At 45.8% G+C, this 130,770-nt stretch overlaps 3 protein-coding genes and 2 long non-coding RNA genes across 9 annotated transcripts; 2 read left to right on the forward strand and 3 right to left on the reverse strand.

The window, feature by feature from the left end:
- The first annotated feature begins 1,961 nt into the window (after positions 1–1,961).
- CIDEA (cell death inducing DFFA like effector a) lies at positions 1,962–22,108 on the forward strand. The gene is made up of 5 exons (XM_047697833.1): positions 1,962–2,346; positions 12,228–12,372; positions 13,430–13,576; positions 19,674–19,855; positions 21,656–22,108. Exons 1-5 carry the CDS (start codon positions 2,309–2,311, stop codon positions 21,801–21,803), a joined length of 660 nt encoding a protein of 219 aa, XP_047553789.1. The 5' UTR covers positions 1,962–2,308; the 3' UTR covers positions 21,804–22,108.
- Positions 22,109–31,243: 9,135 nt separating this feature from the next.
- Positions 31,244–50,489, reverse strand: LOC125082343 (uncharacterized). 3 transcript variants are annotated; one of them, XR_007121953.1, is made up of 5 exons: positions 48,748–49,424; positions 48,170–48,377; positions 38,466–38,495; positions 36,318–36,605; positions 31,244–31,719 (listed from the first exon to the last, which is right to left on the reverse strand). It is a non-coding gene; the product is annotated as an uncharacterized LOC125082343 (long non-coding RNA). The 3 variants fall into 3 exon arrangements; XR_007121952.1 differs by lacking the exons at positions 31,244–31,719; positions 48,748–49,424 and adding an exon at positions 50,041–50,489 and having other exon boundaries at positions 35,749–36,605; XR_007121951.1 differs by lacking the exon at positions 31,244–31,719 and having other exon boundaries at positions 35,749–36,605.
- On the forward strand, positions 49,545–66,761 carry TUBB6 (tubulin beta 6 class V). Of its 2 annotated transcripts, XM_047697831.1 has the most exons (4): positions 49,545–49,680; positions 50,071–50,179; positions 51,792–51,902; positions 65,270–66,761. In XM_047697831.1, the coding sequence occupies exons 1-4, from the start codon at positions 49,624–49,626 to the stop codon at positions 66,331–66,333; spliced, it is 1,341 nt and encodes a 446-aa protein (XP_047553787.1). In that variant the 5' UTR covers positions 49,545–49,623; the 3' UTR covers positions 66,334–66,761. The 2 variants fall into 2 exon arrangements, with proteins under 2 accessions (XP_047553787.1, XP_047553788.1); XM_047697832.1 differs by lacking the exon at positions 51,792–51,902 and having other exon boundaries at positions 49,665–49,680.
- On the reverse strand, positions 60,715–64,649 carry LOC125082344 (uncharacterized). The gene is made up of 3 exons (XR_007121954.1): positions 62,677–64,649; positions 62,386–62,482; positions 60,715–60,925 (listed from the first exon to the last, which is right to left on the reverse strand). It is a non-coding gene; the product is annotated as an uncharacterized LOC125082344 (long non-coding RNA).
- Positions 66,762–69,073: 2,312 nt separating the features above from the next.
- Positions 69,074–112,378, reverse strand: AFG3L2 (AFG3 like matrix AAA peptidase subunit 2). 2 transcript variants are annotated; one of them, XM_047697829.1, is made up of 17 exons: positions 112,061–112,378; positions 107,576–107,675; positions 106,895–106,972; positions 101,705–101,811; positions 101,414–101,566; positions 98,783–98,857; positions 95,193–95,317; positions 92,986–93,259; positions 91,427–91,564; positions 88,639–88,792; positions 84,929–85,036; positions 84,705–84,830; positions 82,242–82,352; positions 79,411–79,526; positions 75,464–75,664; positions 73,605–73,799; positions 69,074–69,911 (listed from the first exon to the last, which is right to left on the reverse strand). In XM_047697829.1, the coding sequence occupies exons 1-17, from the start codon at positions 112,175–112,177 to the stop codon at positions 69,669–69,671; spliced, it is 2,421 nt and encodes an 806-aa protein (XP_047553785.1). In that variant the 5' UTR covers positions 112,178–112,378; the 3' UTR covers positions 69,074–69,668. The 2 variants fall into 2 exon arrangements, with proteins under 2 accessions (XP_047553785.1, XP_047553786.1); XM_047697830.1 differs by lacking the exons at positions 107,576–107,675; positions 112,061–112,378 and having other exon boundaries at positions 101,705–101,813; positions 106,896–106,972.
- Between the last annotated feature and the right edge of the window lie 18,392 nt (positions 112,379–130,770).

The following is a 130,770-nucleotide window of genomic DNA, read 5'->3' on the forward strand; positions in this document are numbered from 1 at the left end:
TCACAAAACGTTCTGCCTCTACGTCTGCACATTTGAAAATTTTCACAATACAAAGTTTTCTAGGGGTGCCTGGGTGGCTCAGTTGGTTGGGCAACTGCCTTCGGCTCAGGTCATGATCCTGGAGTCCTGGGATCAAGTCCTGCTTGGGGCTCCCAGCTCTGCAGGGAGTCTGCTTCTCCTTCTGACCTCCTTCCCTCTCATGCTCTCTCTCACCCTCTCTCTCTCTCTCTGTCAAATAAATAAATAAAATATTTTTTTTTTAAAGTTTTCTACAAAGTCAATTGAGGTGATTTGCCTGGACCCCATTCTCATCTATCAGTCCGGGGGTGTGCTTCTTCCTCCCTGTGGACTGCTATACCAACATACCCCAGAATAGATAGCTTATCGACAACAGAAATGTACTGCTCATAGTTCTGGAGCCTGGAAGCCTGAGAAGTCAGGGTGAGAGCTAGTGAGAGCTGTCTTCCTGGTTCACAGCTGGGACGTGCTTGCTGCTCCTCCCACAAAAGAGGGAGCTAGGGATCTTTTCGGAACCTCTTTCAGAAGGCATTAATCGCACCCTCCTGGCTGAAGCACCTTCCCAAAGTCCCACCTCCTAATACCATCACACTGGGCATTAGGACTTTGATATATGAATTTGGGGATGGGACACAAACATTCAGGTCATAGCAGGGTATCAGCGGGAGAAGCCCCAACCCCAGTGGCATCCAGCAGAAGACACAGTTCTGTGCTCTGTGTCTGGGGAGTTCCCAGCAGGCCCTTTCGAATCCAGGACTCTGGAAGGAAGTTGCTCTTGGCTTCAACACACCTTCCAGCAAGTCAAATGAGGTTCGTTTTTATTGTTTGTTTGTTTTTTAAAGATTTTATTTATTTATTTATTTGACACAGAGAGAGAGAGAGAGAGAGAATGTATGTATGTGTGAGGGAACACAAGCAGGGGAGTGAGAGAGGGAGAAGCAGGCTCCCCACTGAGCACGAAGCCTGACGAGGGGCTCCATCCCAGGACCCTGGTATTATAACCTGAGCTGAAGACAGATGCTTAATGACTGAGCCACTCTGGCGCCCCCAAATGAGGTTTGTTGACCCCACAGACCTTGAAGAGGAAGTAGGGTGTGCTTGTTTCTGTGAGCTGACTTGAGGAATGCAGACAGAGGAGCGTGTTTTGGGTGACCAAGTCAATGTGCTAAGACAGAGTTGAGTCAAGAGAAGGGAGGCACAGGGCAGGCTACAGCTCTTGGGAAACACGCTCACAACAGGGCAGCCAGCAGTTACCAATAATTTACAGAGCCAGTCACTCGACCATGTGCAGGACAGTAAGCACTAGCAACTCTATATCCTAGAAAGTTTCCACTTTTTAAAGCGCTGGAATGAAGGGACTGCTGCTTCACACCGTAATCTACTAGAGGCTTCTGCTTCCATTTTGTAGGTAAGAGCCCGGGAGAATCCCTGACAAGCCCCCTGCCGGCTTCCGAGGTCTACAACAAGCCAGAGTGCCTCTCCTGGGATGGTTATTTGTGCCAGAAAGCCCTCAACAAAATCCCCCTCCGCCCTGGCTAGGCTTCTGTCTTGCCTTCCTTACTCTGAGAAAGTCCCTTAATTAGAGCTAAAATATTGTTAACAAAGTCCAGCGGTTCCTCTACGTCTCCGATCTGAACACGCTTCTTACTGCTCCCAAATGCCCATGATACAGCCGTGAAGGAACCTGAAAGGAAGGGAGCCAAGGTTCCCCCCAAGCACCTGAAGGGCTACGTGCCCAGGTGTCTGACTAACCCTAACCCTCACCTTGCCAACTGGCTGGCGGAGTTTGGAGCGGGACGTCGTGGGCTGCAGTCCCGGCGCCAAACCAGCTGACCCTCGGGGTAACTCCTCCCGCACCTCATCTCCTGCCCCACCCCAGCCTCTCCCCGCATGGCCTGGGTTTGAAAACAACACATCTGGCTTTTCACAGTCAAAGCCACGCTATCCTGGCTGGCGATGTCGCCAATTTCTCCAACTCCCAGAACGGGCAAGGCAAGCCTAGGCTAACAACGACCATCCGGGGACCCGCGGAGCAGCTGGAGGTCGAGAGTCCTGGGTGCCGTCCTCTGCAGCGGTCTGCGAGAGCTGTTTCTCCCGGGGGCCCCCGAGGTGGCACTGACCGGGGCGCACTCCCAGAAGGCCAAGCCACGACCTTCGGCTGCGGAGAGCCCATTGCCAAGCTCCTCGCCCTGCGCTGGGCGGGCCGGCGGGGGCCGGGGCGGGGCTGGCGGCAGAGCTTTAAGAGGGCGGGGGCGGGCAGAAGCGGAGCCTGTGAGGGGGGACCCTAGCGATGGAGACCGCCCGGGACTACGCCGGAGCCCTCATCAGGCGAGTGCGGCGCGAGCCCGGCTCAGGGCCACGCCTGAGCGTCCCCCCGCGCCCCTACGTCCCCCCGCGCCCCGTATCCCTCTGAACGCCGCAACGCCCTGGGCCCCTTGTCCCCTCTGCGCCCCGCGTCGCCTTGCATTTCAAGCACCCCGCACCCCGGAGCGTCCCGCGCCCGTGCGCTCTGAGTCCCACCGGCGCCTGGTGTCCCCCCACGCCCTGGGCGTTCTGCTGCCCCCTGTGCCTGGCATCTCCGTGAGCCCCTCGGCACGCCTGCACCCGGGGTCTCCCGGCACCCCTGTGCCCCCCGATTCGGAAGTCCCCGAGGCCGCGTCCCAGCCCACGCACCCAGCCTCACCTCTGGTGCCCACACCTTCGGGCAGCGCGGGCGTGCAGAGCCCGAGCCGGCCGCAGGGCTCCTTCCCCTCCTCCAGCTGGCTGCAAGTGCCAGGTGTGGCGCTCCAGAGCTGCGCGGGCATCCACGGAACAGGTGACAGTGGTGAATGCGGGAATGGCTGAATTTCTTGCTGGTGCTGCCGCCGCGCGTGCAGATCCTCGAGGGCCCAGTCGCGGGAAAGCGGGGCAACGCCCTCACGGTGCGCAGGGACAGGACTTCTAGGGTATCTCGGGATCGCAGCGGGAGCTGGGGCCCTGGTGGGACACTCGGCGGCTTTGGGATGGTCCAGACTTACCCCAAAAGATGAGGGAGGGCTCTGAGCTCCAAGAGAAGGGTGGGCTGAGCCGAGAGCACCCCTTGGGCTTAGAATGAGCGGTGACCCCTGCTTGATGAATCCACCCAGACTTGAAAGGATGTGTTTGGAGGGAAGCGCTCCCCTTCTCACCGCATCTGAGAGCGCTCTCGCTGCCCTCGGAGGGACCAGGGACCCCGAGAAGCCTTCGGAGTCCTCGCCCGCTCTCCCGGGGCTTTGCCACCCGCTGGTGGGGGTGAGGACCCAGCTTCTGTTCATCTTCATACTGATGTAGGAAAGAACGTTAGGGTTCCAAGCCTACTGCGTAGAAAGAATTCCTGAGAGGTTTTTGATGCAAAAAGGTAATTTTATTAAAGCAGGGGGACAGGACCCGTGGGCAGAAAGAGCTGCACTAGGGTCACAAGGAGTGGCCCATTATATACTTTCAAGTGGGGAGGGGTTTAGGGATGGTGTGGGCCTTCCAGGTGTTTTGGAAACAAGGTTTCCTGGATTCCTAGGGGACTAGGATCTATTATTATTATCTACTATTATTAGGAAAGGTCCTTTATTACTGTTTAGTAGAAACTCTGTCCTGAGACCCTTCAGATGTTTATGGGTGGGTCATATACTTGGGGGATGATTGCCAACATGTATCTTGTGGGGTAGATCTAAAGAAAGTTCCCAAAGAAATTTTTGTATGTTAAAGTAGACTTGTAGGATCCTAGGGGAGGAAGCGGGGTTGGGCTAGGATTGTCTTTTGCCCTTAGCAAAGCATTAACATTCAGACAGTTGAGTCCCTAGAGGAATGTCACTCTGCCTGTTTTAGAGGCTTGTCAATGAGCTCTGGGTAGTAAGGAAACTTAATAATGTCTCTTCTGCTTTTGTTTCCCATGTCAATATCTGACATACCCTATCCTGTCCTTGTTAATACAATCCAAATATTGTATGGAAGTAATTTTTAAGTATAGATTAATGGAAGGGATAGTGCTTCTTTGAAGATGTTCGAAGTGCTTCAAAAAGGATAGAGAAGCCCTTGAGTTCTTCAAAATGCAGGTTTTCAAAGGTGCCTGATCCCATTTGTAGGAAAGGGCAGAGGGACAGCACAGGTTGAAAGGAAAGGGTGGCAGGGGAGAGCCACTTTGCAAAATCAGTGTGATCTATAGGGGGCTGAATTTGCAGTGTGCAACACTCAAGGTTAGAAAAAATAGCTTCCAAAATGTACATGTGGTCTGTCTGAACTGCATTGGCTCTCTCTTTAAAAATAAACAACAACAACAACAACAACAACAAAAATCCAAAAAAACAGAAGTCAAGTAGTAGGAACCAGGAAGGGTGAGAAACAGACTTGTTTCACGCGTCTTCACTAACGCATGACGCACGCAAGTATAAAGGTAAAGCCTTGGGTTTCTTTCCTTTTTTGTTCCTCTCTTTCCCCTCTTACAATTCCACCCCAGGGGGGTAACACCTGTTGACAGTTTGGAGTGCAATTCTCAAATATGCAAACACACACATTCTGCAACTTCTTGTGAGCCCTGGGGAGGTGGCAGGCTGAGTTTTAAGGACAGGTAAGTAGGCACTAATTCCTTGCTGGAGTTGCCTGGAGCAGGAGATGCCTGCGGAATGAGGGCTGACCCTGCCCTTCCCCCTGATTCCTACAACGGGATATTCAGATCCAAAATGTAGCAGTGCGAGGCTTCCACTGGGTCAAGTGGGTATGGAAGCCACTTGCTTGTGAAATGTTGGCAAATCAAAACATAAGGAGGGGGACACCTGGGTGGCTCAGTGGGTTGAAGCCTCTGCCTTTGGCTCAGGTCATGATTCTAGGGTCCTGGGATCAAGCCCCGAATAGGGCTCTCTGCTCAGCAGGAGCCTGCTTCCTCCTCTCTCTGCCTGCCTCTCTGCCTACTTGTGATCTCTGTCTGTCAAATAAATAAATAAAATCTTTAAAAAAAAAAAAAAAGGAAATGTCTACTCGAAGACACATTCCTTCTGAGCTTGGCAAAATCTAAAAGTAAGTAACTATTTGTTAGAGACACACTGTGCAGTTCTTTGGGGAAAAAAAAAATCCACCTGCTTCCAAACTAAACTGGAAGAAAAACAATCCATACTACTTGTTGAAAGGAAAACACTTCTCTTTCCTGTCCTTTAGAACCATGTCCAGGCTGAAGACCTGTGTGAGTCACAGACAAGGTGATGGCCACATTTGTTAGTTACAGTCTTGCTTTCTGTCTCCTACTTGGATTTCTGTCTCCTACTTGTTCCTTCATTTTAACCTAGATGGCCCTAACTCTTTCATTAGTAGATGACTGCATTCTGCCAAAGAAATAACTTAATCTACATACTCATCTTTTTTTAAGGTCAGCAAATCTAAAATCTTAATCCAGTCTTTCGTTTGTTAATTGTCTGTGATCCCTCAAGGTCATAGTCATGGTGAAAGCAGCTTGAGGTCTCTTAACAGAGCTCTGGACATCAAGGATGCCCACACCTGCTTGTGTTGTCATAGAGGAAGCTCCTCAGCCTTTGTGTCTGTCCGGGAGCAAGAGCATTCCCACCGACCTTGAAGTTGTTACAGAGCTGAGAGATACTATGCTGTGTGCAAAATTGCTGTGTTTGTTGCTATTTGGTACATCTTTCCTTTGCTTGAACAAGGATCTCTAGGTTGTGGATAGTTGGCATTTCAGGACACATTTCACACCGTCTTATTAGTAACCTAAGCAAGGAATTGCATTTTCTACAAGTAAATCCCCTTGGTTACTGACGCTTACTCCTCCTTGGGTCTAAACTGTTATTTTAATAATATTTCAAAGTGTCGAAAGACTTCATGGTCATACATATACTGAATCCTCTTACTGCATCAAGCATTTCAATAGGTTGGTCAAGGCCCAGATGGAAGCCGGGCACAGTACCATATGTGTAAGCCTGGAACTAGGCTCCTGTACTGTTGGGATACTCCTCCAGCTGTGGCCACTGAGTTAGACCCTGACACTGTCCCTACTGCTCACCCAGATCCAGCCAGACCTGATGACTGCTTTTCAATCCTGTCTATCTCTGCACTGCTGTATTGGACATCACCACTTCCCTCCCTAATGTCTTTGTTGTCACCAGGCTTTGGTGGTAGTGCTTGGTTGACTTGCCTACCCATGTCTGCACTTACTTACTCTCGGGTGGGTTCCTCCTTGCCACCTAACAAGAGAACGTGGGGCCACTCAGACACCAAAACATTCATTTCACTCTGGATGTTCCCCGGGGAGTCACTTACACGGCCTGACAGGGCCACCCCGTCATGGCTGACCCCAAAATGTTTCTCTCTGGGGGAGACTTTGTTCCCATGCCTGCCGTTTTCCTCCTCCTTCCACTTTTGGAAGAAACGTAAGTCCATTGGGTGACATAAAAACATGCTTTTTTTAATGCCCTGTGGGGGCTGGCTTCCATTTCCCGGTGTAAAGCTTACATCTGTCCATCTCTGGCTCATTGCTCTATTTGCCACCCTATTCTAAGTTGAGCCTCCTCTGTTCCCTCAGGGAAAAACACAAAGATTTCTCTGTTTTCCTCACTTCTGGGAGTTATGCCCCTTCCCAGTTTTTAAGAATGTTCTATGAAGTCTGACTTCTCTTTTTGTCTTGATTTCCCCGAAACAATCTGTTTCCTCGAACAACCTGTTTCCTGGTTTTTCTTTTCCTTTTAGTGAGCTATTTCATAGCTTGTCTGCACTTTCCCAGGAATTAGAGGGTGACTGGGATGCTGGGTGGCTCAGTTGCTTAAGTGTCTGCCTTCAGTTCGGGGTGTGATCCTGGGATCCTGGGATCAAGTCCTGCATTGGGCTCATTGCTCTGCAGGGAGCCTGCTTCTCCCTCTGCCTATTGCTTGCTCTCTCTGGCTCTTGCCCACTCTCTCTGACAAATAAATAAATACAAATTTTTTTTTAAAAGGGCATCTGGGTATCTCAGTCGTTAAGTGCCTGCCTTCGGCTCAGATCATGATCCCAGGATCGTGGAATCGAGCCCCCGCATCGGGCTCCCTGTTCGGTGGGAAGCCTGCTTCTCCCTCTCCCACTCCCCGTGCTTGTGTTCCCTCTCTCACTGTCTCTCTCTCTCTCTGTCAAAAAAATATATAAAATCTTAAAAAAAAAAAAAGAGGGTGACTAACGTGTGATGTATTTAATCCAAGGTTTCTCAGAGCTCCTATCTCGACTTTGATATATTAAGATTTTGAGGGGAGAATGGCAACACATTTTAGACATTATGCTGATAGCCAGTGACCTAGATTTTCCTATTAGGAGGATCAGGAGTGAATTGGATCAGTATGTAGCTTTGTTCAATTAGCTATCTTGTTAGCCCTGCTGCTCCTTTAGCTGGAACAAAGTAAATAATCCTACAATAATTGTTAAATCAGTTTAGTGTACATAAAATTCCATCTAACCCCTTTTTTTATTATCCATAAGAGAGTCTCAATTTTATATAATTTGATACATCACATACTCCTCTTGTTCCTTAAAGGGAATGGCAGGATTTAATTTTCATGTCTCTGAGGATTTTTTTAGGTGTGCTCCAACAATGAGCCACTTCCCGGTTAGGAAAGGTAATGGGTAGGAAGAACATGGACTCTGTACCCCCTTTTTATTTTTTTTATTGAGGGTGGCTCTCTTGAGGGTAGCGTGGAGAGGGAGGACCAGAAATCACTGCCAGCACTTACCTTGTCTGAAGTTAAAGGACAATAAGGACTCTGCATGATCAGCTACACTGATCATTGGAGCACAGGTGCTCACTAAGGCATGATCGCTTGCATCCAATGAGGAGGTATAAGACCACAACTAACTAGGTCAAAGCTGTTTGTGCCCACAAGGTGTGCCATTGGCCTCTAGCGCCTGGACCTAAGATTCCAGGACATGAACTTTGTTCTCCCATTTCTCTGATCTTGTCTTAGCCTGTCTTTTACTCCATGAATAGATTACATGCCAGCAGTAGCCTAGGGGCTGTGGGGAAGCCAGAAAATGGACACAAAGACCCTGGCCTCAGTGAGTACAGATTCTAGAAGGACTCCTGGTTCATAGCAATGAGTTCCTGCTTTGTGGGGAAAAGAGAGGCTCTTGAGGGAGAGAGTCCAGGGTGGCCCTGTCCCATAGGAGGGTTTTCACCATGTGGGGCAGACACCATGGTGCAAAGAATGGGAGCTGGACTCAAACCCCTGTCCTAGCACTTGCTAGCTCTGACCTTATTCATTCCTTAACCTCTTGAGCCTCCCTTTTGCTCAGCTGACACATCTGTCTTGCCAAGTTGTTAAGTAATGCACTAATGTGCCCAGTGTCGGGCACTGAGTGGAACTAGTATCTTTCTCTTCTCATAGGGACTTGGACCCCAGAGTTGTAAGTTTCAGCTGCCGTATGTAGGTTGCCACCAAAGCCCAATCCTAAATGTAAACCGTAATATGGAAAATCCTCACTGCCCAGTCCACGAGATCACTGGAGATGGAACTGTGAGTGCGTTCTCTGCAACGTCAGCTCAGCATAATGTAGGCATCTTGTTCATGGAGTTGTGTAACCAAAGAACCTGGTGTAACTTCTTGTAATCAGGGCAAAAGTTCAGAGGCCATCTGCTGGTCTCAGGGCTGTGTCAGTTCAAGGCTTGATTCACTCGTCAGGTCTCTGCTCAGTCTAATGGGGCACCACAGTCCCTTTGCAGTTGCCTCACTAGGAAAAGAAAATGCATGGACTCTGCCAGCCTGGAAGGGAAAGGAACTGTCTTTTCCTTCTTAACTGAGTGACCTTGAGAAAACACTCTGAGCCTCAGTTTTCCCATCTGAGAAATGGGGTGATGCTTTCCCTGTAAAGTTATGCTGGTAATTAGTAATATGTTAAGAGTTAGCACAAGCTGGCCATAGTGAGTGCTCAGATGTGACCAGTGAGGACACACTAATGGACCCATCAAAACTGAGCTGACAATCCAGGCCTGATTCCTAGAACACCAGTTTATGGTCAGGGCACAGGGATAAGGTGCTCGCTATTACGGAAACCTTGCTGAAACTAGCCGATCATGCTACAAGCATGAACTTAACCTGACAAATTTTGGACAAATTTTGAGAGCTGGCTCATTGCTATACTGCCGGGTTTTCATATAGAGAATAACTCAGTAAATCACTAGAACTTTTCACTACATCCGTTTGTAGAGTTTCAAGTTAGACCACATACTATTTAAAACATATATTGTCTAGTGCTAGTCATGGGAGATACAACAAAGAAGACTTTGTCCATAAGGAAATTCGAATCTGTTTGGGAAAATAAAGCATAGATAAATAAATAACAATATATATGTAGCTATGAATATATGTGTGTGTATATGTATAAAATAAAGTATTAATCCTAGGCGTTAGGCATTCACAAAAAGTACAGAAGTCTCTAGAATTTTAGACTTATGGGGTTAATCTAGACAAGATACTATGTGTCAGAAAACAGTGATGTCCTCACTTTGTATCTTCTACAAGGTTGTCCAAAAAAATAAAACCCTTTGTTTCATTCTCCTGAATATCACTGGATAGACTATTTGTCCAAATTGTCAAGAGCTCTTTGAGCACCTGAAATCGGTAGGCACCATTCAGGTTTGGGGAGAGCGAAACCATACATGCTGTTACCCCAGGGGCTGTGGGGATTAAATGAGGTCGTGTGTCACTTATCCCAGCACCTGACATGAGGCAAGACCCACCTGACACATTCCTAACTTACATTTCTATTCTTTTTTTTAAAATTTTATTTATTTGAGAAAGAGAACATGAGCAGGGGGAGTGGGAGAGGGAGAAGCAGACTCCCCATTGAGCAGGGAGTCCAACGCAGTGCCCAATCCCAGGACCTGAGCCAAAGGCAGACGCTTAATCGACTGAGCCACCCAGGCACCCTGTTTATATTCTTTTAAATAATTTCTTTATGGATATATTCCTAAATATAAAACAGCCCCTAGTGCTGGGTGGAAACTACACATTGCTAGACTGATCTCCAAAGAGACTGAAGCCACGCCTAGTGCCACAGCAAGATGCATCTGTTTCCCCTCATGGAGTTATTTTTAAATAAATTCTTGCATGTTTGTTAAAAAGCATGCGGTAGTATGTCAAAGGTGGCTTTGCATTTCTTTAATTGCTATCGAAAGCCACCTATGTCCCCAAACATGCAAACTTGTCCTATTCTTTGGTGTGCGGCATCTAGACAAACTTCATGAGGTCAAGGACAGGTGCCTGGGTCCTAATCCCTCCTCTGGCCCCTCCCAGCTCTGGGGCAGCTCTCTGGCCTGATTTCCCTCATCTGCAAGTTGAGAAAGGACTATATCACAGAGTTTTCTGAGGAGTGAGTAAGTAATATTTACAAAGCAAATGTCAGGGTGCCTGGCCAGCTCAGTCAGTGGAGCCTGCAACTTTTGATCTCGGGGTTGTGGGTTTGAGTCCCACGTTGGGTAAGATGACTTAAAAATCAAATCTTTAACAATAAAAGTGTTCGTTAAATAACTACCAAAGCTGTGAGCTTCTCATTTATCCCCAATTATTTATACACTATATATGTATATATATATATATATATATATATATATATATATATAGAGAGAGAGAGAGAGAGAGAGAGAGAGAGAGAGACAGGGAGAGTATTTGCTAGGTAACTAAAATTTGATAATCAAGGGTTCAAGATTATTTTCCTCAGAAAATTGTCTCGAGGGGCGCCCGGGTGGCTCAGTGGTTTAAAGCCTCTGCCTTCAGCTCAGGTCATGATCCCAGGGGGAGCCTGCTTCCCCTCCTCTCTCTGCCTGCCTCTCTGCCTACTTGTGATCTCTGTCTGTCAAATAAATAAATAAAGTCGTAAAAAAAAAAATTGTCTTGTTGGTTTTGTTAGTTACTTTCCTTCTCCATGTTAGTTTTTTTAATAGTGAAACTTTGAATTAATTCTTTGTTTACTGTGGAACTTACTCCAAAGTGTCATGTGATATATGGCGCAAAGTTCTTTTCCTTCTTGTTATTCCAACCACAATTGTTATAGTGTTCTGTTGTTCCTTACTTATTTTTTTTTTAAGTTTTTGTTTATTTATTTCTTTGTCAGAGAGAGTACAAGCAGGGGGAATGGTAGGTGGAGGGAGAAGCAGGCTCCCCACTGAGCAGGGAGCCTGAGGCGGGGCTTGATCCCAGGACCCTGAGATCATGACCCGAGCCGAAGACAGACACTTAACCAACTGAGCCACCCACACGCCCCTATTCCTCATTTATTCTAAGTTAATTTCTACAAATGAGTTTATTGCTCTAGTGACCAATATCTGGCTTTTCCATTCCTGGCTTAGTCTTACCGTACAATAAGTAACTTTTCTGTGTGTGTGTGTACCTAATTCTTTTTTTTTTTTTTTTCGAAAGATTTTTTATTTATTTATTTGACAGACAGAGATCACAAGCAGGCAGAGAGGCAGGCGGTGGGGGCGGGGGCGGGGGAAGTAGGCTCCCCACTGAGCAGAGAGGCTGATGAGGGGCTTGACCCCAGGACCCCAGGATTATGACCCAAGCCCAAGGCAGAAGCTTTAACCCACCGAACCTCCCAGGCGCCCCTGTACCTAATTCTTTGACTCTGCTTGGTCACTGCATAGCCTCTGGAAATCTTTTTCTTTCCTTTTCTTTTTTTTAAGATTTTTTCAGCTGTAAAATCCACGTTTGCAGAATAGAATTCTTATTTCTTGTTTGAGTTTTCTTTCTCACATAGTTACTACAAGGACTTTGAATGTTCTAGTAAAATGAGTGTAATAATATAATGGTTGTGTTTTTTTAATGATATATCTATTACTCATTTGTTTTTTGGATGTCAGGATATATATGTATATATATATAAAATTTTCAATAATTTCTAACTATTGATTTTCTTTCTTTCAGATGCAAATATGAAAACTGTTTTAATTTTGTGTACTTCAAACCTCTCTATATGTTTCTTAAAGATTTTATTTATTTACTTCACATAGAGAGAGATCGCAAGTAGGCAGAGAGGCAGGCAGAGAGACAGGGGAAAGCAGGCTCCCTTCTGAGCAGAGAGCCCAACATGGGGCTCCATCCCAGGACCCTGGGATCATGACCTGAGCTAAAGGCAGAGGCTTAACCCACTGAGGCACCCAGACGCCCCACAAGCCTCTCTTAAAAGACTCTTTTGAAGGTTACATCTAAGATATTTTTATTTTTCTCCTCCATTTCCAGGCCCCTGAGGTTTATGGGATCACAGACCAAGAGAGTCCTACTAACCCCCCTGATGCAATCGGCTCGCCCTTTCCGGGTCTCCAACCACGACAGAAGCAGCCGGCGAGGCGTGATGGCCACCAGTCTGAAGGACCTTCTCAGCAAGGTGCAAGGAGGCACAGTGCCTCCCCACTGCTCACAGGAGGGCCCCTGACTGCACACGGGGCTCTGATCTTGGGTACTAAGCCAGTGCCAAGACACAAATGTCATGGCCTCAGAGACCCTACGGGGAGAAGAAAAGAATGAAGGGGAACATTAGTACTTCTCTGGACCATAAAAGATTTAGCTGCAGAAACAAAGGCCTTAAAACTGATAACGTAGCCTGACTTCGTTGACAAGGGAGAATCCAGGGACGCAGCAGGCTTTGGAAATCTGTTTTTGGTTATAAGTCCCGGGAAAGAATAGTCTTTAATCTAAAACAGTGTCTAGATCACCAAAAAAGGAAGAATCCGGAGTCTGTGGAGTTGGGTTATGGAGGCATAACCCAGACAAAGACATCCATGGAAATAAATGAGCATCCCACATGCAGACCTTATAGCAAGAGAGATGGCTCTCTATTCTATTGTTGTCTTATTCATTTTATTTGCCAAAATCAGTAATTATAGAAGCTGAATGTCTTAATTTGTCTCATGTCATTGAAATCTCTGAAAAAGAGAGATCCATTAGAAATCTGAAATTCTGAGGGCACCTGGGTGGCTCAGTGGGTTAAGCCTCTGCCTTCAGCTCAGGTCATGAACTCAGGGTCCTGGGATCGAGCCCCACATCGGGCTCTCTTCTCGGCAGGGGGCCTGCTTCTCCCTTCTCTCTGCCTGCCTCTCTGTCTGCTTGTGATCTCTCTCTCTGTCAAATAAATAAATAAAAATAAAAAAGAAATCTGAAATTCTGGCGATTCATAGACCTGTACGCCTAGGGCTAATAATACATTATATGTTAATAAAAAATAATTTAATTTAATTTAAAAAAATTTAAAAAAAAAAGAAATCTGAAATTCTCATTTTCCAAGCAAAGACTAAGTCCTACACCCCAGTTAAGGTAGATCTTTACCATTGAAATTTTAGCAAGATCAGACAAGACTTTTGAAACTATAACTTAAAGAGTGGCTCTGAGGGCTCAAAACAGAATCTCCTGCTTTCTTCCATGTCTCTGATACGTTGCCAATGCAGACCCTGGAAGCCTTGGTGATCACCAGCGGACTGGTCAGTTTGGTACTGGAGGAAGACGGGACCGTGGTGGATACGGAAGAGTTCTTTCAGACCTTAGAAGACAACACGCATTTCATGATCCTGGAGAAAGGGCAGAAGTGGACACCGGTAAGTAAAACACTTATCCGAACAGATACTGGGTAGACTTTTTACCCACAAAATGCATTTCCTGGTTTGGTGTTGACTTGCCCTCTTTCTAAATATATGCTTTGTTTCCCCTAATAACCAGATCTGCAACCCTCAACCAGTTGCTTCAAAGTATTTCTAGGAATTTTAGCATCTTAGTGAGCCTAAGCTACATGATTTGAAGCAAATCATTTTTTAAAATTTAAGTTCAGTTAATTAACATATAGTGTATTATTAGTTTCAGAGGCAGAGTTCAGTGATCCATCAGTCGTATAAACACCCCGTGCTCATTACATCAGGTGCCCTCCTCAATGCCCATCACCCGGTTACCCCACCCCCCACCCACCACCACTCCAGCAGCTCTCAGTTTGTTTCCTATGATTGTCTCTTAGGATTTGTCTCCCTCACTGATTTTGTCTTATTTTTCCCTCCCTTCTCCTATGATCCTCTGTTTTGTTTCTTAAATTTCACATATGAGCAAGATCATATGATAATTGTCTTTCTCTGACTGACTTACTTCGCTCAGCATAATACCCTCTAGTTCTGTCCACATCGTTGCAAATGGCAAGATTTCATTTTTGATAGCTGCATAGTATTACTGTATATCTCTAGCACATCTTCTTTATTCATTCATCTGTTGAGGGATACCTAGGCTCTTTCCATAGTTTGGCTCTTGTGGACATTGCTGTTAGAAACATTGGGGTGAGGTGCCCCTTCCGATTACTACGTTTGTATCTTTGGTGTAAATACCCAGTAGTGCAATTGCTGGGTTGCAGGGTAGCTCTATTTTCAACTTTTTGAGGAACCTCCATACTGTTCTCCAGAGTGGCTGCACCAGCTTTAAAGCAAATAATTCTGAGGAACAGGTTTAGGCCAATAAGTAGCTACAGATCGTGTTAAAGTACACAGATGTGACCCGGTGACCATTCCTTTAGCCAATACAGTTGAGTAGGGATGTGTGTGTGTGTGTGTGTGTGTGTGTGTGTGTGTGTGTGTGTGTGAATGTACGGTGAGTTAGAAAGGTAAAAAAGTTGAATAAAGGTTTCCATATCCAGGAAAACTACAGATTATAGATCTCTTGGATCCTACTATAAAACACCCAAAAGTATAAAGCAAAATATTAAAACATATTTTATATGCTTACTGACCTTCAACAAAGGAAAATCCTCAGAGGCCAAAACTTTTATGGGAGCCAGAATCTAGAGAAGCAGCTTACCTGTGAGCGTCTCACCTGTACCCATCCACTCGCTGCAGTGACTGAGGGCTGCAATCTTGACAGGTCCCGGCAGGACAGGAGACAAAGCTTTGGGCTGACACAGGGTAAGGGGCCAGATTAGAGATGCCCACATAAAGCACAGAATCTTAGTCTCTCCTAAGCATCCGTGGACACAAGCTGCCCTCATGAGGTTTTAAGGACTCTTGATTCCAAAAACATCCAAGCCAAGAGTTTAGTTTCCAGAGCCCCGGGGAAGGAAGCATCAATAAAAGGAGCATATTCATTGAGTTTTCTTTGCTCATCTGGTCCCTCCATCCAGCCCCAGAGTCCCGGGGTTGATTGGGTCCCCATGTAACCAGTAGGAGCAAATGGGCTCAGAATGAGCATTGATCTGGGTATCAGAGAGTTTCCATTTCTAAAATCCCAACAAATGTGAGTTCACAGTCAAATCATAGAATGTAAGGACTTAAGGCACTTATGTGAGAGTAAGCAGAAATAATGAAGTCAGACCTCCAAAGACCTCAGATGCTGGAATCACCAGGCAGAGTGTAAAATAAGTGTATTTTGGGCTCCTGGGTAGCTCAGTCAGTTAACCATCTGCCTTTGGCTCTGGTTGTGTTCCCAGAGCCCTGGGATTGAATCCTGTGTCAGACTCCCTGCTCATCAGGGAGCCTGCTTTTCCCTCTCCCACTGCCCGCTGCTCCCCCTGCTTGTACACGCTCCCCTCTCTCTCTCGGTCAAATAAATAAATAAAAAATGAATAAGTAAATCAATAAATAAAATAAGTGTATTTAAAACATCCAAAGCTAATCAAAAGTAAGAAGGAACAAGAGGTAATCGGGACTAGGTAGACTTGAAAGACTCAAATAGAATTTCTGGAAATGCGATTAAAGTCAATTGAGACAGGCAGCACTGAAGAGACCACTTAAGAAGGTTCTGTGATGCAGCACAAGAAGGTAGAGGTGAAAACCATTAAGGAAGTTGGAGACAGGACTGAGAGGGTTTCAGAGATATTTGATATTGTAGGGATATATTTTTTTTTAACAAGACAATGCATCAATCACTTTTCAAATGATACATTTCATTAAGAATTTTGTTCATCAAAAGATACTATAAAGTATGTAAAACAATAAGCCCCAAGTGGGCAGAATGTGTTTTCGACATAATCCAACAAAGGATTAGTATTGATAAATTTGGGAATGTCCCAGAAATCAGTTATGGAAACAATGAACGATCTGGTAGAAAAATGGGCAAAAAACAGGGACCGGTATCTGCAGAATGGACAATAAAATCTAGGAAAAAAATCTTCAACCTCACTGGTGATTAGGAAAACATAAGTTAAGACCATAATAGCATACTGTTTTATACCATTAGATTAGGTATTCTGAGGCTTTTCCAATTTTTTAAGCTATGGAGCAATGAACCCTTCCCACTCCCACCAGCAACTGTCTAAAATGATGCGCTTCTATCCCATAGAACTGAAGCACCACCTACGACCCCGGCAGTCCTCTCCTAGACATACACCCTGCCCGCAGACCCCCCGCCATGGGCTTCTATGTCAGTACACACAAATTAATACTCTAGGGTCTCTTCACTGAATGGAATTGTCTTCAGCTGTGACAATGCAGGACGTACAGCTCCAGGCATCTTAACGGATAAATCTCATCACCTCTGTTCAGTGAAAATATCAGAATAATCCATTAAGCAAGGGATCTTAAAGGTTTTTGACCTCAGGACCCCTTTACACTCTTCAGAATGAATGATGACCCCCAATAGCTTTTGTTTATGTGGATTTCAGTAGACCTGAAGATCTCCATCAAGCAGAGGTTCTCAACCGGGGGGCAGTCTTACCCCTTGAGAGGCATTTGGTAGTATCCGAAGACATTTTTGTGGCCACAACTGGGGTGGGAGGGTTACTGCAGGATTGGAAGAACATAGGGTGAATTAGACAAATCTTTTAAAAGGCCATCTTGGGCCTTTTTGTTGGAGAAAGATGTTGTGGGCAGAATAACAGCCTCCCGAGATGCCCACAGCCTAACCCCTGGAGTCCGTGAAGGTGTTACTTTACTTGGCAAATGGACCTAGCAGGTATGGATAAGTTAAGGATCTTGAGCTGGGGAGATGGGCCTGGGTAACCTGGGCACCAGTGTCATCACGGGGTCCTCACAGAGGGACAGAAGGGTCAGAGTGAGGGCCGGACACAGGGAAAGAGGAGGGGAGACGTTAGCAGCCGAGGAACACATCCAGAACCTGGAGAAGGAGAGGGGGCCCCTGTCTCCCCTGGAAGCCTACAGAAGGAACAGCTCTGCCAGCTCACTGGACTGCTGACCTCCAGATTGTTCTGGTCTAAATCTCCGTTGTTTCAAGCCACTGAGTTTGTGGTCATTTGTTACAAGAGCAACAGGAAACTAGCTCAGAAGGGAAGGGCGGTTTTTCTGTTTGTTTTTATAACAGACACTGGGGAGTGGGCCTTCAGCTTGGGTGGGTGCCAGGAGACTGAGCCGGAGAGCAGGGCGCTGACAGGCTGTGGGGGCAAATAATCCTGTGGGGCGGTGTGTCCAAGGGGGCAGGAGGCCTCGCAGCTCCCAACAGCCTGCTTGACAAGTGACTTGGGAGCCGTGTCGTCTCTTGACTTAGGCCTTTCAACCTTCTTCCCTCTAGTGGAAATGGGCACCTCCAAGGTGATTATAAGAGCCTTTTAGGTGCGTATTTTTTAATAACCGCCTTGTAGGTGCGTATTTTTTTTTCTCAAATTAGTGAAGCCAATTGTATTTAACTCAAACGAGAACGACCACCCCAAGAAATAGCCACCAGGGGTCGCCCGTCTTCAGTCTGAGCGCGGGGAGACCAGGCGCGGGGAGCAGAAGGACCAGGCTGCCTGGTGATCCTTTCTTCTTCCTTAGCCAGCAGGTCAGAGAAATCCTTGCCACCGTGGAGCTTGTGAGGGCTGATTTTGATTTAAGACCAAAACTCAAGGAAGACGTTTAGGGGGAATAAGATACAAACTTCTATATATCGGAAAGGAACATGAAGCAGTGAGAAAGAACAGTGGGCAGATTTTAGGTAAAACCCTCCTTCTCATTCCGTAATCTTTTTTTTTTTTAAGATTTTATTTATTTATTTGACAGAGAGCAAGCACAAGCGGGGGGAGCAGCAGGCAGAGGCAGAGGGAGAAGCAGTTTCCAAAATGAGCAAGAAGCCCATGTGGGACTTGATCCCAGGACCCCAGGATCATGACCTGAGCTGAAGGGAGATGCTTAACCCACTGAGCGACCTGTGTACCCCTCATTCTATAATCTTAATTTTTTAAAAATATGTTTCCTAGGAGTGCCTGGGTAGCTTAGTTAGTTAAGAGTCCCACTCTTGATCTCAGCTCAGGTCTTGATCTCGGGGTCGTGAGTTCAAGTCCCCATTGGGCTCCACATTACTTAAGAAATAATAACGTTTCCTAAATGCTGGACAGTTAGTACTCCCTAAAGAGGCAGCTGGACCCCTTGTGCATTAAACAACTTGTTGTGTATGTCCTGTGTGGAGGAGAGAAGAGTGGTTCCACCAAGAAGTGGGTACTTCTGGGAAATTTATGTTTTACCTAGAGTCATTGTTGTCATTGGTGAATTTAACATTTCCAGCCTCAACTCCTCCCAACCCCCAAGGTCCCTGAGACGTACGAACTGGATTGATTGTGTACTTTTGAATCCTGGATCCTGCAGGAGCCAGCCCAGGGGAGAGTCGCCCCTGGCACAGCGTCCATCCGTTCTTGCTGTTTGCAAAGCTTTCTGTGTGGAAGACATTCCAGGGCTCTTTGTAAACCTGGGGACTGACAGTGGTCTCTGGCTTTCTCCCCTGACCTGAAGGGTCTACTGATGTTTCACAATGACTTCCATGGCAATTGGAACCAGACAGCTTTCTGTGTCCCCAGGAGGTCCGTGTTCATCCCGGGCGGTGACTAGAAAGCAGAGGAAGCCCTGGAAAGTTCTCGCCCTGCCCCTTGCTTAATTTATTTTTTTTAAAGATTTTATTTATTAGTTAGGGTTTTTTTTTTAAGATTTTATTTATTTATTTGACAGACAGAAATCACAAGTAGGCAGAGAGGCAGGCAGATAGAGAGGGGAGGGGTAAGCAGGCTCCCCGCCGAGCAGAGAGCCCGATGCGGAACTCGATCCCAGGACCCTGGGATCATGACCTGAGCTGAAGGCAGAGGCTTTAACCCACTGAACCACCCTGGCGCCCCTTATTTATTAGTTTGACACAGAGAGACACAGCGAGAGAGGGAACACAAGTGGGGAGTGGGAGAGGGAGAAGCAGGTTTCCTGCCGAGCAAGGGGCCCGATGCGGGGTTTGATCCCAGGACCCCAGGATCATGAGCTGAGCTGAAGGCAGAGGCTTCATGGACTGAGCTCCCCAGACGCCATGCCCCGTGCTTTAGTCACTTCCTGCCTGGCAGCCTCTTGTGAAATGGAAATAGCTGTCCACTCCTCTTTGAGCAGACCGTGCTATACTCATGAGATTGTCCCCATCGATCAAGTCACCACGGGTGAGCCTAAGGGACTAGGCTGCGTGTGCTCTATACCTCATGTCAATAGTGCAGTCATCCTACAGTCCGGGCCCCGGAGCCAAACCACACTGACCCCGAGTCACTAAACTGTGAAAGTAGCTTAGGGAAGGATCGTTTCTTACAGGTTAGGACATGGGAGCAGTGGGAGCATACTGATCTGCCAGAAACATGCCTCAAGTAATTAGCAGTTCAGTCACGAACAGATTTGAAGCCAGCAGAGTCAAGACGGGCAAAACCCTAGAATTATGGGATGCACACGTCACAGCTGGCGATGTTCCTGAAGTCCCTCCCTCCCTCCTGGGTTCTAGGGTGGCAACTACGTCTCAGCTCGCCAGCAGCCAAAGAAAGCAGGGATAGCAAGGGTCACCTTCGACTTGTACAAGCTGAACCCCAAGGATGTCATTGGCTGCCTCAATGTGAAGGCCACTATGTATGAGATGTACTCGGTGTCCTACGACATCCGGTGTACGGGAGTCAAGGCCCTGCTGAGGTAACACTTCGGGGGGCGACTAGGGGTCTGGGAGCTGCATGGGCGCTGCCTGGGGGGGGTGTGGAGAGACCCGTCCCCAGCTCACTGCTCTGCCCTGCCGTGCCCAGCCCCGTGGAGGCCCTGACCTGACCTTCACTAATTCATGTTGCCCTCTGGTAGTTTATGCCACAGACTTAAGTCAGGGGACAGAAAGCCTTGAGCCAAAATATACATATTTTTTTGTCCTTCAGAGACCACTAAATACAACGTGGAAACAGAAACTAAATAATAAGTATAGAGAAGAACCAAATGTCTTTAAAAAACGAGGGGTTGGTCTGAACACGTTCTGTGTGTTCCCCAGGAATGCTCTGTGGTTGTGACCGGACAGCCCGGGCCCCCAAGCCCTGAACGGAGGACCCCCTGCCCTCCCTCCCAGCCTTGCCTCTGAGCCGCCGGCTGTGGGACCTTTAACACGCAGCTTAACCTCTCTGAGCCTTAGTTCTAACGTCTTTAAAATGACAAGGCTGCTTCCAAGTTCTTTATGATTGCATTGGCTCTAAACACACCTCCTTCTGTCTTCTAGTAAAGTCAGATTGATCCTGTAAATACCTAATTCCTGTGGAGGGATGGATGGAGGGGATAGACTGACAGTGGCAGAAGGTCTCTGAAGCTAGTCTAAAAAGTCCTGGCACAGCTGCTCAGGGCAGGGGCCCCTGCTTCTCCAAGGGCATGGGCTCCTTCTCTCCACAGGCCCCGTCATCCCTGAGCCGTAGTGCAGGGCAGGAAATGCTCTGGAAATGAAGCTGGTCTCCCCTGATGAGCACAGAGTTGGCTCTGCAATGGCTTCTGGGTGGCCTCTGTTTCCCACTCAGATCCATCAGGGGCCAAACCCCAGACAACTTTGGCTGTCCCCGTGTTGAAATCTTGACTCCCAGGAGAACTTCCTCCTCCCTCCTGAGATGGGAGAAAAGAGCTTGATTGTTTGATTTTTCTAAAGTGAGACAGGAGAGTTAATACCAACTTAGAAAAGTATAATGAGGAAAGTAAACCTCACCCCAAATCCTGCCTCAGCAAAATCTTTCTTGAGAGGCCTTCTTATCCCTAATTCTTACCATCTGAGATCTGATGGCCCCACAAGGAGCCACAGAAGTCATCAAGGTCCCCACACTGAAAGCATCACACCAGGGTCCTGTCATGGGACCCCAGGGGCTGGGGTTCTCCCAACCAGCACGGCTGATGCCCAGGCCTTGCGAAAGGACAGACCTTTAATACTGGAAGGAAATCCTTTTGCTTTAGACTCGGTAGAGAATAAGAATTTGAGTTAAAGCCGCTTTTTTAGCCTGGAAAAATAGGAAGGCCAGGCTCAGCCTTAGGGCTTAGATGCCAGAACAGGGTCCAGGTGGGGTGTCCCAGCTCCCCTAAGCAATCTGGGTCACAGGGTCACTCTCCTCCAGCCTGGTTTTCCTTTCACACCTGACTTGCCTGATTTTAATAGCAAGCCCCCCATACCCACCCAAGGTGGGCAGAGTAAGCACGCAGCCAAAGGACAGGACATACCGTGTGCCTTCCCCCTGCTTTCTAATTACTGCACAACAGGCCACGTTTGGAAGTGGCTGGAGGAAAGGTGGTCCCAGGCCTCCTGCGTCAGCATCTGCCCGTTAGCCAGCCCTGGGGGGCCGGGGGTGGTGCCCTAAAGCACCCACATGTGAGTAGGGTGTGCTCTGAGCCCATGTTTGGGGAGTGGTGAGGAGTCCAGAGTGTCTGCCCCTGGCTGGCTCAGAACGCCCGGCCTGATGTGCGCCCTTATCCCCTTTGTTGCAGGAGCCTGCTGCGACTCGTGTCCCATGCCGCCCAGGTAACTGGACAGCTGCTCATCTACACTGGCTCATACATGCTCCAGCTGCTGGGTGACACAGAAGGGCCGGCTCCTCGCAGGTCACACTCCAGACAGGGGTTCACGTATGGTTAGAGAGGCCATCTGCAGGGACCCAGCTGGCTCTTCACCCAACATTCCCTCTCGAATGATGATTTTGAAGATGCTTCTGTTCTAAACCACACACACTTGGACACCGCCGGGCACCTGTGCTCGGGTGTGGCACCCAGGGGGGAAGAAGGAGCTGACGGCCCATGAGATGGGGGCTGCCCAGTGGGATGTCCCGAAGGCAGGAGAGGTGGAGGGGCCTCGGAGGCAAGCAACACACACACACACACACTGGGTCTTTTAGCTCCTCTCCTCCTGCAATAAACCAATCCCAAGAGCTACTTTTCATACGGGTAATGTATCCTTGTGCCTCTTTCGTGTTCCATACAAGCAAAACTTCTATATATAAGCAAAACTCAGCCAGAAGTGCTCTGCTAACAGATATAATCACTTTTAAGTCTTGTTTAACTAATGGGCTCGATCCCAGGACCCTGAGATCATGGCCTGAGACGATGAGAGACACTTAACCGACTAAGCCACCCAGACGTCCCCATGTTTTGTTTTGATTTGTTTAAGTTATAGGTCCTGAATGAGCCCAAAGGAACCCAAAACTTTAAGAACCTGAAGTTCTGGAGGTCTTCAACCCATGCTTATAACTTAAAAAAAAAAAAAAAAAATCACGCAAAACCCCACAGAACTACTTGAAACCCAGACCTGATGATACATGGCACTAGTGGACTACATCTTTGGTTCCTAATGTCACCAGGGTTATCAGGAGGGACCCCTGACCCAGGTGGCTGGGAGCCAAGGGGGTGGCTCTCACTGCAGGCACTGCTGGGGTCAGGCCCTCAAGTGAGGTAGACAGGAATCTGTACTCCTCGCTCTCAGTCCTGCTTCCCTCTGAGTTAGCATCCTCTTAGGGGGCCCTCCCTACATGAAAGTGAGATGCCAGCCCCCCTGAGCAGGAAATCCTGGGGCTACATGGTCTCCAGGACCCAGGGGCGAGGGTGTGACATGTGGTGCCACACACCGGCTCTGGCAGGCTCAGAAGGATAAACCCAACCACACAGATGGGGTCAGGGCAACGCCACTCCCCAGAGGAAATGAGGGTGCCACTACTAGAATAAGGGGGAACACGATTTGTCTCCTAAGATGCTAGGAGACAACTGTTCTCCTACTCAGATTTGTGATTTTCCTCTTAGGAAACATCACCCTGGAGGTCCTTCTCCTTTCCTGGCTGACAGTTCAGTGAGAAGAAACCCCAGCAAAGAATGTCCCGTATGGTTTCTATGGCTCTTGCCCCAGGCCCAGCCTTTTCCCAGGGGTCTCCGCCTTGCTGCCCTTGACACACAGTCCAGAGATCCTCCCACATTCCCGGTGGGCAGGTCTGCTCCGTCCCGGGGTCTCTCCAGTCCTGAGCTGCCCACTTGGAAAGGCTTTCCCTGGCATGGAGATGAGGAATGGCAGCACTCCTCAAAACACAGCCTCTGCTTTTAGCATCGTGACAAAAGAGGCACTTGGAGCACCCCCTGCCCCTTCTGTTTCATTCTCCTTCTAGAATAGGACGCTGCAGGGGTATAGAGGCTGTTTCGCAGGAAAGGCTCAGAAACAGTGCCTTTGAGGGACCATAAAAGCCTCTTGGTGAAGGTTTCCTATATAAGGAGCTCTGCTGAGAAGCCTGCCCTCTGCGGGCTGGGGCTGGGGCTCGGCCGGGTGCTCCAGGAGGAAGGAGAAGGCCCCAGAAACTGCTCACATCTCACTCGCTAAGCCGTCTTTCCAGCACCTTCAGAGGAGCCGAGCACTGGCCCTGCCTCTCCCTGACTGAGGGCTTGCGTCACTTCCCCAGGATTCTGCAGTCCTGGAAAGAGACAGCCCGGCTTCCAAAAAAGGAATTTTCCCTGATGTGTCTGATCCTGTTGACTCAGCTGGCGCCCTCCTTGGTGTGTCCTTTTCCTCACCGTGTCCACAGAGCACCCTGGCCTGTTTTGGGGGTAGGGGAGTTAAGCAAAAGGGGAAAATGGGGAAATGCCGCTTCATCATCAAAAAAAGGGGATCCCTTCAGAAGGACTACTTAGAGTCTGGGGGCTTTTCTTTTCCCCTGATGCTGTGTGGTGCTTTACTGGGACGGCCTGGGTTGGAGCAGCCCTGACAGAGCTCTCAGGGAAGGCTAAATCGGGGCCTCGGGGTTCCAGCCTCGAGGCTGTAATAATGCTCAAGGCCTGCGGAGAGGGGAGGAACAGGCTGATTTAGCAAACATCAAAGGCTCCTGGGGACCCTTCATGAGGCTTTTGATGGGAGAGAACTAGCAGAATTAAAACCTGCTTCATGTCTGGGAGGAGTCCCAACAGGTGCGCCCCACTCTTGTCCCCGGTTTGAGTTAGGCGACACGCATTCCAAACGTGACACTTTCTTGTTCTAATCTTAGTATCTCCACACCCCACATTTAGTCCGCTGACTGGGAAAAAGGTGGGGTCGCAGTGGCTGCTCCCTGGAGCTCCCCCCAGTGTAGACCTTGCAGAGAAAGAGCAAAATATAAGGTTTGAGATGTCACCAATAACGAAGTCACTGGCCGAAGCTGCTTCAGTGTCATGTGTCCCTTTCAAGGGCTCGGGGTCTCTCCTTGTGCCCTTGATTTACTGACTTCTAGAAGCACAATTCAGAAATGGGAAATCATGCCTAGGCCCTCCGAGTCCGTGACCTCCCATTTCGGTGTGCACCCCGATGTTTATTAGTGTGCCCCCTTTCTCAGTCACACATACACAGCTCCACGTCCCCACACGTCCTGCCATCTCCACTGGGTGACGGAGCCAGCCATGGACTGAGAGCATTGCCCTGGTCAAAGACAGACTCTGGTTAGGATCACCCGGCTGTGAGCAGACTTCCTGTCACAGGACTTTGCATCTGTACAATGAAGATTAAAAAGAGGTAGTCCGGGAATTCCATTCCCAGACAAGTGTTCTCAGCATGGGTTTAAAAAATGTTAACAGAGCGTCTTCTGTCAGCCTGGCACTTTCCAATTCCCCACATTTCTACTCTTCTGCCCAGCACCCCCCCACCCCAGGAAAGTGTCTGTTGCCTGCTGGCTCCGGGACCCCAAGTCAGGGACCCTGCTGTAGGCTTTGTCAGACAAGGATCTTAAAACCAGAATCAGTTCCTCCAAGACAAGTTCTCTTTCTCCTCACACAGCATGGCAGCTGTATGCTTTCCTTCTTACACAGTGAAGGTGTGCATGGCCGCCCGTCAGAGCTGCCCCCCTCACCGAGAGGGCTGCAGTCTGGCCCAGCGCCTGGCCTGCCTGGGGACACAGGGTTGCTTTCCCTCAGTGCCCAGGCCTAGGAGAGTGTGCCCTTTCTCCAGGCAGCCACGCCCGGCGTGTTCATGGCCCAGGGACGAGCCACAGACAGTGATCTGCCCCCACATCTGAGGAGTACTGTTCCCACTCAGGGGGTCCTGCCTCATTCCCTCTCCTTTCTCTTGTTCCCTCTTCCTTTCCTTGCTACCGTTATCTTAGCTTCTACAACGGAGTTGAAAACACCCTCACGTGAACAACTGCGAACACGAGGCTTGTTCTGGGGTTCCTTGTGTTTGTCACACCCTGAGAAAAGCCCAGCTCCGAGGGGGCTCCTTCCCCGGCCTCAGAGAGAGGCCAAGGTCAAAATGTGCCACAGACAGCCTCCCAGCTGCACAACTGATGCCCCAAACTCTTGGAGCAGGTTTAGGTCCCTGGACACAGATGATTGGACAAGGAGAGGAGATTTCCCCCTCAGCTTTATAGGGATGGCAAACGGGGAAGAGAAAACACACACGATATTTAAAGAAGTACAGCTTTTTAAACCAAATTGTCAGTTCACTGCTTTTTGCTTCAAACCTCTGTTCCGCTGAGTGGTGCCCTCACCTCACACCCCAGGAGTTCGTGCCAGGTGCTTTGGGGCTAATACGTCAAGGCACCCTCAGGACCCATGTCTCACCCAGGCCTCCCCCAAGATGCCCACTGGCTTTGGAGCTCAGCCTCTGAAGGTCATCCCGCATCTTCCCCGCCCCACCTGCACGGAGTCCTCGCCTCCCCTGCTCGAAACCAGATCCTCCCAGGCTTGGTCAGGACCTGAGCAGTCCCCGCCACCACCGTACTACAGCTGTGATGTTGGGGCTCCCCATCTGTGCCAGGCGTGGACAATACCAAGGTGTGCTGGCTTCCAGGCTCCACCAGGAGAGGGAGTATACAGGTCTACGCCCATGTCAGCTCCCCAGGTTCCTGACTCCAGGATCTGGGATCCAGGATCCAGGATCTGACCCTTCCTAAAAGGATTCCATCTTTTCTAAGTGTAGCTTCTACTTCAATTACCCCCTTAGCAAGTGCAAAGGCCAGGGTACAAACTCAGCCCCCTCCCTGGAAGGCTCGGGGAGGGTGCATGCAGAAAAAGCAGCCAGGGGGCACCTGGGTGGCTCAGTGAGTTAAAGCCTCTGCCTTTGGCTCAGGACATGATCCCAGGATCCTGGGATCCTGGGATCCTCCCTGCTCAGCAGGGAGCCTGCCTCCCCCTCTCTCTGCCTGCCTCTCTGACTACTTGTGATCTCTCTGATCACAAGTACTCAAATAAATAAATAAAATCTTTAAAAAGATTTGTCAAATAAATAAATAAAATCTTTTTAAAAAGAAAAAAGAAAAAGCAGCCAGGCACTGAAATCGCTAGTCTGGTCACTGAGGCTGAACCACACATTCTCCTTGTCCACCTGGACATGATTCACGGGAACTCAGTGAGGGGACACTTCAGATGGGATGACACTCAAGCCTGCCAACACCTGTCTCATTGGTATTTAGTTAGACCTCAAACATAGAAACAATTTGAAATCTAAAAGGATGCGGCTACCACTGGTTCCTGCTCCCAACGCACGAGGGTGAATTACCACTCCAAATGGCATTTTGCTTTAGAAATGATCACCTCTCTGGGCAAGGGCTGAATCATGCGCAGATGAGGGCGCTTGGGTCAGGAGGATGGCCCCTGAGGGCCAAGCTGTTGTCTCAACATGAGTCACAGATGTCCCCTGTGGGGGGCAGGGCAGCAGCGACCCAGGATGTTGGTGCTCTGCCCTCATCCTTGGTATGAACACTTTCATGGGTCGCATCCCCTACCAAGACAGCTCATTCTATTTGTGGACAGTTTTGTTCGTTTTTTCTTTTCTTTCTTTCTTTTTTTTTTTTTTTAATGTCTTTTTTGTGTGTGCGTCTTTTTTTTTTATGTCTTTTATGTCTTTTTTTTTTTTTTTTTTTTTTTTTTTTGGTCAAATATCTGGGTCCCTAAGACTTGCGCTCACAGGTTTTGCTTCTGTCCTCTTGAGTTATAAAAACAAATCCTACCTACTTTGACACCCAGTGCCTTTCATCTCCCCGGGATGCCGGGCTGTAGTTCCTCCTAGCCCTCCCCCGCCCCTCCCCGGGCCGCTTGGCCCTCTCAACAGGGCACCGACTCCTCCGCCTCACGCCCCAGGCCGGAAGGCAGCGCTCCGGAGAGCTCAGCCTCCTTTCATCAACTTGGACGTGGCCTGCCAGGATGGCTGGTAAAAGTACAAGCTTTCGGAAGGAGCAGAACGAAAGCAGATGGTGTTGCTGACTTGGGGGTCCCGCTCAGAGTGCACAGCCCGGGAGGGGTCTGGGGCCAGTGCTCCGCTTGGCAGGGCGAGGAGGGGGCGTCCTGCAGGAGACGGGACCTTGGGCAGGGGGCGGGGCCTCTTGGCGGCGTTCTGAGCAGCAGGTGCAGGAAGGATAGCTCTAGGATCCCTCCCAGCGCGACTTGTAAACCTCTGGGAGGGAGAGAAGATCCCCTGCCAGGTTCCTGAGGTTTCCAGCAGGGCCTCTGGAGCGCGTATGCTAATGCAGGTGTGTGAGTGCATGCCGTGTGCATGGTGTGTGCGTGTGCACACTGTTTGCACGGCTGTGTGCCCGTGCTGTGTGCCTGCGTGCACCTGTGTGGTTAAGGGGGAGACCTGAAACTGCTGAAGAGTTCGTGTGAAAGGCAGGAGGGGAGGGAGAGCCCAAAGAAGGTCTATAATTTTCATTGTAACATTATTTAAATATGTACAAACAAAATCAGATATGAATCCTCTATTCTGATTGCTTCCATTCAACTGTTTTTTTTTTCAAATTTACATAACAAATATAAACAAAACTGGGAAAAAACACTAAATCCCGGTTCACAGCTTTAATATAATGTAGATGATGCTTGCTTAAGTTAAACTGGGGCTTGCAGTGGAATGCACTTGCTGGATGAGAACTCTGAGCTTGCTCGGATCCCTGCAAAGCTTCCCTTCACCGGACACCGTCCCACCACCTGCTGGCACCTCCTGCAGCATCTTCCCATAGAAAGTGCTCAATAAATGTTTGTTAATTAATGGAATATATAAGTAAAGGAAGAAAGTCCTCCTCTACTCTTTTCTTTAGGAGAATTATTTGGCACACTACAATAAGCACAAAAATACACAGAACACAGAAATGCACATACGATGCATAACATGGTCACCTAAATTGAAATATGATATAAAACTTCCCAGAGTGAGAATCCAATGCCCACTCAGAAGCTTGGCTTTGGGGGAAACTGTTGTTCTCCCCTCTACCTGGCTGCCCGACTCCATTCTTTTTTTTTTTTTTTAAATTTTATTTATTTGTCAGAGAGAGAGAACACAAGCAGGGGTAGCAGCAGGCAGAGGGAGAGGGAGAAGCATGTTCCCTGCCCAGCAAGGAGCCCGATGCAGGGTTGATCCCAGGACCCTAGGACCGTGAACCAAGCTGAAGGCAGATGTCCAACCAACTGAGCCACCCAGGTGCCCCTGCCCACCTGCCATTCTGCCTGACTCAGGGCACAGCTTCCCTGAGCAACATTATGAATCTGTATAATTAGAATAAAATACCACTCACTCTGAATCAGATCTCAGACCTCAGGCAAGGGTGAAACTTCACAAAGAATGTGAGAATTTTTTTTTTTTTTTTTTTTTTTTAAGTAATGGGAGCTATTCAGTCGTGAATGACTCAGCTTCCTGAAGATGAATGAAACTTCTTCCCATCTTGCTGAAGAGTGAATTTAAGAAGAAAGAAAGACAGGGGTCCCTGGGTGGCTCAGTTGGTTAAGGTTAAGCTTTGCCTTGGGTCAGGTCTTGATCCCAGGACCCTGGGATCCAGCCCCGTGTTGGGCTCACTGCTTAACAGAAAGCCTGCTTCTCCCTCTCCCTCTGCCTGCCGCTCTCCTTACTTGTGTGCTTCCTCTGTCAAATAAGTAAATAAACAGATAATCTTAAAAAGAAAGAAAGAAAGGGAGAAAGAGAGAAAGAAGAAAGAAAGAAGAAAGAAAGAAAGAAAGAAAGAAAGAAAGAAAGAAAGAAAGAAAGAAAGAAAGAAAAAGAAAGGCAGAAGTCAGTGCCAAGTGCATTTTTTCCTATTCCCTTCAATTTAACTTTTGGGATGAAAAATAGTCATTTCAACAACAACAAAATGTGGCTTATTACTGATAGTGACATAAGTTTTGATTCATTCAAGTTGAAAATACTAAAAACATATGTATCTATCAGAAAAGCAATCATGGTATGGCAAAGCTCTGAATTAAAAGGAAATAGGTAATTGTTGCTAGGAAAACCATTCACACTTCAAGCCATTTATAATAATGAAAACTTTCAAAAACGTAATCAGGGGAAATTGATAAAGCAAATGAAAAACATTTAGAGGACACCAAACTTCTTAGGGTTGTCCATTATATGGTTAAAATAACAAACAGATTTAAAAATTAATTTTTAGGCATGATAATGGTTATGTCCCCAAAAGAACTCCCTACCTTTTAGAACTACAAACAGAACTATTCACAGATGGAGTAAATGATATTTGCGATATGCTTCAAGATACTTTGGAGTGGGGCAGGAAGTAAATGAGAATATAAGTACTCATGAATTGACCATTCTTCATGGGTCCAGAGGGGTTCATTATGCTATTTTCTCTTTATGTTTAATATTTTCCATAATGAAAAGTGTTTAAAAATCAGGCATTTTCCAGGTGCTTGGGTGGCTCAGTTGGTTAAAGGTCTGGTTACAGCTCAGGTCATGATCCCAGGGTCCTGGGATCGAGTCCCACAAAGGGCAGGGAGCCTGCTTCTCCCTCTCCCTCTCTCAATAAAGAAATAAAATCTTGGGGTGCCTGGGTGGCTCAGTGGGTTAAAGCTTCTGCCTTCGGCTCAGGTCATGGTCTCAGGGTTCTGGTATCGAGCCCCGCATCGGGCTCTCTGCTCAGCAGGGAGCCTGCTTCCTCCTCTCTCTCTGCCTGCCTCTCTACCTACTTGTGATCTCTCTCTGTCAAATAAATAAAATCTTTAAAAAAAAAAGAAATAAAATTTTTTAAAAATAATAAAATAAAATAAAGTAAAATATCTAATGTGCCTGACAAGCTGGAAACTGAAGTAAGAAGACACGATGAGCCTCGATGGGCAGCCTGTGGGGCTCGAGCCAGAAAAGCAGAGTGAAAATGCATCACGCTGTGTATATTCACTGTCATACACAACTGGAATGGAAGTCTTTAACATTTTAGAAAAGAAAAACATTAAAAAATATCTAGGGGTGCCTGGGTGTCTCAGTGGGTTAAAGACTCTGCCTTCGGCTCCGGTCATGATCCCAGGGTCCTGGGATTGAGCTCCACGTGGGGTTCCCTGCTCAGCGGGGAGCCTGCTTCTCCTTCTCCCTCTGCCTGCCACTCCCCCCGCGTGTGTGCTTGTACACCTGCTCTCTCTCTCTCTCTCTCAAATAAATAAAATCACTGAATGTTGCACTTTAAATGGGTGAGCCACAAGAATGTGAATTACAGTTCAATAAAATTGTTATTTAAAATAAAGAAATAGGGGTGCCTGGGTGGCTCAATGGGTTAAGCCTATGCCTTCGGCTCAGGTTATGATCCCAGGGTCCTGGGATCGAGCCCCACATCGGGCTTTCTGCTCAGCGGGGAGCCTGCTTCCCTTCCTCTCTCTTTGCCTGCCTCTCTGCCTACTTGTGATCTCTGTCTGTCAAATGAAAAAATAAAATCTTTTAAAAATGTATCTAAAAGAGAGATTTGAAAATTATAAATTATAGTCTAGGAGAAGCACCAATACTTTTGATTTTATCAGAAAGAACATCTTCTGTTATTAAAAATAACAGATTAGGGCACCTGGATGGCTCAGTTGGTTAAGCGTCTGCCTTCAGCTCAGGTCATGATCCCAGGGTCTTAGGATCGAGCCCCACCTTGGGCTCCATGCTCAGCGGAGAGCTTGCTTCTCCCTCTCTGTATCCCTGCCGTTCTGCCTACTCATGCTCTCTATCTCTCTGTCAAATAAATAAAAACCTTAAAAAAATAATAACAAGTTAATTCCATAAATTATAAAATTGATCAAATATTTAAAATAAACCAAGCTTGAAGGAGAAGACACTATTGAAATGGAGGCACAGGAAACACCATTTGTGGATACACACAATGAAACACCAACTCCAGGAGAAAACTATTTTTTTCCCATTGATTATGTCTAACCAATTATATTACAACACACTTGCGGTTTGATGACAAAAGTGAAAAACAGAACAATGTTTTACATTATTTCAACTTATTGCATTATGTTCCGTGGCTTGAAAATGAAAAACCAACAAGAGGAAGGCACTTACTAAATAATGGCATTCTAATAGAATCTAGAAAAAATCTAGAGTTCTTTCACAGGTTGGCTAATGACGGAGATACTGTATAAAATCTGGCCGTGTTAGAGAAGTCTAGAAGTCCTTTGAATGGAATTACTGTTGGTTTCGTAGCACTCATGAGCATGAAGAGCAAATGCCACTGAGGCGAAGAGCAGTTCTCCATACAAGACACCCAATGTCTATAGATGTCATTCCGTGTCAGACCATGGCTCAGACAATGGCATCATTTAGCTAGCAGTCACCAAGTCATACAGGGAGGTCACATGAACATTTCCTAAAAACCAAAAAGTGATTGAAAATTACTAAAATGATTTAAACAAATTATGCTACAACTTATATCACATGATTGGGAGTTTTGTAATACATAGGTTTTTAAAAAAGATTTTATTTATTTATTTGACAGAGAGTGAACACAAGCAGGGGGAGTGACAGGCAGAGAGAGTGGGGGAAGCAGTCTTCCCGCTGAGCAGGGAACCGAAGTGGGGCTCGATCCCAGGACCCTGAGATCATGACCTGAGCCAAAGGCAGACGCTTAACTGAGTCACCCAGGCACCCCTTATAATATAGTTTCGTTTAACTAGGAATAAAAATATGTCATTTTGTATTTTTTTTTAATTTTATCTTTGAGAGACATAGAGTGTGCACGTACATGAGGGAGGGAGGAGGCAGAGGGAGAAGATCTTAAGCAGACTCTGTGCTAAGCTTGAGCTGGACTTGGGGCACAGTCTCATGACCCTGAGATCATGACCGGAGCTGAAATCAAGTTGGAAGCTTAACCTACTGAGCCACCCAGGTGTCCTTCATTTTGTATTTTGATTGACTGAGTCAAGTTTTATGGTACCGGTGCCTGCCATTTTTTTAAAAGATTTTATTTATTTATTTGACAGTGAGAGATCACAAGTAGGCAAAGAGGCAGGCAGAGAGAGAGAGAGGAGGAAGCAGGCTCCCTGCTGAGCAGAGAGCCCGATGCGGGGCTCGATTCCAGGACCCTGGGACCATGACCTGAGCTGAAGGCAGAGGCTTTAACCCACTGAGCCACCCAGGTGCCCCTGCCTGCCATTTTTAAATATCATCCTGTGTTTGCCAGACAAACATGTTTTGGTTTGGTTTGGTTTGGTTTGGTTTTGAGCGTGTAGTTGTTTGTTACTGCAACAGAGCTGACTAATACACAAGGGATGCCAAAGCTGTGTCCAAAAACAGGTGGGAGGTTAGAGGAGGGGACATGGGAGACATGTATATTGCAAAACAGACATGTTTTCTTGAAGACGCCTATAAAATGCAGGTGCTAGTTCCAAGTTCTTTTATTTTACCAGCTGTGGTGACTTTGGCAGAGTTAACTGATATTGCTCAGATTTCATTTCTTCATCTGTAAAATGGGTATAATGTTACTTTTCCTTCCCAAGAGCAATGTTATAAGAATAAGACAAGGCTAAAACAGACTGAAAATATTAATATAAACACAAACAGTAAGGTTCTATTAAATAATGGCAGGAAGACACATAATTCCTGAGAGTATGAAAAAATAACAAAAATACTAGTAAAAATATCAAAGGCGGGTCACAAATGAGCAAAATAGTTTATAAAAACAGACACTCAGGGGCACCTGGGTGGCTCAGTGGGTTAAAGCCTCTGCCTTCGGCTCAGGTCATGATCTCAGGGTCCTGGGATTGAGCCCCACATTGGGCTCTCTGCTCAGCAGGGAGCCTGTTTCCCCCCTCTCTCTGCCTGCCTCTCCACCTGCTTGTAATCTCTCTCTGTCAAATAAATAAATAAAATCTTTAAAAACAAAAACAAAGTAAAAACAGACACTCAAATGAACTCAATTCATCAGACATGAGCAACAATTCCCTCAATGCTCCTCTCAAAGTTGACTCGTCTCTTAGGCTCCTGGGGAGACGAGATTTTCCTCCCTGCTGAGGCAAAGGGTCTTGCTGGGTTCAGGAGGCCCCATTATGGCGGGTTTGGTATTTTCACACCAAGCCTTCAGTGTGCATGCCTGGCCTGCCCTGGGCCCTCTCAGGGTGATCAAGATGAGAACACGACCAGGTAACCACGACCCCTTCGGCAGGGCCCCAGAGTGAGGCCTGTGGCCCAGGGCTCCCCTTGTCCCCCAGCCTGGAGCCACACGCAGAGCTGTCAGCCAGGTCAGGGGCAGAGTGGAGCGACAAGAAAAGAAAAAAAATGCCTGTTGTTCAAGCCACTGTGTTTTGGGGCAATTGATGGTGGACATCTCTCAGCAACAGCAAATGGCACCCACAGGTGCCAGAGTCCATGCTCGTCTTGGTTGTCTTGGCCATGGCGGGGGCCCCTTCCCTCTGCACAGCGCCCCTTCCTGCTCTTCGGGTGAGACACACACATCGTTCTTTGAGGAACAGCTGGTGCTCAGCTCTCCAATGTCTGGATGGAGCTGCCAAACCCAAAACCACCCGTGCATCACCCGGCCCAGGCTGGTCTAGCGGCATCCGTGGTCCCTGCCATCTAAAAAGCCCAAGAGACCAAGCCTCATGGAAACAAGAGGACGAGCACAGGGGTAGTGGGGTCAGGGCCCTCACTGTTCCCGTAGTCGCTCCTGACTGCCCCCCGCTTCATTCTGAGTCGCCATTGTGAACAAGGTTCAAAGCAGGAACAACAGCCACCCTGGGCAGCTCCAGCATGGAAGGGTCTCGCACAGGGAATTAGGTGCTCACGTCAGCAGGGGGGCTGGAGTCAGGGCTGCCTGAGCTCTGGTGCCCCTGATCCTCGACACACCCACTGGGTCCGAATGGGTCTGCTGGGTGCTGCAGGGCAGCAGGAGCAAGACGAAGAGTTCTGCTTCCAAACCAGTGCCCCCACCCCGCCCCAGCATCTCGCTGGCCATGTGCCATTTGCAACCAGAGTCCTTGCTGCAGGGAGGGCAAAAATTCAGTTCAATTGTCCAACCTCTCCTGAAAGGAGGGGAGTTTTAGACACCCACAAGGATTCTGATCCCCTTGTTGGGCCAGTCATGTTCCAAATAGCTTCTTTTTTTTTTTTTTTTTTAAGAATTTTTATTTGTTTGAGAGAGAGAGAGCATGCACAAGCAGGCAGAGTAGCAGGCAGAGAGAGAAGCAGGCTCCCTGCTGAGCAAGGAGCCAGATGTGGGACTTGAACCGAGGACCCTGGGAAGATGACCCAAGCTGAAGGCAGTCACCCAACCAATTGAGCCACCCAGGTGCCCCCCCAAATAACTTTTTTTAAAAAAATTTTATTTATTTATTTGACAGACAGAGATCACAAGTAGGCAGAGAGGCAGGCAGAGAGAGAGACGGAGAAGCAGGCTCCCCGCTGAGCAGAGAGCCCGATATGGGGCTCGATCCCAGGACCCTGAGAGCATGACCTGAGCTGAAGGCAGGAGCTTAACCCACTGAGCCACCCAGGTGCCCCCCAAATACCTTCTTTAAATTTTTTTTTAAGATTTTATTTATTTATTTGATAGAGACACACAGAGAGAGGGAACACAAGCAGGGGGAGAGGGTGAGGAAGAACAGGTTTCCTGTGGAGCGGGGAGCCCTACGTGGGGCTGGATCCCAGGACCCTGGGATCATGACCTGAGCAGAAGGCAGACGATTAATGACTGAGCCACCCATGCGCCACGTTCTATAAATTTTTTAATGTTTTTATCATTACAAAATAGTGATTAAGATGCTCATTATCATGATTACCTTGCAGATGAGGAAGCCTAAAATCTAGAATTTCAGTCCCTTTCTCAAAGTCCCACCAGTACCAGCCCAGAGACCTTGATCCACCTCTTCCTGCACCCCAGGAGCCCAATTGCTGTTGCAATTGGTGGAGCACATGGACCTGGAATGGGGTTTGGCAGGTAACAGGCATCATGCATGCCTGGGAAGGAAACATCTTTTACATTGAGGAGAAAGAAAGACGTTACAGAAATTCAATATACTGACCCATTTATTTTCCCATTTCGTCCTGGAAAAGGCAAATTAAGCCTTTACTATAAATCTGCCAGGAACACAGCCTTTTCTTTCTTTTCTCAGGAAAGAAGTGGACGGTCAAGGTTTCTTTAAGAAATGCTTCCACGTGAACTTGGGTTCAGGATCTTATGTATAATTTGCATATTTTAAAAGTTTCTGTATTGCCAAAAGGGTTTTTATTGATTGAGTAAAAAAAAAGATTTTATTTATTTATTTGACAGAGAGAGACAGCAAGAGAGAGAGAACACAAACAGGGGGAGTGGGCAGAGGGAGAAGCAGGCTTTCTGCAGAGCAGGGAGCCCGATGCGGGAGTTGATTCCAGGACCGGGGAATCATGACCCAAGCCAAAGGCAAATGTTTAACGACTGACCCACCCAGGTGCCCCTATTGATTGATTTTTAATGCTCCCTCCATTCCCGGGAACTATGAGTAAGGAAGCCCTTCCCTAACCACAGATCTGACCATGGTCCCCGGCCAATCCACGTTTCTGGAGAAAATCCCCATCTGCTCCCATGTGGCCCCAAGTTCAGCTTTCAGGCAGGGTGGGCTGCAGGGACACCCCGGGGTCTTATTACAGCTGAAGCCTGAGGCTTACACTGAGTACGTTCCCCTCTGCAGAGCCTCCTTGCTGTGCTGTCTCCTCTGACGGCACTAAGGTCCGCAGGTGGCCCGTGTTGCTGCCCCCCACACTGTGCTCCCCACTCAGCCCTGCCACCCGGGTCCTAGCAATGGCAGGGCAGAACTGCACTTAGCTTGTCCTAGAAACGGAAAAAGAACAGAAGGGCACCCACATCATGCCCCAGCCACGACATGAAAAAGGCTTCCTTTTTCCTCCTGGTATCCTTGCGCCACAATTCCAGCGTCCCCAGAACAACAGTCAAGGGCAGGGCTGGGCATCCGCAGCTGTCTGGGCGTCACCCACCTGCTGTGGCATTCCTCGGGAGGGTTGCTGCCTGCCAGGCCCTGTCGAGAAGGCAGATGGCCACATAAAAATAGTCGGGGAGCCCTTGAGGTGCCACTTCTTCAGCTGCTCTGTTGAGTGGAAGCCAGATGAGAGAGGGGACAAGGCATGGCCTCTGTTTGAAGCAGAGGCTGGCACTCAGTGTGTCTGTCTGGTGGGTGAGCGCAGCCTCTCGCCCAGGGAGGATGAACAGGAAGGGCAGAGAGACAATCTCACTCTCCAGGAAAGCCTTGTGACCCCCAGCTCTCCCTGGAATAAACACCAGACAAAAGAGGTCTTCCTGTTTCATCAGTTTCCAACCAATTCCATTGTAGCTGAAACACTGTTGCATTATGCCAGCAGAGATCCAGACCCTGAGCTCCCAGCCCCATTTCTTGTTTAAGAAGCTAGGATCTAGGGACGCCTGGGTGGCTCAGTTGGTTAAGCAGCTGCCTTCGGCTCAGGTCATGATCCCAGCGTCCTGGGATCGAGTCCCGCATCGGGCTCCTTGCTCAGCAGGAGCCTGCTTCTCCCTCTGCCTCTGCCTGCCATTCTGTCTGCCTGTGCTCGCTCTCTCTCCCTCTCTCTCTGACCAAAAAAAAAAAAAAAAAAAAAAAAAAAAAGCTAGGATCTAGGCAATGGGGAGTTACTCATCAGCAGACATAAAGTTTCAGTTGAGCAAGATGAGGAAGTTCTAGACATCTGCTGTGCAACCTTGTATCTATAGTCAATAATGATAGAGTGCAGAGGTGCCTGGGTGGCTCAGTGGGTTAAGCCTCTGCCTTCAGCTCATGTCGTGATCCCAGGGTTCTGGGATTGAGCCCCACATCGGGCTTTGCTCAGCGGGGAACCTGCTTCCTCCAATCTCTCTGCCTGCCTCTCTGCTACTTGTGATCTCTGTCTGTCAAATAAATAAATAAAAATCTTAAAAAAAAATAATGATAGAGTGCATGCTCTTGCTAAGAGAGTAGATCTCACTTTAAGGGCTCTTATTATACAACAAAATGAAAAAGCAGCAGTTAGAGTTGAAGAAGGAGTCACAGGGCACGACAAGTTACTTGGCCTCTCTCGGTCTTGGTTTCCTCCTCTGTAGCAGAGCGAATAAGACCTGTCTTGGGAAGGACGGCCTTAAACAAGGTACGTTGCTTAAAGCACGATGTTCCCTGTTCGGAGTACTGTGGACACGGCCCCAGACATGGCTTCTCTCCTGATCAAGTTAGTGAGCCCTATAGCCTATATTGGGCAGTGAGTCACAGAGACATTTCAGGAGGGATAAGCTGAAGAACTGGGAGATAAGCTGTCAGGGTGGGTGGAGAGCGATGCTTTCTGAATCACCAGGCCAGCTGAGAAGCGAGGGAGGGGCTGCCACGAAATTCCTGAGGACAGCTGAGACAGCTGGGAGCGGGTGGCCCCCAGTCTGAACTGAGCTGAACTCTCCAAAGCAGTCTCTTACTACAGAGGAGGAAGGATAAGAACGTCACATTGCTTTGGTCTGGCACTTTCAGGTCTGCGGGCATCTTCAGGTCTGTTACGTCAGGTGCTCCCAGCAAGCCTGCCAGGTGGAAAGACCCACCCCACTCCAGAGCCCCAGAGCAGCGGCCGCGGGGCTTGTTCCCTGCCTTCCCAGATGCCCTCCCCACACACCTGCAGAAGCACCCAGGGCCACGTCCACAGCTAAGATGAAAACTCAGTCCCTAACTAGCCCGGGGGTGGGGTGGGGCAGAGAACTAGGCACAGTTGATTATAATCAGTTGTAAACCATTCTGACTCTGCTTTTAAAACGCCATCTGAATTTATACTTAATTCTCAGAAAACCCTGGTAGACACATCTTTGTTCAGGAAGGCAAGGCTAAATTTTTCCTCATTTCCCATTATGATATTCTGGGCCCTCCCTCTGCACTGCAAATTTTCTTGCATTCTACTTTGTTTCCAATCATTTACTGGATGCAGGTGCCTAATGAGCTGTGTGCTGAGTGCTGCATACAAGACATCTAGTCTCTAACCTTGGGAATTTACAGTCTGGTCCAGGAGGGAAGAATTCTAGATGTGGGACACCTGGAGAATATGATCATGGAGACCGAGTGCCTGATACTGGGGTTGGGGCAGACTGGAAGTTCAATGCTGACTTACCTGTGTGGCGATGTCATGTCCAATGGGAATCTAGGACCAGAAAAAGAGCACATCATCTAATTATTCCAACCCGGGGGTGGGGGTGATGCACATTAACTTAATTTAATCCAAGCCACAGCAGTTAATAGCAAAAACCCCAACAGTCCCATTTGTGCTTTTAGTTGGGAAAGTGTAGCAGAGCTTTAACTATTTTTCCTGGCACTGTTTCATTACATAACAGCTCAGTGAGTGATAGGAAGGGCTGGAGAAGGGATGAACAGGTCCAAACGTTCTGGACACGTCCCAGGGCAGGGAGAGGCCAGCTGACACATGCCAGGAGGAGGCGAGGGATGTGGCCTGAGAGGCTCTGACAGAGGCAACAGGCAGAAGTCCCAAAGGTGGGAACGCCTGGGTGGCTTAGTCATTAAGTGTCTGTTTTCAGCTCAGGTCATGATCCCAGGGTCCTGGGATCTAGCCCCGTATCGGGCTCCCTGCTCAGCAGGAAGCCTGCTTCTCCCTCTTCCATTCCCCCTGCTTATGTTCCCTCTCTTGCTGTGTGTCTCTCTGTCAAATAAAAAAAAATAAAAAAATTTAAAAAAAGGAAAAAAGAAGTCCTAAAGGTGGACGGAGCAGATTGCCAGAGTTCCAAGCAGAAGATACAGGTAGAGGTGATGCTGAGAGGAGCAGGAAGCAAGAAGGACCAGGAAGCTGCACGGGGAGAGTCTCCAGGTCCTCAGGAGGCTCGGGCTGGGGGACCCACAGCAGAGTCCAAGTCACAGGGAGATAAAGTTCCACGGCAGGAACCAAGGGTCAAAATTCAGGGCAGCAATAAATTAAATTAGATCTTCTTTCTAGGAGTCAATGGACACAAGTTCAGACCTGTAAGATTTTTGTCACAAAAAAAATGTATCCTGGCAGGCATGCAAACGCTCATTGGATTCATCACGAACAAGATGCTAGCAACTCCGGTCGACCTCAGGAGGAGAAGGCAGGGGTCGCAGGAGGTCCCCAGGAAACCCCGGTTCCTGGGATGTGGTGCACATTAACTGGGATGTGGTGCCCGGAGGGTTGGAAGCATCATGTGGTCACCCTCGCTGCTGGGGCTTCCCAGCCTTGTTGGGAGACCCCAAATCTCATTAACACGGTCCCTTTGGGTCCTAGGCATCTAGTCGATTATTCTTGTGCTTTCCTGGGGCAGCGCGGGGAGGGTGTGGGGAGGGGGTCTGCTCTGCCTGTGCAAATAAGTCCCACTGAAATTCTCCTTCCGTGATGGTTCCCATATAACTGCCCTTCCTCGCACACTTACGGGCAGACTCATTCATTCAACTTCCATCACTTTCTTCCTTACTATTAACATGAAAAAAAAAAAAATGTTTCCAAGTCATTTAATAGTAAGAATGATGGCAATCACTGTTTATTCCCAGCATATCAAGTTATTATAATTGTTTCTTTTTCTTATTTGTTGCAGAGGTTACTAAAATTTCATGACAATTATAATCAGTCGTAGCCCAGTGTTTTGGATGCAGTAAACACTCAGCATTTGTTGAAGAAAAGGATGAATACATCAATGAATCATCAACACTCAAAATAGCATCCTATGACAGAACCAGACAGAACAGACTGATGTGGCTCCGACCTTGGAGCTTTGATCCCCCAGGCCCTGCCAGGGAGCTGGTCCAGCAAGGCAGAGGGAGAGTGCCGGAGAGACAGGCATGGGCGCTAACCCCAGGAGCAGATCCGTCTGTGGGAACACATGGCCGGTCTTCTCTATATTTCTCCTTTTCCTTTTACGCATGGAGGTCTCTCTCTTCCTTTTTGTCCTCTTCCTGCCTTCTCCTTTCTCTTCCCTAACAGAACTGAACACTTACTGTTCATCAATGAGGTAAATATTTGTTTGATGACAGGAATCTATCAAAATCCTAGAGGAGAGGGGCACCTGGGTGGCTCAGTTGGTTGAGTGTCTGCCTTTGGTTTGGGCCACGATCCCAGAGTCCTGGGATCAAGTCCTGCATCAGGATCCTTACCCAGCAGGGAGCCTGCTTCTCCCTCTACCTGCCGCACTCCCTGCTGTGCTCTCTCTAACAAATACATAAAATCTTAAAAAAAAAAATCCTAGAGGAGAACATAGGCAGCAACCTCTATGAACTCGGCCACAGCAACTTCTTGCTAGACTCGTCTCTAAAGGCAAGGGAAACGAAGGCAAAAGTGAACTATTGGGACTTCATCAAGAAGAATGAAGAATCTTCATCAAGAGGAATATTACAGCAAGAGAAACAGTCAACAAAACCAGAAGAGAACCGACAGAATAGGAAAAGATATTTGTAGATGACATATGAGATACAGGGCTAGTATCCAAGATCTATAAAGAACTTCTCAAACTCAACACCCAAAGAACAAATAATCCAATCAAGAAATGGGAGAGGACATGAATAGACATTTCTGCAAAGAAGACATCCAGATGGCCAACAGACACATGAAAAAGTGCTCCACATCACTCAGCATCAGGGAAATACAAATCAAAACCACAATGAGATTCTACCTCACACCAGTCAGAATGGCTAAAATTAACAAGTCAGGAAACAACAGATGTTGCCGAGAATGTGGAGAAAGGGGAACCCTCCTACACTGTTGGTGGGAATTCAAGGTGGTGCAGCCAGTCTGGAAAACAGCATGGAGCTTCCTCAAAAAGTTGAAAACTAGAGCTACCCTATGACCCAGCAATTGCACTACTGGGTATTTACCGCAGAGATACAAATGTAGTGATCTGAAGGGGTACCTGCACCCCAGTGTTTATAGCAGCAATGTCCACAAGAGCCAAACTATGGAAAGAACCCAGATGTCCAGATGTCCGTTGATAGATGAATGGATAATACACACACACACACACACACACACGCATAATGGAATATTACTCAGCCATCACAAAATGAAATCTTGCCATTTGCAACGATGTGGATGGAACTAGACGGTATTAAGCCCAGCGAAATAAGTCAGAGTAAGATAACTATCATATGATCTCACTCATATGTGGAATTTAAGAAACAAAACAGGATCGTAGGGAAAGGGAAGGAAAAATAAAACAAGATGAAATCAGAGAGGGAGACAAATCCTAAGAGACTCTTAATCGTAGGAAACAAACTGAGGGTTGCTGGAGGGGCGGGGGTAACTGGGTGATGAGCCTTAAGGAGGGTACGTGATGTAATGAGCACTGGGTGTTATATACGACAGATGAATCACTGTACTCTACCTCTGAAACTAATTATGCACTATATGTTAATTAATTGAATTTAAATTTTAAAAATAAATAGGTAATTAAGTATTTCTCTTTCTCTCTCATACACACAACCTTGTAAATCACACAATCACTTAAATTGATTTCTGTTTCATTTAACATAAATTTTTTATAGCCTATGACTGCAACAAAACAAAGTTGTCATCTGCAGTTCTAGAACTGAGAGATTAATGCGTTTATATGGTACGTACTTGAAGACAAACGTGCTGAGTGCCTGCTCTTGGGCAACCTTCTCATCAAAAGTAAAGACCTTTACATCCCCAGTACATAATCTGCCCAACAATCGGATAAGCCTGGAGTTATACCCCCCATTTCCCCAGGTGGCAGAGCGGAAACTAAATTTATTCTGTCCAATCTCAAAGCTCCACAAGGCACCATTCCTAGCCACCACACTTTATTAGCGGGACAGTTTTCTGCTCTAACATTCCCAAGGAGAGGATACTGCAGAAGTCACGTAGAAAGGGACAGAGAACACTTTGTACATGAAACTGTCAGGAGTGGTCCCCATAGGACGGGTGTGAGTAAAGTGGCCCGGTGGGGTACACAGACTTTTATTGGAGTGACTCCCATCACATTAGGGCTAACTCCAGGTAGAGGTGGCAGAAGTGTCCTTTCCTTTCTCAGGGACAGGCTGGGGGCCTCCCAGGGGCCACCTCCAACTAATCAGGGCAGGGCCCCATATCTTCATTCACACGCACACCAGACCTCAAGCCCCTGCCAGCTGAGCCTCTAAGGTATTTCTTCTTTAAGGGAAAAGCACAGGCTTTGTCTCTCTCTCAAAGAATTCCAGGCATCCAGAGACCAGGAGAGGAGGTCTGGGGGTTGGTGAGGATCTCCCTCTTCAAAAAGATTCTCAGCCTCAGATTGCAATGAGCTCTTTCCTGCACTGCTCCTCTCTGCCTCTCTTCTGGAAAGAGGGCTAACAATCCTTTGAATCATAGCATTTGCTCCAGTGATTCCACTTTTAGGGACGAATCTTCAGTTCTAAGTTCAAAAACATTTCATGCACAAAGATGTTTGTTGAAGCATTATTGACAGTAGCTGGAAACTGGAAACAACATGGATAGCCAAACAGAAGGGAATAATTAGAATATTCTATAAAATGCTGTGCAGTCGTTAAGGATGGTCTTTATGGAGGCCCCTGGGTGGCTCAGTCGTTAAGTGTCTGCCTTCCGCTCAGGTCATGGTCCCAGAGTCCTGGGATCGAGCCCATCATTGGGCTCCCTACTTAGCGGGAAGCCTGCTTCTCCCTCTCCCACTCCCCTTGCTCTCGCTGTCTCTGTCTCTGTCACATAAATAAGTGAAATCTCAAAAAAAAAAAAAAAAAAAAAGGATGGTTCTTTTGGAGCACCATACAAATGTGAAAAAGATACGCTTTCAAAGTTCAGTGTTTCAAAGCCCACGGGCCACACGAACCTAATTAAGTTTAAGAAAACTGGTTGTAGAATAAGACTGCCAGGACGGGTTCCTGGAAGGGAGGAGGTGGGTGATGGGGATTAAGGAGGGCACTTGTGATGAGCATTGGCTGTTGTATGAGGTGAGAAATCATTAAATCCTACACCTGATACTAAAATTACACTATACGTTAATTAAAAAAAAAAAGACTGCCAGGAAATGCATCCAAATGTTAATTAATTAATTAATGGTGTTTTGGGGCTTGGATTTTGTTTTTTGTTTACTTTTCAGTTTTTTCCAACTTTTGTGAAGCTTGTCTATTACCACCTCACCCCTTTTTAAAATTGTGGTTTAAAAAAAAGGGCACAGGGGCGCCTGGGTGGCTCAGTGGGTTAAGCCGCTGCCTTCGGCTCAGGTCATGATCCCAGGTCCTGGGTTCGAGCCCCACATCGGGCTTTCTGCTCGGCAGGGAGCCTGCTTCCTCCTCTCTCTCTCTGCCTGCCTCTCTGCCTACTTGTGATTTCTCTCTGTCAAATAAATAAATAAAATCTTAAAAAAAAAAAAAAGGGCACAACATGAAATGTACCATCTTCACTATTTTAAAGCATACAGTTCAGGAGCATTCAGTATATTCACAGTGTTGTGCAACAGATCTCCAGAATGTTCAACTTGCAAAACTCATCTACTAGTGTTTAGGGAAAATAATATAACGATTATTTAAAAAAATATAAAGTACGCAAGGCTAGCCTTGAACGTTGTCCTGATTCAGCTGGTTTTACAAATCCCAGGATGAAGGCGCCTTTTCTACCTGTCTCTGGCCTCCAGCCTAAGTCACCTGGCTGGAACATTCCGGAGCCCCTTCTCCCCGGGGCAGCTCCGCATCGGGGCCTCTGCCCCTCTCGGCACTTCTCTCCCCTCCTCCACAGCACCTGTGTATGCTGGGGCCTCGGCCCCTCACCCCACAAACCCTGCAGTGGGTATGGTCAAGATAAGGGGTCAGGGGGAGAGAGAATGAGGGAAAGGTCCCCTGAGTGTGTTCTCGGGGTGCCAGGGGACCCCTGGATGTTTGGACTCCAGGCCTTTGCATCTGGTCACTCAACCCCCTCATGTTGCTGAGGAAGAAGCTGAGACTTGAAGGTCATATAGGGGATCGGAGCCCAGGATTCTGTCACCTTACACAGAGCCCTTCCTTCTAGAACAGACTGAAGACTGTTATAGTAGGCACAGTATCAGAGAAAATGGTCAGTGTTGGAGCTGATTCCATGACTGGGAAAATACAAAGTTAGGTTGGGCTGGGTAAAGCCATCTGACCACAGCAAGACATGCTGCCATTTTTGCCACATTGCCACACGACAGGGCAACACTTCCATTACCAGCAGCTGGCTGTCAGGTTATATTTGTTACAAAGTTGATTTGTTACACTCAGTTCTAATGCATGAATGTTTATTCTTCATTGTGTACTTTATGGATATATGCTCACTGTTTGTTTGTTTTTTTTAAGATTTCATTTATTCATTTTAGAGAGAGAATGAGAAAAAACAGGGGGAGAGGCAGAGGGACAAAGAGGCTCTCCATCGAGCTGGGAGCCTGACTGTGGGGCTCAATCCCAGGACCCAGAGATCGGGACCTGAGCCGAGGGCAGACTCCCAACCTTCCGAGCCACCCAGTCTCCCTGCTCATTACTTCCCTAGAAGGAGGTGAAATGGGACAACCAGGTCACATTTTAGATCAGCTGGCTCTTGTTTAAGTTAGGAAAGGTGCTGATCAGTCACAGGATATGAGACCTGCAAGGGAATTTTTTTTTTTTTTTAAAGATTTTGTTTATTTATTTGACGGAGAATACAAGTAGTCAGAGAGGCAGGCAGGGAGAGAGGAGGAAGCAGTCTCCCTGCTGAGCAGAGAGCCCAATGCTGGGCTAGATCCCAGGACCCTGGGATCATGACCTGAGCGGAAGGCAGAGGCTTTAACCCACTGAGCCACCCGGGTGCCCCCTGCAAGGGAATTTTAAGATGACCTGGTTAACTCTGGCTGATGAGGAAACGGATTTTATTTAAACCCAGAACCTCCAGGATGCAGGGTTAGGAGGCACAGTTAACTTTCCGATTCATTTCCCACCTAGACCAGGACAGGCTGCCGGCAGCCCCACCCCATAGGGGCTCCCCGTGGCACTCCAGGGCATACGGCATTCCATAAAAACAAAGATATTCTCCAATCACACATCCCAAACCGGTCTTGTCTAGCAATGACCTATAAAACTGGATCTTTATTTTTGTTCCCAAGCCAAAACAAAAGCGTCTGGAGAGGGAGCACCATGGATGGGTGCCATCACGTCACGTGACCATCCCCATCCCCACTGCCCCCGTGAACCCGATCATGGAAATTCCGAGTGGGGTGGGCTGGGGGCTGTGTGCGCACATGCGTACATGTGTGTGTGCATGCGTGCGTGGGCTGGTCCCAGCCACCTGTCCTTTGGCGCTTCTCTTAGCCATCTCTCTACCTTCACGGGGCAGCGTCTGTAGGTTCCTGGCTCCCAAACCAGCAGGGCTCCTGCACAATGGCCCTTGAGTTACTGTTGGGGAGCTGGGGTTAGAGCCAAAGGAGCTGCGCCCCCAGCTACCCCGCCAACATCACAGGGGCTCTAGAGTGAATGGTGATTCTCCTCCTCCCTCTCTCTCTTCTTGCTTGACGCAGAAGGGAGAGAGACGGTGCCCTGATTTCAAAGACCTCCCGCCTTTGGAAGCCCTTCTTGGAGGTCCTTTTCCTCCCTTACAGGCCCTGTTTCTCAGTCGCGTGGAACTCTCTGCTCATCCATCCCATCTCTGTGCCCCGGGGAAGGGACAACAGCCACCACCATGCTCTAGGAGGCAGCTTTTTACCAGCAGATACTGAGACTGTGTTCAGGCTGTCTGTGCCCTCCATTCACTGGGCTCCTTCATGCATTGGTCCTTCCCCGCCCCCATCCCTTCATCTGAGAAGTTTACAAACCTATAGAAAAGTAGAAAGGCCAATACAATAATCAAATGAACACCTATTGCCAAACATGTTGCCACAGACAAGACGGTCTCTGCCTTGGGCGGTACCGCTCTAGGCATGGAGGCTGGGATGTGCCCACACCACTGTTTCAGCAGCCAGGACGGGAGAAGGCCCCCGCGCAAACGTCCCAACCTGCTTCCAGGGCCACCTCCCCACCCCATGGTGGACGGTGACACTGATGTGCACAAAGGGATGGCTGTGTGGGGGCGGGGGGGGTGCTGGGGTGCTCACAGGAACACAGGAGGCCTGTCCCAGCGTGGGATACAGTTGGAGGGGGAGAGACAGGGGGCAAGCTGAGAGCTGGGGCTGGAGGCTGGGGCCCTCCCCACTCCACTGCCACTCCTCATGCGCATCCCCGAGGCGTCTGAGAATCCTATGTTGGAACCTGGCTTGCCAGACAGGAAAAGGCAGGACAGAATGAACTCTTTAAAACTTTTGTAGGCTTAATTTATAACTCCTACATCAGGCACAGGTGTCCCATTGCTCCAGCCTCATCATGGTGAGGGCCTTAGCCATGGGGGCTGGGATCCTGTCACCCACTGCCAGCAAGGTGATGCCCACTCTGAGCGTCGGTTTTCTCATCGGCACTAACATCTGCCTTGGAGGGATGTTGTGATGATTCTATAAATTCTGTGGAAAAGCATGTGGATGTGAGCCTAAGTCACCTTAGTTACTCGCCCTCCTGACGTGGACGGTAGGCTGGTCTACAAGGAGTGTCCATCAGAAACTCCACCAAATCAACTTTCCCCCATCGAATCCTGTTACCAGCCATGTTCCTGAAGCCACTGACACCTCCTTTCTGGTTCCTTCAAATATCTTGGATGCAAATCCCCACCCAAGGACTAGCATTGAAAACACGGTTATTGCCACAAACCACCAAAGCTCCGGAAGAAGACACTTTTCTTTAAGCTACTTAGTGGCTTGATTCTGCAGGGGCTGTGGGACCAGAGCTGAGCAAAGACTCCCCCAGGAACCCGAGGCCTTCCACTCCCCCACCTCCCAACACTGGACTCAGTTCCAGGAGACGGAAGAGGGGAACATGTACTTGGAGTCAATAATTAAATGGAACAGTGGCCACAAAGAGCCTAAGCAAGGGTGCCAGCTACTCGGAAGAGGACAGCCAGGTCACCTCAGACTGAAAGTTTGATGGTGGCATGTGGGCATTGAGAAGGTGCAGGAGGGGACCAGGGCCAGGGGTGCAAAGGTTAAAGAAAATAATCCTTAACATCGGAAACATTTGGAAAACTCCAAACGAAAAAAACCTTTCAAGTTCTCTGCCTCTTTCCAACCACACACTCGTGAGGACTTCCCCAAGGTTTCCTTGTATCTAAAAAGAAACTGCTGGTGCAGGTGACAGAGCGTTGTCCCTTCCTCTTTGTGTAGCATTTCCATTTGGCCAGGGAGGGGGCGCAGTCCGGCCTTTCCAGAGTCTCCCCACCTAAAGTGCTCACACAGGGAAACTTATGCAGAAGTCTTTGGTGGATGTACATTTCAAACGAAGGTGCCACAGAACCAGAGCCCCTAGGATAATCCTTTCGCTTCACACAGGAATAAACTGAAGCTCAGAGAACTGGAGTGAACACAAAGCTAATTGGAAACAGAACCGGAATTGAATTCCAAGTCACCCTGACTCACCACCCAGTGGTCATTCCTTTCTACCACACAACACGGCCTGGAAGAGGGACTGTCACTCCCCGAGGGCCTAATTCATGCCCAGAAGTAACCTTGGTTACCCCTGGCATGCCTTAAGTGTCTGCCATACGGGTACAGGAGTGAGCGAGCCCTGCCAGCTAGAAGCGTCCATAGGAGTGAACTGGAGAGAGTTCTGGGTGTGTGGGTGTCTATGGTAGGCATGCCTATGGAGAGGGCTGACAGCAGAGGGGCCCAGGCTGGGTGGGGCAAACAAAGGGGGTGGGGGCAGAATGAGGGCAACGGAGGAGGGACGGGTAGGGGGCCAGAGCCCAGAGAGCCCAGATGCCAGCTCCTAAAATGAGGACTGTGTTACCTGCTGGAGGGTGAGAAGGGAGCAGGTGCCCAGGAGGGACTGTCCAGCAAACATGGGGAAGCGGGAGGACTGGAGTTCAGAGAGAGGTCAGGGCTGTACCATGTTATAAAAGAAATACGGAGCCATGATTTGCATAGGCAGAGTTTTCTCCAAGTCACCAGAGAGGGCTTAGTTCGTTCTGCTGAATTGGCCTGCTTTTCCGTGACCCCTGGAGGAGAGAGAGGCCCCTGTGATTAAACTTTCCCTCTAGCGTCCTCACTCGTCCTGCATTTAAAGAAGGGGCACACAGGTACACCTCGCTCGGAAGAGCAAAAGGGACACCCCCATCCCCAGGAGTAGGGAAGGTGAAGGGGCCAGCAGAGGTCGAAGGCAGCCCTCTGCCCCTCCTGGGGCCAAAGAGCTTTTTCATCCCTGACTCCCGATGGAGAGGCTGCGTAGACAACTGTGAAGGGGTGTGCGTGCGTGTGTGTGCGCGTGGGTGTGCGCGCGCGTGTGTGTTCGCTGTCGGATCCAGCCAGGGATTCACTTTAACTAAATCCCACTACAAAAGATTCCGGGTCGTCGGAACCGAATGGTACGTGTATTCCGAGACGCACAGGCAGGAAAGCAAGGCCTTAAGAGCCAATGCCCTAGGTTCAGCGAGGAGGACGAGTGTCAGAGTCACGCCCAACACTCCACTTTCGTGTCCCAAAGCCCGTCTCCCTGCAGGGTTTGCCCCGCAGCGCGGGCGGGGAGCCGGGGCGGGGGGCGCGGGGGGACTGTGAGCACCCACGGCTGCCAAGCGCCCCGGCCTGGCCCGGCCGGCCTCCGGGTGGGCCCCCGCCTGCCCACGACGGCTCAGCGGGAAGGGTCTCCCTCCCTGGAGGGTCAGCAACAGGGGTGTGAGCTGCAAAATGGGGAAGGCGACCGGCCAGAACCGTGTCCTTCCCGTCCGCCTCCCTACTTTGAAAGTCCCCAACGTCTAACCCTATCTCCGCCCCCAAACCCGCTTCAGTAGGTTCTTTTCCCGGCCTGACTTCCCCAGCAAGGGGTCCTCAGTTCCTCTTTCCGTTCTCCCTCCTGGGACAGAACCGCGTGGAAGCGGCCCCGGGAAGATGGCCCAGGGGGAGGCGAGCCGAGGTGGGGCGCCGGCAGCGGGGTGCCCGGGGCGCGAGGCCTGGGGCGGGGAGGAGGAGCGGAGGCAGGGAGAGAAGGGAGGCCCAAGGCCCGCCAGGACCAGAGGAGGCGCGGCCCGGGAGGGCGAGGCCCGGGGGTGGGGGCTCCGGAGGCGCTGAGGGGAGCGGGGGCGGAGGGGGCGCGGCCGGGGAGGGCGAGGCCCGCGGCCATTGGTCGGGCTGCCAGGATCGGGGGTGGAGAGCAGGCAGAGGGTCGAGTCCCGGGGAGCGCGCCGCGGGCCCGCAGTCGCCGCAGCGGTTCGAAGAGCGAGTGCCCTGAGCGCAGAGCCGGCGCCCGCCATGAGGGAGATTGTGCACATCCAGGCGGGCCAGTGCGGGAACCAGATCGGCACTAAGGTGGGCCGGGCACCGGGCTCCCTGAGGGTGGGCAGCGAGCAGGCCTAGGGTGTCGGGGCTTGACCCCTCGGTGCGGGCGCCGCGGTGCGCACCCTCTGTGCGCCTCGGTCCTCGGAGCCCTGTCCTGCCCTGCGCTGCACCCGGGAAGTGCTTGGAGGAGTGGCGCGGCCGAGGAGGGGGCGTCACAGCCAGGAACCCCCCCCCCCCCCGCCCCTCATGCTACCCACACCCCAGCTGGGAGCGGCGGCCGGCGGCTCAGGCGCGCCTGGAATTCGGCAGCCGGGCCCCGCGCACCCCGCCCCGCCGGGCCAGCGGTGGCGTGAGCCGCGGGGGAGGGCGCCCTAGGCTCCGGGTTCTCACCGTCTGTTCCCCCGCCTTGCCCTTCTCAAGTTTTGGGAAGTGATCAGCGATGAACACGGTATCGACCCAGCCGGAGGCTACGTGGGTGACTCGGCGCTGCAACTGGAGAGAATCAACGTCTACTACAATGAGTCATCCTGTGAGTAGCGCGGCGCCGCCGGGACTCCGCCCTTCGCCGTCGGACCCCGCCGTCCCCCTCCCAAACCCTCGGCCGTCCCCGCCCAGACCCTGGCCGTCCCCACCTCGGTTTCTGGCCACCCCTCAGGAACCCTAGCCATTCCGCCCCGGGCCCTCGGCCATCCCCGCCTGGACCCTGGCCATGCCCCGCTTGGACCTGGGCCATTCCCCTCCCGGACCCGGCCTTCCCCCTCTGGGACCCCGGCCTTCCCGAGTCTTCGCCAATCGATCCAAGGTTAGCTCTCAGGATAACGCCCGCGCTCGAGGGTAGTTTGCCCTCGGAAGTTTTCCCGGGATATAGCAGGATGCCCGACTCCTTCCTCTCGCGCCCTGGGGCGGGAAATCCACCGTCAGTTTCTTTCAAACAACCGAATTTGACCTATCACGGAGTCTGAACTCTTGAACCAGACAACCCGTTAGTGTTGTGAAATCACTTACTGGGTCACGTACGACTTTCTGTTTTGTTTTGTTTTTCGGTTTAAAATATATCTCCTAATGGAGATTCTTGGCTAAAAATCTGAAAAGCACCCACGTTAAGTGACTTATCTGACCTTTTACCAACGTCCAAAAAGCGTTCTATGCTCTCAATTCTGGATCATTGGTGGAGTGCAGTAAAAATTCCAAGCTGTGGCATATCCAAGTTTGGGAATAATCTTACCTCTGCTCTGGGTACCTAGGTATATATTGTGGCTACATGTATATGTTATTTGTTACAGCTTTTATTATAAAAGTGATAAGTGCCCTTCACTAAACAACATCACACTAAGACTTTGAAAGGACACCCAGAAAATGACAGACGCATGACATATGTCCCCAGAAAGAATTACTCCCGTTTTTGGAGTCACTTGCTGTTTGTCCACACAAGAGCTGTGAAGAGCAGGATACATAAATCACTGGGTTTTATCCATCCAGCAGCTAGAAGGAAAGATCTGGACCAGCAGGGCATAGAATATGAAATTTCAAGATAGCCCTCAGGAAAATTCCAGTTAGGTCCTGCTTGTTAACTTGCTTTCTTCAGTCTGAGTGTGTGTGTGTGTAGCGGGACAGGAGTTATAGGGCAAATCCTGTGTGCAATCCCAAGTTCCTGCCCAATAGGCACTCGTTCTTGAATGAGAGTGCATCCCAGAAACGGCCCCATAACCAGGCGCTCACACTACATCTTGGGTTCATGCATGTGTGTGCATGAGGGAGATGCCAAAAAGTGGAAAGAATGTCAGAGCCACACAGCGATTTGCTGCAACAGATTTCCATGGAGCTCAAAAAGTAAAGCTTCCCAACAGGAAAGAGGTGTCAGGGTGAAGTGGAAAATACAGAAGGCAGGAAGTCAGGAGACCTGATTTCTCATCCTGCTTATTCCTGGTACTTCCTCTGCCCATTCATGCTTGGGCTGGTTTCCTCATCAGGACAACATCAGCTGGTACGGTGTTCCCCGGGTCCCCTCCCAGCACTAAGGTTCTGTCACTGAAGAGACCCTGCTTCCTACCATCTGGGCAGCTGGGGGGACTCACTGTGGGGCAGCCCATGACCCTGGAGACCAGAAAGTGACCTTGGGCGTGGGCTTTGTTCTCTTCCAGCTCAGAAATACGTCCCCAGGGCTGCCCTGGTGGACTTGGAGCCGGGCACCATGGACAGTGTGCGGTCTGGGCCTTTCGGGCACCTCTTCCGGCCCGACAACTTCATCTTCGGTGGGTTCCCTCTCTCCTGCTTCCTTCTGCCTCCCCCCCCCCCATACATCAAACTGATATATGTGCGAGATTAAAAGACAAAGAAAAGCTTAGGATGGAAATCAGCAGTCCCCAGTGTAATGCCAACGTGCTGCGCCTTTTAATTCTCGACTTTTCTTTAGGAAAGTAATCTCTGTATCGCTAAAGGAAATTCTTGTATCGATAGTTCTTGGTTTAACAGATTTTTTTAGACATTAACTTCTTTCTTCCCCTTATAAATGATCATAATATGATGATAATCATTTGTTGGTTCTTGTGTTGCTCATCTTTCAATTGTGATGTGTTTATTATACCTATGTTTCTTTCTCATTACCTCAAGGCAGTTCCTCTCCTTTCTTCCCAAAGGTCGGCACCATGTGAATTTTGTTTTGTTAAAACTGGGTAAATCCTTCCCTCCTTTCTTCTTCCTAAGACATGATAAAACACCCGTCCCTCTGCAAACTCCAAAAGGAAAAAAAAAATTTAAGATTTTATTTATTTGACAGAGAAACCCAGCGAGAGAGGAAAGGGAACACCACCAGGGGAAGTGGGAGAGGGAGAAACAGGCTTCCCACCGAGCAGGGAGCCCAATGCGGGGCTCGATCCCAGGACCCTGGGATCATGACCTGAGCCAAAGGCAGACGCTTAATGACTAAGCCACCCAGGTGTCCCCCAAAGAAAATTACATAACATTAAATGAAGTGATACTGTTGGTGCTTCTGGCCTCCATCACCCTATAGACATAGTTTTTAGAATCAAGATTACTTGACAGATACTCACAGACGAATATTCAAAATCTGCAAGTAGAGACAGAATCCTGAAAGATTTTATTGGTACACAAACTGATGACTCTGTAGCAGAGTCAGGCAGTGGCCTATTTCAATGTTACATACCGCGTCAATTAGATTCACTGATGTTCTTTCTCAAAAATTACCAGTGTAATTGAGTAAGAAATGTGCCCAGAGAGAAAAATACTACTTAATTAACAGAAGTACCTCAATCAACCAAGCACAGTTTCAGTGTCTGTAAAAGGCAAAATGTCTTACATGGAAATGAGAGAATCTTTTTTTTTTTAAATATTTTATTTATTTATTTGACACACAGAGAGACAACAAGAGAGGGAATACAAGCAGGGGGAGTGGGAGAGGGAGGAGACTCCCCACCGAGCAGAGAGCCTGATAAGGGGCTCCATCCCAGGACCCTGGGATCATGACCTGAGCTGAAAGCAGGTGCTTAACGACTGAGTCACCTAGGCGCCCTGAAATGAGAGACTCTTAAGGCTGATTCAGGGCTTCAAGTTACCGTGATATAGAAATTAAATCTATCAAAGATCTGCTTTCCAACCCCTTCCTCAAAAGGCACCAGATAGAGACGATTTCATTGAGGGTAACAGGTAGTCCTATTTAAATCCTATATATCTAGATTATCTCGTACACAGTAAGTGCTTGATAGAGGCGCCTGGGTGGCTCAGTGGGTTAAAGCCTCTGCCTTCGGCTCAGATCATGATCCCAGGGTCCTGGGATGGAGCCCATCTCTCTGCTCAGCAGGGAGCCTGCTTCCTTTCCTCTCTCTCTGCCTGACTCTCTGCCTACTTGTGATCTCTGTCTGTCAAATAAATAAAATCTTTAAAAAAAAAAAAATAAGTGCTTGATAAATATTAGCAACATCCTAGGAAGGCAAGGATGATTCAACATGGAGAAGTCTGCTAATAGATTAAGAGAGACAGCATCTTAATAGGTAACCCAAAATATTTGATAAAATTCAGTATGTATTCCTGACTTGTTCAGGACAAAAACCCTTATGTGTAAGCTGGAAGTAGACAGATACTTTCTCTGTTTAACAATTATCTACCAAACCCATAGCAACGTCACACTCCCTGGGGAAACATTAGAAGAATTCCACGCAAAGTCACATATGAGAAAGAGATATCATTGCCCCTACTATTAGTCCATGTTTTGAAGGTTCTAGCTGGTACACGAAGACCAGAGAAGGAAAGGAGATAAAGATCATTTAAAGGAAGAGACAAAATTGTTATTTGAAGGTAGACTGATTCTCTGGGATTTTCCAGATAGGCTGTCCAATGAACAGTGACTGGCACTTACAAGACCTCGATAAGGCAGCTAGACACAAGATAGACATTATTGCTATCGGGTGACCAACTGTCCTGATTTGCTTGGGACTGGGGGGCTTCTCAGGACACTGCCTGCTCAGTGCTGAAACTGGTCAACTCCCAGGCAAACTGGGACAAATTGATCTCCTTCAAGGCAATAATCAATTATAAAATATAATGGGAAAATATCTTATTCACAGTAGCAGTGAAAGTTATAAATACCTAGGGACAAAATTTACCAGTAATTGGGAATGAGGAGGAGACAAGACATTGGTCAAACAAGACATTTTTCTCCCAACAGACTGGGTAGTACTTTAAAAACCAACAGCTAGCTAGGTTGTCTGGGGAGACTGAGTTGTGACCCTTGTCAGAGAGGAGCTTAATGGATTCAGCAACTCAGGAATCTCGATTCAACAGTTTCAGTTCAAGGAATCTGTCCGGAAGAAATGCTTGCACATGCAGAATGGACATTGTGTACTGGTTTCTAGAAGAGCTGGACCCCTTTGCCGTCCCCCACCCTCTCACTCTTACCACTGGCTGGTGTCTGTCTCGGTCGGTTCCATGGACTGCTCCCTCAGCACCTGTGATGCAGCCTTGACTGGGAGAACATTCAGAGTCTGTATGCCCAGGAAAAAAGGACGACCTCCCCCGGGCACTGGTCTTGACACAGATCAACGCCATCTTTCTCTTACTAAGGGGTATAGATTCTTAGCAGCTGTAGAATCTTCCTGGATGCACCGCTTGGCTAGGTTACTGAGTTCAGGGCACCAAAAAGAGAGAACTGAATGGGGAGAAGGGAGACTTGGCAGCTAATTTCAGCTCTACCACCTCTGGTGTTATCAGTTTACGTTCTTGGGGCTCCTTTGGCTTGACGGTCTGAGGAACGAGGGGCCCCAAGCATCCAGGCCTCTGTAAGAATCTGAAGGAAGCAACGGCCTGTCTCCCCCACACGCATAGAAATACACCTGCACATAGAATTCGGCTCAGTTTCTTCCCTTGAAGGTTTTTTTTTTGTTTGTCTTTTAAGATTTTAATTATTTATTTGAGAGAGAGCAAAAGAGCACAAACAGGGGGAGCAGCAGAGGGAGTAGCAGGCTCCCTGCTGAGCAGAGAGCCCAATGCAGGACTCAATCCCAGGACCCCGAGATCATGACCTGAGCCAAAGGCAGACACTTAACCATCTGAGCCACCCAGGTGCCTTCCCTTGGAGGTTTAATTGACTTTTGGTGAGAGTCTGAGAGGATAACTAAAGTTTCGTGAACCTGGATTACAGTTGGCGGAATCTGCCTCAGACTTAGTAAATTTTACCAAACAAAATTAATAGATTTCGTCATTAAGAAAAGTATACAGTTGGGGCGCCTGGGTGGCTCAGTGGGTTAAGCCACTGCCTTCGGCTCAGGTCATGATCTCAGGGTCCTGGGATCAAGTCCCGCATCGGGCTCTCTGCTCGGCAGGGAGCCTGCTTCCCTCTCTCTCTCTCTCTCTCTCTGCCTGCCTGCCTCTCTGTCTACTTGTGATCTCTCTCTGTCAAATAAATAATAAATGGAATCTTTAAAAAAAAAAATTAAAAAAAAAAAAAAGAAAAGTATACAGTTGACCCTTGAACAACACACAGGTTTAGGCGTGCTGACCCCTGCACAGTCCAAAGTTTACTACAATTTTTGACTCCCCGAAAACTTAACTACTAATAGCTTACTGTTGATTGGAATTCTTACCGATAACATAAAAATCGTTTAACACCTATTTTGTATAGTCTGTGTATTCTGTACTGTATTCTTATAATGAAGTCAGCTAGAGAAAAGAAAATGGTACTAAGATCATAAGGAAGAGAAAATACACTTACAGTACTGTACTTAATTTATCAAAATTCTGTGCATAAGTGGACCCATGTAGTTTAAGCCCACCCCCCATAGTTCAAGGGTCAACTGTACTTGATTTTTGATGGACAGCGCATGGTAGGAAACGCAGAAGTGCATAAGGCATGTTCAGTGGGAAGTGGGCCCCTCCCTTCTCTGTCCAGTTAGTCCTCTCCCAGCAGGCCAGGTCCTGTTGCTGACCCTGTAAGGAGGCCTTCCTGGGGCATATACATGTTAGAATCGAATACATGAACTTGTGAGTTGTTTGTTTTTTAAAGATTTTTATTTATTTATTTATTTATTTGAAAGCGTGAGAGGGAGCATGAGCAGGGGATGATGAGGGACAGTGGCAGAGGGAAAAGCAGACTCCCCACCAAGCGAGGAGCCCGACATGGGGCTCGATCCCAGGACCCCGAGATCATGACCTGAGCCGAAGGCAGATGCTTAACTGACTGAGCCACCCAGGAGCCCTGGGAGTTTGAGTATATGAACACATGGTGGAGATCTCTTTATGTGAAACACATGGCTTTCCTGCTTCTAGGAAGGATATAAGACAATGTACAGTAAAGACAGCCATCAAACGTTGCCGTTTAAAAGAGAGTGGACTGAGAGTTAATTCAGTTGCAGGTGAGAATTAATTTATGCTCTGGGTTTCTGGCAATTACATTCAGCATAGGAAGCCCAGGACATGGCGGTTGTTATGAAAGGGACTATACCACTCTTAAAAAGGGAGAGCCCCCTTCATTTTACATTATTTGTGTTAATTTATTTGATTTTTACACTGCTTTTTTAAACAAATCTCATTAAAAATTAAGAACTGGGGTAAAAGCATTATTCTGTGTGATCATCATCACCTAATAATCATTGGCATTGAGGTATTTTTCTAACTTTTCTGTTTGCTGATTTTCCTTATTTGTAAACACTATCACTTAGATCTTTTTTTCCCCACTGAGTATTATACTTAAGCCATATTCCATGTTAATTATAGTTTTAAAATCTATAATCTTCACAATGGCCAATAATCAGGGAGTCATTTCTTAGCAGATTTTGCTCTAAGAAAGAATGTAATATATAGGGACGCCTGGCTGGCTCATTCGGCAGGGCGTGCGACTTTTGATCTTCAGGTGTAGAACTTACTTAATTAAAAAGAAAGAATGTACTAACATAGAATCGAGACGCTCCCATCTTGGTTCACATAAATTGGTCTGGGTTTCTAATTCTGATCACAGAATAGATCCTCAAAAGTAAAATGACTGGGCCAGAGCCTGTTAACATATTTAGGTCCATTATACATTTTGCTGTAATCTTTCTGTTGAATTAATGCCACCGGCAGCGTTGAGAGCGCAGTTTTTGCCTGAAATTAAACTTTTAAAGAAACTTATCAACTGAGGGACTTTGAGCACTATAATTGACAATGCTTTTAAGAAATACTTTAGAGGAGGGGAGCCTGGGTGGCTCTGTGGGTTAAGCCTCTGCCTTCGGCTTAGGTCATGATCTCAGGGTCCTGGGATCAAGCCCTGCATCAGGCTCTCTGCTCAGTGGGGAGCCTGCTTCCTCCTCTCTCTCTCTGCCTGACTCTCTGCCTTCTTGTGATCTCTGTCAAATAAATAAATAAAATCTTAAAAAAAAAATACTTTAGAGGAAATGGAAGAACTCTGAACTTGGCAAGTCTGTATAAATTGTCAGTATAAGAAAAGAGAAACTTGCACTCCCATAAATAGGACTCACTCATCGAGAAACCTGAAGACCCAATCATTAAAATACAACTCAGTGAACCCTGTTCCCATGGGGAGGGGCGGTTAGCTGAAACACACACACACACACACACACACACACACATGCGCGCGCCCTTATTGGTTCTTGAGAGAGAATGGAAAAACATTACGTAATTGTACATTGTTTAAATTTAAGAGGTTCAGACTCCTACTTGTTACACTGAAGCTTCATGGGAACCCTGTTGGGTTTTATTTCTTACAATGGATGGCAGGCGTATAGATATTAAGTCTGTTTCATAGCTTTTTACCTGCGGTTCGGTCCATCCGGAGACATGTCGGCATGGACGAGGCCTCGTCCATGCACTTGCCAGAGAAGGTTTCTGATAGGACCTTGGAAGCCATGCGCCTTCCCCGTCTCACTTGTCTCTCACCCAGCCCTGACGTCTGCTCAGGGTCAGGCCTCCCTTCCGCCATCACTCCTGTGCAGCTGAGGACCTGTGCAGCTTTTTTTTTTTTTGAAAATATTTTACTTATCCATTTGAGAGAGAGTGAGAAGGAGTGCAAGCACGGGGAGCAGCAGAGGGACTGGGAGAGGCAGGCTCCCCACTGAGCAAGGAACCTGATGTGGGACTTGATCCCAGGAACCCAGAGTCATGACCTGAGCCGAAGCCAGATGCTTAACTCACTGAGCCACCCAGGCGCCCCATGTGGAACTTTTTAAAGAGTCTTCATGAAACAAAAAATATACATGAATAAAAAAGAGGCTTATGAATTTGGACCAAACCACTGAAGTTGTGCTAGGCTAATTTCTCATGGCAGCCACTTAAATGATGGTGGAAGTTTCCTTCGGTTTAATTTATTTGAACTGAAAATGAGAGAGACTAAGAAAGGTCTGGACTCATCTTTCTAGCTGTCAATAAGTGGGACAAAAAAGATTAAGAAGAAACTGACACAGACCCATAGTGACCATTTAATGATTGAATCCACTGCTTTTGTAAACCTTCAAGAATGTTAGAAACAACATCTGGCTTTTAAACTGTCTCTAGGATTGCTTCTTGTATCTGCTTCTTTGTTAGAACATGCGTCCCGACTTTTGATTCGGAATATTTTTAAATTTTGGCAGATTGTGCTGATGTGAGATAGCTTTGATAGTAGTTTTTATTTCTTGTTTTTTTTAAAGATCTTTTTTAATTTACGACCGAGAGAGACGGCGAGAGAGGAAACAAGCCGGGGGAGTGGGAGAGGGAGAAGCAGGCTCCCCGCTGGGCAGGGAGCCCAATATGGGGCTCAATCCTAGGACCCTGGGATCATGACCTGAGCCAAAGGCAGATACCTAAAGACTGAGCCACCCAGGCACCCCTTAATAGTAATTTTTTTTTTAAAGATTTTTTATTTATTTGTCAGAGAGAGAGGGAGAGAGAGCGAGCACAGGCAGACAGAATGGCAGGCAGAGGCAGAGGGAGAAGCAGGCTCCCCACCAAGCAAGGAGCCCGATGTGGGACTCGATCCCAGGACGCTGGGATCATGACCTGAGCCGAAGGCAGCTGCTTAACCAACTGAGCCACCCAGGCATCCCCCCTTAATAGTAATTTTTAAAGCCAACACTGGGGTACCTGGCTGGCACAGTTGGTAGAGCATGCAACTCTTGATCTCAGGGTTGTGAGTTTCAAGCCCCACATTGGAATGGAAACTATTGAAAAAAAAAAATTTTTTTAAGCCAACACTATTTTTAATTAAGAACCCTGAATTGTTTAAATGAATGTACTTATTCTGTTAAAATAGCATGCTTGTTAGAGGGAATGGGGAGGTGTCCAGAGTGCATAAACACAGTATACTGTTTGAGGAAACAGTTGTTTATAAGTCATTCTCTAAAAAGCAAAGAAAAAAAAAAAAAAAGAGGGGACGCCTGGGTGGCTCAGTTGGTTAAGCGGCTGCCTTCGGCTCAGGTCATGATCCCAGCGTCCTGGGATCGAGTCCCACATCGGGCTCCTTGCTGGGCAGGGAACCTGCTTCTCCCTCTGCCTCTGCCTGCCTCTCTGTCTGCCTGTGCTCGCTCGCTCTCACTCCCTCTGTCCCTGACAAATAAATAAATAAAATCTTTAAAAAAAAAAAAAAAAAAAAAGAGGCAGAATTGCCTGGGAGGTGGTTCATCCCCCAGGAGCTTCCAAGCTTCCTGTTTCAGAGTTGGTCAATTACAGTTAACCCCTTGTCATTCCATCTCTAGGTATGGTTTGACGTGGTTTAAAAAAAAAAAAAAAAACACAACACTGATTTGAAGTAACGTATAATTTTAAAAGTGGGTTATCTGCATTTAAGTTTTGAACATGAATATACTTAAAAAAAAAACCCAAAACCTTTTTCTTAACGAATTGCTGGTTGAATTGCTGGTTTATAGCAGTCATGCCCAGAGACAGTGGGAGAGAGTTTTGTGGGAGAAAATGGAGCTCCAGAAAGCCTCTTTCTGCACATGTAACTTTCCCTTCCAGACTTGGGGCTAGAGGGGTCAGGGAGCACTTAATCCCTTATCCAGTGTGAGCAAGAGGTAGACCCGAGGCCGGATTCTGAGAAAACCCTGGGGACCTGTTGCAACCCGCCTACCAAAGCTTGGAGATGCAGCCTTGTGTTCTCTGGGCCTGAGCTGCTGATTAATGTCACAACAGCTCATTACAGAACGTGTTCAACTCATGACCCCCAAATATTTAACTGGGAACATCTGTTGCTATGAGACAGTGGCAAAATATTTTCGGAAGTCACTAGCTTCTTCCTTTTGTCAAAGGCAGAGAAAACCTCATGGTTAATCGTGCTGAAATAGGAAGCCAAGTGATCAGTGTGAGCCGGGGGAGAGTCAAGTTGAGCTTGTCTTGCTGTGGCTGTGCGTCTGCCGAAGCTACCTTCTTGTCAGTAGCTGGTTTCTACTCTAGTCTATTCACATTTTTAAAAAAGACTTTATTTATTTAAAAGACTTTATTTATAAATATTTATTTATTTATTATTTTTAAAGAATTTATTATTTATTTGACAGAGACACAGCAAGAGAGGGAACACAAGCAGGGGGAGTAAGAGCGAGAGAAGCAGGCTTCCTGCGGAGCAGGGAGCCCAAAGCGGGGCTTGATTCCAGGACCCTGGGATCATGAGCCAAAGGCAGCCGCTTAACCCACTGAGCCACCCAGGCGCCCCTCTCCTCTCTTTGCCCCTTTTTGACAACTGCACTTGCATTCTTACCTTTGTGAAGGTGTGCTAGTCCTACACTGAGCTCTGCATGCGAGGCTGGCCTTGCTTTTGTTCCTCCCCATGCCTCTGGGTCATTTGGCTGGGCCACTTCCGCTGGGTTGGGTGGGGAGGGGTAGACAGAGGTTAGTGGGGGGCATAGGAAGGACCATAGCCATATTCGAGTCCATTGGGCTAGGGAAAAATCGAATCTTTATAAAAGAGAATACAGTCACCTCCTAGACAAGGAAGCAGCCACCCAGAGGGCTAAGGGGCCGATGCCCTCCGGGGGATGGGGTGCTGCAAGCCTGGAGGGTCTTGCTCCTGCCCAGCCTGGCTCCTCTTGGAGCCATGGTGCCGCCATGCCCATCATCTTGGGATCTTTGAGCTGATGGGACAAAGACAACAGGAGTGAGAGGCTGAGCTCCCTTGGGAGGAGGGGCTAAGACAGCTGAGCAGGGGGCCCGCTGTGTCTCATTCTGATGGGCACTTCTGCTCTCCTGGACATGTTGCTATTGAATATTAAAATGTGTTTATTGTTTGGATCGTAAAGTTAAAATGGCACGTGTGTTTTTCAAACACGCGAGGATGGAGTATAAAAATGGAACCGCCTCACCCCTTGCGCAGATGACCCTGAGATCTTATTCCCTGGGCATAACTAGTGCTGTACACGGTGCCCGCCTCTTCCCACGTACACGTGCATTTGTGCGCACACACACAGGCAGGCAGTTGACTTGGCTTTCAGAAAAAGGGATCATGCCACACATACCCTTTTGTGGCTTTTTGAAAAGTTCGTCAAAGTAACTGGGATGTCTCCTGCGACCGTTACAGTGCCTTTCTGCCGAGCGGCTATCCTCATGGAGAAATGCCCCTACTTACTGACATTTTAAAAACTTCTCTTAGGGGTGCCTGGGTGGCTCAGTGGGTTAAGCCTCTGCCTTCAGCTCGGGTCATGATCTCAGGGTCTTGGGATCGAGCCCTGCGTTGGGCTCTCTGCTCAGGAGCCTGCTTCCATTCTCTCTCTCTCTGCCTGCCTCTCTGCCTACTTGTGATCTCTGTCAAATAAATAAATAAAATCTTAAAAAATAAAAAAATAAATAAAAACTTCCCTTAAAGGCATGTTTTCATATTTTAATTTTCTCTTGATTATCATCAGAGAAATGTTTGTTGAGTTAACATTTTATAAGCAATATGTCATGTTGAAACTTAACTATCCTCTTATCCCATCTTTTGGAGACAACCATGGTTATTCATAAGTTCACTGTGTGTTTCTCCAGTTCATTTCTTAAATACATTTTCAGTGTTTTAATAAGGGTTAAATTGTTTAGTTTGCTAGCTAGGCAAGACATTCACTTGGCCCGGGACTCAGAGGGAACAATGGAGTGTTACAGTGTATAGTGAAAAGGTGGTCTCATTCCAACCCCAAGTTGGCGCCCACCCAGGCTCCTTCCCAGAGGCAGCCCTCTAGGATTCCTGTGGTCATTCTGGAACATGCATATAATGCCAGCCAACTGCATACACCATTTAGAACTTTGGGGTTTTTCTCCCCCCTTAGCAATATACTTTGAAAACCTTACCATCTCAGTGCTAGGGCTGATGGCTGCTGTGTTCCTTTGCATAGAAACCATCACGGATTCAACCAGTCCTCTGTTAAAAGAGATTTAGGTTTGTTTCCTTTTTTAAAGATTTTATTTATTTGACAGAGAGAGATCACAAGTAGGCAGAGAAGCAGGTAGAGAGAGAGAGGAGGAAGCAGGCTTCCTGAGGAGCAGAGAGCTCGATGTGGGGCTCGATCCCAGGACCCTGAGATCATGACCTGAGCCGAAGGCAGAGGCTCAACCTACTGAGCCACCCAGGTGCCCTGTTACCTTTTTTCTTTATTATGATTACAAACTGCATGCCATTTTCCACCTGTGCGCATACACCTGTCTAGGCAAATTTCTAGAAGTGAAATTGCTGAGCCCAAGGGGACTAATTTTCAAAGATATGCTAGACTGTTCTCCAGAGAGGCTGGTCCTTGTGTTATGCCTTCCCCACAGTCCCAGTGTATGGAGGGGCCTTTCCCCAGCTCTGACCAACAGGGTTTGCCAGCTTTTTGATCTGTCGGTTTCATAGGGAAGAAGTTGAATCTCTTTGTTTTAATGTACGTTTCTCTTATAAGGAATGCATCAAATATTTAAGTTGTTTGCATTTCCTTCCCTGTAAACTGTTGATATCCTTTGCCCATTTTTCCAAAAGTTACTATTTTCCTTATTCATTTGTAAGGACTTGTATAGATCTTTAAGGAGCGTATCCCTTTGTATGTGATACAAGTACTAGTAGTCAACATTTTAAACTTACTGAAGAACCACAGGATTTTGGTGGTTTTTCTTATTTTACAGATTTCCACTTAACACCCACAGTGCTTAGCACTGATAAATGCTGTGGAAGACTCAAGGATATTTGAGATAAGACCCGTTCCTCCAAAAATAGGCCCTTGTGTAAGGCCACACCCATAGTCCATGGCAGAATCCAGAAGGGGACCAGCAGCAGAGCTCAGTAAGAGAGCCCCAGCCCGAAGTGCACAAATGCCTCCCATTTGCTCGTCTTACCTGATGTAGTGCTGAGCCGCTTCTGGGAGGCAACCTGAGTGGTGTCACAGCTCTCGGGCTCGGCTTCCCACTGGTGTGTCCCATGTCAGGTATGGACCTGCCAGCCCAGAGCGGAGAAGCTGGTCACTGGATGGTGGTTGTGGATTTGCCACCAGCTGGGTGTAGACAAAAATCGAGTGAACGTCTTTGGAATAAGTGGAGAGGAGTCTCTCCAGTAGGATTCCAGCCCTGTCTTAGCTCAGATTGGAAGGACAAACAGCCCTGGGATCTCTTGTTTTCTATGTCCACTTGACGCAATCAGGTCACTCTCTAGCTCCTGTGGTGCATCCTGATCCTTTTCATCCAATAAACAGGGAAAGTTTGAGAGAGATGCTAATGGATTTATTTTTTAATTGCTTATACTTTTTTTTTTTAAAGAACTAGATTTGATATACACCAATTTACTAAATAAACACAATGCCTTTTCATAATCTTCCTTGCTTCTTAAGTAATTCGTGATTTTGGCTGTATATTACATTGCCTTGTTACCAGTTAAAATGAGGAGCAACAGCAGCACCTTGTTTTGATAGTTCATTACTAAATAGATACACTGTATGTCAGAGGGGCAAAGCCAGGCATGGAGGTGGGGGAAAGGGACCGTGTTCATCATGAGCTTGAGGAGGTCAGCACTGTGCGTTGACTTCACTGCTTTTCATCATTTACCCTACAGTGTGCTCTAGAATGTAGTTCTAAGTGGTGTTTCTAATAATCCTTGAAATGTGTATTAACGTATTCATTTGGATTGAAAAAGTCATGTTTTTCTGACAGAAAGCCCAGGGGCACCTGGGTGGCTCTGTTGGCAGAGTCTGCCTTCTGCTTGGGTCTTAATCCCAGGGTCCTGGGATAGAGCCCAACATTGGGCTCCCTGCCCAGCGGGGAGTCTGCTTCTCCCTCTCCATCTGCTGCTCCCCCTGCTTGTGTGCTCGCTCTCTGTCAAATAAGTAAATGCAATCTTTTTTTTTTTTTTAAAGAAAGTCCAGTTTGGAGGATTGCTCTGATGATTAGGACTATCTTTGGCAATTAGAGTATATGGCTTACATTTTTTATAACAGGGATAAGCTAAGCTTCAACCTAAAAATTCTTTCCAGTAAAAATTATTTAGAACATTTAAGTGAAAAATCATATTGGCGGGGGTGTCTCGGTGGTTCAGTTTGTTAAGCATCTGCCTTTGGCTCAGGTCATAATCTCAGGGTCATGGGATGGAGCTTCGTATCTCCCTCTCCCTCTGCCTGCCGGTCCCCCTGCCTGTGCTCTCTCTGTCAAATAAATAAATAAAATCTTTAAAAAGTTACATTGGCAAAATTGTATTGGAATTAATATTTCCATTTCCCCAACTCTTTCCAAGTCTATTGGATTAAAACAAGTTCATATAAGAGGCAACATTCGGGGGTGCCTGGGTGGCTCAGTGGGTTAAAGCCTCTGCCTTTGTCTCAGGTCATGATCCCAGGATCCTGGGATCGAGTCCCGCATCGGGCTCTCTGCTCAGCAGGGAACCTGCTTCCTCCTCTCTCTCTGCCTGCTTCTCTGCCTACTTGTGATCTCTGTCTGTCAAATAAATAAATAAAATCTTAAAAAAAAAAAAAAAAAAAGGAGGCAACATTCAGTAAGTCCTGGTGGCAAAGCCTTTTGATTTCTCCCAGAAACAGAAGAGAAGAATGAGCCAACTCAGGCTGTTTCCAATGCTGCTTCCCATCCAGTTGTTTGGGGCTGAAAGATGTGTTTGTTTTCATCACCCTCTTATAAGCATGAATAGGAGTGAGCTTCCCCTCTCGCCCCCACCCCTGTGCAGACCTACTGAAATCGTGTGCCCCTCTCTTGTGCTTTGTCCCAGGACAAACAGGCGCTGGCAACAACTGGGCCAAGGGCCACTACACGGAAGGGGCCGAGCTGGTGGATTCCGTGCTCGACGTGGTGAGGAAGGAGTGTGAGCACTGCGACTGCCTGCAAGGCTTCCAGCTCACGCACTCGCTGGGTGGGGGCACGGGGTCCGGGATGGGCACGCTGCTCATCAGCAAGATCCGTGAGGAGTACCCCGACCGCATCATGAACACCTTCAGCGTCATGCCCTCACCCAAGGTGTCAGACACGGTGGTGGAGCCCTACAATGCCACGTTGTCGGTGCACCAGCTGGTGGAGAACACTGACGAGACGTACTGCATCGACAACGAGGCCCTGTACGACATCTGCTTCCGCACCCTGAAACTGACCACCCCCACGTACGGAGACCTCAACCACCTGGTGTCGGCCACCATGAGCGGCGTCACCACCTCTCTGCGCTTCCCGGGCCAGCTCAACGCCGACCTGCGCAAGCTGGCCGTGAACATGGTGCCCTTCCCGCGCCTGCACTTCTTCATGCCCGGCTTCGCACCGCTCACCGCCCGCGGCAGCCAGCAGTACCGCGCGCTCACGGTGCCCGAGCTCACCCAGCAGATGTTCGACGCCAAGAACATGATGGCCGCCTGCGACCCGCGCCACGGCCGCTACCTGACCGTGGCCACCGTCTTCCGGGGCCCCATGTCCATGAAGGAGGTGGACGAGCAGATGCTGGCCATCCAGAACAAGAACAGCAGCTACTTCGTCGAGTGGATCCCCAACAATGTCAAGGTGGCCGTGTGCGACATCCCGCCGCGCGGCCTCAAGATGGCCTCCACCTTCATCGGCAACAGCACCGCCATCCAGGAGCTGTTCAAGCGCATCTCGGAGCAGTTTTCCGCCATGTTCCGGCGCAAGGCCTTCCTGCACTGGTTCACGGGTGAGGGCATGGACGAGATGGAGTTCACAGAAGCAGAGAGCAACATGAACGACCTGGTGTCCGAGTACCAGCAGTATCAAGAAGCCACGGCCAACGATGGCGAGGAAGCTTTTGAGGATGATGAAGAGGAGATCAACGAATAGAGGTGCATCCCAGTCTCACGTACCACAAATCAGATGATGTTTCTTTAACTCCGGAGCATCGTGACCCTGATGGCCACCCGTGGTGCTCTGCTCTAAATATGTGGGCATAGGCCTCTCACCAATGCAACAAAATTGCACCGTCAGACATCTGGAACCAAGAAAGAACATCCGAATAGCAGAGAATTGGCAGTCCTACCCAATTTTCTACTGGAGGACTTGAAAAGATAAAGAGGCCATCAGCAGAGGGCGCAATGAATTGACCTCACCTTCTGTCAAGTGTTCAACCATGCTGAGAATTAGCAAGGAAGTTAGAAACAGTGTTTTTCATCCATTGGGATGAAACCTGAAGCTGTGCAGTGTTGCTTTATACTGAAAATGCAATATGGAACTTTACAACAGCCTATTCATAATAAAACACTAAAACCGTTCCTTTGCCTCTTCCAGCCTGTTTGCCTGAAAGATTCGTTTTGTGTTGTTAAATAATGGTTACTTGGGTACCTTGTCTCTTTCTGGGGGGAACTGCTCCTGCCACTCAGTGAATGAACTCAGAGGAAAGTTTCCTTGAACTGCAGACCTTACGGGTGGCAGCCAGAATTTTCCTGAGCATCTGAGTAGCACACATGTAAATAAAAGCCCGTAGTCCCCTTTTGCAACACTTAGCCCTCCCACAGAATCTTTCATCTTCCCAGGTCACGACCTCCTGGGCTGGTTAGTCCCAGCCTTCCCCAACAGTTGGGCTAAGATTTGTCAGAGGAACTACAGAAAATGGCCTCCAGGGTTCCAGCCAGAGCCAGGGGGACACACAAGCTCTTGGTGGGTGAGGGGGCACCTGGCAGGGCCGGCTCGGAGAGCTGTGTGCTTCCTTCAGAAGTGCTGTCAGTGTGGAGGCTGAGGGCTATTTTCTATATAACAAATCACCACTTTACAGTTCCGGTAACTTGACACAACTTCTGTAAGGTCTTGTAAAGCCAAACTCCATAGGACATGACCAGGCTAGTCCTATTATAATTAGCAGATATTGCTGTTCACCAGTTTCTGGTTTATTTCTCCTTTCTGCCCCTTTGAAGTTAGCCGTGAACATGACTTTGGTTTGGCCAAGAGAATGTGAGTAGCACGTCTCTTCCAGGTGGAAGGGTCTAAATGCTAGTGCTCAACCCTCAATTCTGCCTCTGACAGATTTCTCCATCAGTCTGGGTCCCAAGAACTGCTGAGCACAGCCCCCTCTGGCCTTTGTTGAATAAGGAGAAAGAAAGGACTGTCCTTTGGAGTCATTTTGGCCTGGGGTTTACCCCACAGTGTAACCTAGCTCCCCCACCTGACAGAAGGCCTGAGCTCTGTGATGCCGTGGCTTACACCCAATAACTAACTATACTGGGCTGAGCCCCAACCTTGTGCACACAGAAAGGGACTCACTAAACATGGCAGCGTGACTTGAACTGTGGTGAAAACCGGCCCCATTTCTGCAGCGATCTTAAGTATCTTACTAACCACATCTACCCTGGAAATAGGCCAGGTGCGACTGACCTTGGCAGAGAGAAAGGATGCGTGCTGTGAGCCCCCGGTGTGAGTCAGGCTCCACGTGGGAACCAACATGGGTCTTGCTCACCACAGTGCTGCGGGCCTCCTTGTGCAGATCAGAAAACCCGAGGGTGGCGGTGGTAGTTCTTCAGGCCATTCTGGTTGCTTTCTCAAGGCTCCGCAAGCTTGGATTCGAAATGCAGATGAGTTAGCATCTGACCAACCATCTCATGCATGGCTTTGTCCCTTTTCTCACTACATCAAACCTGACTCATGTGGCACATCCTGCGTCATTCCACTCAGGAGGCCTCACAGCCAAGGCCTACCAGACCTCTGTACTAGCAGGTGCCTCTCCGCACAGTGGCGCGAGGAAGTAGTCTCCTCGTCTCCGGATTGTGTGGGGGAAAAGCACGCGGGCACCCTGATGGTTAGGTGAATCCTAACTGTCTCCAGACAATTCTTCACTGAATCCCCTCCCACAGACATCCTCTGAGGAAGGGAGGCAGTAAGTCTCTCACATCTGCAGGTCACTGGGCAGAGGCGCTGGGCGACTGCAGTGAGCGGAGGTGGGCTCCTGTGCGCCCGGAACACAGAGCTGCTGGCGTCCAGAGACGGTGCGGTGGTGCGGTGAGCTGGAGCTCGGCTGCTCTGGGCCACCCGGAGTGGTGCCGGGACAGAGCAGCCTGCCCGTGCCACCGCCCTCCCCATCAGTCCCGTGCTGCCCTGGGGGTGCCACCTGTATCTCTGTCTGAAGGCTGAGAAGTTGTTGCTCCCACAACATACTTAGCCGCATCAAGCACACATGAGGCAAGCTGAAGTAACGGCGATCCAACAGGACGGCGTAGGACGGCGTAGGACGGCGTAGGACGGCGTAGGACGGCGTAGGACGGCGCAGGACCTGCTGACGCCGCACTGACTTCCAGACCCTGACAGCAGGACCCGCGGGCCTCGTGAGCCTCTAAACCGATGCTGTCGCCACAGATTGCTGCACGGACTTCTTGTCGATGTACTTTCCTTTTTTTTTTTTCAATGTACTTTATATCCACAGTTCATCATTCCAGAATGTAGGACTCTGGAGATTACCAAGCCTCCTGGGGGAGCTGGTAAGAACCAGCAGGACCAAGGTTTTAAAGGATTCCTCTCTCCAAAGTTAGAACACTTGATTCCTTCCCATTAGGTTTTCTAAAAGAAAACACCCTAAGCACAAAACAGTGACCCGCTGTTGAGTTCAGAAGGAAAAAAGTACAGTACACTTTATTTTTGATGTAAAGAAGCCGTATTTACATAATACATTCATATTTGTAGATATGTTACAGCTCTCTGTAGAAAACCATTCCATTAAAACAGCAACATGTGATCTGGATTCAATCTTTTAAGTATTAAGTCAAATTAAAATATTCTTATTCAGGACTCCAATGTAATTTCACAGCTCATCCACAGAGGGAAACTCTGAAGGGAAACAGGAATGAAGAGTGGGTGATGGAAAGAGAAAAATACATCTCTCCCACACTGGCAAGCCTCCACGGTTGGTCGGTCGATGCCCGACACACACCAGCAGGCACCACGGATGGCGGAGGGAGCAGCGCTGGGTGCCCTCTCCATGCTCCCAGCCACTGTCCGAGAGCCTGGCGGGCTTGGGACACACTCTCCTGGGCCTTCAGAAAGTCACCCTGCCACCCAGGCTGTGACTTCAGAGGCTGAGGACTAAGGACCCCTCTTTCCCACCATCTCAACCAGGTCAGCAGATGGTTACGATCAACCCCACAGTGTCCTTATTCCTTTTAGAGAGCCAGAGTCGACCCTGACAAAGGCACAAGCTAAAATGGTCTCCCTTCTTGGATCTGGTTGGCGACTTTCTCATCCCGGGGCTCCTCTTTCTCCTTTTCCCGTTCTTTGTTCCAGTCTTTAAGGCCCTCTGGAAGCGAAGTGTCCTCATCCAAGCTGCCAGTGCCTTCTACAAATTCTTCATAGGTAGATTTTTCTGCAAACGGTCTGGGGCCCAAAAGTTCAACCATATCATTCTTATCTAACACTTCTTTTTCTAATAATAGAAGAGCAACCTGAAACATGAATAATTCCCATTAAACACAGTAACTTAGTAAAGTCTTTGCAAAGCTAATGATTTTTTTATTTTTAGCTAACCCTGCTCCAAAACAGGATTTAAGACCACTGAAAAAGATATAGACAAGGTCCCATGATTTTAGAGTAAAATACACGAAATACTGGAAAAACAAATGTCCACGAATAAGTGAGGGGCTAAATGCATTTTGATACAGTCACCCAATAAACAATTATGCACCTGAATGAAGAATCTGTTCTAGATACGGCTTGGAGAGGCATATTCAGTTAGGAAAGCAAGATGCACATCTTTTATGGTATGCTACATTTGCCTTTAAAAGGAGAGAAATATGTATCTTTTTATGTGCTTATATGTACATAAGAAAAGTTCTGGAAGGATACATTATACACCTACAAAAGTGGCTGAGAGAGCAAGTTAGGGGAAAGAGGAAAAATAGGTAAGCAAGAAATTTAAAAAGTTAGTTGGGAAAAATAAAGACAAGGGCAGAGATACAAAAGGAAGCCAGGAAGGTTTATAAGAAAACATGAATCTTGAAGTTCTAGTCATTTCTATGCTTAAACCACAAATTGACAGTACACATCTTACAGGTCACCGGGACACCTGACCAGCTGTGTGTATGGAGGTGAGTGAGGGTGTCGGGGGCAGGACAATGGCTATCAGAGCATCTGACCACTACAAAAAACAGCAAAGTGGGTTAAAATATCAACTGACCTCATAAAACAGATTTACTTCCCAAGGTAACTCCCTACTTAGAAATCTAACTTATCTGCACTTTTATACTAGATGCCATTTCTTAAAGATACCAAATAACAGAACAATTTTATGCTGTTTTGTCAGCTTTTAAAATCCTTACTACAGAATACTGCAAATATGCACAAAAGCAGAAAATGGGTAACAAATCCCTGTGTTGCCACTAGCGACAGTTCCCAACTTAGAGCCGTTTTTGTCTCCTCTACCCCCTAGATTACTCTGAAGAAAATCTCAGCTGTCATATTTTATCCATATATATTTTTGTCTTTATTTCTGAAATAAAAACTCTTAAAAACACAACCAGGTTGTCTTTCAGACCACCATCAATTCTCAATTTGCCTACTACACAGTTGTGGGTAACCACTTATACGGCAATAACATATTATTTATTTAACCCAATATTTTATTTAACCCGATATATCAAATGCGGTTTAATTTTTACAGATTTTATTTATTTTAGAGAGCGAGAAAGTGGGGGGGTGGCAGAGGGAGAGGAGAGAGGGAGTGTCAAGCAGATTCTGAGTTGAGCACGGAGCCCAATGTGGCGCTCGATCTTGTGACCCTGAGATCATGATCTGAGCTGAAATTAAGAGTCAGACACTCAAAGGACTGAGCTATCCAGATGCCCCCAAACACAGTATCATTTTAACCTGTAATGACATAAACAATTATTGAGATATTTTATATTCTTTTTTTTTTTTCATAGCAAGTCTTCAAGACCCAGTGTGCTCAGAGCACACTTCAACTGGGACCAGCCACATTCAACAGCACAGGCTTGGTCAGAGGTTAACCGCAAGGGCTCTGCAGGCAGGAAGGATATTGGGTCCAAATCCTGGTCTTGCTCCTTATCAAATGCATAACCTTAAGCAAAGTTACTTAACCTCTGCATGTACTAGTTTCCTCTTCTATAAAATGGGATGATAATGTTTCAATGTCCTGAGGTTGCAGGAAGCTTTCGAGAAGTTCAGCCATCTCCAGCAGTGCCTGGTGCACATGAGATGCTGGGTGGACGCTAGCCAGTTACTCTTATTCTCCTAAAGCACGGCCCTTCTGTATTGTCCTGTCCAGCAGAGGACTAAACTGAGGCCCATAGTTTGGAGGACACTAGTCCTAACAGCAAAGTCTCCGGCCACCTCTCCTCTTGACAGCTCCTTATCTCCCGGCTGGCTCAACAGTGCCCTTCACAGATTTAAATTTCTCAAATGGGCCAAACAGTACTTCAGAGCTCTGCAGTGTTTCAAGATCCTCACTCCGCTGACCCAATTTCCCTTTCCCACACACATCTTTGTTACCACTGTCAGTACACGCACTGTACACGCAGGAGGAGGACAGATAACTGGGAGAAACTGTTTGGCATCTATGATGAGCACATGGAAGCTTCCTCTTCAATCTGTGTATGCACACTGTCCCCCTGCAGCCAGGGGTCTTGAGGGAGCTCCTCCACTATCTTCCACAGCTCAGGTCCTCCTTTTCCACAAATGGCTATGGGGGGACCACCAAGAGATCCTATCTCCAGCCTGGACCTGCTGTCCATGTTTCATTCGCAGATGCCCAGAGCCCGTGTTCTCCTGGGTTCGAGACTGACCCCCCCACCCCATGTCTGCCACTAGGAGTCATCTCAAGGGCTTTCTTCTTGTTCACTCTGTGCATTTAACCAATAAATCCCAGTTTTTTTCAGATGGGCCTTTGCCCTACTTCCACTGCTAGTCCCAGCACCGTGGGAGGGCTGAGCCCACAGCGGCAGTCTCTGCCTCTTCCCTGGGCAGGCACACTGCTGCCACACTCCGGCAAATGATGGACTTCATCATTTCAACACTCCTAAAGGACTCCTTGCTCTAAAACAAAGGGGCTGGATCAGATCATTTTGAAGGTCACTCTTATTTCTAAAACTGTGTTTCTAAACTTTCTAGCTAGCTTTTGAGAACCTGAGCTCCCTCCCCCCAACTCTCCGCTCAGCCCTGCCCTGCTCCCCACACACTTCCTGCTCCCCAGGCCTGCACACCGCCATCTGCTCCCCTCAACTCATTCACTGTAACTTGACTACCCTTCTACATACAATCTATACATATCTATCTATACATACATACCCTTCCACATACAACCTAAGTTCTATCTTCTACACGAAGCCTTTGCTGACCACTTGGATCTCCCTTTCTCTGAGGTCCTGTGGGTGCTTTCCAGTGTGGAGGGCGCCAGCAATCTCAGCCTGCACTGGGCACTTTTGTGAGAAGACATCACAGATGCTTCTGGATTGCCTTACTGATGGAAGAGCATATCTTGGAATATTCTTTTATCCGTTATCAATCCCTCCTAAAAGCTTTCTCATTTGTGCTTTAGGAGTGTGGAATGTTCAAAGAACAAAAAAAACCTCTGCTTTTGGTTGCACGGATTCTGAATAATTAAGAGTTTACTGGATGCAAGAAATCCACCGAATTCAGAAGGAAACCCTCCCTTTGGTAGGTGGGGCCAGATGAAGTAGGACAGAAAACACAGAGCATTTTTATTTGCAGAGCTTGTAATTAAAACAAAGGTAATTTTCACGTGCCAATTTCATATGGGCTGGCTTTTGTTTGCACTTTCATCAGTACCTGTTTACTCCAGAGGTGAAAGACAACTGTAAATTCCTGTCAGTCCACTGTGCTCCTTACTGAGGAGTACGGGTAAAACCCAGGGTGGCGGGGAGGGAATGCCTCAGTTGTGTATTTTGTGGCTATGAGCAGATTCCATTAATCCTGCGCTCCCACCTCCTCACAGAGACAGAGGAGACATAGAACCAGAATGAAGAAAGGAACCCAAGAGTTACAGTCACAGGAAACGCTAATGTCTACAAACCAAACCAAACAGTACATCCATCACTTTAACCTTTTTCTTTTTTTTTTTTGGCAAAATCACGAAGAAAGTTATTCCTACAACTAGCACCTACCTTCTCCACATCAGCTTTCTTCTCTGTGAGGAGAGCCACTGTTCTCTTATAAGCTTCATTAATAAGTATTCGTACTTCGTCATCTATCAGTCTCGCGGTGGCTTCGCTGTAAGGCTTCTCTAAAACCATATCGCCCTGACGTGGGAGATCAAAGGAGATCTGCCCAACCTTCTCGTTCATGCCAAACTGAACAATCTGAAAAAGAATACATGATTAGTGGTGCGCATCTGGTTTCGCTGACAGACTGACTTATAAAATGGCAGTACGTCTTCATACCGGCCTTAACTCCACACGCTTCGCTGTAATACTACTCTTTAACTGGGCAAAGTTTACATGGCAGCCTTGTGCTGGCTGACGGGATGGGGTGTTCTATGCAGACAGTGCAGCGATGGATAGCATTTTAAACTACTCAACTAGGGACACAAGACAAGAAGCCCACAGACAACATCTAGGAAACCTGAAGATACTTCTCCATGCAAGAGGGGAGGTAAAGAAGCAAGAAGGTTCTGACAGACTCAAGAATTTAAAACGCAAGCCCTCCAGGCTCTTCCTGGAAAGGGCAGTGTGTCAACCTGAGAACAAGTGATCCTGGAAGGGCGTTTGCATTTTCCTGTTCCCTGAAGCCACCAGGTCAAGCCTGGACCCTATGAGCCCCCAAAACTAAAATGCCGCACATTTAGAAGTTTCTGGAAGTAAAATCCAAATTGACTAAAAAAGGCCCAGATGAAAGTGAGGAACAGGAAAACAGCCAAGAGAACTCAGAAAGCAGGAAGCCATATTTGTTACCATTATTATTTTTTTAAAGGTTTTATTATTTGAGAGAGAGCTAGAGAACACAAGGTGGTGGGGGGCAGAGAGAGAAGCAGGCTCCCCGCTGAGCAGGGAGCCTGTCATGGGGCTTGATCCCAGGACCCTCAATGGACTGAGCCACCCACGGACCCCTCAAATCTTTTTCAAAAAAGTTTTTGTTTTTGTTTTTTTAAAAAGGAACGCTCTCTTGCCTGTTCACTCTCAAAAAAGACTTGAAAAAGTGACAGACCAGAAGAGCTGACATACAGGTAACAGGAGTTTCCAAAGAAAGTCATTTAAGTTGGGAGATAGCAAAACTACATTGTTTGGGGATGTATGCACCAGGGATAGGTAAGGAAAATGTGGGCATGACAGTAACAAGTCAGGAGAGTGGCTGGTCCAGCAGGAAGGGAGGGCACGAAGAAGGGATGCTCTTAGGGACAGCCCAGGGTACAGGCAATGCTGCACTGTGGGACCACAGAGGCCTGTAACAGAGCTCTGAACTCTGCACATATGCTTTAGAGACTCTTGGTCACATGTATCCCCGTCTTTCGACAGTTCATTTGGGCCACTATGCTTTTATGGCCTCCAGCAGCACCTGCTTTTGCTAACCGGGAGAAAGAGGACTTTCCCTTTGATGAAAAAAGGCGAAAACAGTGCTCCACACAGGTTCTGCAGCAGCTGCGACAGAGGCGGCGCGCCCCCCCTGGGGCAGTGAGCCACACTGCAGTCCCCACGGAAATTGAGTCCTGAGGCAGGGCGGTCCACCAGAGGCTAGTTTTGCAGTCTGGGAACTTTCAGAAATTTTCCCATATCAATTAACAGTAAGTGCTTCTTTGCTTTGAGCCATTTCGGCTCCCAAAAGGTTTCAAAGGAAGGCCTGACTTTCAGAGAGCGGGAGAAATCCGTAAACTTTAATTCTTACACTATCAAAAAAAAGGAATTTTTTCTTGCCTGAAAAGCCTAAGCCAGTTAAACACAACAGTACTGTTTTAGAGCCAACCGCAAATGTCCATTTCTTGTGCAAATGTGGAAGAGCAAGGAAGAAAACCCCCATTTCACCCACTTACTTGAGCATAGGCACTCTGGGTTACTTTTCTCAAGTCATCTTGAGCACCGGTTGTAATTCTCCCGAAGAAGATTTCTTCCGCCACCCGGCCCCCCAGGGTCATGCACATCCGGTCCAAGAGCTGCTCCTTGGTGTACAGGTACTGCTCTTTGGGTAAGTACTGAGCATAACCCAGTCCTTTGCCCCGAGGGATGATGGAGACCTGGCAAGTAGAAAACACACAAGATGCTGAGGATTCCACCACCAAATGCTGACCAGGGTGTTTATCTGCACATAAATAAGCTCGCTGCTGAAACACAAACACAGCAGCTGGGCAACACATCGGGCTTGGCAAGACGAGATCCAGCAGTTGTTGACTATTTGGGGGCGTATTTTCTCTTAGGAGAACTTCACCTTGAAGCTCTAGAAAGTCTTTCTGTCTTTTTATAAAACACACTTGAAATGATTCAATCCTGATGGAAGGACAGCTGGCGAGGGAGGACTCCTGACAGCTCAAATACGGGCTAGGTGCCGTTCAACTTCACGGAGCCCCAGCCACATCCTCCTTTACAGGACGAAGAGGAAGGCAGACCTAGATGCTCAGCACCTTTATTTTCTCTCCTAGTGCTTTTTGCAACAGAGTAAATTCCTTAAATTTTTAAAAAATCAGCTTTACTAAGGGATAGTTTATATTCAGTAAACACATCCATTTTAGGTTATAGTCCAGTGAGTTTTGACAAACACAACCTCCTCCACAATAAAGACAGAAAATCTTTTCTTTGCTCTGCAAAGTTCTTTGGTACCTCTTTCTGCTCAGTCTTACCTACCCCCCAACCCCGCCCCCAACCCCACCAACTCCAGCCCTGGCGCCGGAGATATGCGACCAGTCCCTATGGATTAGTCACAATTTCCGGCACTGCATATAAATGGAATCCTACAGTATGTACATTATTGTGTCTGGTTTCCTTCACTGTTTCTGAGATTTGCCCACACTGCCAGGTGTATTAATAGTTCATTCATTTTTACTGCTGGGTAGCATTCCATTGTGTAAACAAACCAAACATCCGTTTCATTCTCAAGGAACATCAGGGCGGTCTCCAGTTTAGTGCTATTATGGATCAAGCAGTAAAAGTCTTTGTGTGGACATGTTTTTATTTCTCTTGAGTGATTATATAGGAGACTGGTTGTACAGAAGCATTTACCTTTTTTTTTTTTTTTTTAAGATTTTATTTATTTATTTGACAGAGATCACAAGTAGGCAGAGAGGCAGGTAGATAGAGAGGGGGAAGCAGGCTCCCCGCCAAGCAGAAAGCCTGATGTGGGGCTCGATCCCAGGACCCTGGGATCATGACCTGAGCTGAAGGCAGAGGCTTTAACCCACTGAGCCACCCAGGAGCCCCAGAAGCGTTTACTTTTGTAAGAAGCTGTCAAACTGCTTTCAATATGGTTATACCATTTCACATTCCCATCAGCAACGGATGAGAGCTGCAGCTAGACTGACATTCGCCAACACTTAAGACTGACTTTTTAACTTCAGCCATTCCAGTGGGTATGTGGTGGTATTTCACTGTGGTTTAATTTACACTTTCCGAAAAACTAATGAAACTGAGTATCCTCATGTGCTTAATGTCCATTTGTATACCTTCAGATCTTTTGCCCATGATTTCACTGGGTTGCTTATTTTTTAGTTTTTTTTTTTTTTTTAAAGATTTTTTTTTAATTTATTTGACAGACAGATCACAAGTAGGCAGAGAGGCAGGCAGAGAGAGAGAGGAGGAGGAGGCAGGCTCCCTGCTGAGCAGAGAGCCCCATGCGGGACTCGATCCCAGGACCCTGAGATCATGACCCGAGCCGAAGGCAGAGGCTTTAACCACTGAGCCACCCAGGCGCCCCTTATTTTTGAGTTTTAATAGGTTTTTTTTTTTTTTTTACTTATTCTAGGTATAAGTCCTTTGTCATATACCTATATTGCACGTTTTTCCAGAGTACGCGGCTTGTTCTTCATTTTCTTAATAGTGTCTCTCAAAGACAAAACATTTTCAGTTTTGCTGAGATCCCATTTATCAACTTTTTCTTTTGTGGTTCATGCTTTTTGTGTACTAGGACATTTTTGCCTATCTAAGGTTACAAAGATTTTAACTTGCATTTTCCTCCAGAACTTTCTTGTTTTAGCTATTACAATCTATTTCAAATTAATTTTTTACATATGATCTGAGAGTCAACGTTAGCTTTTTTCCCCCCACATGAACACTAAGTTGCCAGAATCGTTTGTTGGTAAGATAATCCTCCCCGCCTTCAATTATTACTTTGGGACCTCTGCTGAAAATCTATTAGTCGATTATGTGTGAGGGTCTATTTCTGGGTCTATTTCTATTCCAACCCACTGATCTGTTCAGTCCCTTCTGCAACACTAATCTTCTTTACTTTAGCTATATACAAGGTCTTAAAATAGGCAATGTAACTCCTTCGAACTCCATTGTTTTGGCTATTCTAGTTGACCTGATTTCTGTATAAATTTTAGATCTGCTTATCAATTTCTCCAAAAAAGTCTGCTACGTTTAAAACAGAGATTGCACTGTTACTATACATGAATCTGCGGAGAACAGTGATCATAACATTGCAGGGACACAGTATATCTCTCTCTTTCTTTTTTTAAGATTTTATTTGTGTGACAGAACGAGCAAAAGAATGAGTGGAAGGAGAGGGAGCGGGAGAAGCAGACTCCCTGCTGAGCAGGAAGCCCAATGTGGGTCTTGATCCCAGCACGACTTGAGCCACAGGCAGACACTTAACCAACGGAGCCACCCAGGTGTCCCTATATCTCTATTTTTATTTAGGTCTTGTTTCGTTTAGTGTACAGATCCTACAAGTACCTCAATAAACGTATCCCTACATACATTTGGCCTGGCCATGTTCATGTTTTTAGATGCTGCTGTAAATGAAACTGAATTTTTAAAATTTCATTTTCTGATTGTTCATGGCTAATATACAGAAATACAACTGATTTTTGTATATGGATCCTGAATTCTGCAACTTGTTAATTTCCCTTACTGGTTCTAGCCGCTTCTCTGCAGATTATCTAAGATGGTTATTTATGTATGTATTTTTTATTTTTTTTAAGTGAACTCTACCCCAACATGGGGCCTGAACTTAAGACTCCACAGTCAACAAGAGTGGTACCCTCCACCAAGTGAGCCAGCCAGGTACCCCTATTCCACACACTTTAATGTTATCTTCTCTGTGGTCCCCTTGCTTCAGGGGGATCCCCCTCCATTTCCAGAAGTTCCCTGACATCACAAGTCAGATTATGGCTTCCTGTTGCTTGTGCTGCACCAGTCTGGGGACCGCACTCAGTTGAAAAAGCAAAAATTTACCAATCTCACTTGGTGCACCCATCTTTCAGGAGATTTCTCTTTGGCCTCTGCTCTCTTTTTTTTTTTTTTTGCCAGGCTCTCTGGGTTCTCCTGTGTAAGCACAGTGTAGTGGTGAGCCAGGGAGCTGGGCAGTTTCTACTTGGACTTGGGTCTAACTCCTCTGTAGCTTTCTTGCTTCCAGGATTTTCCTATTAAATTTCCAATATTCTTCAAATTCTGAATTCCTTCCTCTGCCACCTCAATGTATAGATAAGACCAGCTTTTTCCATCGCTGTGGCCCTAGAAAAAACCCTTCAGGGAAGGAAGCCACGAGCTCCCAATTCTAACCCACTGCAGCTACTGGTTTGCAAAAGGAAACTCTCCTCCAGCTTTGGTCTGCTTTGGACACTGTTTGGTCCCTTTAAATAACAATTTTCTTTCCAAACTTTGTAACTTCTCTGCAGGAGGGTTTATATAACCCCTTCATCCCACCATCATTACCAGACGTCTTGGCCGAATTTTATGTACCTATCCTTAGTGGGAATGCAATCTTCTCCTCAGGTAACTGCTCACAGGATCAGCTGGCTGGCCTACTGTTCAGCACAAACCGCTTTACCTTTAGAAGTGGGTCTGCATGTTCCAGGTACCACCCGGCAACCGCATGACCTGCCTCATGGTACGCCACGGTCTTCTTCTCCTCGGGCTGCAGAACCTGGGTTTTTTTCTCTAAGCCTGACAAAATAACACCGAAACGTCAAAAAACCACTGCCTCAGTGGCACCGACATAAAAAGACAGTTATACAATCTACACACTGCCTTATCTAAAAGGTGATTTAGCGACTAAGCTGCCTATGATAATTTGTAAATTCCCAACCACGGTCAGGCTTAAAATAAAGGACCAACTCCAAAATACACCCAGCCACTTGCAAAATGCATTCACGACCCCGAGGCCCACTTTTTTCCTAACTCTCCCACTCTTTTGAGCCATCTAACTTGTTTTGGGAAATAGAAATGCAAAATAAAATTCAGCACTTAGGTCAACTTAAAATTCAGAGAAGACAAAGAGGTCTGGAATGATCTCCTTTTTAATCCAGGTCCCTGGAATTAACAAGCACTGGGCAAACAAACATGCAGGAGACTGCTTGCTGCCTGTTCGTGGTGTAACGCATGCAAGTGAGGAGGAACGGAGCTGGCTGAAGATGTGAAATACCAAGTCAGCAAGCTGGCCAGGCCAATGCTATGGCACCTGCCACAGTAATCAACTGGCCCGGGGGGTTCCAGCAGGGGAGACCTGAGAAAATAAACCCCAGAGACACCCCCTGTGTTGACTATACAGCAGGAGGACCCCCTAGTCCAAGTCCAAGTCTTCTCTGGCCTGGATCAAGGTGGATGCTAAACCTCCTTTTGCCCTTCTGTACCACAGAAATGAACTATACCGTTTGTACTAACACAAATTGTCACACTGTGACAAAAGTAGCTTTGTTGTGTTCATGGTAACACATCTGAGAGAATTTCTCAAATGATAACATATTGGGTCAGAAAGATTAAAAAAAAAAGAGTGCTATGTTCCCAATGACCTAACCCAAGACAGTGACAGAGCCGGAAGGGCAGAGACTGATAAAAGGTGAGTTACTAAGTAGAGACGAGCTACTTGCTTACAAGAGAAAAACAAGAACTCTGACCCACCCCCTGGTTGATCCCTGAAGTTTTCATTTTCCCAGGAGGCATACTGTAGAACAATGGCTCGTGGCTGGTTTACAGCAGCTGAGCTGGGAGTGGGTGTCTGTGTACCTCAGAGCGAGGCCCCTCCTGGGTGTGCCACCTTGATGTCTTTCACACTGAGCACTGACTCTTCCCCCCACCTAAAAGGCACAGACACATACGCGGCTCTCACCTGCCTCTACAGTGAACTACTTTAATTCCACTAACAACTCCATCAATTTAGATTTTTTCCTTTCAATAACAAATTTCTAGAATAAGTAGTCCAATTCATTCGTTCAAGGGTTATTTAGGTAGCACCTAATCCAGGTCAGACACATTGCTATACTAGCCTCTAGATCCTTGCTGGAATCTCTATTAGTTTGGCATCCACTCAATTGAAACGGTCATGACAGAAATCACCAAGAAGAATCTCGTTGCCAAATCCAAGGTCATCCTCCTCAATGTTCTCACATCACTTGATTCCAATGACAAGTGCTTTATAAACGTGTCTTTGCCCTTATCTTCCATTTCTTCTGACCTCCTGGGTTTCCTTTCATGGCATCTACTCCTTGTCTTTTTCCCTGATGCGCTCTCCAGGCCTGTGGCACACAAGCTCTGGTGACTCTGCTGGCTCACTTTTCTCCCCTCTGCCGCCAAATGCAGGCAGTGTTTACTGTGTGGGCCCGAACCCTGGAGTGCTCTCACCCACCTCCACGCCATGGGAACCACACACTGTGGTGCTGGGGTGCTGCAGAGTTCCACGTGGACAGCCTGCCCCGTCTCCAATTCTGCCCATCTCATCTTCTGCCAAGTTGGCTGCCTCTTGAAGCACCCCATTCTTCCCAAGGCCAGTGAGACTGTCTTTTTTTTTTTTGGCCTATTACCACTGGGACCAATTATGCTAAAATCCACTATCTCACGTTAATGACTACAAGGTTTTCTGCCTTCTGATGCTTCCCCCTTCTTCAATGTCAGACTCCTTTTATTTAAAATATCGCCGATTATGCTACTCAATGACTCCAGAAAAATCCCACGTTAGTTCAATACTGGACACGGAACAAGAGTTTAAAAAGCCCTTGACCTTAACACTGAAGGATTTCTAAAATCTAGACCCAAACAGCTATTTCCAGCTTTACTTCCTTCTCAAAGGAACTTAAGCCTGACTGGTTTACTTTCCCACCCCTGCTACCAACCGCCTTCCGTTCTTGCCTCTCTGACACCAACCTCTTCTTTCAGGTGAACCTGGTTTAAATCCTGCCTCTTCTGCAGAGCCCTGCCTGACCACAGTGCCCTTCACTTCTTTGAATGCCCAAGTTCTGGAATTGCTAGTTAGCTTTTTACAGGTATTTAAATTATAAGCTCCCTAGAAAGCTGGGAAAACACGTTATGTATGTCCCCGTAACAGAGAGCACATTTAAATCATTCAGTACAACTTAAAACAGAAAGGTTGTGAGCATTTTCAAAACACTAGACCAGTAAAATTCAGGGGTAGACACCTTGCTGCTTGGGTGTGGGTCAGATATGGTGTGGGATGCTGTCTCAGACTCCCCCAAACCAACAGCATCCACCTCTACCAGACTGTGGCGGGGGGGGCACCCTCACATCACTGAGGGAACATAGCAGGGGCATGGTAACCCCAAGCTGGGTGGAGAGACTTTGCTTCTAGATCTTGCCAAAACAGAGAAACCCATGGCCTCAAACTCATTTTATCAGCCTTCTGACTTGAGGTACATTCAGTTTGCTTACCGCCAATCACTCGCTCAATTGCTTGTTCAAAGTGTTTCTGATTTATGGAATCTGAGAGGTGTCTCGCAGCTATCAGAGCCGCTTCGTTACAGACATTAGCAACATCAGCTCCTACAAAACAAATGTGCAGAACAGCTTACCCACCAAATACACTCGGACTGACTAGTCACACATTATGGATGACCACATTCAGTTTCTCAACCAGCAACAGACTTTTGAAAAAGGGTTTAATGTAATATAATTCAGTTTGATTCATAACCCCAAGCTGTTCTAGCAGTATTCAGAATAACGTGGTACAATCCTGGCCCTTTGAACTAAGGTGCAAGTATTAGTAGTAGTCAGCAGATAATTACGGGCAGCTACTTTTATAGGCAAGATGGCTCATACAACAGTTACCTATTTAAAAATACCCATTAATTAACTTAGTTCTATGAGCTCTGCTGGGAGAGTGACTAATGTGAGTATTAGGCAACAAGCTGAAATATAATGAAAACATAAGCAGTGCACTCAATTAAATAACAAAAGTTAAATATGTGAAGCTTGCCAAATGCTTTCTAGATCCATAAGTCTTTTTCTGAAAGATTTATTTATATATTTATTTATTTAATTTGAGAGCGAGAGTGAGAGTGAAAGAGTGCATGACCGGGGGTCAAGGGGTGGGCTGAAGAGGGAGAAGCAGGCTCCCTGGATGTGGGGCTGAATCCCAGGACCCTGGGATCATGACCTGAGCCGAAGGCAGTCACTTAACCAACTGAGCCACCAGGTGCCCCCAGAGTCTCTTAAAATTCACGTTTCAGATAAAGTATATGGTTAACTCAAATAAGTTATAACGTGTATGTACTCAATAAACACTGAAATGTTATAAATTCCAAAGAACAAAGAATAAAAACAAGTAAAAAGATTAGGACCCTGGGACATTTAAGATGCCTACCTTCTAACCATACACTTCCGTATATTAACCCTCTCAGACTTTCCACACGTTCCTTTTTAAGAAAGGCTCACATTTTACATGTAAAAACTCTGGACTAAGCACATGCCAAGATGCTCAACATCACTAGTCATTAGAGAAATGCCAATCAAAACGGTGACACCACCAGGGTGGCTACAATCAAAAAGACAGGCAATGACTAGCACAGGCAAGAATGTGGCAAACTGGAATCCGCAGACACTGCTGGCGAGAATGTGGCACAGCCGCTTTGGAAAACAGTTTGGTAGCTCCTCAAAAAGTGATTCAGCAGCACTATTCCTAGGTATATAACCAGAAGAACGGAACGTACATCCACGCAAAAATCTAGACACCGACGTTCAAATCAGTATTATCTCTAAGAGCCAAACGATGGAAACAAATGATGGATAAAGATGTGGTCTAGCCACACAATGGAACATTATCCAGCCAGAAAAAGGAACAGAGTGCTGACACATTCTGCAACACGGCTGAACTCTGAAAACACTACGCCAAGTGAAAGAAGCCAGGCAGAAAAGATCACATGTTGTGTAATTCTTTTTGTATGAAATGTCCAGAATAGGAAAATCAATAGAAACAGAAAGTAGGTGAGGGGTGGCCTAGGGCTGGGGGTGGAGCGAGTGATTGCTAATGGATTCTTCTGCGGCGATGAAAATGACCTAAAATGAGACTACAGTAGTTACAGTGAAACCTTGTAAATACACAAAAAAAACACTGAATCGTACACTTTACAATTCACAGATGAATTTTATGGTATGTGAATTTTGTCTCAACAGAGTTTAAAAAAACCTCATGAGGCACCTGGGTAGCTGAGTTGGTTGAGTGTCTCGTTCTTTTTTTTGAAGATTTTATTTATTTATTTGGCAGAGAGAGATCATAGGTAGGCAGAGAGGCAGGCAGACAGAGAAGGGGAAGCAGGCTCCCCACTGAGCAGAGAGCCTGATGGAGGGCTCAATCCCAGGACCCTGAGATCATGACCCAAGCCGAAGGCAGAGGCTTAACCCACTGAGCCACCCAGGCGCCCCTGAGTGTCTGACTCTTGATTTCAGCTCCGGCTGTGATCTCAGGGTGGTGAGATCCAGCCCCACGGCAGGCTCCTATTCACTGGGGAACCTGCCTGAGATTCTCCCTCCTTCTGCCCGCCTGCTCAACCAAGGGCTCATGTGCACGCTCTCTCAAACAAATAAATAAATGAATCTTAACAACTATAAAAGACCCAAAACCTACATACAAATAACCCAGAGGCAGAAGGAAGAGGGTGGGGTATGGAGGAAGGTTCACCATGAATTAATAATTGTTCCTAAAGCTAATAGGTGATGCATGCAGAGGGGTTCATCACACTATGTTCTCAACTTCTGCAGATGTTTGAAATTTCCCACAATAAAAAGGTAAAATTATACACTGAAGAAGCCCAAGGTGAGAGGTAAAAGTAAACTGGTATCTGGCAAATGTCTCTGACTTAAAGGACTTCAACACACAGCAGGCTCTGTTCCACTCACCCGAAAACCCTGGAGTCAAGGATGCAAGTTTTCTGGCCAATTTTTCCTTTTCCAGGGCGCTGTCCAGTTTTAGTGGTCTGAGGTGAACTTTGAAAATAGAGGCTCTTCCTTTTATGTCAGGTGGTCCTTGAAAAATTATTTTTAAGGGGAAAAAAAAAATCACAGTGAAACAGTCATATCTCTCCTCAAAAGAATTGGACTGAACCCAATGAAGATCATCTCACCAATAAAGATTTGCCTATCAAAGCGCCCTGGCCGCAACAGTGCTGGGTCTAGAATATCTGGTCGATTGGTGCCTGCCAAAATGACGACATTTGTTGTTGTGTTAAAACCTAAAGAGACAATAACAAAAATGCAAGACTTAAAGCTTTAATAAAGCATCATTTTTCTAAACACAAATATGAAAGATTTTAATTTATATGACTATAATTGAGAATATGTTGTCCATTTTTTTGAATGCTTAAAAAAAAATTTTTTTTAAAGATACATTTTCTTTATTTGAGAGACAGTGTGTGCACCCAAGAGTGAGAGTGCATGAGTGGGAGAAGGGGCAGAGGGAGAGAGAGAAGCAGACTCCCCACTGAGCAGGGAGCCCTGGGATGGGCTTGATCCCAGAATCATGAGATCGTGACCTAAGCTGAAGGCCAATACTTACCTGAGTCACCCAGGGACCTTCATCATTTTTTAAATATTTTTAAACCAGTGAGATTAGAGGCGACTGGCTGGCTCAGTCAGTTGAGTGTCAGCCTTTTGATTTCATCTCAGGTCATGATCTCTCTGGGTCCTGGGATCGAGCCCCACCCGTGTTTGGCTCTGCGCTCAGTGCAGTCTGCTTGAGATTCTCTCCCTCTGTCCCTCCTTCAGCTTAAGCTCGCTGGCTGTCTCTCACTAGTAAGTAAAATCTTTAAAAAAATAAAAATAAAATCAATACGATTAAATTTGCAAACAATCTGTCTAACCTTCCTGGGTCACGGGACAACCCAATGAATATCTGATGACAAGTATGAAACTCCACCTCCAACCTCTCAGCCAGATTCACCTTGCTCGGTTCTATCAGCCACTTCGCAAATGTCAATGCCTTGGCTATAGAGCCTTCACCCTCAGGACCCTGGTCCCAAAAGAGCCCTGGTACTGGTACCCAAAAACATGGCTCTACACGGACTGACCACCACAGAGCAAGGAAAGAACTCTACTTCTTTGTCTGGATACAGGCAGACCTTGTTTTACTGCACTCTGCTTTCCTGCACTTTATACGTACTATATTTCTTTTCTTCTCTTTTTTTTTTTGTAATTTGACAGATATCACAAGTAGGGAGAGAGCCAGGCGGGGGGGGGCGGGAAAGCAGGCTCCCCGCTGAGCAGAGAGCCTGATGTGGGGCTCGATCCCAGAACCCTGGGATCATGACCTGAGCCCAAGGCAGAGGCTTTAACCCACTGAGCCACCCAGGCACCCGCCCTTTTTTTTTTTTTTTTAAAGATTTTATTTATTTATGTGACAGACAGAGATCACAAGCAGGCAGAGAAGCAGACAGAGAGAGGAAGGGAAGCAGGCTACCCGCCGAGCAGAGAGCCCAAAGCGGAGCCTGATCCCAGGACCCTGAGATCATGACCTGAGCCGAAGGCAGAGGCTTAACCCACTGAGCCACCCAGGTGCCCTACATACTGTGTTTCTTACAAACTGAAGGTCTGTGGCAACCCTAGTTTCAGCCAATCTATCAGTGCCATTTTTCCAACATTTTCCGTATTTGATCACTTTGTGTCTCCATCACATTTTGGTAATTGCAGTACTTCAACATTTTCATTATTATTATTGTTATCATTATTTAAAAGATTTTATTTGAAAGACAGAACAAGTCCGGGAGAGGCAGAGGGAGAAACAGACTCCCCACTGAGCAGGGAGCCTGACTTGGGGCTCGAGCTCAGGAGCTGAAGACAGACACTTAACCAACTGAGCCACCCAGGCACCGCATTTTCATGATTATATTTGCTGCGGTGACATGTGATCAGTAATCTTTAATGTCACTATAGTGACAGTTTTAGGGCACCACAAACTGCACCCATATAAGTGAACTTTATTGATAAATACTGTGTGTGTTCTGACTGTTCCAGCGACAGGGTGTTCCCTATCTCTCTCCCTCTCCTTGGGCATCCCTATTCCCTGAAACAACAATATTAAAATCAGGCCAATTAATTACCCTACAGAGGCCTCTAAGTGGAAGTGAAAGGAAGCGTCATGTGTCTCTCACTTTACATGAAACGCTAGAAATGATTAAGCTCGGTAAGGAAGGCACATTGAAAGCTGAGACAAACTGCAGACTGAAAGCTAGGCCTCTTGTGCCAAGCAGTTAGCCAAGGAGTGAACGCAAAGGGAAAGTTCCTGAAGGAAATTAAAACGCTACTCCAGTGGATACACAATGACAAGAAAGCAAAACAATCTTAGTTGCTGACATGGAGAAAGTCTGAGTGGTCTGGATAGAAGAGCAAACCAGCAACAACGTTCCCTTGAACCAAGGCCTAATCCAGAGCCAGGCCCTGAGTTTCTTCAATTCTGTGAAGGCGGAGAGAGGTAAGGCAGCTGAAGGGGGAAAGCTGGAAGCTGCCACAGGGTGGTTCGTGAGGTTTAAGGAAAGAAGCTGCATAACATAAAAGGGCAAGATGAGAAGGAAAAGCCGATGTGGAAGCTGCACCAAGTGATCTGGAAGGTCTCACTGAGACAGTGCAAGAGGGCGACGACACTAACACCTTTAGATGTAGACAAAGCGGCCTCATGTTGGAAAAAGATGCCGTCTAAGACTTTCATAGCTACAGAGGAGGAGTCAATGCCTGCCTACAAAGCCTCAAAGGACAGGCTGACTCTCTCGTTCGCTGCTAATGCGGCTGGTGACTTTACATTGAAGCCAGAGCTCACTGACCATTCTGAAAATCCTGAGGCCCTAAAGAATCATGCTAACTCTGCTTGTGCTCTAGAAATGGAACAACAAAGCTCAAGGACAGCACATCTGTTTACAACACGGTTTACTGAATATTTTAAGCCCACAGTTGAGAGAGCAGCTTGGAAAAAGATTCCCTTCAAAATACTACTGCTCACAGACAATGCCCCGGTCACCCAAGAGCTCTGATGGGGACGTAGAGATTAACGTTGTTTCACACCTGCAAACACAACAGCCATTCTGTAGCCCATGGATCAAAGAGTAATTTGAATTTATTTAAGTCTTTTTTTTTTTAAAGATTTTATTTATTTATTTGACAGACAGAGATCACAAGCAGGCAGAGAGGCCGGCAGAGAGAGAGAGGGGGAAGCAGGCTCCCAGCTGAGCAGAGAGCCTGAAGCGGGGCTCGATCCCAGGACCCTGAGATCATGACCTGAGCCGAAGGCAAAGGCTTTAACTCACTGAGCCACCCAGGCGCCCCTACTGTTAAGGTATTCTTAAATTAAAATTTAGGATAGTTTAAGCCCTAAAATTTAAGCTGTGTTCAGAATTTACTGTACCTACGAGAGGACTACTTCATTCAGAACAGGCTGGTTATTGAAGCAGTGCTAACATCCTCTCCCTCTCATACACCGTTTTCATCCTGTTTGTTCCCCTTTTCCAATTCTTTGGAAACTTGTGACTGGAGGAACCTTGTTATTTATTTCACTCTCTTCTTGTGTGCGGTGGGCACTGGGGTAGAGATTTCTGAAAAAAAAGTTTATTGCACCCCATCTCGCCTTCTGTGTTTGAGTCATTTTAATATTTTCTTGTAAATATTTTTGTGATCCATTAGTGAAATGGACCACAATGTCAATTCCTAATACAAACAAGATATGTAGAAAGAAAACATATAATGCTTTGATTAAAATTATTTCCCTCTGACCTACACTTTGAGTGTTTCATGGAATAAATGTTCTACACCAAGAAAAATAAAATAAAATACGAAAGACTTAAATATTCACCGTCCATCTCCACGAGCAGCTGATTGAGTGTGTTCTCCTGCTCACTCTGCCCCCCAAAGTTGCCTCTTCCTCTTTTCCTTCCCACGGCATCTATTTCATCAATGAAGAGAATGCAGGGGGCATTCTTGCGAGCAAGGGCAAATAAGTCTCGGACCTGGATAAAAATATAAACATTAGAGTCACTTGATAAGTGAATATTATTTACCTCCTACTAAAATTAAGCATCATGCTTCCATCTAATAGGAAATCTTTCTGCTAACATACTATACTGTATAGTACATATTTAAGAACTTATAAGCAAGGAAGTGGCAAATAAAGTTGGTGGGTTACTGTCTTAGGGTGAGCAAACATTATTTCTACAGTATCATAAGATACTGTATATACCATAGGCACTAACAATATCTGTTATTTTTATAGCAACTTAATACTACACATTTTTGCCCTACAAAAAGGTAACACTGCAGGGGCGCCTGGGTGGCTCAGATGGTTATGCCTCTGCCTTCAGCTCAGGTCATGGTCCCAGGGGCCTGGGATCGAGCCCTGCGTCGGGCTCCCTGCTCAGTAAGGAGTTGGCTTCTCCCTCTTCCTCTGCCATTCCCTCTGCTTGTGCTCTCTGGCTCGCTCTGTCAAATAAGTAAAATAAATAAAATCTTTAAAAAATAAAAAAAAATAATGCTGTAGAACTGTAGACTTTATATTCAGATTAAAAGTTCAAACTACTCTGGGGTTTGCATTTCATGCCCAAGGCAGCTGCTAACAAGCAGACACGCACTAACAGATCTAGGCAGTACACATACACACAGTAAAGGCAGTGACTGAGCCACGCCCGCACAGGGATCACCCCACAGCTTAGACAGCCCATGTCCTGCCCTCAGCCCTGCTGTTGCTGGAGCAGGTGTGAGGCCCCTGCACTTATATTCTGTCCTACTAAACATGTCCCTTCAGGCTACTAGTTCAGGTGGGTTGAAGGAATGGGTGTCCCACAACTTTTCACCAGCCAAGAGTTCAGAGTTTCAGAAACAATCTCCTATGCCTCACATCCCTCTTCCCCTCACTCACCTTAGTCCAATTCTCCCTGTCACCCTTTCCTCCCTGGACTTCCAGGTTTTCACTGCTATACTTCTCTGAACCCATCCTCTAGGGTAACTCATGTAACCTAGGCCCTCCCCGACTCAACTCCAGATCTGTGATCAATAAACCATCTCACACTCTTCCCTAAATACTTCCTTCACCCTCTTGCCTGAACTCTAATTTGGCTGACACTGCAAAGCTCTCAACTGGAAGGGTTTTTGTCTTTCCTTCCAGGCCTGTGGGAGTTGAAGTCTACCTCATATGCTGTGACTACTGTCAAAATAATTCTGCTGGAAAACCCCTGCTCATGGATGTTCTCAATATGGGGCAGAGACATTACCCTCCTGGTTACAGTACTCCCCGGGCCTGATTCCTCCCTTTTCCACCCCACTCCCACTGGACATTATTTTCTCAGTGGTTCCTGGTTGGTTGGTCCCCTGAAGCACCTATTTCAATCACTTTCTGTTCCACTCTGCCATGGCCAGCACTGCCAAGGTTTCCCTATATAATCAGCTTCCCAGTCTACACAGACCCCCTCCCATCGTTCTGGCCGGCTCATGGGTTCAAGCCTCTCTCACGGCCAGCTCCTCTTCGGTCTCCACTCCATTAGATTCACTGCTTTCCCACCACCCACAGCTCTTCTCCTGTCTTCAGTCACCCCCACTGCTCCGGCCCATATCAGATGCCAGTCCAACATCAGCAACACAACACCTTCAGACTCCCCTAGAACTGCTTGACAAGACCCATATGAATCCATCTGCTCTACCGAAGATGCCATCAGCAGTATGACGCATCATTAACACATTTGCCATTGACTGAAAAAATTAAAATTAAAAAAAATTTTTTAAATGCTGCCAGTTGATGACAGAACACCTGATTATACATTGTATCCTGATATCTGGAAAGATAATTATGATAGCACTTTACCCCTCCTAGGTATTTAAAAAAAAAGTTAACATTTAGTGAAATACACAAGAGGAAAAATTTAAGTGCTGCTTTAAAAGTTAATCCATACTCACACTTCCTGATTTCAAAACTTACTATAAAGCAACAGTAATCAAGACTGTGGTACTGGTATAAAGACAGACATAAAAAAAAAAAAAAAAAGACAGACATACAGGTCAACAGGATAGAATTGAGAGTACAGGAGTTAAACCCATGTATCTATCCATGGTCAAGGATGCCAAGTCCATTCAATGGGAAATCGTCTTTTTAACAAATGGTGCTGGGGAAAGTGGATACACACATGTAAAAGAGTGACAGTGGACCCTAGCACCTTATGCCACATTAATTCAAACTGGATCACAGACCTAAATGTAAGAGCTAAAACTATAAAACTCTTAGACAAAAAGATAGAAGTATTTATGACCTTGAGTTTGGTGACAGATTCTTAAAAATGGTATTAAAGTCCAAGCAATGGCAAAAAAAATTAAAGAATGGATACACTGGTCTTCATCAAGATTAAATGCTTTTGTGCTTCACTATCAAGAAAGAGAAGAGGCAAACCACAGGAGAAATTATTTGCAAATAATGTATCTGGTTAGGATTTACTACCCAGAATATACAAAGAACTCTCACAACTCAATGTCAAAAGGACAACCCAATTAACAGACGGCACTAGTTTGGGCCAGGGCCATCTTTACCAACTCCATATTTGGGGGGAAGCTCAGGGAAAGAGTGTGGAAGCTGTGCCACTGTAACAGAACAAAAGACTTACTCTAGCTGGACCCACACCAACAAACATCTCCAAAAACTCAGATCCACTAACGGTGATGAAGGGGACGTTGGCTTCTCCAGCTGTGGCCTTAGCTAGCAGTGTCTTCCCAGTGCCTGGAGGACCGGTGAGAATGGCACCCTTCAGATATAAAAAAGAAAGTATCTTTAACTAGAATTTCAGAAAAGTAAACTGCATATCCGCAGGCAATTCTGAGATATAAATCCGTCTATAAACTCTACTGACATTACTAAATGTTCTTTAAAACATCTGAACCATGGCAAAACATTTTTATATTAGTAAGAAAAAGATTTTTAGAGACGTTTTAAAAACTTAGTAAGAATGTGAAATCTTAAATTCTTCGCCTGTTTTATAAGATTTTTAGTGTTGCTTTTCAGACCTTTAGACTTGGGCTGAATATCTACTAATAAACCAACTAAGATTTACTTAAGTAAGTCAAGGAGACACAAAACAACACACTCCCAAATTACATTTTGCTTACTTTCTTCCCTCTAATATTTTACAAATGAAGTAAAAATCTAATGACCAATTGTGAACATAGTTAAAAAGAGAAAATGTGCTTGCTTGAACAGCAGAATTATTTAAGCTGTGGAGATGCTTAGGTATGATGTGCACAGGTACTAAGAAAGTAACAACCAATTATAAAAATTATCAAGGGACGCCTGGGTGGCTCAGTTGGTTAAGCAGCTGCCTTCGGCTCAGGTCATGATTCCGGCGTCCTGGGATCGAGTCCCGCATCGGGCTCCTTGCTCAGCAGGAGCCTGCTTCTCCCTCTGCCTCTGCCTGCCATTCTGTCTGCCTGTGCTTGCTCTCTCTCCCTCTCTCTCTGACAAATAAATAAAATCTTTAAAAAAAAAAAAATAAAAAATAAAAATTATCAAATATGATTTTTTTAATCCATATAGGTAGGACATGGAAATCAAGGAAATTATGATTTCCTTTACAAAGGATTCCTTTAAAGGAAACTTTATTAATGGATTTTTAAAATAATGAAGCATTCTGGATTCTTTTACTTCAAGACTGAGCCTGGCCCTTGGTCAGTAAGCCCAGCCCATCATCAGCAGTCCTTGGATGGGGGGGGAAGACTTGAATTAGTGTTGCCTATCTCTTCTCCATCAAATCCTGTGTGAGTCTGAGTCTAGGTGCCACGCACAGGCAGAGTGTGCTCAGAGTTGCTCAGAGAGAGATAACTGGGTGACAGCAGGGGACAATATGCTTTCATGCACACTTGCTAAGAGATGGGTTATCTACATCTGACTGGAGGGACAAAAAAGGCAAATCAGGGAAGGCTTCCAAGGGGAGAGAACACAAATCTTTCGGGGAATATACACACTTATTGCAAACAGAAACATTTCCACAGAATAAATGACCTGAAAAAACCCTGGAATAACAAGCAAAGACTGGTAAGATAGAAGGAGAATAACAGACACTTTATCGTAAGTCATCAAACTTCATAAAATTGTAACTTTAGAGATCAAGAAGTAATTCAAAAGATTTTTGGGTTAATCAGTTGAAAATAATCTTCTGAAAGTTCACTTTACCTTTGGGATTTTTGCTCCTAGATCTTGATATTGCTTTGGGTTTTTCAAGAAATTCACAAATTCCATTATCTCTAGCTTGGCCTCCTCGCAGCCAGCCACATCTTTGAACTTCACATCTATTTCATCCTTCAAGACTTTGGCAGTGGTTTCTCCAACACTGAAGAGTCCACCCATCCCCCGGCCTGTCCGGCCAATCCCGGCAGGCCCTCTTCGGATGGTGTAGAGTAAGAAAGCGATGATGAGCACTGTAGGCAACATGCTCAGGAGAAACGAGCTGTAGGAAACCACACACAACACCAACATGTTTTTAAGTCTGTTAACCTTTGGCTTTGTAAATGTTTTGCAAGATATACTTTTTGATAACTGCTTAGGATTATTAACTGTGTAGATTTTCTATTTTTAGAAAAACTGAATATTCTAAGATTTTGTCTGAGGCACGAAGAGAACCTTAGCACCTTGGTATCACTGACGTAGAACTGCAGAAGATGAGACCGAAGATAAAGCGGTTCTTTATGCGATGTCTACTGAGATTTTCTTTGTACCCTGATAATCACCATTTATACATAATACAGACCTAACTGTAATGTACTCTCATCATATCTACAGCTCAAAGACACTTCTTTGAATTACTTAAAAATTTTAACATTTTTAAGGGGTGCCTGGGTGGCTCAGTGGGTTAAAACCTCTGCCTTCGGCTCGGGTCATGATCCCAGGCTCTCTGCTCCGCAGGGAGCCTGCTTCCTCCTCTCTCTGCCTGCCTCTCTGCCTACTTGTGATCTCTGTCAGTCAAATAAATAAATAAAATCTTTAAAAAAATTTTTTTTAACATTTTTAATATGATCTGGTGTTAGCTTGGGCAGAAATTCCAGTTCTCTTATTGGAATACACTGACTTATTCTAAAGAGATGTCTTCCAAACATCAAATCCTTGCCAAGTTAACAGCAGATCAGCTTCCAAAGTCCCGTGTACAATGGTGACAGCTATCGCTTGCTGAGTGCTGTGCAGCTTGTTCAGACTTAATAGCCTGACTCCTGGGGGAGCAATCATTTGTCCTTCTCTGGATGACTCTGCTCAGAGAGAACGTAAAGCTTGGGGATGCCTTTTGCCTTAGTAAATTTCAAAACAGTCATGGGTAAGGATATGTACTCGTATCGGTTAATATAAGCAATGTAGCTGAACTTACCCAATGAAATTTGGGTCAAAACCTTGTAGACCAGTTAGCTCAAAAACAAAACAAAAACCAAAACCAGGATCTCCTTTCTAAGTTTTCATTTTTTACACTAGTTTAAATGCCCCTACAGCAGGCAGTAAGAACCGTGAAAACTTTACCTTTGGTTTATTTCTGGAGGTCAAAAAAATACACACTGAAAGTAAAAGTTTAAAAAATGGTGCAAAAAAACCTTCCGTAACATTTTAGCAGCAAAGTTAATTGATTATATGACAGCCCTGGGGGCTGAGGGACACAGCCTTGGTGAAACCACCCCGATAGCAATGTGGATCTAAATAATGGAAGGAAACTAGGTCTACAGAAACTGAGACGTAAGAAAGTCTCTAAAACAGAGTAAACATCAGCTCAATTAGCACACTAGCAATTTGTTTTTCTGCTCTTTTACATATTCAGAAAATTTAAGATTTCTTTCTACTTTTGCTCTTGAACTGGTAACTCCATAATGAGGTACACCTCAACGCGAATGAAGCAACCGTGAGGAAATCTACCCAGTGTAGTATGTGGCTGAGTACCCAAAGACAATATAATCCCCAAAGAACTGAAAGACAAGTGACTCTTAAAATCAATGGGCCCTTCCTGAAAGACTCAGACTCGTAAGTGGTTATATTAAAGACAACCCCTAAGAGAAGGAGCAAGTTCTGACAAGAAAGGAATAAGAGTTACTTAAAATTCTTGGGAAACTCTGAAACATAAATGTAAATGAAGGTTAAAAGATGGCGATGCCACTCTTTCACACAAAAGGACTCTTTATGCTAAAATCCTACTAAAGGATGGTCATACCCCAATCTATTGCTTAATCAAAGATAAATATGAATGGGTAGAAAATCAGTCATGAGCAAAAACCTGTAAATTACCAATGATTTACAAGAAGTCTGGCTACACTGAGAAAGGCCTGTTTGAGAATGCTGTCTGTACCCTGCCGCCTGGTAAGAGAACACACACAGTGAGCTGCACAAGGCCCGGTCAACAGTCTTCTTACCCATCACTTTCGGCAATGTACACTACAGGAACCCGATTCTCCCCTTCTATGCCCAATTCCTGCTGTAAGGTTTCCAGATTCCGCTCAAAGGTGTCCACACTGCCAATATTAAACCAGACGTATTGCTATAAAAACACAAAAACAAAATATCCTAAGAACAAAAGGGAAGCAAAGTTTAATTTACTGGCAGGTTCAACTTTTAAAGGATTTCTCAGAAATACTGAAAATTTAGAAACTGAAAAAAACAAAGCCAACGATAATAAAAGACTGGTTTTAATGATGCAGCAATTAGGTTTCACTCAGTGAGAACACTTGGCAATCCTTGCCAATAAGCATTTCTTAAGCAATATTCCTAGTGGTTCTACAACTATAAACTCAAACGAATGAAAAATCTATTTAAAAAGACAAGCCTTTTCATAAGTATGTATTCTTTTCCTCTTCTTCATTTCCCACACATTTCTCGGCTGTCTATTTCCAAACTAAGAACTGATGGGACACAGTAACAACAGCTAAAGTTTACTGAGCACTTACTAAATGTCAGGCATCCCTTTCAGTCCCTTAGATACATGAACTCCTCCCATCTTCAGAAATCCCCTAAGAAGTAGGTTCTATCGTCAAAAGTCACATTCAAAATCTGAACATTAGGAAGGCACCCCCACCAGCCTACGACAACAGAGGTGTACCTCACTGTGCCAGATGTTACTCTCCTATTCACCTGATCTGGCGAGTTACTGAGGCCCTAGGGAGGAACAGCCAAAGGCTTTGAGGCAATAGCTACTTACCCACCAGCCCATAAGTATTCCCCGCTGTACTCAATGTTTACTGGCTGACGATCAGCCCTCTTCCTGTCCCCATTTTACAGATGAGAAAACTACACAGGGGTGACTTCACTTGCTCATTGTTACAAATCTAGTAAGAGGCTGGATCCGAACCCAAGCAGTCTGGCTCCTGAGCCAGGGACCCTAACTGGCACATCACACTTCCCCCTTCCACAACCACACACTTACCACAACAACTCACACTTACAGACTTTCTAATACACCAGAATCCACTCTAAGCACTCAGCAAGTAGTAGTTGCATTTTATACCACAAAGACTCTGTTCCTCCTTAAACATATAATCACTTTAAAGAGTGGGTTTATTTGTTCATCAAAATAATAAATCTAGGATATAAAACTCAGACAATTCACAGAAGAGAGTAACATGTCATCCCATATTCCTCCCACCAACCAGTGCTACTGAGTGGAGGATATCACTCTGGTATTTCTCTCCAAGTATCTAAGAACAAAAGATGGAGAGTAAGTTTTGTAATACATATATTTCTTTCTTTCTTAAGTTTTATATTAAACAACAATGGTCCTTGCTAAGCTGTTCACTTCAAAGCTACAAAATTCCTGTGGTTACAAGCCCCCAACAAGCCCATAACTGGTTAAGCACGTGTGACTGAGCATTCCCTTACTTAGCGCCTGTTTCCAGTTGGACACTGTGCTAGACACATGACTCCTATTAGAGAATCAGGGCAGGTAAAAGACCAGCAGCAGATCTGGAAACCAGATCTAGTTAAGGGACTCCGAGGGTGGCTCCTAGCCCTCCACGTGATTCTTCAGATACTGAAGTTCGAAAAGCCACTGATGCCCATGATCTCATTTAGCACTAAACCCTAAAGAGTTGTTATTGCGGTTCTGATCTTAGCAGTAAAGAAACCCAGGCTTAGGGGACTTAGGTCAGAGAGCTAGTCAAGAGGAGAGCTAATGTGCAGCTGGGTTTGTCAGACTCCAAAGCTTGTGCTTATACAACACAGCAACTGATTTTGCTACTCTAGAAGCAGGACACTGAAAATCTTCTGTCTCTGAAAGCTCAAAATAAAGTCTTTTATTAAATATAACAGGTAAGGGCGCCTGGGTGGCTCAGTGGGTTAAAGCCTTTGCCTTCAGCTCAGGTCATGATCTCAGGGTCCTGGGATCGAGTCCCGCATTGGGCTCTCTGGTCAGCAGGGAGCCTGCTTCCCCCTCTCTCTGCCTGCCTCTCTGTCTACTTGTGATCTCTCCCTCTCTGTCAAATAAATAAATAAAATCTTTAAAAATAAATAAATAACTAAAACAGGTAATACATGCCCTCTGTAGAAAACTAAGGAAATACCAAGAAAATAAGAAGCATCTGTAACCTCAACACTCAGAGACAAACACTATTAGCAATTCTGATGCCATTCCTTCAAGATTTCATAATATCCCCTTCATGATCTTAAAACACGCACAATTCTGAAATTCATATAAAATCTTAACTGCAATATAAAGGAGAGACAAAAAGAAAGCAATTTATAATAAAATAGTATGAATTTCAATACACAAATATTTATGGCCACTGCTCTAGTGGCAAGACTGAAGAGAAATGAGGAGCCCCTAACAATAACCAGGGGCCTAATGTGGACATTTATCGATTTCCAATTTTCCGCTCTAGAAACAACGTTCTGGAGGACATCCTTGCATAAACATCTTTACATGCATCCTTACTTCCCTAGGATACAATCCTAGAAGCAACATAACTGAGTGTGTGCGTACTTTCAAAACCGCTGATAAATACACTGCCACACTGTCTTCTTGAAAGGGAGTGCCAATTTAATTTCCAGGACTAAAATTCTGAGGAATAGTTCTGGGGAAAAAAAAAGTAGTGGTGGTTATTAATGCACATTTCATCATAAGGTAAAGAGAATGGGGAGGGGGGCAGAAATGTAGGCAGTTAAAAGTACTCCTACAGGTGACCGAAATACCAGAGCCATACAGCTTTACAAATACTCCTCTATTTATTGATGTGCTTCAGAAAGAGAGGGTCACCATCAGTTCTAGTTTTCCTTAAGTGTCTCCCCACCCAGGCAGGATGACTAGGGAACGGTTAAGCAAAATCACCTGGAAGGAGGGATGCAACCTGGTAAAGAGATCCGGTCCTGGGGGAGGGTGGTAAGACAGCAGGACACCAAGGGACTAGGGACAGCCCTCGAAGGCAGGCCCATGGAAGGCTGGGGACCCCTGGGAACCTCATTTGCCCCTCTGCTACCCTCCCCTACAATCCCCTCGACCTGGTCTAGGGTATCTAGAGTAGAGTTCAAACTGGTTGGACCAGATATACAAATTCTTTTTGAAATCAGAAAAAAATTTAAGTCAAAATAATCCAATATCACATAACAATTGGGAGAGATATGATCAGAATGCTTCTTAAACCAACCTGAAAAAACCTACCTCAAAACATAAGCAATTCAGATTTAACAGTTTTTCCCTAACCAGACAATTGTTTTCTCAGTCTTGAAAAATCATAGATGATACCAGAACACTGAAAACTGGGATTTCACTGTTTCCTAAATGTACAGCCAAATGATTACCAAAACCAAACCCAAACTGACCCAGTTTTTGTAACCCAGCTACATACACAGCGTTCACATCCTCACCGACGGTAGTGAAATTTGCAAGCGCTGTGCTGCCTAATTCTGGTATCTCCAGTGCACAGAGCTATTGCAATGTGACGAATGCTCGCTTTTCAACTCTAGGTCTGAGAAGTTAATTTATAGCTAATCCATATCAATTAATAAAATCATTTACCCCATCAACGGGAGTTTTTCCTGGAGTAAAAGTCACTCGAACAAAACGCTTGTTGACGACTTCCAGTCTGTCTACCTGGAATTTTAAAAAGTTAAATATTCAGACATAAATTTACAGAAGAGACTTGAAGTGGTCTCTCAAGCACATTAAAACCGCGCATGGTAGTTATTTTAGACACACAAAGCAGCATGACAAAAAACACAGGGAGGACCCATGCTCCCCTTCCAAGCTGAAAAATAAAAATGTCACAAACACTGTTGAAGCCCCCAGTCATGTCCCCTTCCCAGAGGTGACCATTCTCCGCGTTAGGCGCTGACTGTCCCAGAGCACGTCCTGGTACTTGTGCCACGCATTGACGTAACCCTAAATATACACTCGCTGTTGCCTGTCTTTAGGACTTTAAAAACAGTCCTGCTTGGTATATATATTCTTCTGCAACTTTTTTTCCCCTTCTTCTCGTATTTTTATTTCCCCTTCTTCTCGTCACCCTTGCTGACCAGCCAGTTTGGCACGGTATTCCATTTTATGTGCACACCCCAAGTTATTTATCCATTCTCCTGTTAATAGACATTTAGGCTGTCTCAAAACATTTGTTACCACTAACAATACTGTTACGAACAGTCCTGCATATACACTCTTGGGCACATCTTCAAAAATATCTCTGGACGTGTACCTGTAGCTAGATACAGTAAGGCTGGGCTACGTGATAGACGTACTTTACTAGACACTGTGAACCCGCTCTCCAGTTCACAACGCACAACAAAATATTCCTATTGGTCTTCAGTCTCACTTGCTATTAGAAGACTTTCATTTTACCATTCTATGGGTATAAAATGAAATAAGCTTTTTTTTCTCTAACATCCTAACTATACAGGTCCTTAAGAACACTAAAAACCTCACTCTGAAGTTCAGAGTTGACTTGGAGCATGAGCCCTCTGGAAGAGGCTTGCTTCCTGCTGTCATTAAGCATACTTTGGCAGAAGTCTGAAAGGTACAAGTCAAAAATGGAAAGTGAGGGAGGCCTGGGTAATTCCAGGAGGAGCTGGGACAGGGGACTATCTGTTCCTAAAGGCACGCCATCTGGAAAGGAGTGACTACTCCCCATAAAACTTCTGGGACAATAGCAGACAGATTTCAAAGAACCAGGGGATCAAAAGGAGATGCCTCTCTGGAGAATCTCCCCCAAAGCCCTGTCACCACACTCGGAAGGATGGCTACAGCCCCCTACACACACACACACACACACACACACACACACACACTCACTCACTTCTTAGAAAGCAGGCTCTCCCAACATCTGGGATATATACATAAATATCTTGGCTTCCATGAGAAACATCTGCCTCAAAGATCTGAGCAAATAATCGTTTCCATTTTTTCCATACTCACCTTACTGTACAACCTTTAAAAAGAACTTGAGAGGTGCCTGGGTGGCTCAGTGGGTTAAGCCTCTGCCTTTTGCTCAGGTCATGATCTCAGGGTCCTGGGATCGAGCCCCGCATCATCGGGCTCCCTGCTTAGCGGGGAGCCTGCTTCCCCCTGCCCCCGCCCCCCGCCTGCCTCTCTGCCTACTCGTGATCTCTCTCTGTCAAATAAAATCTTAAAGAAAAAATAACTTTTGAGGGGCACCTGGATGGCTTAGTCAGTTGAACCTCTCTGACTCTTGATTTAGGCTCAGGTCGTGATCTCAGGGTCCTGGGATCCAGCCCTGAGTTGGGCTCTGTGCTCGGTGCTGAGTCTGCTTGTCCCTCTCCCTCTGCTCCTCCCCCTGCACACTTTCTCTCTCTCTCAAATAAATAATACCTTTTAAAAAAATAAAAACAACTTTTGATTCTTTATGCTACCAGTATCACTATCTCACCTTTATTTTTATCCATGTTCCTTGATGAAAAGCCCAATACCAAGAGGTTAAATTTCCCCAGTGACACAGCAGCCTGATTCTCTATCACTTCATTTAATCAATTCTAAGGTGGACATTTTTCATATTTTAACTTGAGAAATTAGGGTATATTTGACATGTATTATTTTATAGTTTCATTGGCAGCTTACTGAATTTCTCGCAGGAATACATAAAATAACGTGTCTTACAGTCCACAGCATCTCAAAGATACTGGAATATAGTCTCACTGGGTAAAGACCTGCTGGTATGACAAAGGCTCCTGAGCAGCCCTGCCTGGACTTAGAGCCCATCTGTTCTCACTTTTAACACCCGCTGCCCCTTATTTACCCAATGCCAAAGCCATAGGAGATTAAGAGCCCTGGAGGCATAAAGGAGCCAGGAGAGGCTGGCACACTATAGCAGGGGGAAGAGGTGACCGAGGAGCACACAGGAAAAGTAGATGGAGGATTGCGGGAGCAAGACAAAAGCTAGGTTCTAGCAGAAGCAAAAGAAAAGGATTTTGTGATATATGTGGGGATTACTGGGCCAAAACAAACAGGGTTCTTGGTTGCAAGTACTTTTTCCAGAATTAAAAAAAAAAAAAAAAAAAAAAGAAAGAAAGAAAATCAAGATGAAAATAGTAACTTTACAATGGACAAGCTGCATAACTAGCCGACTGTTACTTTACTGGTGCAATCTACTGAATCCACCTTTGAAACCACTAAAAACCACCACTCCCATAAAATACTTACTACTCCTTTGGAAAGATAGTTATTGACAAAGTCCTTCCACGTGATTTCTCTCCCGGAGCTCCTGAACAGGAAGTAAAACATGACTCCACCCCAAAATAGAGCAGTCCAGAGAAAGTACATCCTGAATTCCTTGTCATCCCATGGAAAGTCACCCTGGGCAAAGAAGGAGACAGTCTCTGTCAAGACTGAAATGTCACAACATGATCTAGGCTATACTGGCCACAAATCCCTCCCAACCTCTCCTGCGCCCACCCCAGACCCTCCAAATTAATACCCAGTTTGGAATCACACCTTCTGGAATCTGGACCACCAGTGAGAATCGTCTTTCTTGCCACCTCGTTTTCCACCGCCACCAACTCCTCCTCCAGAAGGGCGTGAGGTAGCAGCTGGCTTTGATTCTGTTCATGAACAGAGAGCACATATACCAGCACAGCAGATTTTATATCTCTCAACAAAGTTTCCATTAATATAGTTTAATAAAAGACTTACTACAAAAGTTCTTACAATAACTTGTTGATCTTTTTTCATTAAGATATACCCAGAGCCAACTATTAATAGCTGTGACCTCTGTGTTGTATTGTATGCTTAGAAATACACGCAGGCCTTTTATTTCTGGGAATCAGGAATAGAAAACCCTTCAGTACCCCTTGTCTTAGGTACTCATCAACCAGCAACTTCTGGAATCGGCCTGTGTGTTACGGTGTTGTGACAACACTTGGTATTCAAAGTCTGGATGAGTGTGAAGGAAATACTGTTTCACTCTGTGCAACTCAGATACACAGGAGGCAGAGTTTCATCAGGCCACACTAAATGTTAGCTTCGTTACTTGATAGTTACATCAAAGTTCTGTAAGGCAATCCAATCCTATTCCTCAACTAGATTTAAACCAAGTATAAAAATCATTGAGCACAGAAGAGCTATACTCCTGGAAGACAGAACCATTAATTCTGTTGTTACTGTGGCTTTAGAACACGTTTTGACCTTGACTGAGGAAATCAGAAGTATATCTGGGATTAGAATCCAGTTTTGTTTTCAAATCACTTTGACACCTTGAGATTTTACTTAATCTCTCCGTGCCCTGTCAAATAGGAACAGTAACATGTGAATAATGTCATCTTCCCTATTTTATAGGGTAGTATCAAAAAAGAGAAGGAAATTCCAGTCTTTGAAAAAAATCAAAACCTTATACAAATCCAAAAAAAGGACTTCCTGTGAAATAGCTTATGGCAACTGATGAGTCTGAAGTGAGAAAGGAGACTGACAGAGAGTTAGCATTTGAGGAAGCTTGCCAGCGCTTTACACACACTATCCCGTGACACCTGCACAATACACCAACAACCAGGGGAATATGCTACTATACCCATTTTACAGATAAAAAAGGTGTAGCTTAAGAAACTTGGTAAATAACTGGTTGTAGTGTTAAGTGACATTGAGAGAGTGATAGAGTTGTGTTTGAGGTGAACGTAAACAAATTTCTGAATTCCCACTTGTAGGTAGAAAGGAGGTGCTCCCCTTTCCCACTCCCATGAACTGAATACTGTCACAGTTTCTTCTATAAGCGAGGCATGATTCTGATAACTACCCAAACAAACAAAAAACCTTACCCACTAAAATTAGTTTGCAAGAATTTGAAATTTGTCTCTGTTACGGGATGAAAATGTGTCCTCTCCCAAACTCATGTGTTGAGAGTCTTAGCCCACTGTGGTCTTATTTGGAAATAGGGTCTTCAGAGAAAAATAATCAAGTTTAAGATGAGGACATATGGGTAGATCATAGTCCAATATAGTGGTCATTCTTATTAAAAAAAAAAAAAAAAAAGAAATGCACAGAGAGAAGGCAGCAAGGGAGAAGACAGTCACCTATAAGCCAAGGAGAAAGGTTTGAAACAGATCCTTCCCCCGTAACCGTCAGACGAAACCAACCATGCTAACATACTGATCTTGGACCTCCGGCCTCCAGAACTGGGAGACACATACTTGAGCTGCTCAGGATGCCCAGCTGTGCAGCTTTGTTACAGCAGCCCTGGGAAACCAATACCAATTAACATCCCCCCACCCTACTTTCTATCCTCTCATAGAATCACAAATACTACTCTAACATCTTCAACTACCGTGCACTGACTCCTCTACTATGCAGGATGGGAGGCTGCAGCTACCTAGCACAGAGTTCCTGACATGATCACCCCACCGTCATGCACACAAGGGGCTTCTGCACATCTGTCTTAGGTGAGGCAGGGTCTGAGAGAGGCAAGCCCTACCTGTAATGAGGCACAGGGCTGGGAAAGAGTACAGTGCGTTTCTAAAGTTGTTTGACAAGACTCCCTACTACTAGGACAGGAGTGTAACATGAAAATGTAACACGACAGGCTCTATTTTAAAAACAGACCTATTATCCTTAGTCTACCCCCAAACCAAGATAAAAAGACGAGCCACCATGGCCCTGGGAAACACTATACATACAAACTGCCCATGTTTCCAGTCAGGCCACACTAGCGCTGCTCCCTTCTCTTAGCCTCTGGCCTTGTTTTCACTCCCTGCATTCTCTGAGCATCTATTTGTCTCTCCGACTAGAACTAGAACCAAGTTCACTTAAAAACAAGGGCTGTACTCTGGAAAACAGTACTGAGGTTCCTCAAAAAGTTGAAAATAGAGCTACCCTATGACCCAGCAATTGCACTACTGGGTATTTACCCCAAAGATACAAACGTAGTGATCCAAAGGGGCACATGCACCCGAATGTTTATAGCAGCAATGTCCACAATAGCCAAACTATGGAAAGGGCCTAGATGTCCATCAACAGATAAATGGATAAAGATGTATATTGATGGAACAATATACAATGGAATACTATACAGCCATCCAACCCCCCCCTCCAAAAACGAAATCTTGCCATTTATAATAACACGGATGGAACTAGAGGATATTATACTAAGCGAAATAAGTCAATCAGTGAAAGACAATTATATGATCTTGCCGTTATGTGGAATTTGAGAAACAAGGCAGAAGATTATGGAGGAAAAGAGGAAAAAAAATGAAATGGGACAAAACCACAGAGGGAGACAAACTATAAAAGACTCTTAATCTCAGGAAACAAATGAGGTTGCTGGAGTGGAGGGGGGGTGTGGGAGGAATGTGGTGGCTGGCTAATGGACACTGGGGAGGGTATGCGCTATGGTGAGTGCTGTGAATTGTGTAAGACTGATCAATCACAGACCTGTACCCCTGAGACAAATAATACATTATATGTTAATAAAAAAATAAAAATAAATAAATAAGACCCACCTTCTGTATGTGGTTGTTAAAATAAAACTTTTCCATTGGCTGACCCCAAAAAATAAAGACTGTATTGTAATTTTCCTTACATTTCCCTAAAAACAAAGATGCCAACTGAAATGTGACAGGCATTGTGCTAAATGTTATCACACATGTGAAATGGGGACAGGAGACTCAGGGCCTACACAGTTCTCCCAGCCACCAAGCTCTAAGAAACCCTATCTGAAACCCAAGCTCATACAGGTTCTGAGGAACTCTGAAAAACACCACACTATATCAAAATATGTGCCAGATTCATATGCATGTATTAGGTTTCTAAATTTTTTTTTAATTAAAAAAATTTTTTTAAAATATTTTATTTATTTATTTGACAGGCAGAGATCACAATTAGGCAGAGAAGCAGGCAGAGAGAAAGGAAGGTAAGCAGGCTCCCTGGGATTATGACCTGAGCTGAAGGCAAAGGCTTTAATCCACTGAGCCACCCAGGCGCCCTGGGTTTCTAAATTTTTAAAAAATGATTTAGATGTGTAAAATATATTGACAAAATTTGCAGTTAAATTCAACTGATACTTCGACATCGGCCACAGCAACTTCTTTTGAGACACTTCTCCAAAGGCAAAGGAAACAAAAGCGAAAATGAACTTTGGGGACTTCATCAATATAAAGAGCTTCTGCACAGCAAAGGAAATAGCCAACAAAACAAAGAGACAACCCACGGAATGGGAGAAGATATTTGCAAATGACACTATAGACAAAGGGCTGATATTCAAGAGGTATAAAGAACTTCTCAAACTCAACACCCAAAAACCAAATAATCAAGTAAAAAAAAAAAAACCAAAAAAAAAACGGGCAGACAACATGAGCAGACACTTCTCCAAAGAAGACATACAAATGGCTAACAGACACATGAAAAAGTGCACATCATCATTAGCCATCAGAGAAATTCAAATCAAAACCACACTGAGATACCACCTAACACCAGTGAGAATGGCAAAAATTAACAAGACAAGAAACAACAAGTGTTGGAGAGGATGTGGAGAAAGGAGAACCCTTTTACACTGTTGGTGGGAATGCAAATTGATACAGCCACTTTGAAAAACAGTGTGGAGGTTCCTCACAAAGTTAAAAACAGAGCGACCTTATTACCTGGCAATTACACCACTGGGTATTTACTCCAAAGATACAATGTAGTGAAAAGAAGGGCCATAGGCACCCCAATGTTCATAGCAGCAACGTCCACAAAAGCCAAACTGTGGAAAGAGCCAAGATGCCCTTCAACAGATGAATGGATGAGAAAGATGTGGTCCATTTACACTATGGAGTATTATGCCTCCATCAGAAAGGATGAATACCCAACTTTTGCATGAACATGGATGGGACTGGAGGAGATTATGCTGAGTGAAAGAAGTCAAGCAGAGAGAGTCAATTATCATATGGTTTCACTTACCTGCGGAGCATAAGGAATAGCATGGAGGACATTGGGAGAAGGTAGGGAAAAATTAAGCGGGGAGAACCAGAGGGGGAGACGGATCATGAGAGACCGTGGACTCTTGAGAAACAAACTGAGAGTTTTAGAGGGAAGGGGGGTGGGAGGATGGGTTGGCCCAGTGATGGGTATTAAGGAAGGCATGTACTGCATGGAGCACTGGTTGTTATATGTAAACAATGAATCTTGGAACACTACATCAAAAATGAATGACATACTGTATGGTGACTAACATAACATTAAAAATAAAAGGAATAAATATGACTGATACTGACTGATCAATATCTCTAAGGTAAACTTAAATTAATTCAATTTGAAAATGACAAGAATGAACAGAAAAGTAAGGTGAAATGAAACACAGTGTCTGTAGAATTTTGCATGTATTGTAACCTTCCACTTCACAACTGCCTTAGGAGAACACTTCCTTTTTTCAGGGAAAATGATCGGCAACATTATATACTAGAGGAAAGTAGTAAGCTTAAACATAATCTTTTTATTTTTTTTTTTAAAGATTTTATTTATTTATTTGACAGAGAGAGATCACAAGTAGATGGAGAGGAAGGCAGAGAGAGAGAGAGAGAGAGGGAAGCAGGCTTCTTGCTGAGCAGAGAGCCCGATGCGGGGCTCGATCCCAGGCCCCTGAGATCATGACCTGAGCCGAAGGCAGAGGCTTAACCCACTGAGCCACCCAGGCGCCCCAAACATAATCTTTTTAAAAGGTACCTTTTTTTTCTCCTGTAACTTCTTTAGATTCACTAGGTTTTTTCCCATTTTTTCCATTAGGAAAGTATTTCTCAAACCCTGTTAGAAAAACAAAACAAAACACACCCTTAGACTAAATTCATTAGGTTTTATGTATGCGTGTTCATTTTTAAAGCTGATATACCATTAAAACGCTAAAGCTCAAAATACAGCATTTCATGTGTAGAGGTAATTCAATGCTTAAATAACCTGAGGTGATAAAGAAAAAAGCCTCATTTGCATGCCAATTTCATTACCTACAAAAGTGTTATAATTGAATGGGATACATTTTCATCACTGCAATCAGACAGAAGTAGGTAGGGGGTGGTTTACAGGAGACAGAAGCTAAGAGTCAACCTGAAACAGCTATGTATCTATTAGTAAACACCTGCTCCTGGCACATTTTTTTTTTTTTAAGATTTTATTTATTTGAGAGCGAGAGAGCACTAGTGCGGGGGAGAGGCAGAAAGGGAGAGAGGGAGAAGCAGACTCCCCACTGAGCAGGGAGCCTGACACCTGATATGGGGGCTCAATCCCAGGACCCCAGGACCATGACCTGGGCCCAAGTGAGATGCTCAACCAACTGAGCCACCCAGGCACCCCACTCCTGGGCACATTTTTAACAGACTATAGAACATTATGATCACACCTGTGTGTGTTTACCTTTTGGAGGTCGAGAACAGAATCTTTGATAAGTAGCAATTACATCTGTCAAAAGAGAATTTCTGCTGGTTGTTGCTTGAGTTGTAGCATATCGATAAAGCTGCAACATAACATATACATAAAAGTATAAAAGTTATATCAAGATAAAACATTTGAAAGGACTTCTTTTCCTAGTATCTCAAAGTGAATGAAATGTTTCTCCCCTCAACAGGGGAGAAACTTGCTTTTTTCAGCAAGTTAAACACTAGCTTACACACTAGCATAGGGGACTCCGCCCCTTGAAGGGGAGGACTTTGGTTGCCTGGGACTGTGCCTCTATTCCACCACCAGAACCAGGACATGCAAGTTATGATCCGGAAGACAAGAACACTTCAAAATCCTGCCTGAGTTAGAACTGTGGCCCAATTACTATTCTTCACCAGCACATTCACCTTGGCATTGTTTATGCAATTAGTAGCACTCAAAAGACAAACTGATACAGAAAATCTGCTCCTTCATGCTGTCTCACTTGCAGGGTCTATAAAACGGCAAGACTATTCACCTGAAACCAAGACTATTCACCTGAAATCATGACAGCACTGCTTGTAAATTCATCTTCATTCCAGGATGAGGAAGTTACGGTCCACATTACTGATAATCCTTACACTAGTTAACAGTTGCTAAAGATACCTGATACATTGTCATCCTGGAGAGAATGCAGGTTATGCAAGTCCCGTCACAGACACATCTCTGCTTTAAATAACATACGTGGCTATAAAGTTATTTTTTAAATACTGTCTAGGTAAGTTGGAAGTATAACATAAACAAGCTGAACAAACTCCCTGTTAAATTTTTAGGTTCACAATTAAAAGCAAGGTGCATTGAGGGGATACATCCAAATGTGGCAGTGGAAAACTTTCAAGAAATCCTATCCCCTGGCAAAGTGAAAATTCATCACCATTTTTGAGGAGAACAAACTTTTAAATACAGATAGAATGTTTACAGAGAAGTTCATCTGTATTAGTCTCCACCAGCATTGCCTCATTTGTGGTCTGATGGGGGGAACAGAACAACACAAAACCACATCTGCCAGGGTGACTATAATCAAAAAGACAATTAAAAGTGCTAGTGAGAACATAGAGAAAGTGGAAAAGCAGAGCCGCCGGGAACTGGTGACAATGGGAAGCAGTGTAGCCACTTTGAAAAAGTTCAGCATTCTCAATGTTACATGCAGAGTCACGATGTGATCCGGTCAGTCCACTCCAACCCAAGAAAATGGAAAACATGTCCACACAGAACCTTGTACGTGAATGCTCATAACAGCATTATCCACAAGAGCCAAAAAGTGGAAACAACCCAAATGTCCATCAAGTGCTGATATGTGGTATACTGAACAATGGAATGTTACTCAGCCATAAAAATGAACGAAGCACTGATACATGCTACCACATGGATAAACCTTAAAAACATTACGCTCATTATGTTAACTTTAAGAAACGAGACACAAAAGCCACATATTATGTAATTTCACCCATATGAAATGTCCAAAATAGACAAATCCAAAGACAGTAGACTGGCAGTTGCCTAGGACTAGAGGACTGGTTGCAGACAAATGGGGAGTGACTCTAATTTGGTTACAAGGCTTCTTTCTGGGGGTGATGAAATGTTCTGGAATTAGATAGCAGTATGGCTGTATAACCATGTGAGTATACCAAAAACCACTGAATTGTACACTTTAAAATGATTAGTTTTATAGGATGTGAATTAAAAAGTCAATAAGAAATAAAGAATGAGCTGATTTAACTTCAAATTAATACACAATTCTACACAGCAAAATAGGACAGAAACACTGACACTGATCTTGGTTGACAGCAATGCTGGTCTGACAGAATTTGGAGCTTCTGTTGTGTTAGGCCCTCCCTGACCCCTGAGAGCACTTGGCCTAAGAAAACACCACTAACAATAAGTAAGAATGTATCGAAAGTAAGTAAAGCTTTTCCAATACCAAATCCATTAAGATTAAGATGACCTGTTAGTCAAGGTGGATAAGGCAAAAGTAAGTCACACTGATCCACAGAACCATCTATTCCAGGCCACGCGCTGCTAAGTGCTGGGGGTCTGGAAGTCAGAACCGATCCCTACCTCCAAGAAACTCAGAAGTGTAAGGGAGAGAGTCCTGGGACAGATCTATTACAGGATGGTATAATACACAAGCACTACAAAACCTCCAAGTACATGCAAGTACAGAGGTAACACAGGAGGAAGGGATTACATGTTCAAGGGACCTAAGGATGTCATAAGAAAAGCGACATCTAGGCCTGGGATTCAAAGAACCTGTAATCACCAGGCAGACGGTGTCAGAACTTTTAATTTTGTTAAAGCCAGAAATCTCAATTTTTTAATGACATCTTTAACACATCTCTTATTAAGAACTTCAGCTACATATCTGTAATGGGAGAAAACAGCTAGTTCCCAGGGATACCACCATGAGGATCAAATGTAGTTATGTATGTAAAAGCATTGTTAAAATCGTATGGTGATACCTCGATTTAAATTACCATTTCCAATTATTTTGAAAGCCCCTGGAGAGTAAGGGTTCTTTCCATCACCATATAAAGTAAGTCTTTATGTCACTGTAAAGTATAGAATCGAGCATAAGGCATATACTCCATAAACATTTACTGACCAATAAACTCCCTTCTATTTTCAAATTGGGCTGACCTGGAATACCTCTAGCAATAATCCTGGACCTGCTTTTAACGCTGAGTTTATTTTCTCTAAGGGCACCATCACTGAAACTTTTCTCTGCTTATCTAACCCAAGCCCATTCAAAGGATAAGATAAAAAATATCAACTCACAAAATTTAAGTTTAGAGCACCTCATATTAGAGGATTAGCTTTTAGGTTTGCCAATATGAGCACCGTTTAGCAGCTTTTTCATCAGTCCTTATTCCTCTGAGCAGAAAATCTGAGAATGGACATCTCATACCAAAATCTTTTCCCTGGAAAAATTGTGAGAATCGTACTTCTTCTGTGTCTGACCTTTAACAGTGGCACAAACCTAAAGGCAAATCTGTTCTTTCAGACTCCCTAGCAATGCCCTAATGTCCCCATAGAGATCTTCTAAGCAACACCAGGGATGTGTCACAGACCCCTGATCAATCAGCTACTGCTGTCAGCACAGGGGACTTCCTTAGACCTAAGCATCCAAGACTCACAGGACAATAGTGCCACTCAAAAGAGAAAGGGTGTTCAGGTAAGATTCCTGACATCATAACTGCAAAATCAAAGGGCAGATCCCTATCTGCTTCTTACTTGTCTGAGTCCAATATTCACTAGGGACAAAAGGAGAGGGCATGGTAAGATGGCAACACGATGTGAAGCAAACGTTAGGCCTAGCGCAGGGCAGTCGTGTAAGACAGAGATGAAGATACTCCAAGACTGGCAAGATTTTCAAAGAAAATCATGAAGGCTCCATTTTAAGTGGAGAGGCTGAGATAATTTCCTCAAAGGCATCTGGCTAGTAAGTGACAGGTTCCTGTGACTGACTCTGGGCCTTAACCACCGTGTTCATTTGCCCCTTGGCCCTAAGTAAACCAATGCCAAGGCTGGTCTCTAGAAAACCGGCAAACAGCAAGAGACCACGTGGCTGAAATAGATGATACTGGACTACCCACCCATTACATGAACCTTTACTTGACAGATTACTGCCGCTGTGCAGCTGTGCCGGGAGAACAGGCCATCATCACTTCAGAAAAACGTACTACCACAGCCCACACGTGGGAGCCCTGTTATCTGCTCCTTACCAACAGAAAAACAACCTCCAACTGAAGACAGGCCTTCTTACACAACAAAAAGCACATTCTCTACTCTGAGGAGGTGATGTTATTAATAATCATAGTTAATATGTATTATCTACTATATGCCAGACCCAGAATGGCAGCAATAGCTCCATTCTACAGATGGAGAAATGGAGGCTGAGAGAGGCTGAGTAGCTCACCTCCAAAACCTGTGCTTTCAGATCATGCTCACGTTGCCAACGCTTAAACACACGCACAACCATGAGAGCAGGTGAAAGAAAGGTAACCTATACTGGAGATACGACAGACAAGTTCCTTAACGTTTTCAGATCTCATTTGCTCTATCTGTAAAATGGGTTCGTCCTGAATGAAGTCAAGAGGACCCTCCCGGAGGATATTTTTGAAGCTCCCTGACGCACAAGTATTTGATTCTGTTTTCAAAAATCCAATTCTATACCCAGGCTTTGAGACGCACAGCGTGCTTACGGGAACCACGGGATAAAATCGATCTGAAACGCTGGGCGTCCTGGCACTGAACACGCAGCGCACGCGGCCTCATTCACGCGAGGAACCCGCCCCAGACGCCCGGACAGGCGCGAGCGCGCCCTGGGGCCGGTGACCTTGACGCCCTGCTCTCCAGGGCCGGAAGCAGGCCCGAGGGTCGAGCCGGGCCTGGGGCGGAGGGCGCTGGGCCCCCGGGACTCACCGTCCGGAGGCAGGACCGCTCGGTGGGGTCCAGGCGGCCGCCAGGCACGAACAGTGGGGGCAGGCCGCGGGGCCAGCAGCCTCCCCGGCCCCAGAGCCGCAGGCAGCGGTGCGCCATGGCCGCCGGCGCCGCCTGCTCGGGCCGGGGGCGCTGCGCAGGCGCGGCTCTGCGACCGGACAGGCGGCGACGGACGGACTCGGGTCGCGGGAACCGGGTCGGGACAGCCAGCGAACCGCGCTGCGGGTCCCCGGCTCACAGGCGAGCCCACGCTCTCGACGCGCGCGTCTTCTCCCAGCTCCACCCCTCTCGGCGTACTGACGTCAGCCGCAGAGCGGGCGCAGGGGTCTGGGGCCGTTCGGTCGAAGAAGGAGGAGCATGGAGGGCGACAGCGGGCAGTGGGCGGGGTGGAGGGGAGGGCGGGCGTGGAAGTGGGCCTAGAGGGAGGAGCGTAGGGATGGTGGGCGGGGCGGAGGGCGGTACGATGGAGGCGGGGCTGGAGGCGTGGCCATAGGGCAGAAGAGAGAGCGGAGGCGAGGGCTGAAGGGCGGGGCCAGCTCGGACCTGTCAGGAGAGAGCCGCGAAGGCTGCTGCGGCCCCAGACAAACGAATCTTCCCCTGTTTGGGCGCGAGGCCATTGTCGACATTTTGGGCTTTCACACTCGGTGTGTCACTCGCGAAATATTTTATTGAGCTCCTAATCAGTGGCGGCATCGCCCAAGTGTCTGGAGATGCTAACACACATCCCTAACCCTAAGAGAGATGCTAACACACATCCCTAACCCTAGGAGAGCAATGCAAATAATCACAAATCGGTGAGCTAAATGCAATCATAAAAGTGTTGAGACTGTGACATCTGGCTTGGATCCATCGGGAACGTTTGAAAGAGAAATGATTCTCAGATGAACTCAATGGAACTGCATGCTGTTTCACACACCGTGACTGTGGAGGAGAGAGAAGACTTTGGAGCCAAGTTTTACATGTCACTGTTTTCTATTTGCTCGGCCAGTAGTATGTATGATATAAATGGTAGATGATGTTGCCGATGGGGAGGAAAAGGAAAGGCAGGAGATGAGGCTGAGGAGGAGTACGAAGGTGGCCTCAGAAATTTATTAACGTATGCGCATAGGAAAAATCTGGAAGAACCGACACTGAAATGGTAATGAAATTTCTTACCTATCACAGTGGCAAAATCCAATATATTGACAACTCACTCTACTGGCAGGCGTTCTCAGAAATAACTGGTGGGCACAAAGAATGATGACAGCGTGTGGAAGGGAATTTGGCAATGTCTGCCTAAATGTCAAATGCATGTGTTCCTTAACCCGGATATTCCATTTATAGAAATGAACCCTAAAGACAGCTTGCACACGTATAAAATGCTGTGAGCACAAGGTTAATAATTACAGCATGGTTTGTAGTCACAATTTATTGGAAATAACTAGAATATTCATCTATAGGGGACCGTTTAAAACAATGGTAAATTCATACCATTATTAAAATTTTTTATTGAATGTTATTAACATACAATATCCTATTAGTTTCAAATGTACATGATAGTGAATTGATTTTTTTTTAAAGATTTTATTTATTTATTTGACAGAGAGAAATCACAAGTAAGCAGAGAGGCAGGCAGAGAGAGAGGAGGAAGCAGGCTCCCTGCTGAGCAGAAAGCCCGATGTGGGGCTCGAACCCAGGACCTGGGATCATGACCTGAGCCGAAGACAGCGGCTTAACCCACTGAGCCACCCAGGCGCCCCGTGAATTGATATTTTTATACATCATGAAATGATCCCCATTAATCTCATAACCATCTATCACCATACAAAAGTTATTACAATATTACTGACTATATGCTCTATACGGTACATTATGTTTCCATGACTTATTTATTTCATAACTGGAAGTTTTTACATCTTAATTCCCTTCACCTATTTCACCCACCCCTCCCAACCCTTCCCTCTCTGGTAGCCAATAGTTTGCTTCCTACACCTATGAGTCTCTGTCTGCTTTGTTTTGTTTGTTTGTTTTTTTGATTCCACGTAGAAGTGAAATCTTCTCTGCCTTATTTTACTTGGCATAATACCCTCTAAGTTCATCCATGTTGTTGCAAATGGTTTTATATATATATATATATATATATATATATATATATACACACACACACACACACATATAGGTATATATACACACATACATATATGTATGTAGGTGCGTATACATACATAAAATATATGTATATACATATATATGCATATATGTATATATATTTATGTTATATATAAATACATATATTTATATATATATAAATACACATCTGACACATCTTTATCCATTCATTTATCAATGCACACTTAATTTGCTTCTATATCTTAACTATTATAAATAATGCTGCAATGAATATATGGGTGCGTATATCTCTTCCAATTGGTATTTTGTTTTCTTTTGATAATACCTAGAAGTAGAATTGCTGGATCATATGGTATTTCTATTTTTTATTTTTATTTGTTTTTTTTTTAAGATTTTATTCATTTGTCAGAGAGAGAGCGTGCACAAGCAGGGGTAGTGGCAGGCAGAGGCAGAACCAGGCAGAGGCAGAACCAGGCAGAAGGAGAACCAAGATCCCTGCTGAGCAAGGAGCCTGATGTGGGATTCAATCCCAGGACACCGAGATCACGACCTGAGCCAAAGGCAGATGCTTAGCTGACTGAGCCACCCAGGGTCCCTGAACTGTCATGTTTTCATTTTCATTTGCTTCCATGTGATTTTTAATTTCTTCTTTGATTTCCTGGTTAATCCATTCATTCTTTTTTTTTAAAAGATTTTATTTATTTATTTATTTATTTATTTGACAGACAGAGATCTCAAGTAGGCAGAGAAGCAGGCAGAGAGAGAGGAGGAAGCAGGCTCCCTGCTGTGACCCTGGGATCACAACCTGAGCCGAAGGCAGAGGCTTTAACCCACTGAGCCACGCAGGCGCCCCAATCCATTCATTCTTGAGTAGGATGTTCTTTTTTTTAAGATTTTTAAAAAATTATTTTTATTAACCTATACTGTGTTATTTGCCCCAGGGGGATAGGTCTGTGAATCGTTAGGCTTACACATTTCACAGCACTCACCATAGCACATACCGTCCCCAATGTCCATAATCCAACCATCTTCTCCATACCTACCCCACCCCCAGCAACTCTCAGTTTGTTTTGTGAGATTAAGAGTTTCTTATGGTTTTTCTCCCTCCTGATCCCATCTTGTTTCATTTTTTCCTACCCTACCACCCAAACCTCCTACCCTACCTCTCAAATTCCTCATATCAGGGAGATCATATGAAGATCTTAATTATTTATTTGACAGAGAGAGACTGAGCACAAGCATGGGGGGCAGCAGGCAGAGGGAGAGGGAAAAGCAGGCTTCCCACTGAGCAGGGAGCCTGATGTGGGGCTCCATCCCAGGACTCTGGGATCATGACTTGAGCCAAAGGCAGATGCTTAACCAACTGAGCCACACAGGTGCCCCTAGTAGGGCTCTTTATGTTCTTTAACTGCATATATTTGAAGTCTTTCCAAATTTTTTCTTGTGGTTGACTTCAAGTTTTATAGTATTGTGGTCTGAAAATATGCATGGTATGATTTCAACCTTTTTGTACTTATTGAAGCCTGACCTGTGACCCAGTATGTAACCTATTCTGGAGAATGTTCCATGTGCACTTGAAAAGAATGTGTATTCTGCTGCTTTAGGATGAAAAGTTCTGAGTGTATCTAGTAAGTATGTCATTCAAAGCCATTGTTTCCATGTTGATTTTCTGCTTAGGTGATCTGTCCATTGCTGTAAGGGGGGTGTACAAATCCCCTACTATTATTGCATTATTATAAATGCATTTCTTTATGTTTATTGTTAATTGATTTATATATTTGGGCTTTCAAGTTGGGGGCATAAATATTTACAATTGTTAGGTCTTCTTGATGGCTAGACCCCTTAATTATGATATGATGCCCTTCTTCATCTCTCATTATAGTCTTTTTAAAAAAAAATCTGGCTTGTCTGGGGGCATCTGAGTGGCTCAGTGGGTTAAAGTCTCTGCCTTTGGCTCTGGTCATGATCCCAGGGTCTTGGGATAGAGCCCCGCATTGGGCTCTCTGCTTGGCAGGGAGCCTGCTTCTCCCCTCCCCCCCACCTACTTGTGATCTCTGTCTGTCAAATAAACAAATAAAAATCTTTTCTAAAAAATCTGGTTTGTCTGATATAAGTATGACTACCCTGGCTTTCTTTTGATTTCCATTAGCATGATAGAGCATTATCTATCCTCTCACTTTAAATCTGCAGGTGTCTTTAGGTCTAAAGTGAGTCTCTTGTAATCAGCATATAGATGGGTCTTTTTTTTTTTTTAATCCATTCTAATACCTTATGTCTTTTGATTGGGACACTTAGTCCATTTACATTCATAATAATTATTTATAGCTAAGAATGTAGTGCCATTGTATTGTCTGTAAAGTCACTGTTTCTGGAGATTTTCTGTGTTCCTTTCCAGACTTTGTTGATTTTGGTCTTTTTTTCTCTACTCAGAGAGTCCCCCTAAAAATTTCTTATGGGGTTGCTTTAGTGCTCCCAGACTTCTTTAGTTTTTGTTTGTCTGGAAAACTCTTTATTGCTCCTATTCTGAATGTCAGCCTCACTGGATAAAATCTTCTTGCTGTATATTTTTTCCCATTCAGCACATTGAATATTTCTTGCCATTTTCTTCTAGCCTGCTATGTTTTTGTGGACAGATCTGCTGTGAACCTGATCTGTCTTCCCTTATAGGTTAAGGACTTTTTCCCTTGCTGATTCCAGGATTCTTTCCTCGTCTGTATTTTATAAATTTTACTCTGATATGCTTTGGCAATGGTTGGCTTTTGTTGAATTAAATGGAGTTCTCTGTGCTTCTTGTATTTTGATGTCTATGTCCTTTCCCAGATTAGGAAAGTTTTCAGCTATAATTTGTTCAAAAAACCTGCCCCTTTTTTGCTCTCTTCATCTTTTGGGACTCCTATGATATGAACGTTATTATGTTGTTGTTTTTTTTTAAGATTTTATTTAGCGTTTATTTGACAGAGAGAGATCACAAGTAGGCAGAGAGGCAGGCAGAGAGGGGGGGGGGCGGAGGAAGTAGGCTCCCTGCCTAGCAAAGAGCCCTATGCAGGGCTTGATCCCAGGACCCCGAGATCATGACCTGAGCTGAAGGCAGAGGCTTAACCCACTGAGCCACCCAGGCGCCCCACGTTATTATGTTTTAATAAGTTGCTGAGTTCCCTAAGTCTACCTCCGTGGCCCATTACCTTTCTTTCCCTCTGCTTTCCAGCTGTATTATTTTCCATAATTTTGTCTTCTGTATCACTGATTTGCCATTCTGCTTCATCCAGCCTCATTTTTATGGCCTCAGTTTGGGATTACATCACAGTTTATAGCATTTTTATTTTTGACCTCACTAGATTTTAGTTCTTTGATCTCCGCAGTAGCAGATTCTCCAATGTCTTCTATGCTTTTTTCAAGCCTAGCTAGAATCCTTATAATTGTTTTTTTTTAATTCTAGTTCAGACATCTTATTTCTATCTGTATCGATTAAATCTCTGGCCATGAGTTCTACTTCCTGTTCTTTCTTTTGGGGTGAATTTCTCCATCTCATCATTTTGTCCAGAAAAGAATAGAAGAAAGAAAGAAAGAAAAAAACGCATAAAATAAGGAAACCAAAACAAAAAAACTAGCTCATGGGTGTGTACTGACCTGCTTATTCAAAGAACCTATATCCCAAAATTATTTAAAAGAAAGAAAGAAAAAGAAAAAGAAAAAACCTGAAAATAAACAAAATATATATATACAAAGTATTTATATAGGGGCACCTAAATGGCTTAATTGGTTAAACGTCTGCCTTTGGCTCAGATCAAGATCCCAAGGCCCTGCATTGGGCTTCCCTGTTCAGCGGGGAGCCTGCTTCTCCCTCTCCCTCCACTGCTCCCCCTGCTTGTGTTCTCTCTCTCTCTGTCAAATAAATAAATAAAATCTTTTTTTAAAAGTATGTATATAAAACTAAAATTTTTTTGAAAAATTATAAAAATTTTTTAAAGGAATTGACAAAAATGAGAAAATACATGAAAACATAATAATAATAAAGAAAGAATAAAACTAAAAAGGAAGCTAGATCCTATTTCGCCTAAACCTGAAGCTTTGCTGCACTCTATGATTAGTAGACTTGGTATAAGCAAGGTGTTTCTGCTCATTTTCTAGGGGGGGGGGGGGCCTGCTGTGTTGATTCTCAGGCTGACTTGTTTCAGTGGAAATACACCTCCAGGGTGGGGGGTGGGGGGTGGGGTGGGGCTTGGTGTAAGTGACTGTGGCCTCCACTAGGTGATGATGTTTGGCTCCCTGAAGGCTTTCAGTGCTGATGGGTAGGATGAATATGGCAGTGACACACTCTCTAGCCTGGCAGTTGGAAGCTCATGGCCCCCACTCTTCAGTGACCCCTCACAGAAGAGCAATCAATCACCCCACTTGTGTCCCCAGTTTTCATCTGAACCCTGTGTTCACCCAGTCTGTGTTCAAGCTTTTTTAATCTCAGGCATACTTCAAAACTACAAATTTTAGAGACACCTGCAGCACAAACCCATGCTGTTCTGTGGGAGGGTCTGGCCACACTTCTGTGATTTGCTGACCAGCCACAGGAAAGCAGTTGCATGACTGCACAGCAGTTGGCAGTTTAGGGCAAAATAGAACAGAAAGCTGGCATGAAGACCCAATGCTTTCAGCCAGCTTCCCCACTACTATGCCTGGAAACAGCACACTAGGGTGGCACCACCCACTCTTCTTGCCACCCAGGCAATCCTCAGACCATGCTGTGACTCCAGGGATTCTACCCTGCTTTGCCACCTGAGCACCTTTAAGCCAAGCAAACCCCGATGACAGTGGATTTCTAAAAGTTCAGATTTTGTGCTCTGCTGTTTATAATACTTTGCGGTAACTTCCATAAGCAAGCTCTCTCCCTGCTGCCATATCCACAGCTCTATCTCCCCCAAGTCAACCCTCCACACCTCCTACCTTCCAAAAGGTGATCACTTTCCTAACTTGTAGACTTGTAGTTTTTGTTCTCTCAGACCTCTGGTTGATATCTTGGCTGTTCAGAATGATTTTATAACTATCTAGGTGGGTTTGAGGGATGAGACAAGCTTAGGGTCCCCCCTACACCTCTGCCATCTTAACTCCTCCCCAGACAAAGACTCTAAACCAAAATACTCTTTAAGAGCTAAAGGAAAGCATGTACTAAGAATTGAAAAAAAAATCAGACAGTGTATGAACAAATGTAGTATATCAGTAAAGAGACAGATTATAAAAAGTAACTATATAGAAATTGTGGAGATAAATAGTACAATAACTGAAATGAAATTTTCACTAGGGTGGTTCAACATCACATTTAAGTAGAAGGAAGAATCTGTGAACTTGAATATAGGACAATTGAAATTCTGCAATCTGAGGAACCCACAGGAAAAAGAATGGAGAAAAATGAATAGAGTCTACTGGACCTGTGTGACACCATAAGTGGATAAAATGCATTATTGGAGCCACAGAAGGAGAAAAAAGAAAGGGACAGAAAGAATATTTGAAGAAACAAGAGCCAAAAACTTCCAAATGTGGTGAAAGTCATGAATCTACAAATTCAAAAACTCAACAAACTCCAAGTAGACTTTAAGAGACTCTAGTGTATAATGAGATACATTATAATCAAACCACTGAAACCAAAAGCAAAAAGATAATCTTGAAAGCAACAAGGGAGAAGCAACTCATCCCATACAAGAGCTCATCAATAAGATAAGCAGTCAATTTCTCATCAGAAACCATGGAGGCTAGAAGGCAGGGGAATAATATATTTGAAATACTGGAAGAAAAATGAGTATGTCAACCAAGAATTCTATATCCAGTAAAACTTCAGAAATGTAGGCAAAATTAAGTCATTCCAGAAAAACAAAAGCTGTGGGAGCTCATTTCCACTAGACCTACCCTACAAAAATTGCTAAAGGAAATCTTTCAGGTTAAGATGAAAGGACACCAAACAGAAACTCAAACTATATGAAGAAATGAAGATCTCTAATATAGGTAAATAAATAGAAAAATGTAAAAGCAAATATCATTGTATTTTTTTAAAGATTTTATTTATTTATTTGACAGAGGGAGAGAGAGATCACAAGTAGGCAGAGAGTGAGGGGGAAGCAGGCTCCCTGCTGAGGAGAGAGCCCAATGTGGGGCTCGATCCCAGGACCCTGGGATCATGACCTGAGCCGAAGGCAGAGGCTTAACCCACTGAGCCACCCAGGCACCCCTAAATAAATAAAATCTTAAAAAAAAAAAAAAAGACCGTTTGGAACTAGCATAAGGATTGACACATGGGATAGAATTGAGAATCCAGAAATAAACTTACACATCTATGGCCAGCTGATTTTGGCAAAGATGCCAAGTCCATTCAATTAAAGAAAGAATAATCTCTTCAACAAATCTGGGACAACTGGATATCCACAGGCAAAAGAATGAGTTGGAACCCTACCTCACACCATCTACAAAAATTAACTCAAATGGATCAACTGACCTAAGGATGACAAATAGAACCATAAACCTTTGAGAAGAAAACATAAAATTAAATCCGTATTACCTTTGACTTGGAATGGATTCTTAGGTATGACACCAAAAGCACAAGCAACGACAAAATAAGTTGAACTTTATCAACACTAAAAACTTCTGTATATCAAAGGTCATTAACAAGAAAGTGAAAGTATAACCTACAGAATGGGAGAAAATATTTGTAAATCATGTATCTGATAAGGGTTTAATATCCAGAATATATAGGTAATTCTTACAACTCAGTAGCAAAAAGACAAATAACCTAGTTTAAAATTGGGCAAAGGATTTGAATAGATACTCCTGGAAAGAAGATACACAAATAGCCACTAAGCTCACAAAAAGATGCTCAACATCATTAGTCACTGGGAAAATGCAAATTAAAACTACAGTGAAATACTACTTCACTCCTACTAGAATGGCTATAATAATTTTTTTAAAAAGTGAGAATGTGGAGAAACCAGAACCCTCGTATATTGCTGCTAGGAAAGTAAAATGGTATCCATTTGTTGTGGATAAGTTTGGCATTTGCTCAAAAAGCTAAACATAGAATTACCAGACAACCCAGCAGTTCCCTTCCTAGGTATATACCCAACAGAACTGAAACAAGGATTCAAACATACTTGTATAGCAATGTTCATTGCAACATTATCACAATAGCCCCAAAGCGAAAATAACCCAAGTGTTATGGATAAACAACATGTGGTAATATACAGATGATGAAATCCTATTCAGCCATAAACAATAACAGAATTCTGATATATACCCCAACATGGATGAACTTTGAAAACATCATGCCAAATGAAAGAATGCAGACACCGAAAACCGTATAGTATACGAACCCACTTATATGAAATGTTCAGACTGGGCAAATCTATAATAACAGAAGCAGATTAGTGGTTACCTAAGACTGATGAGGGGAGGGAGAGAGATGGGAGGCGATAGCTCAAGGGTATGTGTTTCTTTTTGGGGTGACAAAAATGTCCTAAGATGGTTGTGATGTTTGCGTCACCACCCAGCAAATGGACTGAAACCATTGATTTATACACTTTAAATGAGTGAATTATATGTTATGTTAATTAAATCTCGTTAAAGCTTTTTACTGGGCAAGCGATTTAGATAGACATGCCTCCAAAGAAGATAGATGGATGGCCAAAAAGCACTGTAAAAAATGCTCAACGTCATTAGCCTTTGGAGAAAGTCACATCGGAACCAAGCTGAGATTTCGATTCACATTGTAGGATGTCTGCAATAAAAAGAGATAGTGGGTGTTGATGAGTGGGTGGAGAAATCAGAGCCCTCATCCTGGTGAGATAGTAAAAGTGTGCAATTGCTTTGGAAGCTCGTTTCTCAAAAGGTTAAACATACAATTACCATGTAACCCAGCATGTCCACACTTAAGGGTAAACCCAAGAGAAATGAAAACATATGTCATTTGAGAAATGAAAACATATGTCTATATGAAAACATATAGACATTGGTTCATAGTTGCATTATTTATAGTAGACAAAAATGAAAACAACCTAAATGTCCATCAACTTATGAACGGATAGGGGCACCTGGGTGGCTCAGTGGGTTAAGCCTCTGCCTTCGGCTCAGGTCATGGTCTCAGGGTCCTGGGATCGAGCCCTGCATCGAGCCCCGCATCGGGTTCTCTGCTCAGCGGGAAGCCTGCTTCCGTCTCTCTCTCTGCCTGCCTCTCTGCCTACTTGTGATCTCTGTCTGTCAAATAAATAGATAAAATCTTTTAAAAAGAACAAATAAAACTCATAAATATTAAAAGTTCAGGATAAAATTTTTTTCAATCAGTATATAAAGTCACGAAATGAACCATAAAATGTCTCTGAACTTCTTATTCTTACTGCTTAAAGCTAACTCTCTAAAAGTTCTTTTTCTGTGTGTATTTGTCTACATATTTTATATGTATTTACAAGCATATAAAATGTTATTTTACATGAATGAGATCATACTTTATGCACCTTGGTTTTTTAACATATATTTTGCATGTTAATAACATACAGTTCCACCCCATTCTTGGATCAGTTCCACTGTATTCTGTGGTAAATGGAGAACTGGTTTTAACAGAGTTGTTCAGACTCCTCTCAATTATTTTGTACTGTAGATGCTACAGTGAACATTCTTATTGATGTATCTATAATCCATATCCATATCTATATAGCTATATGCCAATATCTATTCAGAAGATGATTTCCTAGCAGAGAGATTACCTGGTAAATACTATTTTTAAAAAATCATTTACAAGTGTTTTGGGATGAGGACCTGGAGACCGTTCATGCAGAGCAGTATGCATATTTTACCACTAGGTGGCAGGAGAGGTCTATTAATCTCTGAGAAGAGCGTGCAGTGTGCATTTCAAAAACTTGGTAAAGCAACCTAGAGACTTAATAATATCTCCTAGATGATAATGAATAAAAGAAGGAATCATGACCTCGACTCAAGTTATACCAGTGCAAGTTTCATGAATGATAACAGCGGGACATTTAGAATCTTTCTAATCACCACTTTACTTGATAATGATGAAATATTTTTCCTTTTTTGTTTTTGTTTTTTTTTTAAGATTTTATTTATTTATTTGACAGACAGAGATCACAAGTAGGCAGAGAGGCAGGCAGAGAGAGAGAGAGAGAGGAGGAAGCAGGCTCCCTGCGGAGCAGAGAGGGGCCCAGGACCCTGGGATCATGACCTGAGCCGAAGGCAGAGACTTTAACCCACTGAGCCACCCAGGCGCCCCGATTTGTTTTTCTTTTTTAAAGTAGACTCCATGCCCAAAGTGGGGCTTGAGCGACTCCTGGGTGGCTCAGTCGTTAAGCGTCTGCCTTCAGTTCTGGTCATGATCCCAGGGTTCTCAGATCGAACCCCGCATCGGGCTCCTTGTTAGGCAGGAAGCCTGCTTCTCCCTCTCCCACTTGTCCTGCTTATGTTCCTTCTCTCGCTGTGTCTCTCTCTGTCGAATAAATACATAAAATCTTTAAAAAACAAACAAACACACAACAACAACAAAAACAAAGTGGAGCTTGAACTCACCACCCTGAGATCAAGAGTCACATGTTCCACGGACTGATTCAGCCAGTTGCCCCAATAATGATGAAGTATTTTTCCAAAACTGTTGGCCACTATAGTATATGCAAATCTAAAGTTCCCAGAATTTTCCCAGTCATGTCTTCTTGTGAGAAAACTGATAACTGTTTTGCACACCACCCCCTTAGTCATAAGCCATCTTTTGCAATGCCAGCAGGTTTAATGGGAAGGGGGTTTGCATGCTGGGAAGGAAATAGTATCTTCTGTTTCTAGTGAAAAACTATGGAAGCTGTGTGGGATAAAGGGCCCAGGAGCAGGAAAAAGGAACACAATTTAAGCTATATATTGGAGGGACTTACTTCGGAAATTGTATGTGGGCTTTGAGAAGAGGAATTAATTATATAATAGAAGCACATACCATAGAAATTTAAAGGTCATGGATATATACTCTGTGTTAGGAATGTGCTAGAATATCTCGACTGTGTTGAGGTTCGGGATAGTTCTCAATTTACTTAGAGAACATGTCTTTGGATCCCAGTAATATTCTATACGTAGGATCTTAGAAGATCTAGAGGCATGGCCCTCTGCTGTCTTGTTCTGACAACATAGCAGTGTGACATCTCTGTAAAGCCAGTCTTTACTGTCACTGTATTTGAGTGTCAATTAAACATCCGAGCCTAATGAGCAGTGGGTGATGTATGGAACTGCTAAACCACTCACCGTATCGTACTCCTGAAACTAATATAACTCCGTATGTTAACTAACTGTCATTAAGGTACAAACTTACAAAAAAAATCACAGCCTAGGTTTTGTTGTTATCCTGGGATCAGGAAGCCATATCCATGGCAAACAGGAGAGAAACAGCTCCAAAAGTTCTTCAAAACTTCCTAGCTACTGTAGTTTGATTTTCTTTCCACATTAAAAAACTGTTCTGCCACAGGAGTTTTCAAACTTACTTATTTTTAGCCTCAGACTCTTGTAAAAATGAAATTTTGACACAAGATCTCAATACATAGAATCCAAACTGATGAAATGGAAGGTAGGTCTCGCAGTTGAAAACCTCTCAGAAAGGGGCCGGGAGGGCTTCTGGGAACACTGGACTGCGTGGCTCCTCCAGTGCTTCCTGCAGGTGGACCCCCCCCCCCCCGCCCCGCCCCGCCCCGTGGCCAGGCCACTCCCAGGTTCATGACTGCCTCTGAGTCGCCCTGACTCACTGAACAAGCAATTATCCAGTGCTTACTGTTTGCCAGGTCCTGGGACGGATCTTGGATACACAGAAATGAGTAAGGCTGCGTCCTCATCCTTGAAGAGCTCACAGTCACGTGGAGGACTCCTTTCCACACTTCGGGGAGCCTTATATCTGCCTGGGCTGCTCATCAAAAAATGCCTATTTCTAGGTCTCCCCCCAGGAAATGTCAATTGAAAAGGTAAGAGGTGGAGCCCAGAAATCTTCCAGCTTAATAAGCATCAATCCAGTGGGAGAGGCAGAAACACAAACAGGGAGAGTCATCGTGGAACAGGGAGTTGAGAGTGATGGCGGAGGCGTGCAGGGGCAGTCATGGGAGGGCTTGGGAGTGCAGAGAGCCCCAGGGGGAGAGGAGATCAAACATAGCTTTGGAGGGGGTGCAACATAGACTCACGACACGAGAGTGACGAGAGTGACGTTTGGGCTTGGGGATGGAACCATTCTGAGGGGGCTGGCTGAGCAGCTGTGAGACCAGCCAGGGGGCCGGTAGAATAATCCAGAAGAGAGGTGATGAAGGGCTGGGCTGGGTCTGCGGTGGCAGGTGGTAATCCAATACCAGCAATTGGAACAGCAGATACTTGTTACCACCCACCAGTCACTGTGCTAAAGGACTTGCCCTATAGTTTCATTTAATTCTCACAAATCCCACAGTGTAGGTACTGCGAGTAACCCTATTTCATAGATCACAACATGGACATTTGGAAAAGTCATACAATTCACCAGAACAGGCACCTAGGTTTCTTCCTCTGCAAACCTATGCCTTCAACTACAACTATTAAATCACATTGGCTCTTAAAGCATATAGAATAATGAATGGATTAACACAATCTGTAAGAGGAAAGTTCTAAAGGACCTGATGATTGGTTGGAGGTAGGGGGTAAGGGATGACTCTAGCTTGGGGCACCCGGGTGACACCATGACCCTGAACAGTGAATTCTGGAAAGGAATTTGCCTACGGTTGGAAGATGCTTGGGCTATGATGAGTTTAAGCTACGGACCTAGAGAATATCGCCTGGGTAACTGGATAGATGGGCGTGAGGCTTGGGGTTGAAATGAGATCGAGATACAGGTTTGGGAGTGAGTAGAAACCATGAAACTCAGTGAGTACACTCAGGGAGTAAGTGTAGAGTGAGAAGAATAGAAGAACCCAGAGGGGGAGGAGGAATCTGCAAAAAAAGACCGAGAAGGAATTTGACATAGCGATGAGATGTCACTGGAGTCAAGGTAGCAGAGTTTCAAGGAGACAAATGCTCAGTAGTTCGAGTGCACTAGGCAGGTCTAGGATGGGGGGCTGACCAATGGCCAGTGCATTGGAAAATGTGATGGCTTCTGGTGACCCTAAGGAGAAGAGCCCGTCACAGCATGTGGATTATAATGAGCACTAACAAAGCAGAAAGAGCAAACGTGAATCTTAAAGACTGAGAGGAGAAGTGGGGAGAACAATTTCCTGCTACTTACAGGGGAGTGTGGCAGCTGGAGGATAAGTTTCAAGGGCTTTACACATGCAGCTTGGGCATTTACCACCATCAACTTATAGGATGGCACGTGTCCTTTATCCTTTCCCTTGTTGCTTCAGTAAACACACAAGTGACCTTGGCTTCCAAGCCAAAAAAATGTGGAAGAGACATTTCAACCAAAGATAAAGGTGAGGGGTGACGTTTGCCCCTAAATCCTCCATTCCTTGGGAATCTCTCCTGCGTTCCCACGGCTGCCGTGAGAGCAAGCAATCCAGGTTTGCGTTGCTGTGGGAGGTCAGTCAACAGCGGAATCTGTCATCCCATCTTTGCCTGATGATTCCTGGGGAAACAACTGGTGCTTGGCTTAACCCACTAACACATGCCAAGTCGCTCTTTTCACTGGCACCTTTCCAGTTCTACAGAACTCATAAAACTAAAAGGACAACAAGGAGCTGTTGGGTGGCCCTGGATCAGACTCATGTGTCACCTGGCTGTGTGATCACACCCGCCACACCTGCCGGCGTCTGTCCTGGCTGCTTCGTAGAGCTCCCGGCCTCCTCCTGCTAAGTGTCCAGGAACTGCCTCGGGACGTAGTGGGTCTGCCCAGCACCCTCCTAAGCTAGCCTCCATCTCTGCTCGAATATTCCTATGGAACAAAAACATTGTTTCGTTCCACATTTATTTATTTATTTTTTTAAAGTTTCTATTTATTTGAGAGAGAGAGAGAGAGCACGCACAAGCTGGGTGAGATGGGGGAGGGGCAGAAGGAGAGAGAGAAGGAGACTCCCCGCTAACCAGGGAGCTCCACACAGTGCTTGGATCCCAGGACCCTAAGATCATGACCTGAGCTGAAGGCAGATGCTTACCGACTGGGCCACCCAGATGTCCCTCATTTCACATTTTATTAAAAATAACAAATCTTTGCCTATTTAAGAGGAGGGTGATTGGGAATTGCTCCTCTGCTTTCTGCAAACCCCAAGCAAGGAAAAATCAACCCACCTGGTTTGTATGGGATGGGCAGGGGTACAGGTAAGTAAAAGAGCTCAGGTCCTGGGCTCCTCTAAGAACCCACAGACAGGTGTAGAGTCAAGGGGGGAGTTTTGGAGGGTTTGGGGGGGCGCGGGTGGTTCAAGTTTAAAGTTGACCATATGTATAACCCAGGGAGGATGTGGAGTGAAGTGTCCTGTGTGGGGAAGAAATGGGAGCCACTGAAGCGATGACTAGTGGAGTAGGTGCCTAGGGAACAGGGGACCCAGGAGAAGAGCGGGGCACTGAGACTGGAGGGCAGGAGGGGAGCTTGGCCCGGGTCTAGATCATGACAAGAACCACAACATACTGGGCACTTGCTACGTATCTGACACTGCTGGGCACTGACAACCATTGGGCCCATTCAGACATTCTACAGGCAAAGAGAATGGGGCTCAGACAAGTTAAGCAACTTGTTCAAGGTCATACGATTAGTAATTGGTTATCCCGTGTTGAACCCAGGCAGCCTCCCTCTGGGGATGGTGCCCTTAGCAGCACCATACATTATATGGCCCAACAGGTTTTAAGCAAATGGCCCGAAGTTGAGAGAGATCTTGGCTTCATCGTCTCCCTTTAGCAAGAAGTAAAGTCATCTGCCCAGAGTGAGAGGGACAGCAACAGAAGGGGAGGTATGGAGACAGGGGTAACGGCTGGCAATCCCTTGGGGCATGATGTTATCCAAAGACAAGGAGAAGTGTCCTTAGAGGGCCTGGATGAAACAGGGCACCTGTTGTTTTCTATGCAATTATCTGTAAGATTGTGACCTCTTACCAGTAGCAGAGTCCTTTGGGCCCTGACCAGAGAGGGCAAATTGTAGCACCCGTCCAGCAGGGAGGGGAGAGAAACTGGGGTCAGTTCTCTGTGAACTGTGGCCTAGGATGAGTACAGAAGGCAGGAAGGTCAGGAGACCCTGGCGGAAGGGGAGGGAAGGGACTGTTGCATGGGTAAGAAGGACTGCAGGCTGTGCTCAGAAGGTGGGTGTATCAGTTGGGGGCTTCAGGCTAAAATGTGAATTCAAATGATATGAAACAATAGAACATTTATTGTGGCATGGTTGTGAGTTCCTCGTTAAGGGCATTTCAGGCTGGCTGAGAAAGGGTTCACGACTGTCTTTTTCCTACCAATTTCCATTCTTGGGGCTGATTTCATCCTCCTGCTCGAAGCAATGGGGTCCCACGAGTTCCAGGAGTTAAGCAATGGAAGTGCGGTTTCTGATGACTTGCTCTTTGGAGCTAGGAACCTTCTCCCACAACATCGCAGGGGGCTCCCTCATGCTCCGTGGCCAGCATTGGGTCACAGGTGGGCTCCTGAGCCAGCTCTCAGACCCTCAGATCTCGGCCCAGCCCTGAAGCAGGAGGGGTGGGATCTGCCTCCCCTGAACACTTGCAGATGTGAGACACGTGCCCCCTAACACGTCCTTGCCCTGTTAGGGAGGCAGAGTCCCTCACAGGCAGGTATTGGAGCTTGCGATGTTTAAGGTGGAATTCAAAACATAAGCAAGATCCAGGCAGCAGGCCGGATGGGGAGTGGGTGGCTGAAATCTAGCAGGGATGGAGGTGTCTAAAGTTAGGAAGCTCAAGGAATCGGAAGCCGGGATGTCTGCATGGATCACACACACTGATGTTGACGGTGCCAAGAATGAAGGCAATAGTGGTGCCCGGCTGACTCAGTCAGTAGAGCAGGTGACTTTAGATCTCAGGGTCGTGGGTTCGAGCCCCATGTTGGGCATGGAGCCTACTTAAAAATATAATAAAATTTGGGGAAAAAAAAGAATTAAGGTGATAGATGGTGAGGGTGGGGCAGTGGGGGTAGAGAGAGGGACCCCCGCAAGTCAAATTGCCAGCTCCTCAATAAATAACAGGGATGAGGGACAAGAGGGAAGGAGGATGGGCCGTCTTTCCTTTCCTTCTCCACTAAACCCAACTGCATATAAGGTCTTTAAGGGTTTTCAAGTATGATCCCCGCTGAGCTGGCCCAAGCACTCTGTTGGGGCAGAAGCTTCTAGACCGGCCACGTGATAGACCAGTGAAATAAAAGCCCGTGGGTGGGTTCCAGGTGTTGGTCCTTTTCAGAGCTTCTCAGATTCCTCCAACACACAGCCGTGGTTGGGACCCCGCTCTACCTCTCACACTGTGACTCCTTATCATCTCAAAGGGCAGTTGGAGCAGAGCCCTCCTAATCACTCAGTGGAACGAATGTATTAAGCCCCTATGCTCCAGGCACTGGGAGTAGAAAAAGGAGAAGCACGTGGTTGCCTCTCCCCCAGAGGCCCACCGGGGTATATGAGCGCACACACTGCTACGGTAGAGACTTGTGGGTGCCTCCTGGCCGGCAGGCTCCCCAGCGTCAGGGTGACTCTGCATGCAGACTTGGGACAGGCGAGGCTCTTGGGGGAAGACGAAATGTAGCGTCTTCGTCTCCATTTCACTGAAAGCACGCCCCCACCATAGCCAGCCAAGTGTACTTCCTAGATCTTGTTTATATTTTGAACTGTTTTGCCTCAGCAATCTCAAACTCTAAAATCTGTCAGAACTTCAAAATAAAATCTCAGCGTCTTGGAGTGAAATATAAGAGAAATGCAGCCTTCGTGATAAGGCTCCTTGTCTACCTTTCTAACTTCAACCCTTGCTCTTCCCCCAGGGACCTTCCCATCCAGCCTTATAAGCAATTTGCAGCCTCCTAAGAGCGCGGTACGCCCTCAGGCTTCTGGATTTTTGCATCTATTTCTTTCTTCATCTGGAAGATGCTTCCAGGACAAGCATGGAGGGGCACATTCTGGCTGGAAGAAAAAGTATGAGTGAAGGTCTGGTGATGATAAGGAAGCACTTTGCCCAATCCTGCTGGCAGATTGGGCAAGGAGGCTCTGAGGCTGTAGGTCTCTGTTGGCGTCAGAATCCCTGGGAGAACTTGCTAAACTGCAAATGCCTGTCCCCATTGGCCCCCGGCTATGGTATGGCGGGGCTGAGGGCGGGGCCCGGGGTCTCCATCTCTAAGAGGCTCTCAGGTCCTGTAGTTGCAGCTCACAGAGGGAAGGAAAGTGTAGTCCTTGACCAAAAAGGGAGGTATCAGGATAGGGCTTCAAGCAGGGATGTGACTTTCGTTGGTTGCTCAACAATTATTGATTCATTGTGTACCTACTATGTTTCTGACTCTGGAAATACCAAGGATAAGGCTAACTTAATATCTGATCTCAAAAGGTTTTTTGGCCCGGCGGGAGAGGCAGTAAACCACAGAGGATCATTATACGTGATGGTGAGTCTCAGAGGGAGGTGTGCGTAGGCTGTGATGTAATCAGAAGAAGGGAGCTGCAC

This window comes from Lutra lutra, chromosome 12 (genome assembly GCF_902655055.1).
Source record: "Lutra lutra chromosome 12, mLutLut1.2, whole genome shotgun sequence".
NCBI classification, from domain to species: domain Eukaryota; kingdom Metazoa; phylum Chordata; class Mammalia; order Carnivora; family Mustelidae; genus Lutra; species Lutra lutra.

Bases quoted from the DNA above. Each gene is read 5' to 3' on its own strand.
- CIDEA (XM_047697833.1), top strand. From the start codon at position 2,309: ATGGAGACCGCCCGGGACTACGCCGGAGCCCTCATCAG. The intron at 13,577-19,673 runs GTAAGTAAAACA...CCTGGGTTCTAG, and splicing joins AAGGGCAGAAGTGGACACCG to GGTGGCAACTACGTCTCAGC. The intron at 19,856-21,655 runs GTAACACTTCGG...CCTTTGTTGCAG, and splicing joins GGAGTCAAGGCCCTGCTGAG to GAGCCTGCTGCGACTCGTGT.
- TUBB6 (XM_047697831.1), top strand. From the start codon at position 49,624: ATGAGGGAGATTGTGCACATCCAGGCGGGCCAGTGCGGGAACCAGATC. The intron at 49,681-50,070 runs GTGGGCCGGGCA...GCCCTTCTCAAG, and splicing joins GGAACCAGATCGGCACTAAG to TTTTGGGAAGTGATCAGCGA. The intron at 50,180-51,791 runs GTGAGTAGCGCG...GTTCTCTTCCAG, and splicing joins CTACTACAATGAGTCATCCT to CTCAGAAATACGTCCCCAGG.
- AFG3L2 (XM_047697829.1), bottom strand. From the start codon at position 112,177: ATGGCGCACCGCTGCCTGCGGCTCTGGGGCCGGGGAGGCTGCTGGCCC. The intron at 95,318-98,782 runs GTAAATGATTTT...GTGTTTTTATAG, and splicing joins GAAAAACTCCCGTTGATGGG to CAATACGTCTGGTTTAATAT. The intron at 93,260-95,192 runs GTAAGAAGACTG...GGTTTCCTACAG, and splicing joins TACATTGCCGAAAGTGATGG to CTCGTTTCTCCTGAGCATGT.